At 39.9% G+C, this 144179-nt stretch overlaps 1 protein-coding gene across 2 annotated transcripts; it reads right to left on the bottom strand.

Annotated features, from left to right (window-relative positions):
• Positions 1–244: 244 nt before the first annotated feature.
• On the bottom strand, positions 245–72199 carry TUBGCP5 (tubulin gamma complex associated protein 5). 2 transcript variants are annotated; one of them, XM_045058970.1, is made up of 23 exons: positions 71992–72199; positions 69412–69465; positions 69193–69301; positions 50781–50877; positions 50283–50362; positions 49515–49650; positions 22441–22555; positions 21599–21688; positions 20736–20817; positions 19999–20245; positions 18133–18335; positions 16698–16813; positions 14508–14776; positions 13361–13559; positions 12526–12714; positions 11015–11197; positions 8042–8126; positions 7818–7938; positions 7144–7322; positions 5388–5513; positions 4718–4806; positions 2544–2644; positions 245–616 (listed from the first exon to the last, which is right to left on the bottom strand). In XM_045058970.1, exons 1-23 carry the CDS (start codon positions 72135–72137, stop codon positions 570–572), a joined length of 3063 nt encoding a protein of 1020 aa, XP_044914905.1. In that variant the 5' UTR covers positions 72138–72199; the 3' UTR covers positions 245–569. The 2 variants fall into 2 exon arrangements, with proteins under 2 accessions (XP_044914905.1, XP_044914906.1); XM_045058971.1 differs by having other exon boundaries at positions 22441–22558; positions 71992–72198.
• Positions 72200–144179: the final 71980 nt, after the last annotated feature.

Raw genomic sequence — 144179 nt, forward strand, 5'->3', positions numbered from 1 at the left:
TGGGTGGCTCAGTCTGTTGAGCTTGTTGATTTTGGCCCAGGTCATGATCCTAGGGTTGTGAGATCAAGTCCCACACCAGGCTCTGTTCTCTGCCTTTTCCCTGGCTTGCACTCTCTAAAAATGAGTAAATAAACTTTAAAAGATTCTCTCTCTCCCTTTCCCTTTGCCTCTCCCCCATATACACACATTTTCTTACTTTCAAATCAAAACAAAAAAATACTTCTGTGACTGAGTAAAAGAAGAATAGAAGAATTTAAAATGCTTTATTTTTAATAGCAATAATTGCATTTCAAAATGACATAATTCACATAATTCACCATAAATCTATAGCTTATGGTAGGAAATATAAGTGTAAACAGCCTATATACACTTTATTGATACAATTTTATACACATAAATTTATATACTATCCAATAATCTCCAAAGAAAATACCTACAAATGTACTTGTTTAGACAGTAGACAACAGTTTTCAAAATAAATCAAAATAGAGATTTCCACTCCTCAGCTGCATATAGTGGAATTATATCTATGAAGATCAAATCTGAGGTATATAATACAATAAAGATATTTAACTTTGTTCCATGCCAGCCATGAGTGACAGTGCTAGAGATTCCACTGTGGAAAGAATAAAAATAAGGTTAAAAAAATAGGTTTAAATATTTGAAAATGTCTGAATAAGGTCTCAATGATTTCAGAATTGAAAGTATTTAGACTTTTCTACTTTTAATTAATATATTGATTACTTTAAATGTACAATAAAATGATAATTATTAAATACAAATTGAAAGAGTATGATTTATTTCTATTTCAGATCATTTTAATTTTGAAGACAAAAAGTCTGGGCATTTCACTGAACAAATCACTCTTGTCCGCTATGTCACAGAATTTGGAGTCAGTTCATAACAAACTTGCATAACAATCACCCAATGCAAAAATGGACAAATGCATCAATGTTTCCTCTAACACATTTCTAACAGTATTTTTTAAAATGTTCAGCTACTCTTAATTAGTACATTCTAATTGGAATACGTAGAAAAAAGGAAGAGATTAACCCTGTGTACTTTTCCAAAAAAAAATAAAAACGCTGTGTAAAGACGGGAATGCAAACTGGTGCAGCCACTCTGGAAAACGGTATGGAGTTTCCTCAAAACATTAAAAACGGAACTACCCTACAACCCAGCAATTGTACTACTAGGTTTTATCCAAGGGATACAGGTATGCTGTTTCAAAGGGGCACATGCACCCCCATGTTTATAGCAGCACTATTGACAATAGCCAAAGTATGGAAAGAGCCCAAATGTCCACAGACAGATGAATGGATAAAGAAGATGTGGTGTATATGTACAATGGAGTATTACCCGGCAATCAAAAAGAATGAAATCTTGCCATTTGCAACTATGTGGATGGAACTAGAGGTCATTATACTAAGCGAAATTAGAGAAAGACAAATATCATATGACTTCACTCATATGAGGACTTTAAGATACAAAACAGAGGACTATAAGGGAAGCAAAAATAAAATAAAAACAGGGAGGGGAACAAAACAAAAGAGACTCATAAATATGGAGAACAGACAGTTGCTGGAGGGGTTTTAGGAGAGGGGATGGGCTAAAAGGGTAAGAGCCATTAAGGAATCTGCTCCTGAAATCACTGTTGCACTATATGCTAACTTGGATGTAAATTAAAAACCAGACAGATAAGCTATATTGAAGCACTGAGAAAATACTGTTTGATATGTGACAGATTTTGAACATGTTAAAAACTACAACAAAGTTTCACAGAAAACTAAGCAATTGAGTAAAGGCAATTCTGGGGGAAAAATGTATTAGAAAGAAAACAAAGTACGTTATTTGGTTTATCTAGTCCACAGAACAATTTTTCATGGTCAAGATAAATTCTGGCTTCATTTAACTCAAAAATTTTTTATATAACTACATTTAAAAAATATTTTTTATTAAAATAAAATGCACTGTTTTATCCACTTGAAAAAAAAGACTGTGCAAAGAGCTTTTAGTTTAGATATTTGTTCTACAAATACAAATATCTAGTTTGCCTTTGTTCTACAGATGAAACAGCTCTCTTCTCCCTGTGACACAATCTCTGTGCTTCACACTGCATTCTGAACTGTCATGCTTGCACTTTCCTGTGTAAGAGGCAGCCATGGGAATTTTTCAAATTGCTAAAAAAATGCCTATCTTTTGAAAGGAATAGTTACAAAGGCTACGTATAATTATAAAGTATGACTGAGATCTATTTTGCCTTCTGCTTTACCTAATAATGGTTCTAGAAATCCACTGGTATACCAAATCACATAGTAAAAAGCAGTATCTTTAGTCTCAGTGTTTTACATCTCATATTCACTCACCAACTGTAATTCTGAAAAAACAAGTCAAAGTATGGCACAACTGCTGAGGGACTTTCCAGGTTTGAAATGGTGAAAAGTTATAATTTTTCATGAGATTAGTACCAAAGCAAGAACATGCAGACTTAGCTACAAGAAAATATAAAAGCAGTAAAAATTATTTTAACATGGTATACTCACGATGGGGAAAGGATCCTCTACAGACAGCTTTGTTTAAAATGGTTACAATAAACATATGGCAGTTTTTAAAATCAGACTCCATTTTCTCTATAGATTCCATTCTAGGAAAGAAAGTAAATTTTAACTTAAATAAGTGCATAAAGTGTTAATACATAGGCTACAAAATATCTTTGGGATAATTTCAAATATACTTCCGCTAAATTTCCTAAGTCTAAAGATTATAAAATAGAAAATTTTCTGCCCCACTTCAAAATAAAACCTTTCCAAATGTTTGAAGGAAAGAGTTATTAACACATAAAACTGTGCTGTTGTGGGGTCGCATTGAATTCTGGAGTTGGGATGACTGGGGGTGTTCCCTTTTCCATTACACATTTCTGTATTTTCACTTTTCACAAGCATATCTTCTTTTTGAAACAAAGAATACATTAAAGATACAAAACCCTATATTAGAACATACATTAGGAGAGAAGGCAGAGGACACTCACATGCCCACATCCAGCTTCAGCACAGCCCAGCCCTGCCATACTGTGAAGCACATTTGAAACATCACAGCCCTTCAGTCATAAATATTTCAGTGTGTATATAGTAAAGATAAAGACTCCTTTTAAAACAGCCACAATACCATTTTCTTGAAAATACTTAATGATTTTTTAATATCATTAAATAACCAGTCAGCTTTTGAATTTCACATCGCTTTTGCAATTTTTCACTCTTCTGCTTCAAGTCTGAATCAGGATCAATTAATTTCCATAAACTGTAATGGCTGATATGCTTAAGTCCTCCTCACTCCCTGTTTTTGTCTTCACAATTTACTTATTGAAGAAACTGAAACAGTTCAATTTTAGCCAAGCATATGCAGGAGTGTTATTTTCTCCTCCATCTCACAGTGATATGGAAAGAAAAATGTTCTTTACACACTTTGAGACACCCATAATAAAACAAATAAGACTTTTATTTTCATCCTTTTTCATAATATTTCAATTATGGATTTTACCTACACTCTTAGTTTCTTCATACAGACAAAGACTGTAGACACAGCCATAGACTGATACAGCCATAGACTAAGATTTTAAATTAGATCATAAACTCTCCCCTTTTTACTGACTGTACAAGCTATTATTTCAACAGCCCAGTCAACCAGACTTGTATTTTTATTTCTGAGAAGTAACAGAGGCATCATCATTACATTAATTTTATGAACAAGACAAGGACAAGCTACTGAACTGTACATTCAGGTTAACAGTAGAGGATGGCACTCTACATAGGAAGAGCAACAAGCTCTGAGCTCCACAACTGTACTCTGACTTCAGGGCATCTGTCTTTCTATGGGACTCTGGACTATACCGTAACATCCAGAATTTGCTTTAAAATGATTCAGCAAGTATGAACAGGGGTGTGTGGTAAACACAAAACAGAACTGGTCATTGCTGGTAACTGCTGAAATGGGGTGATGGGCAAACAGGGTTTGTTACGCAGTTCTCTCTACTTCTGTATATGTTTGAAATTCATAATTAATAAAACCTATACAAGAATACATGAATGCAACCTAAGAATATTTATTTGTTCTAATTTAAATTTTCATATTTTTCTGGTTTTACCGTTCTTAAAAAACTGCACTTTCTTTTTTTTTATTTAAAAAAAAATTTTTTTTTTCAACGTTTATTTATTTTTGGGACAGAGAGAGACAGAGCATGAACGGGGGAGGGGCAGAGAGAGAGGGAGACACAGAATCGGAAACAGGCTCCAGGCTCTGAGCCATCAGCCCACAGCCTGACGCGGGGCTCGAACTCACGGACCGCGAGATCGTGACCTGGCTGAAGTCGGACGCTTAACCGACTGCGCCACCCAGGCACCCCAAAAAACTGCACTTTCTTGATGCTGCCTAGTTAAGGTGAAGACATTCAATTCTTCCCTTAAATATAAGTGATATATGATATATTGCCAAGATTGAGAAAAAAGGCTCCCAGAATGTATTTTTTTAAAAAAGGCATTTCTTCTTCCTCTCATTAGTGGGGTGGCTCACTGGCTCAGTTGGTAGAGCATGTGACTCTTGATCTCAGGGTCATGAGTTCAAGCCCCATGTTGGGCATAGAGCTTACTTTAAAAAAAAAAAAGGCTTCCAGAAAGAAGCCAGTTAAAAGGGAAGCTGAAATGGTCACAAGCTACATACTTACTGCCATGCCCCTAGGCCTGCTTGCCAACCATCCGCAAACATGAGAGCCAAATTCAGTACCTTCATGATGGCTTCTTTCACAAAACTGACCTGGAGATCAAAGCAACAGAGAGAACACAGGCTCTGTAACTATGTTTGGATACTGACACCAACACTTTAAAAGACTGCCTTGAATCAAATAAAGAAGGGTACTAGGCTCTGAATAAGTGCACTTGGAATCAGATATGGAATCAGGTCACACATCTAATGCACCTATGATACCGGGAGTATTACCAGCAGAGTCTGACCAACAAAGCAAGTGACCATTTCCTGGGATGGCCATTTAAGTTCACCAACGAAAGGGAGTAAGTAATTCCAATGGCTATAAATTGACTTAATCCCATATATTCTCACTAAGCTGGATGTACTTCCTGACTAAAACACTATTATTCCACAACTGCAGACACAATTTTCCAATTGAATCCAAGCACAGAGCAGGGTGCAGATGATCACAATACAGTTCTCATTTGTTTCTCTCAGGTATAATTTCTAGTAGTATAGTACACATACTTCATTTGACCTGGTCATTTCGTAACGAATATCCTTAAAATTCCAAAATACAGAGACAACCTCCCTTGACCAGCTTCCTTCCTGCCTCAACTGGCCAAATCTGCAGGTGATATCTCATGTACCTTTTCTCTCAGCAAGCATCGATCATGGATGGTGGACAAATATCTATAGTGAATTTTAATCAACTGATCTAAATCCTTGGCTTCCTCGACTTGATGTTGAAACTCTAGTCCTGTACTGTGAAGAATCTTGGAAGAGAAAGATGAAAAGTTTAATCAGCAGACTTCTTTGAGGACTTGTATGCCAGACACAAAACTTATTACCAACCTCTTCTACTCCTCTCAAATTCTTTCTTCAATAATTACAACTGTAAAACTCACAAAGTACCTTCTTTAAAGGTTGAAATTCTTATCCTAGAATAATGGTAGATGCCAGTCCTTTAGGAAATCCATTTGCATGGTAAATGAATGCCTTACTTTGGACTAGCAGACTGTTTCTGGTGGGGAGGGACAAATGCACTGATTAAAAAAAAACAACAATAACAACAACAACAATTATCAGGTAAACTGAATTTATATGTTTCTTTTTTTTTTTTTTTAAGTCCCAATGTTTATATACTGGTCTTTCTTTAAAAGGAGCACAGATGTTCTTCAACTAGAAAACAAGAAACAAATTAAGCAAAAAATTAAACTACCAATTACTCTCAATAATTAAGGGCTTAAGGCTGGCCCTCTGAAGGCCACTGATGCATGGTAAACAGAGAGTACCTCTGCCATATGCATCATGTCTAAAACACAGGCTTCAAAGTTTCAATTCTTTCAAATAAAATGAGTTTCAGAGCTTCTATACCAGAATTACAAATTAGTTTTTTTTTTTTAATTTTTTTTTCAACGTTTTTTATTTATTTTTGGGACAGAGAGAGAGCATGAACGGGGGAGGGGCAGAGAGAGAGGGAGACACAGAATCAGAAACAGGCTCCAGGCTCCGAGCCATCAGCCCACAGCCTGACGCAGGGCTCGAACTCACGGACCGCGAGATCGTGACCTGGCTGAAGTCGGACGCTTAACCGACTGCGCCACCCAGGCGCCCCTACAAATTAGTTTTTTAAAGTAACCATTTAAAATCCCAAATGAGGGGGCGCCTGGATGGCTCAGTTGGTTAAGCGGCCGACTTCGGCTCAGGTCATGATCTCGCGGTCCGTGAGTTTGAGCCCTGCGTCAGGCTCTGTGCTGACAGCTCAGAGCCTAGAGCCTGTTTCAGATTCTGTGTCTCCCTCTATCTGACCCTCCCCTGTTCATGCTCTGTCTCTTTCTGTCGCAAAAATAAATAAACGTTAAAAAAAAAATTAAAAAAAAAATCCCAAATGAGTACTGTCTTCCAACAACACTGCCGCTATTCAAATATCTGAACTCTTCTTCCAGACTTCCTCTAGATCTGGTTTTAAGATGTGTAAGAGAGTAGTTTCACTTACTTTGTAATGAGTTGCCTCTTGTTTTTAAGAAAAAAATAATCTGGCTGCATCTATCTCCTTATATACCACACTAGCCTGACAGATTTTTTGGCTGTTATTAAAATTTGAAGCCATTTTCCAGGGGCAGATCTGTTAACCACTAACAAAGTTTAGAGGGCTATACTACAAGTTCTAAAGGCGATTCCAAAAGAGGAGCTCTGGGTATGCCTCTTCCAAGAGGCTGCTGGACAGGAGGGACAGGAGTCTCAAGATACACATTCTGTGGAATGTTTAAAAAAATATTTCCCTCCACTGCCATGTTATTTTATGATCAAATATTTCATATGTGCTATTTTCACACTTACAGTCTACAAGTATTTTGTGGGCTTTTTACCTATAAATATATCACAAGTAATCCAGACACAAACCCTGGTCATGATGTAGTTGTGTAAGCTGTTCACAAAGTGCATGAGCTTCACTCTCAAGAGGAACATACGATGAATCTGTTGTTTTACTGTTTCCTTCTGTGGTCCAAATTGAACAGTTGTGTCTTCTTCACATAAAAGTCCTTCTCTGAACTGTGGTTTTCCAGCAGTACTAGTTAGCTCTGCATAAGATGCAAAATCAGAGTAGGTGGGAAGAACATCTACTCAGGCCCCACCCATACCACTGCACAGGGGTGGGACTTCTGGTGTCATCATCAACCAGCAAAGGGCACTCTACAGGAGTCACATCAGGGACCATGCCTTCAGTGTCTCTGGAAGGTAAAGCAGTGAAAAGTTCCCCCTTATCACCTTCATTATCACTGTCATTTAAATTTAAATGCAAAGTCCCAATAACTTGTCATTAAAAATTTTTGCATAATTTAAGAATATTTATTCTGGCTAAATTCCTAATCAAGTTGCTCTATTTCAGGTTGACTGCAGTACTAATTCCCTGGTATTTCATTCAGGGAAGTTAATTCTGCCATCTGTAAAACTGTTACTATAAATACTTGTCATCTGGGCACTTGTATATACATAAAAAATGACCAAAGATCACCTACTTCTTTTTTTCAGGGCTAAAATTAAATTATAATTTATCTGTTGCAAACAAATCTTACCACCGAATAGTAAAACATCCAGACTATATTTTGCCCATTTTATCTGCAATAAGAGAAGGAACACCTGATTATAAATTTTCTGACATTCCAAACTTATAACAATATCCACAGGCCATGGGATCTATGAAAACAAAAACAGAAAATTAGAGTAGAAAGTAACCTATTACTTGCATGTTATAATTTTAATAGAAAGCAATGTTCTTACTAAATGTATTAGCACATACCTTGTAGCTCAAGGTTAGACCATCTAAGATATGAACAGGGAGTTTCTTCTTAGTTGTGTCAACATTTTCATAAGATATAGACAGACTAGATAAAGAAATTTCAGTTTTAGTTTGAAAATTCTATGCTCACATAAAAAAAAAACTCTAAAAAACCACTAGCATTTTACCATTTATTTTATTTACATATTTCAAAGAAGACATATTTCATAAAAGGAATGCAAATATTTAAATAAAGTGCTATTTTCTAGCCTATATTCCAGAATAAGAATTTGGTTTTAGAAGAGGGGCAAAGTTTTTAAACAATGGTTTAGCTATGAAAAAGAGACTCTTAAGTGTAGTAAGTTAATTAGGAAAAAAGATGAAGTTGGGGAAGAAAATATAATGGTAATAGGTTGGGTGCTTAATTGGGACAAAATTCAGGCTACAGGCTCAGAAGATGGACCCTCTGCTGAAGATAGTGGGGGGGGAGGTTGCTCTCCTTGCCTTGAAGAGTGTGTATGCAAGTGTGTCAACAAGAATGGGGTCTGCTTCCAAAGCAAAGGTGTTGCACACTGCTTCATCCATTCTTTCCTAATGATGCTTTGAAAGTAACCCTCACTAGAAATAATCAACAAATATGCAAGGAAATGTCCTTACACCAGGCACTACGTGGGCACTTAAGTGCCCTTACTCATTTAATCCTCAGAGTAGTCCTGTCAGAAGAATAGGAAATGATGTAACTCTCCCACAATTATAGGGGCACCAAGTGATGAAACTGGAATGCAGACCATGGAAGGTTTAAGTGTACCATGGAGGTGGGGAGGCAGCCTTACAACTAGAGATGGAAAACGTAGCATGTGACTTATAAATTAACCAATTCATTCCATGTCACAGGCACTAGTCAGAATTTTTTTAGCCCATAAATTTGTTACATGTGTATCCACTAAGTACTCAGAAGGCACTAACTGAATACGTTATTTGTCATCACCATGCCAAGCAGGTGAAAGAAAGTCAATCCCTCTCCTCAGAGCCCAGAGCAAATCACAAAGCAGATATAGGGTGCTACACCAATCCAGGCCAGGCAGGACTTTGTAGGAAAGCAGACCATTGCCAGGCCATGCAAATGGAAGTGCACATAACTAGAGGAAGCTATGAAGCAGGGAAAGTATAGCTCTTGGGCAAACCAGAAATATTCTGAATCCCTGAAATGTAAAGTGTGGTAGGAGAGGGAACATGATGTGTCTATATGTGTACACATACTAGAAATGAGGCTGAGAAATGAACCAGACAGTAAAAGCTTGCCCTCTCATGAGAAGCAGCTCCCTAGACAGATCTCCTTTTGTACCAATGACTTTAACTTAAGAAATAGAAATTCCTAAAAGTAGAAAGTAAACTAAAACAAATGAACTTGACCCTACATTAAGTTGGTAGCATAATCACATGGAGAATTATTCCAAGTGACCTTGAAATACAGTATTCTGATGGCTTGATAGTAGAGGAAAACAATCACAAGCATTAATTTAAACTCTCAGTGGGCTTGTTGTTATTATTGTCACTTTGGAACTGTTACTTAGAGAATAAAACCATTAATTATATCAATGTATTAGTAAGCACTCAAGGGAAGAAATACAAAGGAAAATCAAAGAAGTGAAAAATGAATCTTTAATATAAATTGGAAATATCAATATGAGCTTATGATTTTTTCTTCCTACATATTTCCCAGCTCTGTCAACTGAGAAAGCCCAGAAGTACTGACGATCCAAAACTGATGAACACTCTGGCAGCAGATCAAGGGCTTTTTAAGCCATCAATTAAATGGGACTACTGCTCCTAGCAGGAGGTGCACAAGACAAGCCTGGACATCTAGTCCTGAAAGTAAGAATGCTCTCTGAGATTACCAGGGCTGAATGAAGGGTCTCCCTCTGGGTGAAAATGAGACAGTCTGAGCAACAAAAATAACTGTAATAGACTGCAACATATTAAATACAACAAGTTCATGAGTTTCTGCTGGTAGTGAAAAACAACTTTCTCTAGCTCCCTCTGGGGATTGCTGGGTACCAATTACTTCTTATGGAAAGAATCCAGCTGTTACACCCTGCTTTTACTAACCACATAACTGATGAAAATTCTGCTTTTATAGAAGAATTAAAGGTAATAAGAGTGACAAAAATAAAAGAAATTAAAAATAAAAATAATCTACTAAGTAGTAGGTTGGGAACTTGGGTGTGGTTGTGAGAGAAAGAATGCTTTGTCTGACATGTAATGTTAATTATTATGACTATTACTTTTGAAGGACCATTGAGGGAGCTGAGAAAGAGAGCTGAACAGGGACATGGAACAGGAAAAAGGATTGCCAAGCAGTGTACAAGATGAGTCTTTGCTTCACAAAGATTTGATGGCACCAACCCACAGACCTGGGTGAGTTGTTCAGCAGGCATACTGACAGGGAGAAAGGGTTGATTAGCTCCACAGTTGGGGATAAGCTCACCTAACAGTTTGAAAACATGCAACTCTGCCCATTAAGTGGTGGAATCTATTTCCCACCACTGAACCTAGCTGGCCTATGACATGGTTTGACCAACAGCATGTGGTAGAAGTGAAGGTCTATGAGGCCTGGAGCTCAGGCCTCAGCAGGCCCTGAGAATTTTGCTCTTGTTTCAAAACACTGCCTAAGACTCGTATGTAAGAAGGCCAGTGCATTTAGCTGGAGGGTGAGGCGAGTGGGTAGAGAAATTCCACACCCAGTGGCTAACACTGTCCTATGAGGGAGGACATCAGACCCTGACAGCCTACATGGCACCAGCTCATCATCATTTCTTGCTTAGTAGGTTAAGTCATGTAGCTACCTTCGGCCTCAGTTTTCTAATATGAAAAATAATGTTAAAATTCATAGGGTTAGTGTGAGGAATAAATGATATATGTAAGAATTCACAGAGGAGTTATTACACATGGATTGTTTTATATTATTTAAAATAAAAAGGTGATATATTTTACCGTGAACTATCTTCAGGATAACGTTGTCCTACTGCTTCCTGAAGCTGAACATTAAGAAAAGACACATTCTGCCAGGTTTCCTTTTCTCTTATTTTATCAAAAATTGATGTGTAGAAGTCATACATGGTATCTCCACCTTCCATTAAGAAAAAATTTCTCATGGCCTGTAAGTACTCAACCAGTCTAAATGGAGAGAAAATAAGCTACAGAAAGATCTTACACTCATGAGACAGAATTTTAGATCAGTAGCAGATTTTGTACACTACTAATTTTGAAAGAGTTTTACATTCTACATTTACTAAAAACAGAAATAAAACAAACAAAAAGAAATCCCAAAATACTAACACCTCTTAGAGACTTTTAAAATAATAAAAATAGTATATGTTTGCCTTTAATAGAAAGAAATGTTACTTTTCTATAACACTGTAGAAAGATGGCCAAAGTAAAAAAAGTGTAACCATCTAGGGGCTCCTGTGTGGCTCAGTCAGTTAAGTGTCCAACACTTGGTTTCAGCTCAGGTCATGATCTCACGGTTCATGGGTTCGAGTCCCACATCAGGCTCTGTGCTGACAGTGCAGAGCCCGCTTGGGATTTTCTCTCCCTCTCTCTCTGCCCCTCCCCTGCTTACTTGCGCACACGCGCACTCTCTCTCAAAATAAATAAAATAAACTTAAAAAAAAAAGTGTAAAAAAAAAAAGTGTAACAAACTAGTCAGTCCAAATCCTGCTATTCATAGTGAATTTCTACTGTTAATATTTGGGATATTTCTTTCTAGTCTTTTTTTTCTATGCATTTGAAAAAATATAGTTCCCACTATATTATATATCCTTTTTAAGCTTTAAGAACATTTTACATTATTTAAAACTCTGGAGAAACATAAACTTTATAAAGTTCATACACGACAGATTTGCCAAAGCTTATATGGATATGCCATTTTTATGGATATACCATAATTTAAAGAACTGGTCATCTATTACTAAGTAATTTCATGTTCTTCCCTCTGACAGCAAACTTTCAGATGGGCATTTTTGTGCAACAAGCTTTTTCTGTATTTCTTTCGGGGTAGAGTCTCAGAAATAAAGGATTAAACTTCACAACATAATGGTGTGAAACACAGATGGCTAGTTGATTCTCTCAAAATTATTCATTGCATACTCATTTCCTACTTTATTAAAAATTAACTTGAAACATAGGTTTTAAAATAATTTCAATTGTTCTTAAAGTGCAATAAACTACTGGGGCGCCTGGGTGGCGCAGTCGGTTAAGCGTCCAACTTCAGCCCGGGTCACGATCTGGCGGTCCGTGAGTTCGAGCCCCGCGTAGGGCTCTGGGCTGATGGCTCAGAGCCTGGAGCCTGTTTCCGATTCTGTGTCTCCCTCTCTCTCTGCCCCTCCCCCGTTCATGCTCTGTCTCTCTCTGTCCCAAAAATAAATAAACGTTGAAAAAAAAAAATTAAAAAAAAAGTGCAATAAACTACTGACTACTTCCAAAATTAAACTACTCCTTTATACCTGTAGTCTTTTTTCAGAGTTTGCATGAGGTTTCCACAGCACTCGAGATACTGCTTATCAATATGAGGATAGAGGCAAGATCTCAGTGTTAACTCAAAAGTCTGGCATGTCACAGATTCTGATGATCTATCCACACATATATCTTCACCAGCAAACTTCTCATGAAAGTCACTCTGTTCCAAATACAACCTTTAGGATAAAAACGTGAGTCTTTTTTTTTTTTTTTATAAGCTGCTATCAACAGAATTCCCTTAAAAGCAAAACTCCAGAGTCCCATTTTTACCTTTAGTCTTAAAATTACCAACTATTACAGAAAGAAACTCCCCCCGCCCACCCCAAATATCCTTTAAGTGAAACAGTTTTTCAACCACTTCTGCCTTAAGGGTCAAGTACTGAGTAGGTCTTTTTAGCCACTGCGTCTCAGGCAGTATATGAGGTGAATAAGGGCAATGCATTAGACAGTAAGGCATGGTGCGCCTAAAACCACCTAAGGGCCAAGATACATTTTAAGTTGTGTGTGTGTGTGTGTGTGTGTGTGTGTGTGTGTGTGTGTGTGTGACATGCTTGCACAAGACTTAGACTTTCTTCTGTATCTTCTGTATGAGTAACAGCAACTCCCCATGGATGTAGGACACAAGGTAGTCTATGGACTTTCACAAACAAGGAGGCCAAATTGAACACAGTGCCCTCTTGCATTCCATTCATTAGAAAGGATAAGCTACAAAGGTTTTTATTTTTAAGGCTGGAAAGCCCTAACTAGCAGAAATTAACAGTTACTAAATACTGCACAGATTCTGCCATTTCAATTATCTAAAATCTTGCAGGTATGTATCACCTTGCAAAGTTAATTGCCAGCAGGGGATCGTGAACATCATCCAGTTCAAGATGCCTTTCAGCAATGGACTGCATCTTAATTAGGTTCTCTTTGGTAGCCTGCTGCTCAGTGAGGACCTGTGCAGTGGAATCTTCTCCATGTCGAAGACGCGACTGTACAGATTCCAGAAACAGGGTATACAAGCTTTTTCTCTCTGCATCTGAAACAAAGAAATATGTTTGGTGAACTATATTCCTGTAAATAATATTAAGTAGCATTAGGTAGTTTTATCCTAATATAGTCTGGTATTTTTCCTTTGGCCTATGAGAGTTTATCCCTGTTTCTTTACTTCCACAGTACAGTACAACTAAATACTTTTATACCCTGTTAGTTAACTGCAAAGTTCATAAACATTCAAAGTATGAGCTAATTTTTTCTGAACAGAGTAACACCCTAAGTAGGGTGCTTAAAAGTTAAATTACCACCATACTGGACAGCACTATAATACTTATAGGAGTCATAATTTCATTGGGGAAAACACTTTTGACAGTGGTCCCGAAAGCTCATTACATTTTATTATTCAGTCAAAAAGGAAATATTCCACAAAATGAAAATATTATTTAAAGTAAATACAACAATTCAAAGTAATGTAACATTAAGGTGATTTAAAAACAATTAAGGCTATATATACACCTTTCAAATCTTTTTAGTCAGTTGTTAAAAGTTGAAGTATATTGCTTAAATTGTATCAAAAAAGGCCATAAATTATATCAAGATTTTCTTGAAATCTATGATCAAGTCTAAACTGCTAACCAACAAATTCATATCTGCCAGGGTTTACATTTATGTCCTCAACAGCTAAATGCTGCACTGCATTAAGAAATGCTAGAGATTTATTTTTTAAATGACCAGTTCTAAGGAATCCAGACTAAGGAAAAAGCATGTGGAATTTATCATCACTGCAATCACTGCCTTTGAAACAGTGCTAAAAGTTTCCACTGAGGATAATCTTTTCAATTAGGAGCAGTAACAAGGTGATAATTTCCATGAAAGTAAAAGGCTTTGATAATTTTCAAACTACAAAATAATTACATATTTCAGGATGACAAAAATGAAGACAGAGTAATTGCCCGAATGCTGAGGGATACATGGAAAAGGAACCTTCTACCTCTGGCTGTGTCCTGGCACGTGGTGCTCTTTGCACATTGCAGGTTCTTCAGCAGCTGCATTGACTTGCCAGCCATAATTATCTGCTTAAGGACAGGTTTAAGGAAGGACACCATGGTATGCTGCCTGCTGGAGAGCCCCTGGTCACTGCCAGAACTTGCACTAGCATTATCACTCATTTTTTCTTCATTTTCTGTCTTTTCCGATACGCTGTATAGTGTGTAAGTTGCATACCAAAAGTCTCTGTGATTTACTGGAACATTTTTGTTTCTATAAAGATTCAAAAGAATTTTAAACTTCAACTTTACTTCCTTAAAAACAACAGTGTATCTGTTTTAGCTTAGGCATGTTGTCCAGACATTCCAAAACACAATAATATCAATTATTAGTAATATGAAGCAATCTTCAGGCAAAATGGGGCAGAGGTTTTATCTGACTTCAGTTTAACAGAAAAGTGGATACTCTGAATGACACAGGTAAAATTTAAGTAAAAAGTTGTGGGGAATAAGCTTAGAAATTTCCTGGGCTTATACCAATGGGTTAACAAGGCATAAAGAATTACAAAGCCATAGGATGCTCACACCTTGGTTTGGGTAAACAAGATTAGGTAAATAAGTATAGAGAAGGTGGGGCAGAAGCCCCAATATAGAACATATGAAATAAACAAGGTTAGATATTCAGGGTGGAAGCACCCCCCAGTTTAGTAGTATAGCAGAAAGCTGCTTTCACAGGAGGAAAGGAACGAGTTAGGTAAACAAATTGGGCTACAGACTGTTGGGCTGCAGCTGAAGCAGCCCGGAGAGGAGATGATTAACAAAAGAAAGGTGCCTCGTTAACTCTGAGGTTATTTCCCCTACCAGTCTCATCCCCTAGGCTAGCTAAGATAAACAAAGGTGGTGCTTCATGTCTGCTGTAAACAACCTCCTGCCTGACTGCCCTGGTGTCAGGATTTTGCTTTGTATTAACCCACACCCCTAACCCCAAATATCTTCAAGACTCCCTTTCCCTCACGTCTACAAGTTAATGTTCACAGATTCAGTCTCTCTTTGTGCATGTCCATCGCCATGTTTGTAAGCCTTCTGATCTTAATAAAAACGGGGCAAGGACCCTTATTTGGGGCTCCTGTCTTCCAGGATATTAGCCATCTCTTGCTTTTCATCCTGCGTCCTACTCTTTTGCTGGCCAAAAGAGAACTTCAGACTTAGAGTCTATGACAAAAAGTTTCTTGAATTAGAATTAAACAAAATATGATTACTTTGATTCTCTTTAGAAGTAGAATAAAAGTTTACCGATTCTGCCATTTCCTATAAAAGTAATCTCTACACTTCTACATTTTTTCGTCCCGTACAGATTCTTAACTGAAATGCTTTTAACAATCAAATGATGGTCACTCACCACCCTTTAATAACAGCCAGAATCCCATTTTCACAAAAATTATCATGTAAGATCGATGAAAAACGATATAATAACAGACATGAGATTCAGTTAAAGGAGGCTAGCTAATTTACATCTGCAGTGTATAAGCAGGGTTACCTTTTCAGAGTTGTAAGGACTTAACAGTCTCCTTTCTGATGAGTTAAATGGATAGCTATCCATAAAAATCACACATCTAAACAGAGTGCATAACTTAAAAGTGAGTTAAGAGAGTTCTACATTTGCAGTTTGTATGATTCTGCTCAGAAACATCAATTAACTGAAGGGGAAATCATAAGTGAATTATGATTTTCCTTAATTGTTTTCCTAAATATTTTATTAAGAAGGTTAAAAAAGCCAGCTAATTTGGAAAAATAAATGTATTCGAGGCATATTCCGTAATACTTTCAAATCTTTTATCCTACTGATTAATTTATAACAGCAATTAGTTGAAGCCACTTATTATCACCTAAATTCCCTCCTTAGGAAGCAATATGCCTTTTACCATACCAGCCAACCATAAACACACTATCATTTAAAAAGCAGAATTTGCTAAGGAAAGCTGTGAACTGACATAAAACTTGGGAGACATATTTTTGGCTGATTCCTGACATCTCCTATAAAAATTCAATACAACTTGTTTATGGTAAAAACATAGTCTGTCACTGTACTGGTCTCCCTCAGTATCACCTGAACTACAAAAGTGCATTATTTTCCTGTGAGAGAAAAAAGGTATGAGCAGCACCCCAGGTCTCCTGAGCTGTGTGTAGGACCCAACCTCTGGATGATGAACTCCCTAGCGCAGTCACATAGGTGCCCATGCACGATCCACTCGTCCACAATCTGCAGGTAGGGTCTTACTGTTTCCACCCAGAGAGAGAACAGCAGGGAGACCTGAGGACAGAGTGTGCACAATCAACTATCAGAACCCCCTTGTCTCTGGATAAAATGAAGTTTAAACATTTCTGAAACACCTTTTCAAAAGTAATTGTTTTTTGACAAAAAGAAATTAAAAATCCAAAACATACTCTATAAAATCCTTATGAAAACTCACCTAAATATGAGATGACCATATTGTCTGTAGTCCATACCAGGACTCTCTTGAGAGTGAAAGTTAAAGAGGAACAACAGTTCTAAGTAGGATAGTCCAAACTGAGGCACGCTTATCCTATCTAAAGCACACTATTAGCAAAATGTCTATTTGGAATGAGGAAATGATTTCATTCTACTATAGTTCCAAGTAGTAAAAAAAAACTGCATAGCTGAAAGAAATCAACCTGTTTTATACTGAACTGCAGTATCAAAATGGTGAGAAAAGTTACATCACCAAACTAGGAAATATACCTAGTGCATGTGTATCCAAACATCCAAACAAAATGTGTATCTGACCAAACAAACCTGCAGTTTCTAGATTATAAATCTCCAGTTAGATTTGTATTTTTAAAAATTGTGACAAAAAACAGGTAACACAAAAATATACTATCTTAAGCACTTTAAAGTGTACAATTCAGTAGTGTTAAGTATATTCATATTGTTGTGAAAACAGATCTCTGGCATGTTGCAAAATTGGAACTCTGTACCTATTAAATATCTTCTCTTCTCTCCTCTCCCCAGTCCCTGACAGCCACCATTCTACTTTCTGTTTCTATGAATTTGACTACTCTAAATACCTTATATAATAGATTTGTATTTTTATTCAAGGAAGAGTTGCTGCAAATATCTATAATAAGTCAGCTAGGCATTTTTCACAACTTGCTTTTATGCTTTGCTTTGTAATCGCTTCATCCTTCTGTGACCTTGGCGATTAAAGGTAAGAAGGTAGTTTCCTGTAGCCTTGAATTTAGAAGCCAATTTTAAAACTCTGAAAAAACCAAAACCAAAACCAAAACCAAAACAAAAGGATGCCTGAGGTGGCTCAGTCAGTTGAGTATCCAACTCTTGATTTCAGCTCCAGTCATGATCTCAGGGTCATGGGATTGAGGCCAGTGTCAGGCTTGTGCTGAGTGAGGAGCCTCCTTAAGATTCTCTCTCCCTCCCTCTGCCACTCTCCCCCACTCACACACTCTCTCTTTAAAAACAAAAACACCCTCTGAACAGCTGTCTGACACACGATTTAAGTACCATTTTTACAAAGAACTATGTGACAGTCTATCCACCTCTCCTTTGGCTGAACAGAATGGAGTCATACAACTTAGGACAAAAGTCTTACATACAGTTTGCTCAGAGGCTTCTCCAACAATGTCATATTCAAGAATGGCCTTGTACAGTGTGTTGAGCAGATGAGATGCTCGAACAACATTTCGAGTGTCAGGTGGAACTTCTGCTACTCCAGTACTAAATACTTTGTGGAGAACTTTGAGCTGAGCCAGTCGAGGTGACAACTTGTCCACCACTATTGCAAGAGTTATTGTAGTGTCTGCAAAATATCAAGGAATCAAACTCACTAGCAAGGAAGCATATCTGCATTCAGAATGTGATATAAAAGCTAAGTCATAGAAAGATATGGCGAACTGGATGGTGGTGGGTTTTAATCTCATTTCATAAGGAGCTAATTTCCCTAAAGAAAAAACAACTCTGAAGAAAAATAATGTATAAAGTAACTGAATTTCAGGGAAAAGGAAATAAAAGTGATTCTTAAACTCGACTTCAATTCTTAACATAATAATACAAATTAAAACTACACTGGGCAAATAAACGGATAACAGTTGACTACTGTTTTAGTGAGGGGATGGTTATTACAAAGGGGAGCAAGAGCCAGTTTTTTCATGGGATTGGCAGAGCTCCGTATCCTGAAGATGAAAGTGGATATACAAATATATACATGTGACAAAGTGTCACAAAACTATACACAAAGATATTACTCCTCTCCCCACAAAATATCAAGTACCTGCAAAACTGGTAAAACTCATGTCAGGTCTGCAGAGCAATTACATGTATTGTGCCAATGTTTTTGATAACATACTATATGCAAGGGTGGAAGTTATTGGGGAAGTTGGGTGATGAGAATACAGGTCTTCTGGATACTATTTTTTTGTAGTAGTTGAAAATAAAAGTGGTGGAGGGGAGCTGACACTGGTTACCATTTTGTAGCTGTCATACTGGTGATCAAAAGGTTTGACAGCACACTGTTGGTAAGAGTGTAAGGAAACAGGTATTCATATACATTGCTGGCAACTGTTCTCTGTGGAAAACCATGTGGTGATGTGTATCAAAATCACACATGCTATCACATACTCTTTAACTTTAGCAATTCCATTAACAATGTATGCTATAACTTGCAGCTCGTGTGTACAATTACATGTTAGTGGTTATCACTACAGCACTGTTGGCAATAGCAAAAGATCAGAAATAGCCTAAATGTTCATCAAAAGGGGATTGGTTGGGTGGTTGGGGGTGCCTGGGTAGCTCAGTCAATTGAGCATCCAACTCTTGATTTTGGCTGAGGTCATGATTCCAGGGTCATATGATTGAGCCCTGCATCAGGCTCTACACCAAGCATGGAGCCTGCTTGGGATTCTCTCTCTCCCTCTCTGCCCCTCTCCCCACTGCTTGCGTTCTCTCTCTCTAAAATAAAATAAAAAAGTCCACAACAAACAAAAGGCGATAAGCCTATTATACATTCATACATCTTTGTAAAAGAGAATTTGTAGAAAAGAATGAGGAGGCTCTTTACATTTTTGTATGATATAATCCTCAAAATTTAAATTAGAAAATAATTTGAAGACAGTAGTTAACAGACTACAAGGTATGTATATATGAATATGCATTGCTTGCATATGTTTAAATTATTTCTGGAAGGATGCACAAGAAACTTATGACTTGGTTGCCTCTGGGGAGGGGAACTGAGTACTTGACTGGAGAGATAGCACAGAAAGAATAATTTCACTGTAAACTTTCTATAGTATTTGGATTTTTAGGGAATGGAATGGCTTAAAATACAAATTTAAAATGATTTAAAAATTATCATGATTATTACTTACTTACAATAGAATTTTCAAACCTTTTATCAGTTAATAACCTAGATGGCATTCAAAATATGACTTATGTCTTATGAGTAGAAGGGAAGGACATTTAAATACCATTATTGATGATGTACTTCTCAATGTCTGTAAGTTCCTTTTTGAAACTAATAAAGTATTTGTACAGGGCCCACATGAAAGCCTGGTATGTCCTAAAGGGAGCTTCAGTCAACTTCTTGGGAAGAGAACCATTTCCAGGTAACATGCTTTCGGAGCTGTGCCCCATGACTTCATCGATGAATTCCTGGAGTCGAAACACAACTTGGCCATATGCTGCTATTTGTTCTAGCACTGATCGTAAACAGCTCTACAATAGAAGCAAACCGCAAACATGTGGAGTCTTCTATAAACATTCAAATTCATATTCTTTCACTAAAATATTTATTTTGTGACTGTTTTAAACACTATGCTTAGTAGAGAACAAAATGAATATTTAGTTTTATACTCAAAGGAATACAAGCATTAATTTCTACAGAATATAGAATTGTGGCTTATACTTTTTAAAAACACCTATAAGGTAAATAAATATGCTACAAGCAAAAAATTTATAGTATACAGCTTTCCAATATAGAACTGACAAAAAGCAGAACATGTAAATTGAAACTAAATGTGAATATAACACACACTATTAAAGAATTCTCTACCATTGTAAAGATGCATAACTTAATTTGGTCTTTGGGACGTTAAGTAGATTTGATAACTAATTTTAATATTGCAAAATGTTCTAAAGTTATATAACCAGGGTTTACATAAATCCTTTTATTTAATTTTAATTAGAAAAATTACAAATAACTTACATGTGTCAAATGAGTTACTATAATACTGTTTCTCACAGTTACCTTCCCATCTATCAACTGATATATAAAGAGCTTTTTTACCCTGAAAGTAACCTGAAATGAAATAAAAAAGATGAATGTACTTTAAATCTATAAAAATGTTCATTACAGTAATGCCTAAGAAGTTTTAACAAAAGATTCAAAATTGGGTGTTGGGGGCAAACAGGTCAGAGAATTAGAAAATAAGAGACATCAATCTTTTTATCTGATTAACTTAAGACTCAAGGGTATTTCAATATTATCTTACAGAGAAGTTGAAATAGTGTTGTTAAAGTATTTCCTCCTCTTTGTGATGGCCCAAACAGATTTCCCATTTTTAAGAAAGTCAATATACTTTTTGGTAGAGAGGACCATAACCTAGAAATCTCAGTAATACCAGCACTACATGTTGCATTTCTCATTTTCATTTTTGTGTGAACACAATCTAAAATCTTAGATTCCTGGTTTCCAGGTATAGGACACAGGCTCTCATTGATAAACTCTTGCCTATTAAGAGCAGTTAGCAAACCAGGAACCTTTCTTTGAACTCAGATATTAAAAAAGTAATGGTTTAATATAATTAAATCATATACTAAATTATTTAAAATGGGAAAGAAGCAAACATACCAAATTCTCATAATCTCCACAATCAATTCTGAAATATGGGTTTACTGAGGACCCCAGGCTACCTGTAGGGGAGCACTAGAAACAGTTTTGGGTTAAACCCAAGGGCCTATTTTTAGAAAGCATGTAAAGAAACTGTGAATACTTTTCCTTATAAACTAAAATTCTGGCTTCTCACTAATAAAATCTTCTACACTAATACTTAGGTTAAGAGATCTTACCATAAGGTTTCCCGAATAACCTGTGTCTCAGTAACAAAAACTCTGTCATCAGGAACATATAATGGGTCACTGCTATACAAGTGTTGGTCCCTATTAGACAGTAAACAACAAATGTCAATGAAAAGGTTTCTCATGAAGTAAAATTACATGCCTTAAGGAATATATGCATTTAGGGGAGACTGAGTGGCTCAGCTGGTTAAGTGTCTGACTCTTGACATCTGTGCTGACAGTGTGGAGCCTGCTTCAGATTCTCTCTCCCTCTTTCTGACACCCCCCCCCGCCCTTGTGTGCTCTCTTCCTCTCCCTCAAAATAAATAAACATTAAAAAAATATATATGCATTTAGTGGTAATTTAACAAGTAATTAATACGGCAAATAAACATAATATGCTTTAAATGCCCTCCCATACTCATTTCTACATGTCAACTGTAATACTCTAAGAGAAGTACTTTGAGAATAATTCCAATTATTATATTATATATATATAATAATGTATATATTATATTACATCTGACTGAGTCAAATGCTTAAAACTGTGTATTGTTTGGGCAAATAGTAATTGTAATTTTGTAATAAGTGCATTAAAACAGAAATCAAATAAATGGCCTAATTTAACCAATCCACTCACTTCGAAAATAAGTCAAAAGACAGATTATAATTAAATAATTAATCTCATTTTAAAAATAATTAAATAATTTAAAACTATGTTCAATTAGAATTGTTTAAAAAAAACAAGTTTAAATTTTAGGGAAGTACTCGATTTAAACCACAAATTTAAAGCAAATATTAAAATATCAAAGTTTATTCTATTAACACATTAAATGAAAAACTTAGCTTCTTACCAGACAGAGGCTAAATTGGAGTGCAAATGTAAACTATGAGGAAACCTTGAGGATCTGGCTGTCCAGTACTGATGAACAACATGCTGCTCCAGCCAGCTTCGGCCATTTGGCTCATCTACTGGAAGGATATTTAGTAAGTTTAAGTTATGAGCATTAACAAAGAAACACCTGATCAACTATGCCACAATTTTGGACTTATGGCCTTGTTCAAACATTCAACTGAAAAAGGCTCTTTAGAATATACATACAGGAACATATATACAAAATTTAATTAAGGATCACTGGCTATAAAATAAAAAAGTACTCAATTTTAAATAACCCCATGAATAATAGTTCAATAGTCATGAAAGAAATTGAAATGGTAACCAAAGATGCTCTCAAGAACCCTCAAACCCTGAGGGCTGGTGCTAAGCTTTAAAGAATTAGATATCTGGGGCACCTGGGTGGCTCAGTCGGTTAAGCATCCAACTCTTGGTTTCAGCTCAGGTCATGATCTCTCATGGTTCATGAGTTCGAACCCCTGGTCAGTGCTGCCACTGCGGAGCCTGCTTGGGACTGTCTTTCTCCCTGTCTATCCACCCCTCCACTCGTTCTCTCTCAGAATAAATAAATAAAACTTAAAAAAAAGAATTAGATATGTTATTTGGGTTATAAGCTAATATAACCTTGCTTCTAAAACCAGATAAAGACATAAAAAAAGTTTATCAAAGAATAAAAATGAAAAATTCTAAATTAAAAAATAGCTAACCCAGGGGTTGGCTCAGTTGGTGGGGCATGCAACTCTTCATCTCAGGGTCTTTAGTTTGAGCACCATGTTGGGTGTAGAGCTTATTTAAAAAAAAAAAATAGTAGTAAAAAATAACAGAACCATCATGGGAGTTCAGGAATTCAAGGATGATTCATTAACACAAAATCACACTTAATGAAGGAATTTCAGGTGCATCCCTCTTAGACTGAGACCCACTCCAGGAAACCTGCTCTCACTGCTGATGCTTCCTCTGCAGACTAGAGGCCTGGCCAAAACAGACATCATTAATGTGTCACAAAGAAAATACAAGATATAAGAATGGACAGGAGACAAAATTGTCAATACTTGCAGATGATAATGGTCATCTATGTAAAAAACCAAATGGGAGGGGGGCCTAGATGGCTCAGTGGAGCATGCGACTCTTGATCTTGGAGTCAAGAGTTCAAGCCCCATGTTTGGTGTAGAGCTTAAGTTAAAAAAAGAAAAAACCTAATGGGGAGGGAGGTCCAAGATGGTGGTGTAGGAAGACTCTGAATTCCCCTCCACCCATCAACATACCAAATCTATACCTACATATGGAGCAATTTTGCCCAAAGAACTGAGGGCTGACTGAACAGTTTCTGTATAAAAGACAGAGGTACCACATAGAGAGGGGTAGGAGAGACAGAAACATGGTAATGACAGGAACATGACCCCCAATGCTGTGAAATGCAGTGGTGAGGGACAGTACTGAGGGACCAGAAGATTTGCCCACCCTAGGACATAGGAAAAAGCTGCGGATTAAAGGGAAACTAGACTAGAATTGAAGGAAACCCATTTACTACCCTAGAGTGTCCACCAAACAGTGCAGGAATAGCTAGAACTCTCTGAGTTGCCAGAGGTGCTGGTGAACACCACTGTTTATGTTTCTCCTCAACCTTGATAGTATAGAGGGAAGCAGGGTCTGGGCACTCTAGGTGGCCTGCTACCTTGGTGAGTCCTGGGCCCCTAGCCAACACCAGTTGCAGTTACATACCTAAGATGGCACCACTGCCTCCAAACATCCCAGCTCTAGCCCTCCCAACAAAGCTACCCCAGTGTAGCAGGTAGTGGGACACCCCTAGCCTGCACTGACTATAGCTTCAGCCCTCTTGCCAAAATGGCCCTGATGTGGAGTACCCTGGGGACACCCTGGCCTGTGCTTGCTCCAGCGACAGCTGTTATGACAGGGCCCCCTGCATGGAGCAGCCAGATTTGTGGCTGTTCAACTGGACCATCAGGGTACCTCTGACACAGACTGCCCCCAGATCTTCATCCCGCACCTGCTATATCTCCAGCCAGCCAGCCTACGTTTCCAGACATACAGTCTATGCAGGGGATGTTCCTATACATGGCCATACCTTCAAGACTGGAAGACGTAGGTGTTCCACCTAATTCATAGAAACAAACACAGAAAGTGAAACAAAATGAGAAGGCCAGGGAATATATTCCAAATAATAAGACAAAACAACTTTTGAACTAAGTGAAACAGAGAAATGTAATCTAGCTGATAAAGAGTTGAAAGTAATAATCATAGAGATCCTCACGGGACTTGAGAAAAGAGTGGATGAACTTAGAACTTCAACAAAGGAATGGAAAATATAAAAAGAACCAATCAGAGCTTAAGAATACAATGACTGAAATAAAATAAACACTAGAAGGAATTAACAGCAGATTAGAGGATGTCTAGAAGCTATCTAGAAGCAGCTAGATAGCAGTAGCTAAGACAGAATAACGGAAAGCAAAATAATGGAACAGCAAAAAGAAAAAAAGAATTAAAAACAATAACAACAAGGTTAGGTTATACCTCTGAGACAGCAACAAGCATACTAACATTTACATTATAGTGATCCAAGAAGGAGAAGAGAGAGCGAAAGGGGCAAAAGAATTATCTGAAAATACGATAGCTGAAAACTTCTTTAACCTGGGTAAGGAAATGGACATCCAGGTTCAAGGATGTTGGATATCCAGGTCCAAGTACAGAAAGCCTGAAAAAAGATGAACCAAGGAGGTTCACATCAAGACATATAACACATAGAATGTCAAAAATTAAAGATAAAGAGAGAGACTTAAAAGAAGAAAGAGAAAAAGCAACTATTTTTGTACAAGGGAACTCCATAAGGCTATCAGCTAACTTTTCAGCAGAAACTTTGTAGGTAAGAAGGGAGTGGCAATGATATATACAAAGTGCTGAAAGAAAAAAAACCTACAACCAAGAATACTCTACCCAGCAAGACTGTTATTCAGAATTTATGGAGAGATATTAAAAAAAAAAAAAAAAAAAAGCTAAAGGAGTTCATCATCACTAAACTGGCCTATAAGAAATGTTAAAGGGATTTCTTTTTTTTTTAATTTATTTTTTTAATTGGGATTTCTTTAAGCAGAAAAGAAAAGGCTATGAGGAGAAGAAAATTATGAAAGGGAAAAATTTTACTGGTAAACACATAATAAAGTTGGTAGATCAATCACTTATAAACCTAGTATGAAAGTTTAATGTGGGGAGGTAGAGTGAAAATGTGCCTTTCAAATGTGTTATATATCTGGGATGTTATACATGAACCTCATAACAACCAAAAACCAAAAAAACATAGAAGATACACAAAAAAGAGAAAAGAATACAAGCAGAGCACTAAAAAAAGTCATCAATCATTATGGAAGAGAGCAAGAGAAGAACAGGAAAAAACCACAAAAACAGAAAACAATTACCAAAAAACAATACTTACATACCTATCAATAATTACTTCAAATGTAAATGAACTCAATGCTCCAATGAAAAGACATAGAATGACTGAATGGATAAAAAAGGTAAGTCCATCTACATGCTGCCTACAAGAGATTCACTTCAGACCCAAGACACATACAGCCTACTGAAAAGTGAGAGAATGAAAAAAGATATTCCATGCAAATATCAGTTCCCCACTTCCCCATACCCCCCAAAACCTGGTGCAGCAATACTTACATGAGAGAAAACAGACTTCAGTGGCTTTGAACCACACAACAGATCAGATGAATTTAATAGATGCAGAATATTTCTTCCCAAATCAGCAGAATATATGTACTTTTTGAGGGCACATGGAACACTCTCCAGGACAGATCACATGTTAGGCCATAAAATAAGTCTCAATAGATTTAAGATGGAAATCACATCAAGAATCTTTTCGGAGCACAATGGTATGAAATTAGAAATTAATTAAGAAAGCTGGGGAAAAAAACCCAAAACACGTGCAAACTAAACAAAATGATATTAAACAACCAATGGGTCAATGAAGAAAACAAGGAGAAAATTAAAAAATATATGCAGACAAAGGAAAATGGTAACATAAAGTTGAAAATCTTTGGGAGTCATAAAAGCAGTTCTATGAGGGAAGTTTATAGTGATACAGGCTTTTCTTAAGAATCAAGAAAATTTGGGGCATCTGGGTGGCTCAGTCGGTTAAGCGTCCGACTTTGGCCCAGGTCATGATCTCGCGGTCCGTGAGTTCAAGCCCCGTGTTGGGCTCTGTGCTGACAGCTCAGAGCCTGAAGCCTGTTTCAGATTCTGTGTCTCCCTCTCTCTGTGACCCTCCCCCGTTCATGCTCTGTCTCTCCCGTCTCAAAAATAAAATAAACGTGGAAAAAAAAATTTTTTTTAAAGAATCAAGAAAATTCTCAAATTAGCCATCCTATCTTATACTTAAAGGAACTAGAAAAACAAGAACAAACAAAACCCAAAGTTAGTAGAAGAAAGTAACTCAAGACAAAATAGAACAGAAATAAATGAAATAGAGATAGAAAAGTAGAAAAGATCAATGAAATTAAGAGCTGGTTTTTGAAAAGATAAAAAAGAATTGATAAACCTTTAGACAGACTCATCAAAAGGATTCAAAATAACAAAATCAGAAATGAAAGAGAAGTTACAACCAATAGCATAGAAACAAAAAGAATTTTGTAAGAGACTACTATGAAAAATTATATGCCACCAATTGGACAACCTAGAAGAAATGGATAAATTTCTAGAAACATACAATTTTCTAACCTTGAATAAGGAAGAAATAGAAAATCCAAACAGACTAATTACTAGTAACAAAATTGAATCAGCAATCAAAAAACTCCCAATAAACAGAGGTCTAGGACCAGATGACTTCCTAGGTGAATTTCACCAAATTATTAAAAAAAAGAGTTAATAACTATTCTTCTCAAACTATTTCAAAATAGAAAAAAAAAATCCAAATTCATTTCATTAGGCCAGCATTACTCTGATACCAAAACCAGATAAAGACATCACAAAAAATTTGATAGGCCAATATCCTTGATGAACACAGATGCAAAAATCATCAACAAATATTAGCAACCTGATTTCAACATACATTAAGAGTATCACCAACCATGATGATCAACTACAATTTTCCCCAGAAATGTAAGGATGGATCAATATTTGCAAATCAATCAACATCATACAACCACATTAACAAAATGAAGGATAAAATATCACCTCAGTAGAAGCAGAAAAAGCATCTGACAAAATTCAACATCCATTCATGACAAAAACTCTCGGCAAAGTGGATGTGGAGGAAATATAACTCAACATAATAAAGGCCACATATAAAAAACCCACAGGTAACATCATACTCAATGGTGAAAAGCTGAAAACTCTCCTCTAAGATCAGAATAGAAACAAGTCTCTCACCACTTTTATTCAACATAATACTGGAAGTCCTAGCCATAGCAAACAGATAAAAGAAAGAACTAAAAAGCATCCAAATTGGGTAAGAAAGAAAACTGTCACTATTTGCAGATGATATGATACTATGTATTGAAAACCCTAAAGGCTCTACCAAAAAAAGCCTATTAGAACTAATAAATGAATTCAGTTACATTATAGGATACAGAAATTAATATAAGGAAGAGTGTTGGGGCGCCTGGGTGGCTCACTTGGATAAGCGTCAAACTTCGGCTCAGGTCATGATCTCATGGTTTGTGGGTTTGAGCCCTGCGTTGGGCTCTGTGCTGACAGCTCAGAGCCCGGATCCTGCTTCCAATCCTGTGTATCCCTCTCTCTCTCTGCCGCAAAAATAAATAAACATTAAAAAAAAATTTTTTTAAATATAAGGAAAACTGTTGTGTTTCTATATACTAACAACAAAGTGGCAGAAAAAGAAATTAAGAAAAAAATCCCATTTATAATCACACCAAAAATAATAAAATACTTAGGAATAAAACTAACCAAAGAGCTGAAAGACCTGTACTCTGAAAACTATAAGACACTGATGAAAGAAATTGAAGACAACACAAATAAATGTAAACATATACCCTTATCACGGATTGGAAGAATACTGTTAAAATGTCCATAATGCCATCCAAAGCAGTCTATAAATTCAATGCTATCTCTTTCAAAATACCAAGAGCATTTTTCACAGAACCAGAACAAACAATCCTAAAATTTGTACGGAACCACAAAATTCGCCCCATAGCCAGAATAACCTTGAGAAAGAACAAAGCTGGAGGTATCACAAACCCAGTTTTCAAACTATACTACAAAGTTACAGTAATCAAAACAGTATGGTATGGACACAAAAACAGACACATAGATCAATGGAATAGAAATGAGAGACCAGAAATAAATCCATGTTTATATGCTCAATTAGTCTATGACAAAGGAGGCAAGAATATACAATGGGGAAAGGAGAGTCTCTTCTAAGAATGATATTGAAAAACCTGGACAGCTACATGCAAAATAATGACACTAGATGACTATGTTATGTCATATACAAAGATAAACTCAAAATGGATTAAAGATCTAATGGAAGACCTGAAACTACAAAACTCCTAAAAACAAAAACAACAAAAACACAGACAGTAATCTCTTGGACATCAATATTAGCAATATTTCTCTACATATGTCTCACAAGGCAAAGAAAACAAAAGCAAAAATAAATTATTGGGACTACATCAAAATAAAAAGGTTTTGCACAGCAAAGGAAACCATCAACAAAATGAAAAGGCAATCTACTGAATGGAGAAGATCTGTGCAAATGATATATCCAACAAATGGTTAACATTCAAAATATATAAACAGCTAATACAACCCAACACCAAAACTCCCCAATACTCTGATTAAAACATGGGCAGAGGTCCTGAATAGTTCTCCAAAGATGATGTACAGACGGCAAAGAGACACACATGAGAAGATGCTCAGCATTACTATCAAGGAAATGTAAATCAAAACCACAATGAGATATAATCTTACATTATCTAGAATGGCTAATCAAAAAGACAAGAAGTAACAATAAGAAGTTTTGAGAAGGATGTGGAATAAAGGGATCCTTTGTGCGTTCCTGTTGGGAAAATAAATTGGTGTGACCACTGTAGAAAATGGTACGGAATTTCTTCAAAAAATTAAAATAGAAATACCACTGACCCAGTAATTACAATTCTGGGTACTTACCCAAAGAAAATGAAAACACTAATTTGAGACAATATATGGACTTGTATGTTTATTACAGCATTATTTACAATAGCCAACCTAAATCCATCAGTAGATGAATGGATTAAAAAAAAAACGTGGTGTATATAGAGGTTGAACTACTATTCTGCAACAAAAAATGATGAAATCTTGCTATTCATGACAACATGGATTGACCAAGAGGGTATTAAAATAAGTCAGAGAAAGACAAATACGATTTCACTTATATGTGGAATCTACAAAACAAAACAAAACAAAACAAATAGAAAAAGACTTGTAAACACAGAGAACTAGTGTTTGCCAGAGGGAAGAGGGATGGGGGGGATGGGTGGAACTAGAAGGAGATTTAGAGGTAAAAACTTTCAGTCATAAAATAAGTTACTGGGATGAAGAGTACAGCATAGGGAATACAGTCAATAATATTGTAATAACTTTGTATGGTGACAGATAATAGCTACATTTAAGGGTGGTGAGCATTTTATAACGTATACAATTTCAAGTCACTATGCTGTACACCTGAAACTAATATAAAATTGTGTCATTATACTTCACCTAAAAAAAAAAAAATCAAAAGAAAGAAAAAAAAGACTGAATGAAGAACAAGGCAATCCACAATTGTGATTTGCCTGTTTCCAAAATCTTGCAACTCAAACTACATTTTTGTTTACATATATTTGCTTATGTTGATATACATGTTCAGAAACTTTTGTTAATGATTTTCATCAGCTCCTATAAGGCAAAAAATTATCTATCCAAACCCATTCTTTAATATATCATTTTGTATTTTGTTGGCTTTCTGTGAAACTGAATTTTGTTGCAAAAAAAATTTAAATATTACCCCAAACCAGTGACTTTTAACAGATACTCCCACAAATAACAAAATTTCAATGAGTCAAAAATTTAATGTATAGTCATTAAATGCTATTAACGTATCAAAATGCCGTTTTGATAACCACACTTCTTTCAAAAATATTTAAAATCATTTAGTTAAATGATATAACAGTTCTGGGATCTCAAGTAGGATTCCAATTCATAAACATTTATCTCAATGTTTTCCAAAGTGAGATCTATGACCCATTGCAGAATCACCTGAAATGCTAACCTACTAAAAATCAGACTACCCGAGTGAGGTGCCTATAATCAGTATTTTTTTAACTTTATTTTTTATTATTTAAAATTTATATCCAAACTAGTTACTATATATTAAAGCAATGATTTCAGTAGATTCCTTAATGCCCTTACCCATTTAGCCCATCGCCCTCCCACAACCCCTCCAGCAACCCTATTTGTTCTCCACATTTATGAGTCTGTTTTGTTTTGTCCCCCTCCCTGTTTTTATATTATTTTTGTTTTGCTTCCCTATGTTCATCTGTTTTGTCTCTTAAAGTCCTCATATGAGTGAAGTCATATGAATTTTTTCTTTCTCTAATTTCACTGAGCAAAACACCCTCCAGTTCCATCCATGTAGTTGCAAATGGCAAGATTTCATTCTTTTTGATTTCTGAATAATACTCCATTGTATATATATACCACTTCTTTATCCATTCATCCATCGATGGACATTTGGGCTCTTTCCATATTTTGGCTATTGTTGATAGTGCTGCTATAAACATGGGGGTGCATGTGTCCCTTCAAAACAGCACACCTGTATCCCTTGGATAAATGCCTAGCAGTGCAATTGCTGGGTCGTAGGGTAGTTTTATTTTTAGTTTTTTGAGGAACCTCTATACTGTTTTCCACAGTGGCTGCACCAGCTTGCATTCCCACCAACAATGCAAAAGAGATCCTCCTTATCTGCATCCTTGCCAACATCTGTTGTTGCCTGAGTTGTTAATGTTAGCCATTCTGACAGGTGTAAGGTGGTATCTCATTGTGGTTTTGATTTGTATTTCCCTGATGATGAGTGATGTTGAGCATTTTTTCATGTGTCTGTTGGCCACCTGGATGTCTTCTTTGGAGAAGTGTCTATTCATGTCTTTTCCCATTTCTTCACTGGATTATTTCTTTTTTGGGCATTGTTTGACAAGTTCTTTGTAGATTTTGGATACTAACCCTTTATCTGATATGTCATTTGCAAATATCTTCTCCCATTCCACCAGTTGCCTTTTTTTTGTTGTTGTATAAATCACCTTTTATTTATTTTTCAATATATGAAATTTATTGTCAAGTTGGTTTCCATACAACACCCAGTGCTCATCCCAAAAGGTGCCCTCCTCAATACCCATCACCCACCCTCCCCTCCCTCCCACCCCCAACCAACCCTCAGTTTTTCCTCAGTTTTTAAGAGTCTCTAATGCTTTGGCTCTCTCCCACTCTAACCTTTTTTTTTTTTCCCTTCCCCTCTCCCATGGGTTCCTGTTAAGTTTCTCAGGGTCCACATAAGAGTGAAACCATATGGTATCTGTCTTTCTCTGTATGGCTTATTTCACTTAGCATAACACTCTCCAGTTCCATCCATATTGCTACAAAGGGCCATATTTTGTTCTTTCTCATTGCCACGTAGTACTCCATTGTGTATATAAACCACAATTTCTTTACCCATTCATCGATTGATGGACGTTTAGACTCTTCCCATAATTTGGCTATTGTTGAGAGTGCTGCTATAAACATTGGGGTACAAGTGCCCCTATGTATCAGTACTCCTGTATCCCTTGGGTAAATTCCTAGCAGTGCTATTGCTGGGTCATAGGGTAGGTCTATTTTTAATTTTCTGAGGAACCTCCACACTGTTTTCCAGAGTAGCTGCACCACTTTGCATTCCCACCAAAGTGTGAGAGGGTTCCTGTTTCTCCACATCCTTGCCAGCATCTATAGTCTCCTGATTTGTTCCTTTTGGCCACTCTGACTGGTGTGAGGTGATATCTGAGTGTGGTTTTGATTTGTATTTCCCTGATAAGGAGCGACGTTGAGCATCTTTTCATGTGCCTGTTGGCCATCTGGATGTCTTCTTTAGAGAAGTGTCCATTCATGTTTTCTGCCCATTTCTTCACCGAATTATTTGTTTTTTGGGTGTGGATTTTGGTGAGCTCTTTATAGATTCTGGATACTAGCCCTTTGTCCAATATGTCATTTGCAAATATCTTTTCCCATTCCGTTGGTTGCCTTTTAGTTTTGTTGGTTGTTTCCTTTGCTGTGCAGAAGCTTTTTATCTTCATAAGGTCCCAGTAATTCACTTTTGCTTTTAATTCCCTTGCCTTTGGGGATGTGTCAAGTAAGAAATTGCTACGACTGAGGTCAGAGAGGTCTTTTCCTGCTTTCTCCTCTAGGGTTTTGATGGTTTCCTGTCTCACATTCAGGTCCTTTATCCATTTTGAGTTTATTTCTGTGAATGGTGTGAGAAAGTGGTCTAGTTTCAACCTTCTGCATGTTGCTTTCCAGTTCTCCCAGCAGCATTTGTTAAAGAGACTGTCTTTTTTCCATTGGATGTTCTTTCCTGCTTTGTCAAAGATGAGTTGGCCATATGTTTGTGGGTCTAGTTCTGGGGTTTCTGTTCTATTCCATTGGTCTATGTGTCTGTTTTTGTGCCAATACCATGCTGTCTTGATGATGACAGCTTTGTAGTAGAGGCTAAAGTCTGGGATTGTGATGCCTCCTGCTTTGGTCTTCTTCTTCTTCAAAATTCCTTTGGCTATTCGGGGCCTTTTGTGGTTCCATATGAATTTTAGGATTGCTTGTTCTAGTTTCGAGAAGAATGCTGGTGCAATGTTGATTGGGATTGCATTGAATGTGTAGATAGCTTTGGGTAGTATTGACATTTTGACAATATTTATTCTTCCAATCCGTGAGCAGGGAATGTCTTTCCATTTCTTTAAATCTTCTTCAATTACCTTCATAAGCTTTCTATAGTTTTCAGCATACAGATCCTTTACATCTTTGGTTAGATTTATTCCTAGGTATTTTATGCTTCTTGGTGCAATTGTGAATGGGATCAGTTTCTTTATTTGTCTTTCTGTTGCTTCATTGTTAGTGTATAAGAATGCAACTGATTTCTATACATTGATTTTGTATCCTACAACTTTGCTGAATTCATGTGTCAGTTCTAGCAGACTTTTGGTGGAGTCTATCGGATTTTCCATGTATAATAGCATGTCATCTACAAAGAGTGAAAGCTTGACTTCATCTTTGCCAATTTTGATGCCTTTGATTTCCTTTTGTTGTCTGATTGCTGATGCTAGAACTTCCAACACTATGTTAAACAACAGCGGTGAGAGTGGGCATCCCTGTCGTGTTCCTGATTTCAGGGAAAAAGCTCTCAGTTTTTCCTCATTGAGGATGATGATAGCTGTGGGCTTTTCATAAATGGCTTTTATGATCTTTAAGTATGTTCCTTCTATCCTGAATTTCTCGAGGGTTTTTATTAAGAAAGGATGCTGAATTTTGTCAAAGGCCTTTTCTGCATCAACTGACAGGATCATATGGTTCTTATCTTTTCTTTTATTAATGTGATGTATCACGTTGATTGATTTGCAAATGTTGAACCAGCCCTGCATCCCAGGAATGAATCCCACTTGATCATGGTGAATCATTCTTTTTATATGCCGTTGAATTCGATTTGCTAGTATCTTATTGAGAATTTTTGCATCCATATTCATCAGGGATATTGGCCTGTAGTTCTCTTTTTTTACTGGGTTTCTGTCTGGTTTAGGAATCAAAGTAATACTGGCTTCATAGAATGAGTCTGGAAGTTTTCCTTCCCTTTCTATTTTTTGGAATAGCTTGAGAAGGATAGGTATTATTTCTGCTTTAAACATCTGGTAGAACTCCCCTGAGAACCATCTGGTCCTGGACTCTTATTTGTTGGGAGATTTTTGATAACTGATTCAATTTCTTCACTGGTTATGGGTCTGTTCAAAAGCTTTCTATTTCCTCCTGATTAAGTTTTGGAAGCGTGTGGGTGTTTAGGAATTTGTCCATTTCTTCCAGGTTGTCCAATTTGTTGGCATATAATTTTTCATAGTATTCCCTGATAATTGCTTGTATCTCTGAGGGATTGGTTGTAATAATTCCATTTTCATTGATGATTTTATTTGGGTCATCTCCGTTTTCTTTTTGAGAAGCCTGGCTAGAGGTTTGTCAATTTTGTTTATTTTTTCAAAAAACCAACTCTTGGTTTCGTTGATCTGCTCTACAGTTTTTTTTTTAGATTCTATATTGTTTATTTGTGCTCTGATCTTTATTATTTCTCTTCTTCTGCTGGGTTTGGGGTGTCTTTGCTCTTCTGCTTCTATTTCCTTTAGGTGTGTTGTTAGATTTTGTATTTGGGATTTTTCTTGTTTCTTGAGGTAGGCCTGGATTGCAATGTATTTTCCTCTCAGGACTGTCTTCGCTGCATCCCAAAGCGTTTGGATTGTTGTATTTTCATTTTCGTTTGTTTCCATATATATTTTAATTTCTTCTCTAATTGCCTGGTTGACCCACTCATTCGTTAGTAGGGTGTTCTTTAACCTCCATGCTTTTGGAGGTTTTCCAGACTTTTTCCTGTGGTTGATTTCAAGCTTTACAGCATTGTGGTCTGAAAGTATGCATGGTACAATTTCAATTCTTGTATACATATGAAGGGCTGTTTTGTGACCCAGTATGTGATCTATCTTGGAGAATGTTCCATGTGCACTCGAGAAGAAAGTATATTCTGTTGCTTTGGGATGCAGAGTTCTAAAAACATCTGTCAAGTCCATCTGATCCAATGTATCACTCAGGGCCCTTTATTGATCCTGTGTCTAGATGATATATCCTTTGTTGTAACTGGATTATTAAAGTCCCCTGCAATTATCACATTCTTATCAATAAGGTTGCTTATGTTTATGAGTAATTGCTTTATATATTTGGGGGCTCCCGTATTTGGCGCATAGATATTTATAATTGTTAGCTCTTCCTGATGGATAGACCCTGTAATTATTATATAATGCCCTTCTTCATCTCTTGTTACAGCCTTTATTTTAAAGTCTAGTTTGTCTGATATAAGTATGGCTACTGCAGCTTTCTTTTGACTTCCAGTAGCATGATAAATAGTTCTCCATCCCCGCACTCTCAATCTGAAGGTGTCCTCAGATCTAAATGAGTCTCTTGTAGAGAGCAAATAGATGGGTCTTATTTTTTTTTATCCATTCTGATACCCTATGTCTTTTGGTTGGCGCATTTAGTCCATTTACATTCGGTGTTATTATAGAAAGATATGGGTTTAGAGTCATTGTGATGTCTGTATGTTTTATGCTTGTAGCAATGTCTCACAGGATCCCCTTTAGGATCTCTTGTAGGGCTGGTCTAGTGGTGACAAATTCCTTCAGTTTTTGTTTGGGAAGACCTTTATCTCTCCTTCTATTCTAAATGACAGACTTGCTGGTAAAGGATTCCCGGCTGCATATTTTTCTTGTTCATCACATTGAAGATCTCCTGCCATTCATTTCTGGCCTGCCAAGTTTCAGAAGAGAGATCGGTCAGGAGTCTTACAGGTCTCCCTTTATATGTTAGAGCACGTTTATCCCTCACTGCTTTGAATTTTCACTTTACCCTTGTATTTTGCCAGTTTCACTATGGTATGTCATGCAGAAGATCGATTCAAGTTACGTCTGAAGGGAGTTCTCTGTGCCTCTTGGATTTCAATGTCTTTTTCCTTCCCCAAATCAGGGAAGTTCTCAGCTATAATTTCTTCAAGTACCCCTTCAGCATCTTTCCCTCTCTTTTCCTCCTCTGGAATATCAATTATGCGTATATTGTTTCTCTTTAGTGCATCACTTATTTCTCTAAATTTCCCCTCATACTCCTGGATTTTTTTTTTTATCTCTTTTTCTCAGCTTCTTCTTTTTCCATAATTTTATTTTCTAGTTCACCTACCTATTCTCTCCTCTGCCTCTTCAATCCGAGCGGTCGTCGTTTCCATTTTGCATTTCGTTTAAAGCGTTTTTCAGCTCCTCCCGACTGTCCCTTAGTCCCTTGATCTCTTTAGCAAGATTCTCTGCTCTCCTCTATACTGTTTTCAAGCCCAGAGATTAATTTTATGACTATTATTCTAAATTCACTTTCTGTTATATTGTTCAAATCCTTTTTGATCAGTTTCTTAGCTGTTGCTATTTCTTGGGAGATTCTTTTGAGGAGAATTCTTCCGTTTGGTCATTTTGGATAGTTCCTGGAGTGGTGTGGAACTGTAGGGCAGTTCCCCTGTGCTGTCTTGCATAACTCACATTGGTGGGTGAGGCCGCAGTCAGACCTGATGTCTGCCCCCAGCCCACTGCTGGGGCCACAGTCAGACTAGTGTGTGCCTTCTCTTTTCCTCTCCTAGGGGCGGGATTCACTGTGGGGTGGCGTGGTCCGTCTGGGCTACTTGCACCCTGCCAGGCTTGTGGTGCTGGGGATCTGGCATATTAGCTGGGGTAGATAGGCAAGGTGCACGGGGGCGGGAGGGGCAGGCTTAGCTCGCTTCTCCTTCGGTGATCCATCAGGAGGGGCCCTGCGGAAGTGGGAGGGAGTCAGGCCTGCCGCCGGAGGTGTGGGTCCGCAGAAGCACAGCGTTGGGTGTTACGCGGTGCAAACAAGTTTTCTGGCAGGAGCTGGTTCCCTTTGGGATTTTGGCTGAGGGATAGATGAGGGAGATGGTGCTGGCTAGCACCTTTGTTCCCCACCAAACTGAGCTCTGTCCTCCCAGGACTCAGCAACTCTCCCTCTCGTTGTCCTCCAGCCTTCCTGCTCTCTGAACAGAGCTGTTAACTTACAACCTTCCAGATTTTAAGTCCCGCTCACTGTCTGAACAAACTCCGTCCAGCCCCTCCGTTTTTGCAAGCCAGACTCGGGGTCTCTGCTTGGCCAGCGGGCCACCCCTCCGCCCCAGCTCCCTCCCGCCAGTCCGTGTAGCGTGCACCGCCTTGCCACCCTTCCTGCCCTCTTCCGTGGGCCTCTCGTCTGCACTTGGCTCCAGAGACTCCATTCTGCTAATCCTCTGGCGGTTTTCTGGGTTATTTAGGCAGTTGTAGGTGGAATCTAAGTGATCAGCAGGATGCGGTGAGCCCAGCCTCCTCCTACACCGCCATCTTCCCCCTCCCCACCAGGAAAATCTCAGTTGCCTTGTAGTTTTGCTGATTGTTTCCTTAGCTGTGCAGAAGCTTTTTATTTTGATGAGGTCCCAATAGTTCATTTTTGCTTTTGTTTCCCTTACCTCCGGAGACGTGTTGAGTAAAACGCTGCTGTGGTCAAGATCAAAGAGGTTTTTGCCTTCTTTCTCCTTGAGGATTTTGATGGCTTCCTGTCTTACATTGAGGTCTTTCATCCACTTTGAGTTTACTTTTGTGTATGGTGTAAGAAAGTGGTCCAGGTTCATTCTTCTGCATGTCTTTGTCCAGTTTTCCCAGCACCACTTGCTGAAGAAACTGTCTTCATTCCATTGGATATTCTTTCTTGCTTTGTCAAAGATTAGTTGCCCATATGTTTGTGGGTCTATTTTTGGGTTCTCTATTCTATTCCATTGATCTGAGTGTCTGTTCTTGTGCCAGTACCATACTGTCTTGATGATTACAGCTTTGTAGTATAGCTTTAAGTCTGGGACTGTGATGCCTACTGCTTTGGTTTTCTTTTTCAAGATTGCTTTGGCTATTCAGGGTCTTTTCTGGTTCCATACAAATTTTAGGATTATCTGTTCTAGCTCTGTGAAGAATGCTGGTGTTACTTTGATACGGATTGCATTGAATATGTAGATTGCTTTGGGTAGTATCAACATTTTAACAATATTTATTCTTTCTATCCAGGAGCATGGAATCTTTCTCCATTTTTTTTTTTTTTTTGTGTGTGTGTGTCTTCTTGAATTTCTTTCATAAGCTCTCTATAGTTCTCATTGTATAGATTTTTCACCTCTTTGGTAAGATTTATTCTTAGGTATTGTATGGTTTTTGGTGTAACTGTAAATGGGATCCATTCCTTGATTTCTCTTTCTGTCGCTTCATTGTTGGTGTATAGGAATGCAACCGATTTCTGTGCATTGATTTTATATCCTGCAGCTTTGTTGAATTCATGAATCAGTTCTAGCAGTTTTTGGGTGGAATTTTTTGGGTTTTCCATATAGAGTATCATGTCATCTGCGAAGAGTGAAAGTTTGACCTCCTCCTAGCCTATTTGGATGCCTTTTATTTCTTTGTGTTGTCTGATTGCAGAGGCTAAGACTTCCAGTACTGTATTCAATAACAGTGGTGAGAGTGGACATCCCTGTCTTGTTCCTGACCTTAGGGGGAAAGCTCTCAGTTTTTCCCCATTGAGGATGATATTAGCATTGGGTCGCTCATATATGGCTTTTATGATCTTGAGGTATGATCCTTCTATCCCTACTTTCTTGAGGGTTTTCATCAAGAAACGATGCTGTATTTTGTCAAATGCTTTCTCTGCATCTGTTGAGAAGATCATATGGTTCTTATCCTTTCTTTTATTGATGTGATGACTCACGTCTTTTACTGATGTGATGAATCACGTTAATTGTTTTGTGGATATTGAACCAGCCCTGCATCCCAGGTATAAATCCCACTTGGTCGTGGTGAATAATATTTTTAATGTATTGTTGGATCCGGTTGGCTAATATCTTGTGGAGGATTTTTGCATCCATGTTCACCAGGGAAATTTGTCTATAGTTCTCCTTTTTAGTGGGGTCTCTGTCTGGTTTTCGAATCAGGGTAATGCTGGCTTCAGAGACAGAGTTTGGAAGTTTTCCTTCCACTTCTATTTTTTGGAGAAGTTTCAAGAGAATAGGTGTTAACTCTTCCTTATATGTTTGGTAGAATTCCCCTGGAAAGCCATCTGGCCCTGGAGTCTTGTTTTTTGGCAGATTTTTTATTACTAATTCGATTTCCTTACTGGTTATGGGTCTTTTCAAATTTTCTATTTCTTCCTGTTTCAGTTTTGGTAGTATATGTGTTTCTACGAATTTGTCCATTTCTTCCAGATTGCCCATTTTGTTGGCATATAATTGCTCATAATATTCTCTCATTGTTTTTATTTCTGTTGTGTTGGTTGTGATTTCTCCTCTTTCATTCTTGATTTTACTTATTTGGGTCCTTTCCTTTTTCTAACTTGATCAAACTGGCTAGTGGTTTATCAATTTTGCTAATTCTTTCAAAGAACCAGCTTCTGGTTTCATTAATCTGTTCTACTGGTTTTTTTTTTTTGTTTCAATAGCATTAATTTCTGCTCTAATCTTTATTATTTCCTGTCTTCTGCTGATGTTGGGTTTTATTTGCTGTTCTTTTTCCAGCTCTTTAAGGCATAAGGTTAGGTCATGTATCTGAGATCTTTCTTCCTTCTTTAGGAGAGCCTGGATTGCTATATACTTTCCTCTTATGACCGCTTTTGCTGCGTCCCAGAGGTTTTGGGTTGTGGTGTTATCATTTTCATTGGCTTCCATGAACTTTTTAATTTCTTCTTTAACTTCTTGGTTGGCCCATTCATTCTTCAGTAGGGTGTTCTTTAATCTCCAAGTATTTGTTACCTTTCCAAATTTTTTCTTGTGGTTGATTTTGAGTTTCATAACGTTGTGGTCTGAAAATATGCACGGTATAATCTTGAGTAATATTTTTAAGTCATGAAAAGAATGATAAAACTTCCAGTTATTAGAAAATTGAAACCATACAGAACTCTGTGTGTGTGTGTGTGTATATATAAATATATATATTATACATAACATATATAATACATATATTTTAAGTTTGCTTATTTATTTTGAGAGAGAGAGTGTGCAAGCAGGGAAGGGGCAGAGAGAAAGGGAGAGAGAGAATTCCAAGCAGGCTTTGTGCTATCAGTGCAGAGCCCGATGCGGGGCTTGATCCCATGAACCATGAGTTCATGACCTAAGCCAAAACCAAGAGTTGGACACTTAACTGACTGAGCGACCCAGGCACCCCCAGAACTATATATATTAAAAGTGAAATTTCCTCAGTACTTCTGTGGTACTATATAGCCTTTTCTGTACGTACACATAGTTTTTGGGTTTTTGTGTGTGTTCTTTTGGTAACATAATGAGATTATATTGCATATATCACTGTACCTATCCATTTGATGATTTTGGCTGATTTAAAGATCTTGGAGATATTTATATGTTGGCATACACAGTGTATATACACAAATTTTCCTTCATTCCTTTTTAATATCTGTATAGTGTTCCATAACATGGACATATTACAATTTATATAATCAGCTTCTTATTGACATTGTTGTTTCACATTTGTCACCACCATAGTCAATACTTTTGTTTCTATCTTTGTGCACATACTCAGGCTTATCATTCTGGAAGTGAGTTTGGGTTTAAATAATACCTTGAGTACCTATGCTCCAGCAATGTTCTAAGCCAGGGTTATTTTTCCTATAAAGGTCCAGAGAGTGAATATTTTTTTCTTATATATTTTTTAACGTTTATTTATTTTTGAGATAGAGAGAGACACAGCATGAACGGGGGAGGGGCAGAGAGAGAGGGAGACACAGAATCGGAAGGAAGCTCCAGGCTCTGAGCCATCAGCCCAGAGCCGACACGAGGCACGAACCCGCGGACCGTGAGATCGTGACCTGAGCCGAAGTCGGACGCTTAAATGACTGAGCCACCCAGGCGCCCCCAGAGAGTATTTATCACAACTACCTCATTCCACTGTTGTAACATCAAAGCGGCATAGAGAATATATAATGAGAGTGTGGCTGTGTTTCAATAAAAGTTTAATTACAGAAACACCAGTGTGGCTAACTCTAGTTCTGGGTACTTTACATACTACGTATCCTTGCAGCCCTCAAATGTAGGTGCAGTTATTAGGCCCACTTTATGGATGAGAAAATTGACAAAGAAAAATGAAGTATGTGTCCCAGGTTATGTGCCTGGTAAGTAGCAGAGCCAGCATCTGACTGCATACATCCAAGCATCTGACTGCATACATCAAGTTGAAAATGAGAAAGAAGCTGCCCCAAATACCTTCCCCAAAATGTTAGATCCTAGGACCTGACCCTCACACACACTTACTGAATCACTCGCTTATGATTCTTTTAAGGCAATATGCTTACTCAGCACTCCAGGAGCACTTGCCTTCCCACTCCTCAGATGGGCCAATGTTCCCTTTGTCCCTCTCACGGTGTGACTGTGTCCTGGCTTTTGATGTGTTTCACTAGCATCACCTTATAGAGAGGTCAGCTCAGTGTCTGGGACCACCCAGCTACCCAGTGGTAGGAAAGACAGACTTGAGCAGGTGAGATCAAGCTGGGTCCTGGCAAGTCTGCTGCTTTGAGTTGTTGATGTCTGCTCCAATATCATTACATGAACCCAGGTGGGCACATTGGTTGGCCTGCCTTGACTCATTTTCCTTCTTTGGAGTCATGGGGAAAGTACCTATTAGATTGTTATGAAGATCAAATGAGATAATACAGGAATAATTCTTGGCTGCATACTTTTCTGATTCAGCACACTGAATATATCCCACCACTCGTTTCTGGCCTGTCAGGTTTCTGTGGATAGGTCTGCTGCAAACGTGATCTGTCTTCCCTTGTAGGTTAGGGACTTTTTTTTACCTTGCTGCTTTCATGATTCTCTTCTTGCCTGAGTATTTTGTGAATTTGACTATGATATGCCTTGTTGATCGTTGGTTTTTGTTGAATCTAATGGGAGTCCTCTGTGCTTCCTGAATTTTGATGTCTGTGTCTTTCCCCAGGTTAGGAAAGTTTTCTGCTATGATTTGCTCACATAACCCTTCTACCCCTTTTTCTCTCCCTCCCTCCTCTGGGACCCCTATGATTCTGATGTTCCTTTTTAATAGGTCACTGATTTCTCTAATTCCTAAATCGTGCTCTTTTGCCTTAATCTCCCTCTTTTTCTCTGCTTCGTTATTCTCTATAAGTTTATCTCTATATTGCTGATTCTCTGTTCCGCCTCGTCCATCCTTGCCGCTGTTGCATCCATGATTGCAGCTCAGTTACAACATTTTTAATTTCATTCTGGCTATTTTTTACTTCTTTTATCTCTGCAGAAAGGGATTCTAATTTATTTTTGACTGCAGCTAGTATTCTTATTATCATGGTTCTAAATTCTGGTTCAGACATCTTGCTTTGTGTCTGTGTTAGTTAAATCTCTGTTGTTTCTTCACGCTCTTTCTTTTGGGATGAATTCCTTCATTTGGTCATTTTGAAGGGATAAAAGGACTTAATGAGGTAGAAAAATTGGAATTAAAAAAATTAAAGTTAAAAAAATATTAAAATTAAAAATCAAAAACACACCCACACAAAAATCTAATAGATGATGCTAAATTCTAGGTGTGTTTTGGTCTGGGTGTAGAAAGTGGTTTGACAGATTAGAGAAACAAACAAACAAAAAAAAAACAAAACAAATAAAAAAGGGGGGGAGGAAAGGAAAAAAAAAGGAAATCGTTTGGGAATTTGAAAAAATGAATACACTAAAGTAGACTAAAATACACAAAAGTAGAGAATAGTATAAAGAATAGTAGAAAATAGAGAATAGTAGAAAAAAGTATAGAAAAATATTTTTAATAAAAATTAAAAAGAAATACGAATTTTTTCATTTTATGTATTTAAGAAAAAAGAAAAGAAATGAAAAAGAGAAAAAAGATATAAAAGAAAAAAGGAAAGGCAAAAAAAAGAAATCGCTGGAAAATTTGAAAAAGTGAATACACTATAGTACACTGAAATCAAATGACGGGAGTAAGATAGAATTTGAAAAAATTTACATAAAAGCAAAAAATATACTAATAACAATTAAATAAAAATATTTTTAAAAGAAAAAAGAAAAAGAAATTAAAAAAAGGAAATTGTTTGAAAATTTGAAAAGGTGAGTACACTTAAGTAGACTAAAATAAAATGATGGAAGTAAAGTATAATTTGAGAAAATTTACACAAAAGTAAACAATACAGTAATAAAAATTAAACATATTTTTAATAAAAATTGAAAATAAAAATGAGTTTTTTCTCTTTCTGTATTCAAGAAAAAGAAAAGAATTGTAAAAGAGAAAAAGGAAAACGAGAGAGAAAAAAAATTGAGTAGATGAACCTGCTAACAGATTGACATAGGACTGAAATTGCTTTGTTTTCCTCTAGAGGTAGGTCAAAGTAGCTCTTTATAGTCCATAGATTAAGCTGGCAGTGAGGTTTGTGTTCCTGAAGAGCAAAATTGGCCCAGTTGGGTGGGGTCAGTGCAACAGATCTGCTCTCCACTAGATGGTGCTGCTAGTCTACTGGGGTGGATTGCTGTAATGCTCATCAGTGTGCATGCGCAGGAGCGGTGAAAAATGGTGCCACCCAGTCTGTTCTTCCAGATCAGCATCACGCACCAGTTATCCGTCTTCAGCTCTCATCCACTCCCCACTTTTCCACTCTCTGTGACCAGGCCCCGGGGAGTACCTCTCTCCCAAGTTTTGTCTCAGACGTGGTTGTTTTCTCTGGGTCCCTTACTTCCGAAGGACTGTGGCTTTGACCCGCTCCGCCCCTCTGTGGGAGGGTCTCACCGAGCGATGGCCGAATGAGCTATGGCCCGCTGGATCCTGCTATTGATGGTGACCCGAGACTGCAGCCAGCTGCCAGCCTGCCCCCCCAAAAAATCGCGAGACAGTGTAGCCTCAGTGTTTCAGGGACCATGGAAAGTCACAACACACATCTGACACTAGGCTTCACCCTCAACAACCTTGTCCCAGCACCAGTGAATGTGTCTGCCTTCTGGGGTCTGCTGGGACCAAGTGGCTTCAACAGTCTCTACCAAATGTCCTTCCAGCAGTCAAACCGCTTTCCCCGTGTGGCCCAAGAACCTCCCGGACCCCACTTTGTTCCTGGGGATTCACCTTTCCCACCAGAGCACTGTCAGGTATCAAGCTGTGGAGTTGCAGCCTTTGCGCTCCCCTTGTTTACAGTCCTAATGGAATTTAAACCCTCTCCTTTCTCCTTTCTCCCTTTTTAGTTTAGTCCCTGTGGCCATTTCCAATTTTCCACTTTCTCTCCAGCTGCTTTTGGGGAGGGGTGATTTTCCTGTATGCTCCCCCTCTCCCCAGTCTCTGTCCTCTCTCCACCCGCAAAAGGGGTTCCCTACCTTTCAGGGCTTCTTGCTCCTCAAGTTCAGCTCTTCGTGTTACATACCTGCTGTATTCTGTGGTTCAGGTTGTGCAGACTGTTGTGTTAATCTTCCAATTGGCTTTCTAGGTGTGTAGGATGATTTAGCGTTGGTCTGGCTGTTACTTTATGGACGCAAGACACACAAAAAGCTTCCATGCTGTTCTGCCATCTTGGCTCCTCTCCTATAATCAGTATTTTTAAACAGTTTCCCCAGATGGCTCCTTTTGCATAATAGTTTTGGAAATAACTATTTTCAAGACCACAAATATAAATTCTAAATTGTTCTGACTGTATGAACCTTTCCTGCCTCTCTCAAAGTTGTTCCATCTTTTAGGTTCTCTAAAGCATTACACTTTATTTATAGCAGTTATCACACTGAATCACAGTTTATCTGTTAACAATATAGTTTCCCACACTATACTGTGAGTTCTTCATATGAAGGAATAATATTTCTTGTTTTTTTTGTATTTTTAGTCTGACATATGATGAATAGCAAGAGCTCAATGAATTTAGTTAAATGCACATTTGAAACATCACAGTTCTAAAAAGAGCATGTGCCTTTCACTTGTGCCCATGATGAAAAACCTTATAATTCCCAATTCCAAATACTATAAAATTACCATCAATTAATCTGTCCAATATTCAGTTACAATTTGGGAGCTGGGGAAAATAGAATTTTTTAAAATTCTGGGAACACCTTTAAAACTTCAGCTTTCCTGGGGCGCCTCAGTGGCTCAGTCGGTTAAGCCTCTGACTTCAGCTCAGGTCATGATCTCCCCATCTGTGAGTTTGAGCCATAAGTTAGGCTCTGTGCTGACAGCTCGGAGCCTGGAGCCTGCTTCAGATTCTGTGTCTCCCTCTCTCTACCCTTCTCCCACTCATGCTCTCTCTCTCTCTCTCTCTCTCTCTCTCTCTCTCTGAAGAACATTAAAAAAACCCAAAACTTCATCTTTCCTAAACACTTTAGTCTCAAAAAAAAAAAAAAGAAAAAAAGAAAAAAAGAAAGAAAAACCCAATGGAGTCAACAAACTATTACAACTAATACATAAGTTCACCAAATGCTGGATATAAGAACAATTTACAAAAACCAACAGTGTTCCCATACACCAGTGATAAAACAAAAAAGACATCATTCACAGCAAAAATGATTAACACATGTAAAAATTAATACTGATAATCTTTATAAAGAGAATTCCCAAATCGTCGGACAAAAAATTAGAATTAATGTAGGTATTTTCAAAGTAAAGATATTAAATCTCTTCAAGCTAAAAATATAAATTCAATGCAATCCCAATAAAAATTCCAGCTGGATTTTTTTTTTTTGTAATTTTTTTAAATGGTTTTTATTTATTTTTGAAGGAAAGAGAGAGAGAGAGAGAGAATGTGCAGGGGAGGAGCAGAGAGAGAGGGAGACACAGAATTCAAAGCAGGCTCCAGCTCTGAGCTGTCAGCACAGAGCCCAACACAGGGCTCGAACTCATGAACTGTGAGATCATGACCTGAGCCAAAGTCAGACGCTTAACCGACTGAGCCACCCAGGTGCCCCTCCAGCTGGATTTTTAAAAAGAACTGCTACTGCTTCTAAAATGCTTATGGAAGGGGTGGCTGGGTGGCTTATAGTCTGATAAGCATCCGACTTCAGCTCAGGGTATGACCTCATGGCTTGTGGGTTTGAGCCCCACATCAGGTTGTGTGCTGATAGTTCAGAGCCTAGAACCTGTTTTGGATTCTGTGTCTCCCTCTCTCTCTGCTCTTCCTCCGATCACACACTGCACCTCTCTTTCTCTCTCTCAAAAATAAATAAACATAAAAAAAAAAAAGATAAAAAGCTCCTTCAGTCTTGCCCCCTCTGTGAAGTGGCCATTGATATCCGTCTTGTTTTCTTTCGGGTTTCATGTCTTTCCTTCCCAACCGACCCTTCAGAGTCCTTTGTATGTCTAGATACTAATTCCTAGATTTAACATTGCAGTTGTTGTCTAGTTAATGTTTTTCATGGGATACTTCAAACAGAATCTGATTCTTTTTTTCTATTTTGTTGTACTCAGACCTGTAAATTGTTCATAATGTGGTTAGCACTGGGCCCGACGTGGGGCTCACATCCATGAACTGTGAGATCATGATCTGAGCTGAAGTCGGATTCTTAACTGAGTCACCCAGGCGACCCAAGGATGTTTTTATCTTGATGAGGTCCCAATAGTTCATTTTTGCTTTTGTTTCCCTTGCCTCCAGAGACATGCCAAGTAAGAAGTTGCTGCGGCTGAAGTCAAAGAGGTTGTTGCCTGTTTTCTCTAGCAGAATTTGATGGCTTCCTGCCTTACATTTCGAGTTCATTTTTGTGTATGGTGCAAGAAAGTGGTCCAGGTTCATTCTTCTGCATGTCACTGTCCAGGCTTTCCAACCCCATTTGCTGAAGAGACTGTCTTTTTTTTTGCTACTGGATATTCTTTCCTGCTTTGTCAAACATTAGTTGGCCATACCTTTGTGAGTCCATTTCTGGGTTCTATATTCTGTTCCACTGGTCAGTGTGCCTGTTTTTGTGCCAGTAGCATACTGTCTTGATGATTACAGCTTTGTAATACAGCTTGTAGTCCAGAATTGTGATGCCTCCAGTTTTGTTTTTCTATTTCAACATTACTTTAGCTATTCAAGGTCTTTTCTGGTTCCATACAAATTTTAGAATTGTTCTAGCTTTTATCAAACTCAACACCCAAAAAACAAATAATCCATTTAAGAAATGGGCAAAACTTGAATAGACACTTTTCCAAAAAAGTCATCCACAAAGCTAACAGACACATGAAAAGATGCTCTACGTCACTCATCATCAGGGAAATACAAACCAAAACCACAATGACATATCACCTCACCCCTGTCAGAATGGCTAAAATTAACAACTCAGGAAACAAGAGATGTTGGCAAGGATGCACAGAAAGGGGATTTTTTTTTTTTTTTTTTTTTTTTTTTTGCATTGCTGTTGGGAATGTAAACTGGTGCAGCCACTCTGGAAAACAGTATGGAGTTTTCTCAAAAAATTAAAAATAGACCTACGTGGTAATTTGCACTACAAGGAATTTATCCAAAGGATACAAAAATGCTGATCTGAAGGGGCACATGTACCCCAATGTTTATAGCTGCACTACTGACAACAGCCAAATTAGGGAAAGAACCCAAATGTCCATTGACTGATGAATGGATACAGAAGATGTGTGTGTGTGTGTATGTGTGTGTGTGTGTGCACGCACACATGCGCACACACAATTACTCAGCAATCAAAAAGAATTAAATCTGCCATTTGCAACAACATGGATGGAACCAGAGTGTATTATGCTAAGCAAAAATAAGATAAAAACAGAGGGAGACAAACCATAAGACACTCTTAAAATACAAAGGACACACTGAGGGTTGCTGCAGGGGCAGCAGGTGGGGGGGGATGGGCTAAATGGGTAATGCACATTAGGGAGGGCACTTGAGATGCACACTGGCTGTTGTATGTAATTGATGGAACACTAAATTCTACTCCTGAAATTATTACTACAGTATATGTTAACTAACATGGATAAAACAAACAAACAAAAAAAAAAACTGAAGGAGCTGAGGAGCCACAAGTACTTATCCCAAGCAGTCAAATGCTAATGGAAACAAAAGTACCCCAAACCAGAGAGGTGGATCTTATCAAGCAGGGAGGAGACTGTGGGGGCCAGGTCCATAATGCACATGGCACTAGGTAGAGGGGGCAAAGGCAGCTCAAGACAGTCCACAGGGAAGTGATAATAGAAATGTGGTATTGCAAACTGCAGAAATCTATGTAGCAGTTAGGAGCGACAGAAGAGAAGTTCAAGAGTGACATGGACAGATTTAAATTAGAGATAAATGAAAAGAGGAATAGAACAAAGCTTTGCACATGGGATAATACCAGTACATAATTTCAAAACAGAATATACCAATCAACAGAATATGTTTTATAGGAACCCAACATATGCGATAACACAGGTATCAAATACATTAGAACAATGCCTACAACTGGGCTAGCAGAAAAAGGGAAAGGGAAGTGAGAATCAGAAATAGCAGAAGAGATGATATAAACCAAACTAAAAGTTCCTCCATGGACTAGGGATGATGATGTGCTCTGATAAAGGTCTAATACACAAGTTGAAAAGAAAAAATAAGCCAGAAAATCATTAGGGTGCCAAATCAGCTTTAACTTCTTTGTCCATGTGGCAAGGTTCAAGTACAGTGAACAGAGTCTGGTTACATATCCCAAGCTTCATGGTTAGTGAAAGGGTTAGTTTCACAGTTACATGACCACAAAAAAAAAAAATGTAACCAGGACTTTGTTTTCCTTACCTACAAAATGAGAAGTAATGAGAAGAAGTAATACAACTAGAGAAGTAATACAACTCTGAGGTTGCTTCCACTTCTTTCTAGATTCTACCAATTCATAGTTCCTCACTAAAACTCAAAAAGCAGACATTCCAATTTAAAATTAAATTGTATAGATCTTTTCTCCTTTTATTTAATTACTAACTAGCAAAGTCAACCCTTCTCTAATAAAAAAACAAACATTTAGGACTATCTAAGTTCTCAGAACTATAAAAAAGGAACAGAATTTCACTCTAAATCCCTTTTCAACATTAATTTTGTAGTGCCACTTCTTAGACACTATAGAAGAAAGATCTACTAATGGTTTAAAAACATTTATGAGGACGGCAGAGCTTACCAATATCTTAAATCACACAGAACTGATCCCCAAAGATTGCCTGTCCTTCCAGAGAATTCTTGTATGAGAAAATGATGCCAGCATCTGACAACACATGGTACCTTTCCAGCTGACACGAGGCCCCAATTTTCTGTTTTGATCTTGTTCTTCTAATGGTGTCCTGTCCACTTGAATCCCAGAGTCTTCTCTACTTAAGGGCTGTTGATCATCTTCGTCTTCACTTTCTTCAGACCAGTTCTGATTAAAAAGGGAAATACACCTACCCTTAGAGTGTGTAGTGACTAGAGCTGTCTAGATGATAAGATTAAGAAAATTTCAGAAGAAAAGCAAAACTAAACCAAATGACACTTTTTTCTAAATGTCTTGAAAGTTACTATTATAGCATGGAATTATTTTTGGTGGCAAAGCCCCCAAGAGTCACAGCTTCTTTTTTTTATTACATTTATTTATTTTTGAGAAACAGAGTGAGACAAAGTGTCAGCGGGGGAGGGGCAGAGAGAGAAGGAGACACAGAATCTGAAGCAGGCTCCAGGCTCTGAGCAAGCAGTCAGCACAGAGCCTGATGCGGGGCTCAAACCCAAGAACTGTGAGATAATGACTTGAGCCGAAGTTGGACGCTCAACCAACTGAGCCACCCAGGTGCCCCTAGAGTCACAGCTCCTTAAGGGATACTTACATTCATTCCATTCAACTTTCTAGTACTATTAATTCAGTGCAAAATCTTAATAAATCTTTAATAATAAACTACTCTAATTTAATGAAGAGTATTCCTGTTTTAGTTAAGTTGCTCTAGGGTGGAAGGAACCATAAAAATAATATATCACTTGGCATATATTTGTATTTACAATAGCTAAATTATTGCTACTTACTGGTGTGTCTACATTTGGACCAAGGGCAATTTCTTCACCTTCCATCAAGTATTTTCCCCAGTCAAAATCATCTTTCTTTTCTATAATGTAACAGAAGAAACTCATTAGTTTTATAAAAAATATGTGGGGGAAAAAACTCCCAAAGCTATAGGAAAAAAGTCTAACAAAACTCAAATAAAATACACTCAGAAAACAAAAGTTCAAAAATATCAAAATACTCAATAAATTGATATTCTAATACATTTTAAATTTTAACTTCATCTTCAAAAGTGATTTTTCTCTTTATATAATTGAAAGTAGTTTAACTGACAAAGTCAAAATTTATATTTTATTTATTTTTTTAATTTACATTTTAAATGAGGATTTGCAATTGCAATTGTATCCAAAGTAACAGAATATTTTAGTTTCATAGATTTTTACAACTTTTTATAAAATCTCAATGCCTGACAATAAAACCAATTTCACTTTTGTTATATATTAAAGCATTTGGTAACATACCCACTTCTTTATCTCTTGGTGTTTCCACATAATTGCTGTTTGAAGGAGAATCAGACAGACACAGAAGAAGTGACAGTATTGAATAATGCACATCTGTCTTTAAAACAAAAAATGAAGAATATAAATCACTGAGGTTGTAAAGAGCTTTCAAAACTAGTTTAAGAAAAGTTAACCCCATGTCAGTTGTGTCCCCAATATTGTTCCTAGTTGGAGAAAACATGAATTATATCTAAATAAATCCTAATCTCTATATCTTTTTTATAGTTCAAATGTGTACATAAAAAGAATCTGTCAAAAATGCATTACCTGAATGCTAACAAGGAATTGTCAGAAAAACCTAAACTGAGGGAAATGCTACTAAATAACTGGCCTGTGTTCTTCAAAAATGTCAGGGTCAAGATAAAGAAAGGCTGAGGAACTATTCTAGATCAAAGGATACTGATTAGTGAACCTGAGCAAGAGGTACACTGGATCTCCTTTACTTTCTTCAAATTTTAAGTTTTTTAAAAACAAATTATTTTTAAAAAAGTATTTAAAAAATTACCAAAAAATAAAAATACCCCCAAATATGTTAAAAGTCATAAACTGTGCTGGAAAGGAGAGAAAAGATGGGTTGAACTCAAGGAAGGTAAGTCTCTGATGTCTAAAGACCAGGTGAGCTCTTCCTATTGTATATTCTACATAAATCTTCCACAACTTAATGGGGTTACATCCAAATAAAGCCATTTTAAGTTGAAAAGACTGTAAGTTGAAAATGCATTTAATACATTCACCTAACCTACTGAACATCATAGATTGGCTATACCCCCCCCCCCTTTTTTTTCAAGTAATCTCTACACCCAACATGAAGCTTGAACTCAGGACCCCAAGATCAAGATCCCATGCTCTACTGACTGAGCCAGTTACATATCCCATGCCTACCCTATCTTAAACATGCTCAGAACACTTAATCATTTTACACAAAGCCTACTTAATAATAAAGTGCTGGGGTGCCTGGGTGGCTCAGTCGGTTGGGTGTCTGACTCTTGATCTTGGCTCAGGTCTTGATTTCGGAGTCATGAGTTCAGGCCCCTGCAGTGGGCTGCATGCTGGATGTGAAGCCTACTTAACATAATAAAGTGCTGAATATCTCATGTAATTTATTGAATACTGAACTGAAGGCAAAAACCAGAATGGTTGTATGGATACAACCCAACAAGTAAGTGTATGTAAGTGTACTGGTTGTTTACCCTCATGAGCACCTATCTGACTGGGAGCTGTGGCTCAATGCCATTGCCCAGCATCACCAGTATCCTACTGCACATCACTAACCTGGGAAAAGAAAAAGTTCAAAATCTGAATCTTTAAAATTTTTAAAGTTTATTTATTTATTTTGAGAGAGAGAGAGAGAGAGGAAGAGAGAGGCAGGGAAGGGCAGAGAGAGGGGGAGAGAGAGAGAGAATCCCAAGCAGCTTCCACACTGTCAGTGTAGAGCCTGATGTGGGGCCTGAACTCACAAACTGCAAGATCAAGACCAGAGCTGAAACCAAGAGTTGGATGCTTAACCAACTGAGCCACCCAGGTGCCCCTCAAAATATGAATTTCCACTGAATGCCAATTGCTTTTTTGTAAGTCAGGGACCATTTGTAGTACCTTATATATGTCTTCAGAGTGTTTATTATAATTAAATAACTTAAACTATCTGGGCAGTGATGATCATGTCTTGTTTATTCTGTGTTCCTACCACCTAGTTTGATGCCAGGGACACAGTAAACATTTGCTGAACTTTCCTAGGAATGCTTAGGCAATACGTCACTAATAAGACTGCAAAGAGCTGCCCTTTTTCTGATAATTTTTCACCTGCCTGGAAAGGCCTGAATTCCTTTACCGAGGAAAAGAATTTTTATTCCACAGAGAAAAGTGGTCTAAAATATAAATACTTGAAAAAGAAATACCTCTCACTATATAAATCTGTTACTTAGTAATAATTGTTAACATCAGATTTTTGTGTGTGTGTGTGCACCTGAATAAGGTGAAAGTTACCAGTGGCAGAGGAAAGAAGTGTATGCAGTAAAATGGTACACATCAAACCCCTGTGGATCTCCCTACTTTGCTAAGGATCGGAGCATTGACCTGTTGTGGTCAAAGGATGCACAAAAGCAGCTCTTGGTCATGGGAAGAGGACCTGAATGATGTCATTTCCCTATTCCTTGTTCATTTTCTGAGTAACATCTATAAAGGAACTTTCCCTGAGAGAACTCAATTAATTGAGTTTATCACTGAACAATAAATTAGCAATTAGCACTAATGGCCAAAACGTAGCCTATCAACCAGCTGTATACCATGCTTTGACCACAATTACTAATTGTAATAAAGAAAAAGAAGACTGCTAAGAGTGGGGACTCTGGCACTTACATTTAGAAGATATGAACTATTTTACTTAAAAATTTTTTTTAACGTTTACTTATTTTTGGGACAGAGAGAGACACAGCGTGAACAGGGGAGGGTCAGAGAGACAGGAAGACACAGAATCCGAAACAGGCTCCAGGCTCTGAGCTGTCAGCACAGAGCCCGGTGCAGGGCTTGAACTCATGGACCATGAGATCATGATCTGAGCCAAAGTCAGACGTTTAACCGACTGAGCCACCCAGGTGCCCCAATTTTACTGAAGTTTAAAAATATAAGTTAATTTGTTCTTTTATGCCATCTCTTTACATAAGAGATGAAGATAAAGAGTTGGAACTCTATCTACACATCAGCCACATGCCCCTAGTCTCTGTTTTCTGAAGCCATGCCCGGTCCCCGTTACTCTGTAGAAAGTCAATGAACACATTTACATGTATGATGAAAGAAGCAATCCAATGTGTTGTACATTATATCAGAGGTGGTCCTGAATCTCAAATTTAGGAATAACATATACTCTACTTTCACATTCTTTGAAACTCAAAGCTACAAAGAATTAAGAATTTATAGTTCCAGTGGGGTTTTAAAAGTAGGTCAAAGTCTTTGCTTATTGTTCCAACAATAACTAATTCCAAATTCTCTTTTGCCAAATATCATTAAGAGCCTAGAGGATGGTAAACTGCCATTTACTGAGTAACTCCCATGAATACTATGTATCTCTATTTATAAGAGATAGTGAAGTTAGAGATTCACTTCTGGCATGATTGGAGGCACATGGTCTTCAAATCCTCTCCTCTAAAAGTAACTAAAAGCTAGACAAAATTGCCAGACAACCATTTCAGTGCTCTCAATGGACTATGGGCATACAAATGCTGAGAGGAATTAATCCCTGAAAATGATCTCAGGGAAGAACTATGTGAGTTTGTGGCATATTTGCTATTTCACTCCTTCTAGTTCTATCACAGTTGTAGTTTAACCAGGATAGACAGGAAGTGAAAACCAGCAGCTTTGCTGTTGTTGATGGAAAAGTCTAACTGGAATCAAAGAGCTGTCAGCTAAAGTGCTAAATGCAGTAGCAAGTGAAGTGGGGAGTCAGTGGTTGTAGGCCTCTGTGGGGCGAGTAGCCAACCAGCAGAACAGTTGAGGGTTTATTAGGGAAATCCTGAGGCAAGACAGACAAAGGGGCATGTTAAGCTCTTCATGTCTTGGGTTGACTACAGGTTGTGCTGTACATAGCAGAGACTGGAGTGGACCCAAACCACCTATACATTCTTGGCTGATGGAGCATGAATTCATGCAACGAGATGAGAGACAACTAACACAAAATATAAGCCAGGCCTTAAGTATGAGTGTACTTCTCAGACCACACACAAATAAATCAGACTAACACCCAAAGATCATTTAATATAACACATCATATGTTATGAACTAAAAGTCTGTCCCCCTCAAATTCGTATGTTGAAACTCTAACCCCTGGTGTGATGATATTTGCAGATGGGGCTTTCGGGAGGTAATTAGTTCATAAGAAGACCTGGTCTAATGGGATAAGAAGAGATGTCAGAGAGCTCTCTCTGCCATGTGAGGACACAGGGAGAAGGTGGCCATCTATGAGCCAGGAAGAGAGTCATAATGAGCAAATCAATCAGTCAGCACCTTATTCTTAGTCCTCCCAGACTCCAGAACCATGAGAAAATTTTTTTTTTTTTGTTTTTTAAGCCACCCAGTCTGTGGCATTTTGTTATGGCAGACTGAGCTAAGACCTCATGTTAATATAACACAAAGCCAAAAACATAAGATTATCTGAAAGGTGCAGAAAGAAATTTGACAATATCCAAAGCTTAATCATGATAAAAACTCTCAACAGACTAAGAATAAAAAAGAACATCTCTGAAATGATAAAGGGTATCTGTGAAAAACCTACAATTAACATCATAATTAAGGGTTAAAACTGAAGCTTTTCCTCTAAGACTGGGAACAAGGCAAAGATATCCATTCTATTTATCACTGTATTGGAGCTTCCAGCCAGTGCAAAAAGCCAAAAAACAATTCACATTGGAAAGGAAGAAGTTAAACTGTTTTTGGAGATGACATGACCCTAACATAGAAAATACTAAGGAATCCAGACGACAATTACTGGAATAAATGAGTTTAGCAAGTCTAAATACAAAAAAAAATATAAAAGTGAATTAACATTTTAATATGCTAACACTAAGCAAACTGCAAATGAAATTAAGAAGACAATTCCATTCATAACACCATCAAATAGAAGAAAATATTTGGAATAAATGTAAAAGAAATGAAGGATTTGTACATGGAAAAAAACTGCTGAGAAAAATGAAAGATGATATGAATAAATGGAGAGTTCATGTTCATGGATTAGAAGACTTAGTATTGATAAGACCATGTAGTAGTTTCTAAAGGCTGCCATAACAAAATACCACAAACTGCATGGCTTGAAACAAACAGAATTTATTTTCTCTCAGTTCTGGGAGCTAGAAGTCTAAAATAAAGCTGTCAGCAAAGCCACGCTCAATCTGAATGCTTGAGGGAAGAATTTTTCCCTGGATAGAACTTGGACTATCTTTTCTGGGGATGTAATTCAACCAATGATGGCACTACTTCCCAAAATGATCTACTGATTCAATGCAATCCCTGCCAAAATCCTAGAAGGTTTTCTGTAGAAATTTATCTGGTCCTGAAATGTGCATGGAAATTCAAAGGGTCTAGAATATACAAAACAGTTTTGAAAAAGAAAAAAATTGTAGTACTTATATTACCTGAGGCTGAAACTCCTATAAAGCTACGGTAATAAACACATTATGGTATTTGTGTAAGGATAGGCATATAAATTAATGAAACAATTCAGAGTCTAGAAATAAATCCTTACATTTATGTTCAATTTGTTTTTGACAAAGTTGCCAAGACAATTCAATAGGTAAAGAATAGTCTTTTCAACAAATGGTGAAGGGACAATTGAATATCTGAAGGTAAAAAAAAAAAACAAAAAACTTTAACTTAGATCCTTTCCTCACAATATATACAACAATTAACTCATAAGGGATTATAAATCGAAATACAAGTGCTTAAACTGCTAGAAGAAAACAGAGGAGAAAAGCCTTTAGCTTTGGGTTAGGCAAAGAGTTCTTAGACATGACACCAAAAGCACAAGTTATAAAAGAAAAAAATACACAAAATGAACTTCATTAAAACGAAAAACTTTTTAAATTTTTTTTTTCAACGTTTATTTATTTTTGGGACAGAGAGAGACAGAGCATGAATGGGGGAGGGGCAGAGAGAGAGGGAGACACAGAATCGGAAACAGGCTCCAGGCTCTGAGCCATCAGCCTGACGCGGGGCTCAAACTCCCGGACCGCGAGATCGTGACCTGGCTGAAGTCGGACGCTTAACCGACTGTGCCACCCAGGCGCCCCGAAAAAACTTTTTAAACTTCAAAAAAAACCACCAAAAAAACGACAAGACAAGCTAGGAACTAGAATATTTGTAAACCATTTTTCTGATGAAGAACTTGTGTAGGAAAGAAACAATGATGACTCAGTAAGAAGACAATCATTTAAAAATGGAAAAAAACTTTAACAGACATTACAGAAGACATAAAAATGCTCAACCTTGAGAAGCGGCAAGATGGCGGCTTAGGAGGACGCTGGGCTCACCGCGCGTCCTGCTGATCACTTAGATTCCACCTACACCTGCCTAAATAACCCAGAAAACCGCCAGAGGATTAGCAGAACGGAGTCGCTGGAGCCAAACACAGACGAGAGGCCCACGGAAGAGGGTAGGAAGGGCGGCGAGGCGGTGCATGCTCCACGGACTGGCGGGAGGGAGCCGGGGTGGAGGGGCGGCTCGCCGACCAAGCAGAGCCCCCGAGTCTGGCTTGCAAAAGCGGAGGGGCCTGACGGACTGTGTTCCCACAACAAGCGCGACTTAGCGTCTGGGAGGTCATAAGTTAACAGCTCTGCTCAGAAAGCGGGAAGGCTAGAGGACAAAGGGAGGGAGAGCTGCTGAGCCCCCTGACAACAGAGCTCAGTTTGGTGGGGAACAAAGGCGCTCACCAGCGCCATCTCCCCTGCCCATCCCCCAGCCAAAATCCCAAAGAGAACCAGTTCCTGCCAGGGAACTTGCTTGCTCCGCGCAAACACCCAACTCTGTGCTTCTACGGAGGCAAACCTCCCGCAGCGGATCTTACTCCCTCCCGCTGCCACAGAGCCCCTCCTGAAGTGGATCACCTAAGGAGAAGCGAGCTAAGCCTGCCCCTCCTGCCCCAGTGCACCTTGCCTACCCACCCCAGCTAATACGCCAGATCCCCAGCATCACAAGCCTGGCAGTGTGCAAGAAGCCCAGACGGGCCACACCACCCCACAGTGAATCCCACCCCTAGGAGAGGGGAAGAGAAGGCACACACCAGTCTGACTGTGGCCCCAGTGGTGGGCTGGGGGCAGACATCAGGTCTGACGGCGGCCCCGCCCACCGACTCCAGTTATACACCACAGCACAGGGGAAGGGCCCTGCAGGTCCTCACCACGCCAGGGACTATCCAAAATGACCAAGCGGAAGAATTCCCCTCAGAAGAATCTCCAGGAAATAACAACAGCTAATGAGCTGATCAAAAAGGATTTAAATAATATAACAGAAAGTGAATTTAGAATAATAGTCATAAAATTAATCGCTGGGCTTGAAAACAGTATACAGGACAGCAGAGAATCTCTTGCTACAGAGATCAAGGGACTAAGGAACAGTCATGAGGAGCTGAAAAACGCTTTAAACGAAATGCATAACAAAATGGAAACCACCACAGCTCGGCTTGAAGAGGCAGAGGAGAGAATAGGTGAACTAGAAGATTAAGTTATGGAAAAAGAGGAAGCTGAGAAAAAGAGAGATAAAAAAATCCAGGAGTATGAGGGGAAAATTAGAGAACTAAGTGATACACTAAAAAGAAATAATATACGCATAATTGGTATCCCAGAGGAGGAAGAGAGAGGGAAAGGTGCTGAAGGGGTACTTGAAGAAATCATAGCTGAGAACTTCCCTGAACTGGGGAAGGAAAAAGGCATTGAAATCCAAGAGGCACAGAGAACTCCCTTCAGATGTAACTTGAATCGATCTTCTGCACGACATATCATAGTCAAACTGGCAAAATACAAGGATAAAGAGAAAATTCTGAAAGCAGCAAGGGGTAAACGTGCCATCACATATAAAGGGAGACCTATAAGACTCGTGACTGATCTCTCTTTTGAAACTTGGCAGGCCAGAAAGAATTGGCACGAGATTTTCAGGGTGCTAGACAGAAAAAAATATGCAGCCGAGAATCCTTTATCCAGCAAGTCTGTCATTTAGAATAGAAGGAGAGATAAAGGTCTTCCCAAACAAACAAAAACTGAAGGAATTTGTCACCACTAAACAAGCCCTACAAGAGATCCTAAGGGGAACCCTGTGAGACAAAGTCCCAGAGACATCACTACAAGCATAAAACATACAGACATCACAATGACTCTAAACCCGTATCTTTCTATAATAACACTGAATGTAAATGGACTAAATGCACCAACCAAAAGACATAGGGTATCAGAATGGATAAAAAAACAAGACCCATCTATTTGCTGTCTACAAGAGACTCATTTTAGATCTGAGGACACCTTTAGATTGAGAGTGAGGGGATGGAGAACTATTTATCATGCGACTGGAAGCCAAAAGAAAGCTGGAGTAGCCATACTTATATCAGACAAACTAGACTTTAAATTAAAGGCTGTAACAAGAGATGAAGAAGGACATTATATAATAGTTACAGGGTCTATCCATCAGGAAGAGCTAACAATTATAAATGTCTATGCGCTGAATACCGGACCCCCCAAATATGTAAAACAATTACTCATAAACATAAGCAACCTTATTGATAAGAATGTGGTAATTGCAGGGGACTTTAACACCCCACTCACAGAAATGGACAGATCATCTAGACACACGGTCAATAAAGAAACAAGGGCCCTGAATGAGACATTGGATCAGATGGACTTGACAGATATATTTAGAACTCTGCATCCCAAAGCAACAGAATATACTTTCTTCTCGAGTGCACATGGAACATTCTCCAAGATAGATCATATACTGGGTCACAAAACAGCCCTTCATAAGTTTACAAGAATTGAAATTATACCATGCATACTTTCAGACCACAATGCTATGAAGCTTGAAATCAACCACAGAAAAAAGTCTGGAAAACCTCCAAAGGCATGGAGGTTAAAGAACACCCTACTAACGAATGAGTGGGTCATCCAGGCAATTAGAGAAGAAATTAAAATATATATGGAAACAAACGAAAATGAAAATACAACAATCCAAACGCTTTGGGACACAGCGAAGGCAGTCCTGAGAGGAAAATACATTGCAATCCAGGCCTATCTCAAGAAACAAGAAAAATCCCGAATACAAAATCTAACAGCACACCTAAAGGAACTAGAAGCAGAACAGCAAAGACACCCCAAACCTAGCAGGAGAAGAGAAATAATAAAGATCAGAGCAGAAATAAACAATATAGAATCTAAAAAAACTGTAGAGCAGATCAACGAAACCAAGAGTTGGTTTTTTGAAAAAATAAACAAAGTTGACAAACCTCTAGCCAGGCTTCTCAAAAAGAAAAGGGAGATGACCCAAATAGATAAAATCATGAATGAAAATGGAATTATTACAACCAATCCCTCAGAGATACAAACAATGATCAGGGAATACTATGAAAAATTATATGCCAACAAATTGGACAACCTGGAAGAAATGGACAAATTCCTGAACACCCACACGCTTCCAAAACTCAATCAGGAGGAAATAGAAAGCTTGAACAGACCCATAACCAGCGAAGAAATTGAATCGGTTATTAAAAATCTCCCAACAAATAAGAGTCCAGGACCCGATGGCTTCCCAGGGGAGTTCTACCAGACGTTTAAAGCAGAGATAATACCTATCCTTCTCAAGCTATTCCAAGAAATAGAAAGGGAAGGAAAACTTCCAGACTCATTCTATGAAGCCAGTATTACTTTGATTCCTAAACCAGACAGAGACCCAGTAAAAAAAGAGAACTACAGGCCAATATCCCTGATGAATATGGATGCAAAAATTCTCAATAAGATACTAGCAAATCGAATTCAACGGCATATAAAAAGAATGATTCACCATGATCAAGTGGGATTCATTCCTGGGCTGCAGGGCTGGTTCAACATTCGCAAATCAATCAACGTGATACATCACATTAACAAAAAAAATGAGAAGAACCATATGATCCTGTCAATCAATGCAGAAAAGGCCTTTGACAAAATCCAGCACCCATTCTTAATAAAAACCCTTGAGAAAGTCAGGATAGAAGGAACATACTTAAAGATCATAAAAGCCATTTATGAAAAGCCCACAGCTAACATCATCCTCAATGGGGAAAAACTGAGAGCTTTTTCCCTGAGATCAGGAACACGACAAGGATGCCCACTCTCACCGCTGCTGTTTAACATAGTACTGGAAGTGCTAGCATCAGCAATCAGACAACAAAAGGAAATCAAAGGCATCAAAATTGGCAAAGATGAAGTCAAGCTTTTGCTTTTTGCAGATGACATGATATTATACATGGAAAATCCGAAAGACTCCACCAAAAGTCTGCTAAAACTGATACAGGAATTCAGCAAAGTGGCAGGATACAAAATCAATGTACAGAAATCAGTTGCATTCTTATACACTAACAGTGAAGCAACAGAAAGACAAATAAAGAAACTGATCCCATTCACAATTGCACCAAGAAGCGTAAAATACCTAGGAATAAATCTAACCAAAGATGTAAAGGATCTGTATGCTAAAAACTATAGAAAGCTTATGAAGGAAATTGAAGAAGATTTAAAGAAATGGAAAGACATTCCCTGCTCATGGATTGGAAGAATAAATATTGTCAAAATGTCAATACTACCCAAAGCTATCTACACATTCAATGCAATCCCAATCAACATTGCACCAGCATTCTTCTCGAAACTAGAACAAGCAATCCTAAAATTCATATGGAACCACAAAAGGCCCCGAATAGCCAAAGGAATTTTGAAGAAGAAGACCAAAGCAGGAGGCATCACAATCCCAGACTTTAGCCTCTACTACAAAGCTGTCATCATCAAGACAGCATGGTATTGGCACAAAAACAGACACATAGACCAATGGAATAGAATAGAAACCCCAGAACTAGACCCACAAACGTATGGCCAACTCATCTTTGACAAAGCAGGAAAGAACATCCAATGGAAAAAAGACAGCCTCTTTAACAAATGGTGCTGGGAGAACTGGACAGCAACATGCAGAAGGTTGAAACTAGACCCTTTCTCACACCATTCACAAAAATAAACTCAAAATGGATAAAGGACCTGAATGTGAGACAGGAAACCATCAAAACCTTAGAGGAGAAAGCAGGAAAAGACCTCTCTGACCTCAGCCGTAGCAATCTCTTACTCGACACATCCCCAAAGGCAAGGGAATTAAAAGCAAAAGTGAATTACTGGGACCTTATGAAGATAAAAAGCTTCTGCACAGCAAAGGAAACAACCAACAAAACTAAAAGGCAACCAACGGAATGGGAAAAGATATTTGCAAATGACATATCGGACAAAGGGCTAGTATCCAAAATCTATAAAGAGCTCACCAAACTCCACACCCGAAAAACAAATAACCCAGTGAAGAAATGGGCAGAAAACATGAATAGACACTTCTCTAAAGAAGACATCCGGATGGCCAACAGGCACATGAAAAGATGTCCAGCGTCGCTCCTTATCAGGGAAATACAAATCAAAACCACACTCAGGTATCACCTCACGCCAGTCAGAGTGGCCAAAATGAACAAATCAGGAGACTATAGATGCTGGAGAGGATGTGGAGAAACAGGAACCCTCTTGCACTGTTGGTGGGAATGCAAATTGGTGCAGCCGCTCTGGAAAGCAGTGTGGAGGTTCCTCAGAAAATTAAAAATAGACCTACCCTATGACCCAGCAATAGCACTGCTAGGAATTTATCCAAGGGATACAGGAGTACTGATGCATAGGGCCACTTGTACCCCAATGTTCATAGCAGCACTCTCAACAATAGCCAAATTATGGAAAGAGCCTAAATGTCCATCAACTGATGAATGGATAAAGAAATTGTGGTTTATATACACAATGGAATATTACGTGGCAATGAGAAAAAATGAAATATGGCCTTTTGTAGCAACATGGATGGAACTGGATAGTGTGATGCTAAGTGAAATAAGCCATACAGAGAAAGACAGATACCATATGGTTTCACTCTTATGTGGACCCTGAGAAACTTAACAGGAACCCATGGGGGAGGGGAAGGAAAAAAAAAAAAAAACAGGTTAGAGTGGGAGAGAGCCAAAGCATAAGAGACTCTTAAAAACTGAGAACAAACTGAGGGTTGATGGGGGGTGGGAGGGAGGAGAGGGTGGGTGATGGGTATTGAGGAGGGCACCTTTTGGGATGAGCACTGGGTGTTGTATGGAAACCAATTTGTCAATAAATTTCATATAAAAAAATATAAAAAAAAATGCTCAACCTTTAGTCATTAGGGAAATGTAAATCAAAACCATAACAGTGTATTACTACATATTTTGTATGATGTCTATACTATAAAAGATAGATAAAAACAAGTGTTGGCAAGAATGTGGAGAAACTGGAACCCTTATACATTGCTTGGGGAAATATAAATGATATAGCCACTTTGGGAAATAATTTGGTTAAACCTAAGCTTACCATATAACCCAGGAATTCTACTCCTAGAAATGTGTCCAAAAAGAGTGAAGACTTATGTTCACACACAGCTTCTATAAGAATGTTCATAGCAGTTCACTATTCATGCTAACCAAAAACTGGCAACAATCCAAAGTCATCCACTGGTGCATAAGTAAAATGTGGCTTATCCATATAATGAATACTATTTAGCAATTAAAATAGAAGATGAACACATGCTACAACATGGATGAAACTTCAAAACATCATGAAAGAAGCACACAAAAATTATATACTTTGTGAACTCATTTATATGAAATATCCAAGAAAGGCAATTTTATAAATAGAGCAAACAGATTAGCAGCTGCCTGGAGTTGGAGTGGGAGCAGGCACTGACTGCAAATGGGCTTGAGGGAAACTTTTGGAGTAATGGAAATGTTCTAAAACTGGATTGTAGTTGCACAACTACATATTTACTAAAACTGGTGAAATGTATATCCACAGTAGATAGATTTTATGGTATGTTGTTATATACTGAAAAAAAACTAAAAAACTAAAACTAAAAAAAAAAGTATGAAGTTCGGAAATTAAGATGGTGGAGAAGTAAATCGACCCTGGGCTTTCCTAGTCCCTCAAACACAGCTGTACTGAGATCAGATCATTTTCTGAAACACCTAGGAAATTAATCTGTGGAGTGGCAAAACGATCTCCATTGTTGGAGGGAGACAGCGAGGCAGGTGCAAGGTACATGAAGTGAACTGGGTGAGACAAAAACAGTGGTACCATGGAGGGGAGGGAACCCTTTCTGTGGAGAGACAAAAGGGCAAGAAAAAGAGAGGGGATGAGAGAGTGTGGCACTCATTTGCACAGGAGAAAAGCCTCTCTGGACCATGGGCCGGGGAATAAGAAGTACTGAGTGTAGCAGGTTTTTTTGCAAACTGTGTTTGGAGCTTAAACTCTGAGGTTTTGGAAGTGTGCAACTTACTCCAGAGTGGAGCTGTGGCATGAGCTACTGGGGAGAAGGAGGACACTGGTGCTGGAGTGCATAGCGTAGTGTAGGGATCTCAGGGGCATACTGATAGAGAACATTCTCCTTCTTAGAGTACTTTTGGAAGAGGGTACATTGCCTCCCCAAGGACAAAAGACCCTGCAGGTGCCAGCAAAAGGTCTTTAATCAGCAGGGGACAGAGATGCACCCAGAGAGAATAACCTTTGCTGCTTTTAGTGGTGCTACACCATAGATTCCACACACTGTGCAGGCCTGGGACTGTTTTTCAGAGACAAAAGAGTTTAGACAGAGTAGAGGGGCACTACTCCAGGGAGGGCATGGGTCAGCATGGTTGCATGTCCTTTAAGACTTCAAGTTTTGAATCCCAGCTGCATAAGTTTGAACTCCCGAAGAAAAGATGCAGGAGAGTTGTGGTATAGGGCAAGCTGACTGCCCTCACTCACTGTTCTGTGAGGGTTGCCTGACCAGTGTGGGGTGTGCAATTCTCTGTCCAGTGATGAAGGATTGGGGTAGTGCCATTTTCCCCACATACCAACACAGTATGACTTTGGAGAGCAACACAGCAGCCTCCAGTGGAGGCGGGCCATACCTACAACAAACCTCGCCCCCCCTGTGCCTGGCAACTGCTTATTTACTCAGGCAAGACTAACTCTGAACCAAGGCAGTGGCTCAGGCTCTCCTCTAGAAGAACAGCACAGCCAGGACCCTGCATGCACCAAGTATACTGAAAACTGAATGCTTCAAAATGACAACTGCAGTTCCGGTGGAAACAGGGCCAGGCTTAATATTTTTCTTTCTTCTTTTTTTGTTTTGGAATCAAGGTCATAGTTTTTTATTTATTTTTTTCATTTCCTTTTCTCTCTCTTTTTTCTTTTCAACATTACTTTGGCTATTTGGGGTCTTTTGTGGTTCCATACAAATTTTAGAATTGTTTTTCTAGCTCTGTGAAGAATGCTGGTATTGTTTTGACAGGAATTGCATTGAATGGTGTTGGGCAGTATAGACATTTTAACAATACAGTATGTGTTCTTCCAATACATGGGCATTAAATGTTTTTTCATTTCTTTGAGTCTTCTTCAGTTTCTTTCAGAAGTGTTCTACAGATTTCATATAGATCTTTCACCTCTTTGGTTAGGTTTATTCCTAGGTATCTTATGGGTTTTGGTGCAATTGTAAATGGGTAACTTATAAATGGGATACATAAAAAATAAATGCAAAATGGATTAAAGACCTAAATGTAAGACAGGAAACCACCAAAATCCTACAGGAGAAACAGGCAGCAAACTCTGTGCCCTCAGCTATGGCAACTTACTAGACAGGTCTCTGTAGGCAAGGGAAACAAGCAAAAATGAACTATTGGAATCTTACGAAGATAAAAAGCTTCTGCACAGTGAAGCTATCAACAAAGCTGAAAGGCAACTGACGGGAAGGGAGAAGATATTTGCAAATGACATACTGGATAAAGGGTTAATATCCAAAGTCTAAAGGAACTTATCAAACTCAGTATCCAAAAAACAATCCTGTGAAGAAATGGGCAGAAGACATGAATAAACACTTCCAAAGAAGACATCCAGATGACTAACAGACACATGAAAAGATGCCTAGCATCACTCATCATAGGGAAATACAAATCAAAACCACAATGAAAAGCCACATATCAAAAAAAATCACAAATCAAAACCTCACACCTGTCAGAATGGCTAAAATTAACAACACACACAACAGATGTTGGTGAGGATGTGGAGAAAGGGGAACGCTTTTGCACTGCTGGTAGGAATGCAAACTAGTGCAGCCACTCTGGAAAACAGTATGGAAGTGCCTCAAACAATTACACATAGAACTTCCATACAGCCCAGCAATTACACTACTAGGTATTTATTAAAAGGATACAAAAATGCTGACTCAAAGGGGCACATGCACCCCAATGTTTATAGCATTGCTATCTACAATAGCCAAATTATGGAAAAAGCCCAAATATCCATCAACAGATAATACAGATGATGTGGTATATATATATATACAATGGAATTATTACTCAGCGTTCAAAAAGAATGAAATCTTGTCAACTGCAACAACATGGATGGAACTAGAAGAGGGTATTATGCTAAGTGAAATAAGTCAGAGAAAGACAGATAAATGATTTCACTCATATGTGGAATTTAAAAAACAAAACAGATGAGCACAGGGGAAGGGAAGCATAAATAAGATAAAAACAGAAAGGGAGGCAAACCATAAGAGACTCTTAATTACAGACTCAAGAGTCTACAACATTGCTACACTATAACAGTGTGTGGAAGATGCCACAGCAAGGGGGAAAATGGCAACCAATTCTGGATGTAGGTGGCACAAGAGTCGAGGACAGACAGGGAGAGGATAGGATTGTACAGATTTCTTTCTTCCACACATATTTATTGTCTACACTGTTCCAGGTGACTGAGAATAAATCAGATACAAAACCCTAAACTTGTAAAACTCACATGTGAAAGGGGGAAATATGAAAGAAACAATAACGAACGTAATAACATACTGCAATACATAGTATCAATAGAGACAACACTTGGATTTAATATTAAAGGATGAAATTTCTCAGGCAGGAGAGAAGGGGAAGGGCAGTTCAAGTACAGGACATAGGACGTGCCACAGCAAAGCAAAGGGAATGTGGTCCCCCTGTGCTCAAGGAATGTACAGAAAAATCACAGGATATGACAATGAAAAGGTCAAAGCAGGAATCAGAAGTGACACTCACTGTTTTATTTAATTATTTTGTACAACACAAGTTTTCACAGGTTCAAATGAGACTGAGATTAAGGCATTTGTCTTGCCAAAATGAGTATAGTAATAGTACCTACTGAACATGGTCTTTATGGAACTAACAGGGCCTGGCATGCAGTAAGTGCTGTAATAATGCTTGCCATTATTTTTTTTATTAGTACTATGCTGTCATAAGGTCTAAATTATTAAATTCTATAGTCTAACCAGAAAGTTGTATAAATAAATAGAGAAAAGATTTGCCGCCTCCTCTTTCAAAATGGTCCTTGCAGAAATAATACACACGAGTGTATTCCACACAATACCCACAAGTGTTCCTTTTTTTGTTTTGTTTTTGTTTTTTGGAATTGCTCCTTTTTTATTTTCAGAGGATTTAATTCATTGACATCTATTTGGAAAATTATGCCAATTATTTAAAAAATATTTTCTTTTTTTTTTAATTTTATTTTTTAAAATTTACATCCAAATTAGTTAGCATATAGTGCAACAATGATTTCAGGAGTAGATTCCTTAGTGCCCCTTACCCATTTAGCCCATCCCTCCTCCCACAACCCCTCCAGTAACCCTCAGTTTGTTCTCCATACTTATGAGCCTTTTCTGTTTTGTCCCCCTCCCTGTTTTTATATTATTTTTGTTTCCCGTCCCTTATGTTCATCTGTTTTGTCTCTTAAAGTCCTCATATGAGTGAAGTCATATGATTTTTGTCTTTCTCTGGTTGGCTAATTTCAATGAGCATAATACCCTCCAGTTCAATCCATGTAGTTGCAAATGGCAAGATTTCATTCTTTTTGATTGCTGAGTAATACTCCATTGTATATATATACCACTTCTTTATCCATTCATCCATTGATGGGCATTTGGGCTCTTTCCATACTTTGGCTATTGTTGATAGTGCTGCTATAAACATGGGGGTGCATGTGTCCCTTTGAAACAGCACACCTGTATCCCATGGATAAATGCCTAGTAGTGCAACTGCTGGGTTGCAGGGTAGTTATATGTTTAGTTTTTTGAGGAACCTCCATACTGTTTTCCAGAGTGGCTGCACCAGCTTGCATTCCCACCAACAACACAAAAGAGATCCTCTTTCTCTGCATCCTTGCCAACATCTGTTGTTGCCTGAGTTGTTAATGTTAGCCATTCTGACAGGTGTAAGGTGGTATCTCATTGTGGTTTTGATTTGTATTTCCCTACACACAAGTGTTCCTAACTCTCAGGGCATGGATTCAGAGCACTGCAGCAATTTTTTCCAGAAACCGATAGTTTCAAAAATTTATCCTTAAACCGATAGTTTCAAAAATTTATCCTTAAACCGATAGTTTCAAAAATTTTTTAAAGCTCTCTTCCTTACAAAGAAGAAAGCTCTCTTCCTTACCACTTCCCACAGTGTAGACAAAGGTAAAACCTAACAATTACAGAATATCTCACAGAAATTATTGTGAAGATGAGTTAATGTATGTGCATAATAAAGGGTTTACTCAGGAAGCCTGAGTTGCCCAAACTCTGAATATCTCAAAGGTCTCAGGACAACTCGCCCTTGACTAGTTCCTGAGAGCATGAGTGGGACAGAAAGAGAGGGAGACACAGAATCTGAAACAGGCTCCAGGGTCTGAGCTGTCAGCACAGAGCCTGATGTGGGGCTCGAACTCATGAGCTGTGAGATCATGACCTGAGCCGAAGATGGATGCTCAACTGTCTGAGCCACCCGGGGCGCCCCTGTGAATGTATTTTCTTATGCTTGAGGTCCTTGGTTTGAAGTCTGGGGGAGGCTGGAGACTGAGGAACTAAGGTCAGCCACATGTGCATTGCACATCCACGTGACTGACCCCCAACAAAAATGCTAGACACCAAGGCTCAGATGGGCTTCCTTCGTTTTGCAACACTTTGCATGTGCTGTCATACATTATCACTGGGAGAATTAAGTGCATCCTCATACAACTCTTATGGGAAGGCATACCTAGAAGCTTATTCTTGGTTTCTTCTGGACTTTATCCTATGTATCTTTTTTCTTTGCTCAGTTTAAATCTGTATTCTCTTACTGTAATAAACTGTTACCAGTGAGGATAACAGCGTTTTTAAAGTTTTGTGAATCCTTCCAGTGAATCACCAAGTCTAAGGGTGATCTTAGGAACCCACAATTGAATGTGAATGTGCTGAGGACAGCACCTGGCATCTAGTAGGCATTACATAGGTAGTTATTATTACCAAGTGCTGAAAAGCCATTTAAAATTTTAAGACAGCCAGACAGTGTTATTATTTGTGCCAATCTCTGATCTCAATCTCCACAGTAGGTTGGGCTAAGAAGATGATTACACAAGAACATGCTTTTTCCTGGATCACAAGCCTGATGCACACTGGGTTTGATGACAATGCTTAAGTCAATTTCCAGAAGACTCTGCCCCAATCATAATTGTAAAATAAATGTTTAAATAGTAACAGAAACAAGTTGATGATAACAGATTAGAAATGGTAAAATATAAAAGAGATCTCACAATATAATGCATACCTTTATTTCCTTTATGCTCAGAAGAGATGCATTTAGAAATTCCTCAGTTAATCTCTTCCAACTAGCAGCTTTGCTGAGATCAGAATGAATGATGAATTTTTCATAAATTCTAAAATATATTTAAAAATAAACTGATAGTTATAAACTTACATTAATAGAAAGATTTATAAGAAAATGCATATATTTTTTAATATGTACATATATATGAAACTAACTTACCCTTCTATTGTTTTTTCTACTTTGTGGCTGTTAACATCCAAGAAATGATGAAATCTAAAAGAGAAAATGTAATTTTTAGGTGAACCTTGTCATATAGCTAAGTAGACCAGTCTCAGAGCCCTCTATATCCCCACAGTCACCCTATATTCGGCAATATATTTTCAGGAGTGCACCTCTCTCCCTGTATCACCTCTACCATCCAGGCAAACAGCCACTGCATCTCAGAAACTCCTCAAGCACAGGTCATCCTTAGCCTCCTTTGTCCTCTGATTCCTTCATCTTCCCATAATGCCTTGTATCTAAGTCAGTATAGCACATTCTATAGCAGGGGTTCCTAATCTTTTATGCCATAGTGAAGCCCAGTGAAGCTTAGGCTTTATGAATTTATGAAACATTACTTCTCAAAGTAATGTTTAAAAAAATTTTTTTAATGTTTGTTTATTCTTGAGAGAGAGAGAGAGAGAGAGATAGCACAAGAGGGGGAGGGGCGGGGAGTGGGGGGAGAGACAGAATTTGAAGCAGGGTCCAGGCCCTGAGCTGTTAGCACAGAGCCTGACACGGGGCTTGAACTCACAAACTGCAAGATCATGGCCTGAGCCAAAGTCGGATGCTTAACCAACTCAGCCAACCAGGTGCCAGTGAGATGAAATACAAAAAAACCCAAGCCTACTGAAATATGATTGTGAAGTACCTTTTAAAGTTTGTGATATAATAAGAGACATTTATTAAAGCATTAAATAACGAGATCTAGCAATGGATCCACAATTATCAGTAAAGCAACAGCAAAAAATATTTGAAAATATCTGCCAAAACTTTATGATGTGAACTATGTGATTTCTACCTGTGACACAGTCCTAGGTAAATTATTATTGCTTGTTGCTTTTATTTGTAATTTGAGGAAATGCCAGTTTTTAGTTAGAGGTTAGTGTAATTTTTTCTTGTCCAAGTTCTTAACACCTGAATTCTACAGGCTCTCAGATTAAAAATTCCAATTCTATATCATATGTAGACCTGTCTTCCTTTAGGATAGAGGCTATATTTCACTCATCTCTGAATTTCTAGAGTCTAGAACATGGCCACAATTTAAAAAAGAAAAAAAAAAAAAAAGCAAACATGGGACACCTGGGTGGCTCAGTCAGTCAAGTATCTGACTTCCATCTCACGGTTCATGAGTTTGAGCCCTGCATGGGGCTCTCTGCTGTCAGTCCAGAGGCCACTTCAGATCCTCTGTTACCCAACCCCCCCATCCCCTCGCTGCCCCTCCCCCACTCATTCTTTTTCTTTCTCAAAAATAAACAAACTTTTAAAAAAGCAAACATGTATTGTTCATTTTTCTCATGGATTAAAGCATCATATAGCTCATTCAACTCACTTTCTAATTTTTAGTATCAAAGACAACAATCTGTATTTAAAAGAAATAATTTACACCACTAAAAATATATATCTAATTCTATTCCAGTAAATGGCTGAATAGAGAACATCCCTTTATCACTTAGTTTCTCAATGAGAGACAGTAACTTCTAATGTCTCTCTGAAGTCTAAAATGATGTCCAGCTACCTACTGCCTTTGACATATTAACTAATAGAGAAATTATTTGGGGTACAGCACTTAAATTTCTGTCTTATATGACCTATTCAGACATTGTTATATTTATAGGTTACACTTAAGAACTGAACTCATTATTTCAGAAACTTGGCAGGCTTTTAGACTCATTGTCTGTTCTCATTATAAACCAAGTAGGCACTGGATGTATGATTAAGGTTGATGATCAAGAATACAGAAACCGAAAAACCATTTCTATTGAAATTAAATAGGCAAATATTAACATGGATGGACATTCTTTTAGTAATAATTCTATTATAGGTAATGATCATAACAGTACTGTCTAATTTACATCTTCCATAAATAAAAATAGGAGCTCTGACTTCATAAATCTCAAGAAATTACATGAGACACTGTATTAGAAATTGTATTATATGGTGGCTTAGTGTACTATGTGCCAGGAACTATTCCAAGTGTTGGGATAAGAAATGAACAAAACAAACCATTATCCCTACCCTCATGGAACTTACATTTTAGCTGGAAGGAGGGGTGGAGGAGATAAACAGTAAACAACATACAAGTTATCCAGTGTATTATGCTGTGCGTTTCGAAAAGAGAAAAAAAACACAAGACCAAGGTAAGAGAGATCTGGAGAGGCTCAATAAGGGGTAGGGAGTAAGAATACAGTGTTAAGTAGGGTTTGACCATTATTTTGCTCTAAAACTTCATTTACCTACTCATTCAAAAAATGTTTGCTGCGCAGTGCACCGCGCTAAGCGCAGTGAGTGGAAGAAGGAACATGAGAGACACAAACCCCTTCCCCAAAAGTGCGCTTCTAAGGGTAAGGCCGACCCATAACAACCCAAAACCCACTGTTTCATTATGCGTTTGTCACACGCGACAGGGATCCAAAGGACACTAGAGCACCAAGCTGCTGGAGAGGCAGCGCGCAAGACGGTCGGAAACCCGGCCGCGCGCCCGGATACCCCTTGACCCATTCCTGTTCCCAGCCTCGGCCCCGGAGCCGCACCCCACACCTGAAGTTGGACCAGGCAAAGTGCAGGGCGAGCTGGAAGTTGGGGTCCGCCTCATCCTGAAGGCCAGCCACATGGCGAATGAGCTCGCGAACGTCGCGCTCCTGCTGTGGGTCCAGTTGGCTCCAAGACGGCGCGGGCCGGAACATACTGCTCTAACTTCCACAACGACGCCCTTCCGTGAGGTTGTTCCTGCTCTCGCGAGAGTTCACGCTCCCACCGCTTTGCTCCTCGGAGAGGTTCCGGCCGCTGTCGCGAGAGTTCGAATTCTAGCTCCTGCCCGGTTGTGTCCGTGCTGATTCTTGTAGGACGCTCTTCCGTGCGTTTTCCAGTTTCACCTTGAGTACATTTAGGAGCGTCCTCAAAGAAATAGCCGTTACTGTTAGTCAGATTAATAATAATCTCTGGCTAACCTTGGTTGGTGGTTTAATTTACGATGTTTGGAGAACAGCCATTAGTTCTCATTCGCACCTACCTTTTCAGGTACCGTGACCAGTTAATTGTCCATTCTTATCCAAGCTTCAGTTTCTCCTTCTAAAGGTGATCTCTAATGATCTCTCAGTTTCCCTCTGTCTACACAGGACACACTACGTGGTCCTCACTACAGCAAGTGTCAGCAAAGTGGCTTGTCTGGCAGAGGCAGACAGGCTGAGCGCTGCTCCTTCTGCTCTCACTGGCTTGTGATTGGGAGCTGCCAAAGGACTTTATAATTCCTGATGATTAAAGATGGAGTATGTCTTTGTTGTTCAGTACTTAAAATTCAGTAATTAAATTACTGAAATACAGTTCACTAATTAAATTACTAAAATGCAGTTCAGTAGTTAAAACTGTACCTGTGAACTGTTTCTGTTCATTAAAAAAAAAAAAGTTTTTATTTATTTTTGAGGGGGGAGGAGGGGCAGAGAGAGAGGGAGTCAGAATCTGACACAGAGCCTGATGTGTCGCTGGAACCCAGGAACTGTGAGATCATGACCTGAGCCAGAGTCCGAAGCTCAACTGACCCACCCAGGTGCCCCTGAACTGTTTCTGTTCAATATTGCATCTAACTATTCCAAAACCTGTTACGTGGACTTCTTTATGTTTTCTTTTAGGGATCTGGTAGGGTTTCATGTGATTTATTACATTGTTTTACTGTAGTAATAGATAGTTGATATACCACTGTCAGTCCATTTGGGCTGTTGTTACAAAATACTATAGACTGGGTAGCTTATAAAAAACAGAATTTATTTCTCACAATTCTGGAGGCTGAAATTCAAAATGAGGGTGCCAGCATGGGGTTGGGTGAAGGTGTCCTCACATGGTGAAAGGGGCAAGGGAGTTCATTAGGGTCTCTTTTATAAGGGCACTAATCCCATTCATAACGGCTTTGTCCTTACGACCTGATTACCTCTCAAAGGCCCAACTTCCTAATACCATCATCACTGGATAGATTAATAGATTTAATGGATTAGTAGATTTCAACTTAATAGATTTCAACATATAAATTTTGGGCAGACCATTCAGACACCATAGCAACTACCTAAAACATAGACTGCACATGATTACACAAATCTTACAAGAAGGAGAAAATCATAGTATTAGATGGTTCTATGAAAGGGAATTTTTACTCTATTCTTGAGCAGTCTTTTCTACTCCAGTTTCACCTGTCGTCTGTACATTTATCACTCTCAAATCTGTGTAAGTAGTTCACGTTTTTCTCAGGACCCCAAACCTATAATCTAATTGCTTTCTGTACATCTCTAAAAATCAAAGTATACGCATATGCTTACATGTGTCTCTATTTCTTTGTCCAGCCAGTTGGTCTTGACCTTTGGAGGGAGGCTTAGAAAACTTTCCACAGGTCACTCCCAGTGACTTGGACTTCTTAAAGATTGAGCCACTCTTCCTGGGCTTCTCTGGTTGGCCTGGGTTAGCGTCTCTTTTCTGAAAGGGGAGTTGAAATAATTTTCCCAAGGTGCCTTAGATGACTGAGTCCCATTCAAAACACCATAAGCCTCCAGACATCTTCTGTAGACCTCTAAGTCTGGCCCTAGCTGGTCACCCCTTTGGCAATGGACATGGAAACAGTTTTTGGGAAGTACATATGAAAGATAGGACAGCAAACAGGCCAGGAATACTGCCATCTGTCCCTTGCTGACCTGGATCAGTGCTGCCCTCCAGTATGGTGCTTAGATAAATTTTCTGGAAGTGCATGCAAAGACTGGGCTCCATGCATGACTACAGCCTGGCCAAAGGCACCATCCTTATCCCACTTGTCCATCTTGTCCCATGACCCCCTCCCGCCACTTGGAGGGACTTAGAAATATTTAAGGATTATCTCTGTCAAATGTTCCACACATGGGACTATGCCAATCCGGGGATGCCTATTGCAGACCTGCATGCCCACCCAATTCTGTAGTGGCTTCTGGAGGGAACTTACAAAAATTTGGAGGAGTTGCAATGCCCTTATCTTCATCCATGGCCAACCTGAGGCAATGCTCACCTCTGGAGGAGAAACTGGAAATGTTCTTGGGAGATACAGTCAATGACCAGGACTCATGTGGGACTTGTGGCCAGCCCAGAGTGCACTCCCCAGACCTGTCTATACTAAGTGGACTGGTCCTGGTCTGTGAAGGGGAAATTAGAAACTTTTTAGGTGGGGTTCCTAATACCATGACCCATCAGAGCTCCTTCTTGAGGACTTGCTGGCCTTCTCAAGCCTTTTCATGCTAGAGACTTAGAAATGTTTTGGGGGTGCCTCCAAAGGTCCCAGGAAAGGCCACAGCCAGACCCATGGTGCCCTTCTATACCAGGACTTCTCTGGTGGTTTCCCCTTTGGAGGGAGGCATAAACATTTTCAGAATGTGCATTCAGTTTCTAGTTTCCCAAGTGGGATCATACTAGAACTGGGGTGACCTGTTGTGCCTTCCTGTTGACCTGAGCTGATACTTGATTCCTAAGTAAAGAGGTGCCTCCCCAAAATGTTTCTCAACCCACCTCCAGTGGCTGAGATAGAAACATCCTGCCACAGAGGCCTGTGAGGGCACTAAGGATCAGGCCCTGGTCTTGTGTGGATCTGGTCATTGGATGGCCTCTGGATATGCCCTCTGGAGAATGTGGGTACTGGTGGCCAGTAAGGGCTGCCCAGGGAGGGTGCTTCATGAGGTCTAGGTTTTGATGTGCCCCCAGAAACTTTTTCTATGTTCCTCTCTGGAGGTGGACATCAGCCTGTGACTGACATGGGGAACTCAGCAGGGCACCTTGGTCTTGGCCATGGTTGTCAGATGCCTCTGGCAAACGGGGATTGGTCCAAGCTGGCCAGAGAGGTCTTAGGTGGGTGTCTATAACCCAGCTGTGGCCCTGCATGGGACCCAGTCACATAAGGCACTCCCCAAACATTCCCAAGGCCCACTCCAATGATGGGGGCCAGTAAGAACCAAAAAGGGGTTGCCCACGCCTGGTGGTTTCCTATGTGGGCCTGCTTGTCTCAGCCCTCTGAATATTTTCATATCCCTCACCAGAGAAAGGAACACTGCAGGCAGGTCAGCTACTCTGAGATTGCACTCCACGCTCATTGAGGTCTTGTGTAGGGCCAGTTATTGAAAACACCACCCAACAAATTTCCTAAGCTCTCTGTGGTGACAAGCACAGCTTGGGTGTCTAGGAAGCTCTGTGGAGGTATCCTGACCATGGTTAAGTGTGGGCCCTCATCACTTGATGTGCCTGTGGAAAACGTTTCTAAGTCCTGTCTATGGCACTGGGTCTATGGCATGGGATGGTGCTGGGGCCCAAACATAGTCCTATGAGAGGCCTGGCTACCAGATAGGCCTCTTGAAATTTTTTCTTAGTCCCACTTGAAGGCAGTGAAAAGCTTGGGATGGAAAGGGAGGCCCAGTGATAACATGGTTTTGGCCACAGTCCTGGGTGTGGTTAGGTGGTCAGATGTGCCTTTTAAATATTTTTCATGTCTCTGGAGTGTCCAGTCAGAGACGTCTGTGGAGGAGTCAGTGGTCTGACCATAGTCCCCACATGGGCCCTTGTCATCACATGACCCTCTAGAAAATGTTTCCAGGTCCATTTGGACCATGTAGGGAGGCCTGGAAAGGGTTCCTGGGACTGGCTTCTTACTCCTAGGGTTGGCAGCACCTCAAAAAATGTTTCCTAGAGGACTGGAACGATCTGGCTGGAGAGGGATGACCATGGGATTTGTTCAAGCCCACCCGTACCCCTGCGTGGGACCCACCCACCCCTGTGCTGGTGGAAACAGGGCATCCTGGGAGGCCCTGGGGGTGGGGATTGTAGAAATCTTGGCATATAACAACTCCATCTAAACCACTGCACTAAGAGATTTGACCAAATGCTAGCATGGCTTCTAGCAGCCTTATGGCTGTGTCCCTAGGATGGTCCCAGTCCCATCCACCCCCCCAAAAGCCACCTGCCTGAGCTCCCTCTGTAGAATTCACCTGGCATCTGATGCATAACCAGGCTGTTTTCTCCATTTCTGTACTTTGCATACACACTGTGCCATTTAACTATAACTTACAGAGAAATAACAACTTCTTGCTTACCCATTCTATATCATTCTAACTTGACTCCTTATACATTTAGATGTTCTATGCACCTAATAATTTGCAAACCAATTGTGTTGTCCAGTCTATATGCCTCATACCCATTGCGAGTCATCACATTTTCAACCCGGGTTGTGCCATTGATTTCAAATTCCTGCTCATCAGCAATTTCCCAACCAAATACCATACCCCTCAAACTTGTTTGTGATTCAACCACTCTATGCCAAACCACTCTGTATCATTTGACTATCACTCCTGGTGTGCACAACATGTGCTATTCAATTTGACCCTTGCACATCCAGTGGGTTTCATTCATTTTCCAATGCTGTTCAGCTTATATGTATTGCACAGCAAAACTATACTATAAAATTATGCCAATAGTATGTACAGTTGACCCTTGAACAATATGGAAGTTCAGGGTGCCTGGCCCCATACAGTTGAAAATCCCAGTAAAACTTTTGACTGCTCAACAGCTTCTAATAGCTACTATTGACCAGAAGCCTTACCAAATAACACAAATAGTTGATTAATGCATACTTTGTATCTTATATATATTATATAATGTATTATTTTTAAAATTCAAATTTCAGGTAGTTAACATATAATGCAATATTGGTTTCAGGACTAGAATTCACTTATTCATCACTTACATACAACACCCAGTGCTCATCACAACAAATGCCCTCCTTAATACCCATCACCTATCTAGCCAATCTCCCACCAGCTCCCTCCATTAACCTTCAGTTTGTTCTCTATTGTTAAGAGTCTCTTGTGGTTTGTCTCCCTCTATTCTCAATTCCCACCCCCTTCCCATGTGTTTACCTGTTTTTTTCTTAAATTCTACATATAAGTGAAATCATATATTAGTCTTTCTCTGATTGACTTATTTTGCTTAGCATAATACATTCTAGCTCCATCCACACCATTACTAATGTCAAGATTTCATTCTTTTTGATGGCTGAGTAGTATTCCATTGTGAATATATACCACATCTTCTGTATCCATTCATCAGTCAATGGACATTGGAGTTCTTTCCATAGTCTGGCTATGGCTGAAAATTCGTATCTCTTCAAATCTGTAGTTTTGTACCCTTTAGGTAAATACCTAATAGTGCAATTGCTGGATAGTAGGGTAATTCTAATTTTAGTTTTTTGAGGAACCTCCATACTGTTTTCCAAAGTGGCTGCACCAGTTTGCATTTCCACCAGCAGGGTAAGAAGGTTCCCTTTTCTCCACATCTTCACCAACATCTGCTGTTTCTTTTGTTGCTAATTTTAGCCATTCTGACAGGTGTGAGGTAATATCTCATCATGGTTTTGATGTGTATTTCCTTGATGATGTGTGATGTTGACATCTTTTCATGTGTCTCTTAGCCATTTGGATGTCTTCTTTGGGAAGGTGTCTACTCATGTCTTCTGCTCATGTCTTAACTGGGTTGTTTGTTTTTTGGGTTTTGAGTTTGAGAAGTTCCTTATATTTTTGGATACTAACCCTTGCAAATATCTTCTCTCATTCTGTAGGCTGCCTTTTAGTTTTGTTGATTTTTTTCTTTGCTGTTCAGAAGCTTTTTATCATGATGAAGTCCCAATAGTTCATGTTTGCTTTGTTTTTCTTGCCTCCAACAACATGTCTAGTAAGAGGTTGCTGTAGCTGAGGTCGAAGAGATTGCTGCCTGTATTCTCCTCTAGGCTTTTGATGGTTTCCTGTCTCACATTTAGGTCTTTCATCCATTTTGAGTTTAAGTTTGTGTATGGTGTAAGAAAGGGGTCTAGTTTCATTCTTCTGCATGTTGCCATCCAGTTTTCCCAACACATTTTTTTTTAATTTTTTTAATGTTTATTTATTTTTGAGACAGAGAGAGACAGAGCATGAATGGGGGAGGGTCAGAGAGAGGGAGACACAGAATCTGAAACAGGCTCCAGGCTCTGAGCCATCAGCATAGAGCCCGACACGGGGCTCGAACTCACAGACCGCGAGATCATGACCTGAGCCGAAGTCGGTGTGTGGTGTATTTGTTGTGTGGATTGTGTTGTGTGTATTGATTTTTTTCTGCGTGGACATGGTGTAGTGCATGTGTTTGTGTGTTTTTTGTGTGTGATTCCTTGGTGTGGTCTGTGAATGGTATATGGATTGTGTGTGGCATATGGGTGGTGTGGCAGTGCTGTATGTGTTGTGTTTCGGTTTGCATGTAGAAAAAATGTGTGCTATATTTTTCTTACGGAAGTGTGTTATGTGCCGTTGTGTGTGGTGTATGTATCATGCGTGTGCTTTCTGTGTGGCATGGGTGTGTGTTCACAGTATATGTTTGAGGAGTGTGGTGAGTTTGCTGTGTATATGTATGGTATATGTCTGATGTTAATGTGGTATGTGTGTCTCTGAAATGAGTGTTGTGTGATTTAGGTGGTATGTATATGTGATATATTGGGTGTTTCAGTACATTGGGGTGTGTGGGTGTGGTACGTTTGGTGTATGCGTGTGCTATGTTTGGCGAGTGTGTTATATCTGTGGAGTGTTTGTGTGGAATAATGTTGATGTATGTGGTGTATGTGTGGTGTGTCTGTGTGCATTGTGTGTATTAGGCTCGTGTAGTTTATACATGTGGATCTATGTACATATGTGGTTATTGCGTGAGGTGTGTGTGTGGTGTGTAAACATTGTAAGGACATGGTTATTGTGTCATGAATGTGTGGCGTGTTTATGGTATCTGTGTGTGGTGTAAATGAGTTGTATTTGAGGTGTGTGACGTGTGTTTGTGTGTGCTATATATTGTGTGTAGTTATATGTGGTGTTGATGTTTGTTATGCATATTTGCTGGTGTGAACTATGTACAATATACATGTGATGTGCATTTGCTATGTGTAGGTAGTGTTTGTGTGTTATATATCTCGTGAATATTTGGCATTTCTGTGGTATGTGCGTTGTGCATGTGCTATGTGTGCTCTATTTCTGGTGTGTATGTGTTATGATTCGTGTGTGGTATATTTTGGAGGATGTGTGTAGTATATTTTAGTGTGTTTCTGGTACATGTACAGCATGCTTGTGTGCATGTGCTGTATGTTTGGTGTGCATTAGTGAGAGTGTATATAAGATATATGTGGTATATATGGGATGTATGTTTGATATGTGAATTGTGTGTGGCATTTATGTGTGTGGGGTGTATGTGTGGTATGTGTCTGATGTATGTGAGCTATGTCTGGTGTTGGGGTGGTGTATGTGTGTTTCTGTATGGCATATCCATGTGGTGTGTCTGTGTGTGGTATATATGGAACATCTTTGGTGTGTGTAGTGTGCATGTAGATTTGTGGTGGGTGTGTGGTGAGGTGTATGTACTGTGTGCATGTAACTTATGTGTTTTGTGTGTTTCCTGTGTATGTACTTTGTGTGTTTGGTATAAGTGACATGAGATGCTGTGTATGTGTCTTTTATATGGGGATATGTGTGGTGTGGGTGTTGTGTATATGGGTTGTTTGTGTCGTTTATGTGCAGGGTGTCATATATATGTGATCTTTATGTGGTGTTTGTGTTTCCTTTGTGATGTGTGTAATATATGTTTGTGGTGGTGTGCAGCATATGGTTGGTGGGATGGAGTGTAAGTGGTGTATGTGTGGGTTGTGAAGTGTCTTCTGGTGTGCATGATGTGTATTCGGTGTGTATTTGTGTAGTACACATGTGATATATATGGATTAAATGTAGGTTGTTTCTGTTTGTGTAGTATATGTGTTTTATGTCAGTGATGTGTGGGAGTATTTGTGCTGCTAGTTGTGGTGTATGTGGGGGGGTGTATGAAGTATGTGTGTAGTTTGTGTGTGTGACATCTGTGTTGTGTATCTGTGTGGTGTATGTGGTGTATGGGTCATGTATCTGTGCTTGCGTTATATGTAGTCATATTCTGTTTCTTTTGAAGGGTGTGTGTATATGGTATATGTGGTGGGTATGATATGTTTTTGATGTGTGAATGTGGCATATGGGCATCAAGTGTGGTGTGTGTGGTGTGTATATGTAATGTGTGTGTGGTAAGTATGGTCTGTTTTTGTTGTGTGGAATATGTGTGGTGTATGGGTGTCTTGAGTGTCCTGTATCCATTGTTTTCGGTGTGTGTGGTTTCTGTGTGTGGCATATGTGTGGTGTGTGTGTGTGTGTGTGTGGTGTGAATGTGGATGATATGTGTTGTATATATGTGAACCAGGTATGGTGTACATGCACAATGTGTGTGTGTGTGGTATTTGTGGTTTGTGTCTCTGATATGTGTGTTGCATGTGTGGTGTAAGTGTGAGAGATGTATGTGTGGTTGTGTGTGGTCTATGTTATGTGTGTGTGGTGTATTCAATGAATCTGTTGAACATTAACTTGTGGACATGAGGGAAAGAGGGTCTTGAAGATATTTGGGATTAGGGGTTTGGGTTAATACAAAGCAAAATCCTAATGCCAGGCAGTCAGACAGAAGGTTTACAGCAGAAATGAGGCAACACCTCTGTTTATCTTAGCTAGTCTACGGGATAAGACAGAGGAAATAATCTCAAGACTTAAAAAGTCATCTTTCTTTTGTTAATCATCTCTGCTCTAGGTTGCTACACCTGCGGCACAGTGTTCTATAGCCCAATTTACCTGTTTACTTAACTTGGTCCTTTCTGTGAAAGCAGCTTTCTACTATAGTACTAAATTGGTGCTTCCACTCTGAATATCTAATCTTGTTTATTTCATATAACTATGTTCTATATTAGGGCCTTTCCCCTCCCTCTATTCTGGGGACCTAAGCCCCCTTTCTCCATCCTTATTCGTCTAATCTTTTTTGCCCAAACTCGGGCTTGAGCATCCTATGGATTTATACTTCTTCATGCCTTATTAACCCATTGGTGTAAGCCCAGGGGATTCCTAAGTTTTTCACCACACCTGTGTACTTTCTTTTAACTTATTTTTATTTTTTTATTTTTTAAAATTTACATCCAAATTAGCTTTTAGTGCAACAATAATTTCAGGAGTAGATTCCTTAATGCCCCTTGCCCATTTAGCCCATCCCCCCCTCCCACCACCACTCTAGCTACCCTCTGTTCTCCATATTTATGAGTCTCCTCTATTTTGTCCCCCTCCTTATTTTTATATTATTTTTGTTTCCCTTCTCTTATGTTCATCTATTTTGTCTCTTTAAAGTCCTCATATGAGTGAAGTCAAGAGTTTTGTCTCTCTCTAGTTTCACTTAGCATAATATCCTCCAGTTCCATCCACATAGTTACAAATAGCAAGATTTCATTCATTCTGATGGCCGAATAATACTCCATTCTATATATATATCACATATTTATTCATTCATCCATTGATAGATATTTGGGCTCTTTCCATACTTTGGTTATTGTTGATAGTGGTTCTATAAACATGGAGGTGCGTGTTTGCCTTCGAAACAGCACACTTGTATCCCATGGATAAATGCCTAATAGTGCAATTGCTGGGTCATAAGCTTGTTCCATGTTTAGTTTTTTGAGGAACCTCCATGTTGTTTTCCAGAGCGGGTATACCAGCTTGCATTCCTAAGCACCTGTGTACTTTTAAAATCCATTTATTTTAACCTTAGTGCATTCAGACCACACATAAAGTGTCTTTTTAAATATTTTCCTTGAGGAGGAGGGAAGATGGCGGCATAGGAGGACGCTGGGCTCACCGCGCGTCCTGCTGATCACTTAGATTCCACCTACACCTGCCTAAATAACCCAGAAAACCGCCAGAGGATTAGCAGAACGGAGTCTCCGGAGCCAAGCGCAGACGAGAGGCCCATGGAAGAGGGTAGGAAGGGCGGCGAGGCAGTGCACGCTCCATGGACTGGCGGCGGGAGGGAGCCGGGGCGGAGGGGCGGCTCGCCGGCCAAGCAGAGCCCCCGAGTCTGGCTGGCAAAAGCGGAGGGGCCTGACGGACTGTGTTCCGACAGCAAGCGTGACTTAGTGTCTGGGAGGTCATAAGTTAATAGCTCTGCTCGGAAAGCGGGAAGGCTGGAGGACAAAGGGAGCGAGAGCTGCTGAGCCCCCGGACAACAGAGCTCAGTTTGGTGGGGAACAAAAGCGCTCACCAGCGCCATCTCCCCCGCCTATCCCCCAGCCAAAATCCCAAAGAGAACCAGTTCCTGCCAGGGAACTTGCTTGCTCCGTGCAAACACCCAACTCTGCGCTTCTGGGGAGCCAAACCTCTGGCAGCAGATCCAAACCTCCGGCAGCGGATCTGACTCCCTCCTGCTGCCACAGGGCCCCTCTTGAAGTGGACCACCTAAGGAGAAGCGAGCTAAGCCTGCCCCTCCTGCCCCCATGCACATTGCCTACCCACCCCAGCTAATACGCCAGATCCCCAGCATCACAAGCCTGGCAGTGTGCAAGTAGCCCAGATGGGCCACGCCACCCCACAGTGAATCCCACCCCTAGGAGAGGGGAAGAGAAGGCACACACCAGTCTGAATGTGGCCCCAGTGGTGGGCTGGGAGCAGACATCAGGTCTGACGGCGGCTCCGCCCACCAACTCCAGTTATACACCACAGCACAGGGGAAGTGCCCTGCAGGTCCTCACCAAGCCAGGGACTATCCAAAATGACCAAGCGGAAGAATTCCCCTCAGAAGAATCTCCAGGAAATAACAACAGCTAATGAGCTGATCAAAAAGGATTTAAATAATATAACAGAAAGTGAATTTAGAATAATAGTCATAAAATTAATCGCTGGGCTTGAAAACAGTATACAGGACAGCAGAGAATCTCTTGCTACAGAGATCAAGGGACTAAGGAGCAGTCACGAGGAGCTGAAAAACGCTTTAAATGCAATGCATAACAAAATGGAAACCACCACGGCTCGGATTGAAGAGGCAGAGGAGAGAATAGGTGAACTAGAAGATAAAGTTATGGAAAAAGAGGAAGCTGACAAAAAGAGAGATAAAAAAAAATCCAGGAGTATGAGGGGAAAATTAGAGAACTGATACACTAAAAAGAAATAATATACGCATAATTGGTATCCCAGAGGAGGAAGAGAGAGGGAAAGGTGCTGAAGGGGTACTTGAAGAAATCATAGCTGAGAACTTCCCTGAACTGGGGAAGGAAAAAGGCATAGAAATCCAAGAGGCACAGAGAACTCCCTTCAGACGTAACTTGAATCGATCTTCTGCACGACATATCATAGTGAAACTGGCAAAATACAAGGATAAAGAGGAAATTCTGAAAGCAGCAAGGGGTAAACGTGCCCTCACATATAAAGGGAGACCTATAAGACTCGTGACTGATCTCTCTTTTGAAACTTGGCAGGCCAGAAAGAATTGGCATGAGATTTTCAGGGTGCTAGACAGAAAAAATAATGCAGCCGAGAATCCTTTATCCAGCAAGTCTGTCATTTAGAAGGAGAGATAAAGGTTTTCCCAAACAAACAAAAACTGAAGGAATTTGTCACCACTAAACCAGCCCTACAAGAGATCCTAAGGGGGACCCTGTGAGACAAAGTCCCAGAGACATCACTACAAGCATAAAACATACAGACATCACAATGACTCTAAACCCATATCTTTCTATAATAACACTGAATGTAAATGGATTAAATGCACCAACCAAAAGACATAGGGTATCAGAATGGATAAAAAAACAAGACCCATCTATTTGCTGCCTACAAGAGACTCATTTTAGACCTGAGGACACCTTTAGATTGAGAGTGAGGGGATGGAGAACTATTTATCATGCGACTGGAAGCCAAAAGAAAGCTGGAGTAGCCATACTTATATCAGACAAACTAGACTTTAAATTAAAGACTGTAACAAGAGATGAAGAAGGACATTATATAATAGTTGCAGGGTCTATCCATCAGGAAGAGCTAACAATTATAAATGTCTATGCGCTGAATACCGGACCCCCCAAATATATAAAACAATTACTCATAAACATAAGCAACCTTATTGATAAGAATGTGGTAATTGCAGGGGACTTTAACACCCCACTTACAGAAATGGATAGATCATCTAGACACACGGTCAATAAACAAGGGCCCTGAATGAGACATTGGATCAGATGGACTTGACAGATATATTTAGAACTCTGCATCCCAAAGCAACAGAATATACTTTCTTCTCGAGTGCACATGGAACATTCTCCAAGATAGATCATATACTGGGTCACAAAACAGCCCTTCATAAGTTTACAAGAATTGAAATTATACCATGCATACTTTCAGACCACAATGCTATGAAGCTTGAAATCAACCACAGAAAAAAGTCTGGAAAACCTCCAAAAGCATGGAGGTTAAAGAACACCCTACTAACAAATGAGTGGGTCAACCAGGCAATTAGAGAAGAAATTAAAAAATATATGGAAACAAACGAAAATGAAAATACAACAATCCAAATGCTTTGGGACACAGCGAAGGCAGTCCTGAGAGGAAAATACATTGCAATCCAGGCCTATCTCAAGAAACAAGAAAAATCCCAAATACAAAATCTAACAGCACACCTAAAGGAACTAGAAGCAGAACAGCAAAGACACCCCAAACCTAGCAGGAGAAGAGAAATAATAAAGATCAGAGCAGAAATAAACAATATAGAATCTAAAAAAACTGTAGAGCAGATCAACGAAACCAAGAGTTGGTTTTTTGAAAAAATAAACAAAATTGACAAACCTCTAGCCAGGCTTCTCAAAAAGAAAACGGAGATGACCCAAATAGATAAAATCATGAATGAAAATGGAATTATTACAACCAATCCCTCAGAGATACAAACAATGATCAGGGAATACTATGAAAAATTATATGCCAACAAATTGGACAACCTGGAAGAAATGGACAAATTCCTGAACACCTACACGCTTCCAAAACTCAATCAGGAGGAAATAGAAAGCTTGAACAGACCCATAACCAGCGAAGAAATTGAATCGGTTATCAAAAATCTCCCAACAAATAAGAGTCCAGGACCAGATGGCTTCCCAGGGGAGTTCTACCAGACGTTTAAAGCAAAGATAATACCTATCCTTCTCAAGCTATTCCAAGAAATAGAAAGGGAAGGAAAACTTCCAGACTCATTCTATGAAGCCAGTATTACTTTGATTCCTAAACCAGACAGAGACCCAGTAAAAAAAGAGAACTACAGGCCAATATCCCTGATCAATATGGATGCAAAAATTCTCAATAAGATAGTAGCAAATCGAATTCAACAGCATATAAAAATAATTATTCACCATGATCAAGTGGGATTCATTCCTGGGCTGCAGGGCTGGTTCAACATTCGCAAATCAATCAACGTGATAACACATCACATTAACAAAAAAGAAGAGAAGAACCATATGATCCTGTCAATTGATGCAGAAAAGGCCTTTGACAAAATCCAGCACCCTTTCTTAATAAAAACCCTTGAGAAAGTCGGGATAGAAGGAACATACTTAAAGATCATAAAAGCCATTTATGAAAAGCCCACAGCTAACATCATCCTCAACGGGGAAAAACTGAGAGCTTTCTCCCTGAGATCAGGAACACGACAGGGATGCCCACTCTCACCGCTGTTGTTTAACATAGTGCTGGAAGTTCTAGCATCAGCAATCAGACAACAAAAGGAAATCAAAGGCATCAAAATTGGCAAAGATGAAGTCAAGCTTTTGCTTTTTGCAGATGACATGATATTATACATGGAAAATCCGATAGACTCCACCAAAAGTCTGCTAGAACTGATACATGAATTCAGCAAAGTTGCAGGATACAAAATCAATGCACAGAAATCAGTTGCATTCTTATACACTAACAGTGAAGCAACAGAAAGACAAATAAAGAAACTGATCCCATTCACAATTGCACCAAGAAGCATAAAATACCCAGGAATAAATCTAACCAAAGATGTAAAGGATCTGTATGCTAAAAACTATAGAAAGCTTATGAAGGTAATTGAAGAAGATATAAAGAAATGGAAAGACATTCCCTGCTCATGGATTGGAAGAATAAATATTGTCAAAATGTCAATACTACCCAAAGCTATCTACACATTCAATGCAATCCCAATCAACATTGCACCAGCATTCTTCTCGAAACTAGAACAAGCAATCCTAAAATTCATATGGAACCACAAAAGGCCCCGAATAGCCAAAGGAATTTTGAAGAAGAAGACCAAAGCAGGAGGCATCACAATCCCAGACTTTAGCCTCTACTACAAAGCTGTCATCATCAAGACAGCATGGTATTGGCACAAAAACAGACACATAGACCAATGGAATAGAACAGAAACCCCAGAACTAGACCCACAAACGTATGGCCAACTCATCTTTGACAAAGCAGGAAAGAACATCCAATGGAAAAAAGACAGCCTCTTTAACAAATGGTGCTGGGAGAACTGGACAGCAACATGCAGAAGGTTGAAACTAGACCACTTTCTCACACCATTCACAAAAATAAACTCAAAATGGATAAAGGACCTAAATGTGAGACAGGAAACCATCAAAACCTTAGAGGAGAAAGCAGGAAAAGACCTCTCTGACCTCAGCCATAGCAATCTCTTACTCGACACATCCCCAAAGGCAAGGGAATTAAAAGCAAAAGTGAATTACTGGGACCTTATGAAGATAAAAAGCTTCTGCACAGCAAAGGAAACAACCAACAAACAACAACAAAACTAAAAGGCAACCAATGGAATGGGAAAAGATATTCGCAAATGACATATCGGACAAAGGGCTAGTATCCAAAATCTATAAAGAGCTCACCAAACTCCACACCCGAAAAACAAATAACCCAGTGAAGAAATGGGCAGAAAACATGAATAGACACTTCTCTAAAGAAGACATCTGGATGGCCAACAGGCACATGAAAAGATGTTCAGCATCGCTCCTTATCAGGGAAATACAAATCAAAACCACACTCAGGTATCACCTCACGCCAGTCAGAGTGGCCAAAATGAATAAATCAGGAGACTATAGATGCTGGAGAGGATGTGGAGAAACAGGAACCCTCTTGCACTGTTGGTGGGAATGCAAATTGGTGCAGCCGCTCTGGAAAGCAGTGTGGAGGTTCCTCAGAAAATTAAAAATAGACCTACCCTATGACCCAGCAATAGCACTGCTAGGAATTTACCCAAGGGATATAGGAGTACTGATGCATAGGGCCACTTGTACCCCAATGTTCATAGCAGCACTCTCAACAATAGCCAAATTATGGAAAGAGCCTAAATGTCCATCAACTGATGAATGGATAAAGAAATTGTGGTTTATATACACAATGGAATACTATGTGGCAATGAGAAAAAATGAAATATGGCCTTTTGTGTAGCAACGTGGATGGAACTGGAGAGTGTGATGCTCAGTGAAATAAGCCATACCAGAGAAAGACAGATACTATATGGTTTCACTCTTATGTGGATCCTGAGAAACTTGAACCCATGGGGGAGGGGAAGGAAAAAAAAAAGAGGTTAGAGTGGGAGAGAGCCAAAGCATAAGAGACTCTTAAAAACTGAGAACAAACTGAGGGTTGATGGGGGGTGGGAGGGAGGAGAGGGTGGGTGATGGGTATTGAGGAGGGCACCTTTTGGGATGAGCACTGGGTGTTGTATGGAAACCAATTTGACAATAAATTTCATATATAAAATAAAAATAAATAAATAAATATTTTCCTTCACAGAATTTTTACAAATTTTCTTTGCATTTAGATTTTGTCCCAAGCCATTTTTCTGCCAAAAAACCAGTCTCTTTTAGGACAAAATTACTTTCTTTTACCTTCAACAAAAATATTTTTTCATTTCTTATATCTTTTTTATATCTCCTAATTTTCTACATATAGAGTTGTTTTTCTTATTTTTATCAGTTTAAACTACATGTAGCAAAATTTTAACTCTTAGAAATCTTAGTCTCCAGTGAAAACTAACCAATTATGAACTCTTTGTTACATCAATTTTTTTTAGATGGCTAACTTATGAATCGATTAAGCACAAAGCACGTTTTTCAACAGTTCTAAATATCCTTATTTTTTTCCAAGTCTCAGAAGCACAAACCTTCATCTAGTAATTAGTGCTTCTGCCTCTTATGTCATCATATAACCAATGAATTCAATCTCAATTTATTATGGAAGCAAAACTTTAACGTTTTAGGTTACCAAAGACTTGAAAGCTATCTTAACAATTATCCATGAAAACTTTGAGACAGACAAAATTAACCATCACTTTAAGTCATCCTTTTGTTAACATATTGGGACAGAGATAACATGAGTTTATTTTATCCTCAGCAAATCTACATAGAATAAAAGTTTTTTTTAATGTTGATAAACACTGTCTATCTCAAACCAACAAACAAATTAGCCTAAAAACTGGGTACATTTTACTTGAGTTCACATAAGACAAATTGTTCCCCATGGTTAATTTTTACTTGGAAATTTGGTGGGAAAATCTGATGTCAGTGGTATTCCTCAACATCTAGGATGAGAGGAGGACCTGATGGTGCTTGTGGCATTGAAGAGCCAGTTATGCAAGCTGCCCTCCCGGTGGTGAAGAAACAGAAGGGAAGGAAGGAAAGGAAGAAGAGAAGAGGTGCCAGCAGAAGGCAGAGAAAGAATTCCCTGTTTTAAATCTTGTCAGGACAAAGGAGCAGACTCCAGGTTTCCCTTGTTTGTTTTCCACCAGTAGAATTAGGCAACGTCAGAAGGAGGCAAACAGAAGGAGTTTTGGCAACAGATGGGAATTTTCCTTAAAAGTCCCCATTCTGAGGTAGAATAACCAGATACTGTTTGCGGTAATTATCATAATCATTGACCCAGGAAATGAAGGAGAGACAAGTTCGCATACACAGTCACACGGCCACTCCAACCTGCCACCCAGGACCCAATGCCTTAGAGTTGCAGTTTTGTTCCTCTTCCCTGGTGGAATTTCTAGTGCAACTCTAGGAGGATATCATGCTCCCCTCTGCCTCTTACGGGCAAGACTAGCTCAACAAACTCGGGTTCTTACCAGTGTGACAGCACTCCCTGAGCTGGTTCCTGGGCCTCACGGGTTCAGTTGGCACACACGGGGTCTTAGGACCCCCAGTATGCCTGGAAGGCTATTCTCCCGAAGATCAAGAGGTCCCCTGGTGCCAGGTGAGCCACCTCTCCCAGTGCCCTAAGGTTTGCATCCCCAGTATCAAAGGAGGTGGAAAGGCACCATCTCTGAATCCCGGATGATAGTCCCCAAGTAATATAGTAGGATTTTTGCACAGTCATGACACCAAGGCTTTTCTTTCCAGGAAGCAAATTTATTCCTGCCAGCTCCGCTCAGGTGGGTTCGTGCCCAAAGAACTGAGTCCCAAACACCACATGGCATAGTTTTAAATATATTTTTACTTCTTTTCCTCCCACATATGGTAACACACATACATGTAGTCTGATTAAGTGGTCTTATGTTACAATGTCATCAGGGATATTGTCAAGTATGTAAATAGCAAGATTGTCTTGAGGGTTTTTTTTTCTTTCCTCAGGGAGGGAAACCTACCATAGTATGTGTGGTGTCTAAGTGTTGCATGGCTTTTGGGTGTGTGCTGTGTGTTTCTGAAATAGACGTCTTGTATGTGTAATGCATGTGTGGTGTGTGTGGTGTGTGTTGTAGGTGGTGTGTGTGCAGTGTCTGCTTGGCTTTTGTGTGCATGGTAGTTCATGTGGAGTACATGTGTGCAGTCTAACTTGTTTTGAAAATGTGTTGTGACATATATAGGGCCTGCATTGTAATAGCTTTATGTGTGTGTGTGCAGTGCATGTGTGTGATACATGGGTTGTGTATATGAACAGTGTAGCTATGTGGTGTTTGGTGCATGTATCATCTGTGTGAGTGTTGAATATGCATGGGGTTTGTGTGGTGTTTGTGTGGAATAGGTGAGGTGTGTGGGGTGTCTGTGTGGGGACTTTTTGTGGCAGGCTTGGTTATTGTACAGTATATGTATCATCTGTGTGTGGACTGTTTCTGGTTCATGGTGTGTGTGTGTTTGTGTGTGGGTGGTGAGTACATACATTTTCTGTGGCAGGTATGTTGTACTTGTTTTCTGATGTGTGTGTAACTGGTGTGTGTGTAGTGTATCTGTTGAGTGGGTTGTGGTGTTGCTTGAATTTTTTCCTTGTGTGCATCATGTACATGTGTCATGCGTGTTTTGTGCATGTGTTTCTCTAGTGTGGACTGTGAATGATATAAGGCTGTTGTGTGTGATATATGGATAGTGTGGCAGTGTTGTTTGTGTTGTGTGTTGATTGTATGTGGTAGATGTTTGTGGTATATTTTTCTCATGAAGTGTTTGCTCTTGCCATTGTGTGATGTATATATCATGTGTGTGCTTTTTGTGTAGTGTGGGTATGTGTTCACAGTATATGTTTGAGGACTGTGGTGAATTTTGTGTGTTTTAAGTATCGTGATGTGTCTGATGTGAATGTGATATAAGTCTCTGTGTTTGGAATGAGTGCTTATGTGCATTGTATGTAGGACATTTGTATGTTGTATGGGGTGTTTTTGGTATGTCCAGTGTGTGTGGCATATGTGTGTTTGTGTGTTGTGTATTGAGGCTGTGATATATCTGTGGTGTGTTTGTGGAATAGTGTTGGTGTGTTTGTGGTGTATGTGTTGTACATCTGTGTGCACTGTGTGTGTGTTGCATTTGTAGTGTATGTGCATGGATCAATGTACATATGAGGTTATCTGTAGTGTGTGTGAAATTTGTAAGCACATGGTTATTGTGTAGTGAATATATGGTGTGTTTGTGGTATTTGTGTGTGGTGTAAATGAGTTGTATTTGAGGTGTGTGAAGTATGTGTATGTATTTGTGGGGCAAATGAGTGCTGTACATGCGTTGAGTGTGTGATATGTGCTATCTCTGTGGAATTTGCAATAAACAGCATGTTTGGGCTATTTGTGGTGTGTGTTGTGTGAAGGAAGACTGTGTGGTGTGTGTGTGTGGTTTGTGCATGGTATAAAGGTTTTTTTGGTGTTGTGTGTTGAATGTGTATGTGTGAAATAGATGTGTGGTGTGTATGTGCTGTGAATGGTGTGTTGGGGTGTATGTATGATATGTGTGGTGTGTGCTTTGTGTGCGCTTAATGTGCATGTTGTATATGCGGTGTAAGTGTGCTGTATGTGTGGTGTGCTTGAGTGATATCTCTGCTTTTGTGTATGTATGGTGTATGGGTGTATTTGTATGTGTGTGGTGTGTGTGGTCTGTTTGGAATGGTTGTGATACATGTACTTTTGTATGTTTTGTGTGTATGATCTGTGAGGTATATATGTGGTGGGTGTGGTTAGGGTATTTGTGGGGCATGTGTGGAGTGTATGTGGTGTGTCAGTGGTATATGGGTTGTGTTCGTGTGCTGAATGTAAGGTGAATGAGTTGACATAATGTATATGCCTACTGTGTTCTCCACTTGTAGTGGGGTTTATGTGATAATTGTGTGGCACAAGTGTTGTGTGTGTAGTTTGTGTGGTTTGTGTAGTGTGTGTATTGTATGTATTGTGTGCAGTTATTTGTGGTGTTGATGTTTATTATGCATATTTACTGGTGTGAAGTGTGTATAATATATGCGTGGCGAACACTTGGTGTGTATAAGTAGTGTTTGTGTGTTATACATCTTGTGAAAGTTTGGCATATGTGGTATGTGCGTTGTGCATGTACTATGTGTGCTCTATTTCTGGTGTGTAGTCTTACGCTTCATGAGTCTGTGGTATATTTTGGTGTGTTTCTGGTATATGTATGGCATGCCTGTGTGTGTGTGTGCATGCTGTATGTGTGGTATGAGAGTGTGTGTACTATATGTGTGGTGTATATGAGATATATGTTTGGTATATGAGGTGAGGTATGTGTGGCATGTATGCATGGTGTGTGTGTGTGTGATATATATGTGATATATATAAGCTATATATCTGGTGTGGGTGTGGTGTATGTGTGTATCTGTGTGATGTATATATGGTTTGGGAGTGAATATGTGGCGTCTGTGTGTGGTATATATGAAGCATCTGTGGTGTGTGTAGACTGCATGTGGTCTATTTTTGGTGGGTGTGCAGTGAGGTGTGTTTCCTGTGCATGTTCTTTTGTGTTTAGTATAAGTGAAATGAGAGGCTGTGTATGTGTCTTTTATGTGCAGGATTTGTGTGATGTGAGTGTTGTGCATTTGTGCTGTTTGGGTTATGTGCAGTGTGTGGTGTTTGTGTGTTTCTTTGTGATGAGTGTAATATGTTTTTGGTGGTATGTAGCATAGAGGTGTGGGATGGGGTGCAAGTGGTATATGTGTGGGTTGTGAAGTGTCTTGTGTGCATGGTGTGTATTTCTTGTGTGTATGTGTGATATGTGTGCAGTGAATTTGGGTTTTCTCAGTGTATGTAGTATATGTTGTGTATGTGATGTGTGGGCATATGTGTGGTATGAGTTGTAATGTGGGGTGTGTATGAAGTATGTGTGGAGTTTGTGTGTATGGCATCTGTCTTTTTTATCTGTGTAGTGTTTGTGTGTGTCATGTACGTGATTGTGCTTACAGTTTGTAGGCATATGGTGTTTTTAATGTGGGGTGTGTGCATGTGGTATATGTGGTGTGTGTGTGATATATATTTGATGGGTGTGAGTGTGGCATAAGTGCATCAAGTGTGGTGTATGAGTTGTGTGTATGTAATGTGTGTGGTACATGTGGTGTGTTATGTGTGGATTATGTATGATGTATGGGAGGAATGTGTGTGCTGTATCCGTTGTTTTCTCTGTATGTGATTTGTGTGTGTAGCATATGTTTGATGTGCTTGTGTGGGGGTACATGCATTGTATTTGTGTGGGCTAGGTATGGTGTACATGTGCAATGTGTATGTGTAGCATGTGTGTGTGTGAAAGAAATTATGTCGAATATGTTGCGTGTGTGGTGTATATTTAGCATGTGTTTGGTATGAATATGGTATATTTGTGTTGTAACTATAGTGCATGTGTGACATATAGCTGTATGTATTATATGTGTATGGTTGTGGTTTGTGTTTGGCACAAATATGACAGTTGGGTTATATGGATTTTGTCTGTGGTATATGTGGTGTCTGGTCTATGCTGTTTGTAGTGTTTTGGTTTTTGTGTTGTGTGTGATAGTTGTATTGTTGGTGTTTGTGGTAGTGTGCCCATCTTGCGGCTTATATGTGGTCTGTTTCATGTGTATGGTGTGTGTGTGTGGTGTGTCATGTGAGGTTAACATATAGTGTATGTGTTGTGTATGTATAGTGTGTTTGATGTGTGTGTGGTTTCTGTGTAAAGTATGTTTTTAGTGTATATTTTAGTGTGGAATTTGTACTGTGTAGATTTTTTGATGTGTGGGCTTTGGTGTATATATCATATATGTAGTAGCTGTGTGGTGTGTCTTGTGTTTTCCTGTGAGTTGAGGGTCTTGTGTAGGTGTGATTTATGGGCAGTGTGTTAAGTGTGCATATGTGAGTGCAGAAAAATGGTGGTGAACATGTTAGGTGTGTGTGGTGTATATTTGTCACGTCCGTGGTGTAATGTGTGCTGTGTGTGGTTTATTCATTGTGTATGGGTGGTGTAAATCTGTTACACATGTACTGTTAGCATGGTGTGTGTTTGGTATTGTGTGGTGTGTGGTGCATGTCATGTGTAGTGTATGTCTGTTGTGTGTAAGTTGTATTTTAATATTAAATATAATTAATGTCAATTTGGTTTCCATACAACACCCAGTGCTCATCCCAACAGCTGCCCTCCTCAATGCCAATAACTCACTTTCCCCTCTCCCCCACTCCCCATCAACTCTCAGTTTGTTCTCAGTATTTAAGAGTCTGTTATGGTTTGCCTCCTTCCCTCTCTGTAACTTTTTCCCCCCTCCCCTCCCCCATGGTCTTCTAAGTTTCTCAGGATCCACATATGACTGAAAACTTATGGTATCTGTCTTTGCCTGACTTATTTCATAAAACCCTCCAGTTCCATCCACATTGTCGCAAATGGCCAGATTTCATTCTTTCTCATTGCCAAATAGTATTCCACTGTATATATATAAACAACATTTTCTTTATCAATTCATCAGTTGATGTATATTTAGGTTCTTTCCATAATTTGGCTATTGTTGAAAGTGCTTCTAAAGACATCGGGGTAAAAGTGCCGCTATGCATCAGCACTCCTGTACCCCTTGGGTAAATTCCTAGCAGTGCATTGCTGTGATAACGTAGATCTATTTTTTAAAATTTTTTTGAGGAATCTCCACACTGTTTTCCAGAGCAGCTGCGCCAGTTTTCATTCCCATAAACAGTGCATAAGGGTTCCCATTTCTCCACATCCTTTCCAGCATCTATAGTCTCCTGATTTGTTCATTTTAGTGACTCTGACCAGTGTGAGGTGGTATGTGAGTGTGGTTTTGATTTGTATTTCCCTGATGAGTGACGTTGAGATCTTTTCATGTGTCTGTTGACCATCTGGATGCGTTCTTTAGAGAAGTGTCTATTCATGTCTTCTGCCCATTTCTTCACTGGATTATTTGTTTTTTGGGTGTGAAGTTTGGTGAGCTTTTTATAGATTTTGAATAGTAGCCTTTTATTTGATGTCATTTGCAAAAAAATATGTTCCCATTCCATCGGTTGCCTTTTAATTTTGTTGATGGTTTCCTTTACAGTGGAGAAGTTTTTTATCTTCATGAGGTCCCAATAGTTCATTTTTTCTTTTAATTCCCTTGCCTTTGGAGATATGTTAAGAAATTGCTGTGGTTGAGGTCAAAGAGTTTTTTTCCTGCTTTCTCCTCTAGGGTTTAATGGTTTCCTCACATTCAGGTCTTTTATCCATCTTGAGTGTATTTTTGTGAATGCTGTAAGAAAGTGGTCTAGTTTCATTCTTCTGCATGTTCTGCATGCCCAGGTCTCCCAGCACCATTTGTTAAAGAGAATGGCTTTTTTCCATTGGATATTCTTTCCTGCTTTGTCAAAGTTTCGTTTTTTGGGTCCAATTCTGTGGTCTCTATTCTATTCCATTGGTCTATGTATCTGTTTTTGTGCCAATACCATACTGTCTTGATGATTACAGCTTTGTAGTAGAGGTTAAAGTCTGGTTGGCAGGCCAGAAAAGGATGGCAGGAAATATTCAATGTGATGAATAGGAAAAATCTGCATCCCAGAATCCTTTATCCAGCAAGCCTCTTATTCAGACTAGAAGGAGAGATAAAGGTTTTCTGAAACAAAAACTAAAGGAATTTGAGGTACCTGGGTGGCTCAGTTTGTTGGACGTCCGACTTCAGCTCAGTTCATGATCTCATGGTTCATGGGTTCAAGCCCTGCGTCAGGCTCTGTGCTGACAGATTGGAGCCTGAAGCTTGTTTCAGATTCTGTGTCTCTCTCTTCCCCTCCCTTGTTCCCTCTCTGTCTCTCTCAAAAATAGACATTGAAAAATTATTTTAAAAAGCTAAAGGAATTCACTATTAAACCAGCCCTATAAGATATTCTAAGGGGGACTCTGTGAGCGAAATGTTGCAAGGATCACAAAGTACCAGAGACATCACTACAAGCATGAAACCTACAGATAACACAATGATTGTAAACCTATATCTTTCAATAATAACCCTGATTGTAAATATTTGGTCATGTGGAGAATATATGGTGTGTGTGTATTGATGTGTAAGTATGGTGTATGTGTGGGGTTTGAGTGGTGTGTATTTTGTGGGCATGGTGCATGTATTTTCTTTGTGTGTTGTATATATGGAAATAAGTGGAGTCCAGTAGATGTGTATGGAATATATGTTGTGTGTGGAGTGTGTGTTGTCCATGTGTGAATTATATGTGTTCTGTGGTTCTGATGAAGGTGTGGTGTGTGTATTAGTGTGATGTACGTGTTCCTATGAGTCGTATCTGTGTGGTATATTTAAGTGTGTTTTGTGTGATGTGTGTTGAATAGGTGCAGTGTGTCCGCAGTGTATGTGCAGGGTTTGTGCTTTGTGTGTATTGTGTGTGTGTGTGAGTGTGGTTTACGTGTACATTTTAGTGAGTGTTGGCTATATTTTGGCTATTGGGTGGTGTATGTGAACTATGTGTGTGGTAGATATGATTGGGAGGTGTGGTATATATATGGAGTATATGTGGTACAAGGGTGGTCTGTGCAGTGTGTTTTACAGGTGGCAGTGATTGGCATATGTGCAGTATGTGTGTGTGGTACATGTTAAGGTGTGGTGACATTATAGTGTCTGTGCTGTGGATGTGTTGTGATGTACACGCTGTGGAACTGTGTGTGCATGGTGTGTTAGTGAAATATATGTCTTCTATATGTGGTGCCTATGAGATGTGTGGTGTGTGGTGTGAAAATGTGGTGGGTATGTTGTGTGTGGTGTATATTTGTCATGGGTATGGTATATGTGGGGTGTGTGGGAGGTATCTATGGTGTATGTGTGGCATATGTCTGTGTTGTATGTGTGTTGTCTTGTGTGTGATGCTTATGTGTCATATATTGTGTGTTTGGTATATATGTGTAATTTGTGTGGTGTGTTTTTGGCATGTGTGCTGTGCATTTGATGTTTGGCTTATGTGTTTTGTTTCTGTGTGAGTGGTGTATGAGATCTGTGAGTAGTGCTTCTGTGACTCTTGGTGTGGGGATATATGTTATGTGTCTGTGGTGTGTTTTGGTGTACATGCTGTATGTGTGATCTTTGTGGAGGGATATGTATGGTTATTTTTGTGGTATCTGTATCATGTGTGTGGTATGTGTGTGTCATGTTTGCAGTGTATATGTTGTGGGTAGTCTGTGTACATGTGTGTAATGTATGCATGATAATGACTGGGTGGTGTGTGTGATGAGTGTTGTCTGTGGTGTATGTACTGTGTGTCTATTCTTTGTATGTCATGTATGATTGTCTAATATACTCCTTGTTTTCGTGGTGTATATGTGGTGTGTTTGTAGCCTGTGTGTAGTGTGTGTCATATATGTGTGGGGTGTAGGGGCATATGTGTAATGTTTGAGGGGTATTGCATGTTGTGTGTATTGGTATGTGAGGTATGTATGGTGTAGATGTGGAGTTTTTGCATGTGGTATTTGTACACTGTATGTGTGTTATGTTTGTGTTCTACCTGTAGCTTTTTTGTGCATGTTTGCTTTGTTTGTGTGTCATATGCGTGGTGTGTGCATACTGTATGCGTGGTATGGTATGGGTGTTTTGTGTGGGGTGTGTGTTGTGTTTCTGTGGTGTGTGCATAGTTTATGAGCTGTGAATGTTTGGAGACAGTGAATGTGTTGTCTATGTGGATGGTATTTGTGTGGTGCAATTAGAGTGTTTGATGTGTAAGTTTTGTGACTGTTGTGTGTGCAGTGTGTTTGTGAATTTTGCTGTATGTGTAGTGAATGTGACATGTGTGTGGTGTGTGTGCAGTGAAAGTGTGATGTCTATGTTGTGTGTTTGTGGTATGTATTTGGCATCCATTGGAAAGTATGTGTGGGGTATGTGGGCTGTGTCTATGCTGTCTGGTGGTGTATGTCAGTTTGACCTATGTGTGTCCTTTGTGTAGTTTGTGTGTGGTAAATATGTGGTGCAGTGGTATATTTACAGTGAGGGCAATGAATTAGTGTGGTGTGTCTGCAATGTGTGTGTTTGGAAGAAATGTGGTTGGTTGTAATATGTGTGGTGTGTGTGTGATATTTGTGCAGTGTGTGAGGTTTGAGAGATGTCAGTATGTGTACAAATATGGACTCTGTGAGATTTATAGCATGTATGCGTTTTGCATATATGTGATTTGTGTTTGCTTTGTATGTGTTATGTGTTTGGTGTGTGTGATGTGCAGTATATAAGTTCTCTGTATTGCGTATGTGTGTGCATGCTTCTGGTGAGTGTGTGTGGTATGAAGATTTTGGCATTACATGTGTTACATGCTTGGTGAATATGTAGTGGATGTGGTATGTGTCTGTAATAAATATGCAGTGTGTGGTGAACATATGCAGTGAAAGTGTGGTGTGTTTGCTGGTGGGGTAGATATGAATGGTATGTGTGGTGTATGTGATGTGTGTGTTATATGTGTGGCACATGTGATGTGTGTGTATGTGGCATACATGTAATTTTTGGTGACACTGTTATCTGTGGGGCATGTGTGGAGTGTAGATGTTATGTGTCTGCACAATGTGTCTTTGTGAATTATGTTATCTAAGTGCAATCCATAAAGGGTGTGTGGTGTGTGTGCAATAAAATTTGGATATTGTGCATATGAGGTGTATATTCAATGGTATATGTCTTATATCTATAGTGTACTGTGGTGTCAGACTGGTTTATATGTGTGTTTTTTTGTGTGTGACATACGTGTGTGCTGTAGGTGTGGTGTGTGCAATGAATGTGTGTGCATATTGTGTGTGTCGTGTTTTTGGTATATGTGTGGTTGGTGTGTTTGATGTGTGTGTGTATGATTTGGGTGGTGGCTGGGATGTCCTTGAGTCTGTGTAGTTAATGTGCTCTGTGTGATGTTCGGTGTGTGTGTGTATGAATGTTATGTGTATGTTTGTTGGTTTATGTATGTTTGGTTGTGTAATCTGTGTTGAGTGTGTGTGTGAGTGTGATATATATGTTCTGTGTGGTGTGTATCCAGTGAGTGTTTGCAGTACCAGTTTGGTGGCATGTGTTGTATGTCTATATGTAATATATGTGGTGTATAGATAGTATATATGTGTGGTATACCATAGGTGTGATATTGTGTGGTTTCTGCGTAGTTCTTGTGTGGTCAAGGTGTGGTGTGTTTGCTGGCATGCTATATAATTGTGTAGGTGTTCTGGATGTGACATGACAAGCATGTGATGTATGGGGTGTCTGTGGATTTTGTATTTGTGGTATCCATGCTGCATGTGTGTAGTTCAGAAATGTGGTATTGTGGAGAGTGGGGAGGAGTTGTGTTTATTAGGTGTGTGGTATATGGGAGGGGTGTGTTTATGTGGTTTATAAGCAGTGTCCATGTTGTATGTGTGGTATGTGTGTTTATGTGAAGACTGTGTATGGAATGTGTGTCCTGTATCGGTATTGTGGTGTGTGTGTGTGGTGTTTGATCTGTGTGATGTATATTTTGTATATGTGATGTATGCCTGTTAAATATGTTAGAGGTAAATTATTGGTGTCATTTCCATGGGGCCTGTGTTTTTATGTGTTTTATATGCAGAACAAAGGTGTACATATGAGGTGTGAATGTACATGCTGTAAGTTGTGGCATGTTTCATATGTGTGTTATGGGATGAGTGTTTATGTATTATAAGCACTGTGTGAGGTTGATGTGTGGTGTTGGTGGTGTATAAATGGTATGTGTGTGGAGTGTGTTTGGTGTGTAGATCTTAGTTTCGCTATACGTTGGTTATAGTGCAATATATGAGAAACAGGATGTTAGTTGTGTTAGTTGAAAGATGATTTCTCCACAGTGTTTTTTCACAGGATTGAGTATATGGCACTTTTCATATAGTTCCCCTCAAAGGATTTCAAACACTTCTAAATTAGTGAAACAAGATGTTAGGTGAAAGTTTCTACACAGAGAGGTCACCACAGGGCAGTGAAACAAGAAGTTAGTTGAAGACCATTTCTCCTCAGTGTTATTTCACAGAATTGAGTATATGGCGCTTTCCTATAGTTCCCGCATATGTTTTCCAAGCACTTGTACCTTGCAAAAATAAGTAGAAGAAACATTGTTTTTTCATTGGTGTCATTGCTCCATGGTGTCAAAGTTCCAGTAGAGTACATAGAACTTTCATTATATGTCTAGGCCTAGGTTTTCTTTTTTTTTTTTCAAAAAAAAAATTTTTAACGTTTCATTTATTTTTGAGACAGAGAGAGACAGAGCATGAACGGGGGAGGGGCAGAGAGAGAGGGAGACACAGAATGGAAGCAGTCTCCAGGCTCTGAGCCATCAGCCCAGAGCCCGACGCGGGGCTCGAACTCACGGACTACGAGATCGTGACCTGAGCTGAATTCGGACGTTCAAACGACTGAGCCACCCAGGCGCCCCTAGGCCTAGGTTTTCAAAACCTATGTGAAACAAGATGTTAGTTGAAAGATGGTTTCCCCACCATGTTATTTCACAGAGTTGAATCTATGGCACTCTCCTTACATTCCCTACAGAGGTTTTCAAACAGTTTTAACTTTGTAAAACAAGATAGCCTAACGATGGTTTCTCCACAGTGATTTTTCACCCATTTGAGTATACAGCACTTCTTTTATGGGTCACCACATAGATGTTCAAATACTGCTTAGTGAAACAAGAAGTTAATTGAAAGATCAATTCTACACAGTCTTGTTTTATAGACTTGAATTCATGGCACTTTCCTTATAGTTCCTTGTAAGGATTTTTTTCATAACTTCTAACTTTGAAACAAGACATTGGTTAAAAAATCGTTTCTATATAGTTTTATTTCAAAGAGATAAGTATAAGACACTTTCATTATATATTCAGGCCTCTGTTTTCAAACACTTAAAAAGGAGATGTTAGTTGAAAGATGGTTTCCCCACAGTGTTATTTCACAAAGTGTATGGCACATTTGTTATCCTTTCCCGCATAGGTTGTATCAAACATAGTAAATAAGATGTTAGACGACAAATTGTTTCTGCAGAGTACTTTTTCACAGAGTTCAGTATTTGGAACTTTCATTGTTATCCTCACAGGATTCAAACACTTCTAACTCAATGAATCACGTTGTTAGTTTACAAATAGTTTCTCCACAGTGTTATGTAACAAAGTTGAGTATATGGCACCCACCTTAGACTTCCTGGCACACTTTCTCACTCTTAGTAAAACAAGGTATTTGAAAGGTGGTTTCTCCAGTTCTTTTTTCCACAGATATGAGTATATATCACTGTCCTCATAGTTCCCCGCATAGTTTCTCAAACACTTTTTGCTTAGTGATACGAGAAATTCATTGAAATATGTTTCCTCCACAATGTAATTTGAGTTGTCTATGCCAATTCCCTATATATTCCACATATGTTTTCAAGGCTTTCTAATTTAGCTAAACAAGAAGTTAGTTGAAAGACGGTTTCTCCACAGTATTATTTCACAGAATTGAGTACATGGCACTTTTCTTATGGTTCCCCCATAAATTTTCAAACAATTCTAACAGAAACATGGTGTTAGATGAAAGATGGTTTCTCCACAGAGCTGTTTCACAGAGTTGCATATATATAGGCTACATTCCCTATAGTTCTTCACATACATTTTCAACCACTGAAAAATTACAGAAACAAGAAGTTATTTGAAAGATGGTTTGTGTACAGTGTTTTTTCACAGTTAAGAATATGACACTTTCCTTATATGTCCCACATCGGTATTCAAGCACGTTTAACTTTGTGAAACAGAATTTGGTTGAAAAACAGTTTCCCCACTGTTTCCTCCCCCCCCACACACAGACGACTTTATAGCCCTTTCTTTATAACTCCCAACATAAGTTATCAAGCACCAAAACTATTGAAACAGGATGTAAGTTGAAAGAATAATTTCCCAATTTTATTTCACACAGTTGAGTATATAGCAGTTTCCTTATAAATTTCTGCATAGGGTTTCAAACACGTTGAAACTAGTGAAACAAGCTGGTTGAAAGATGTTTCCCCAGTGTTTTTTCCCAGCGTTCAAAATGAGCCCCTTTCCTTATAGTTCCCCAGAAAGGTTTTCAAACTCTTCTAAATTTTTGGTTTCTCCATAGTTTTCTTTCAAAGCATTGAGGATTTAGCATTCTCATTATACATTTAGGTTGGGATTTCAAACACTGATAAATTAGTGAAAGATATTAGTTGAAAGAGGCTTTCCCCACAGTTTTTCACCCAGTTGAGCGACACTTTCGTTTCTTTTCCTGTATATAGTATTTCAAACTTATAACTTAGTGAACAAGAATTATTTGACTAATGAATTCTTCACAGTGTTTTTTTTCACGAAATTGAATATAGGGAACCTTCCTTATTGTTCCCTGCATAAGATTGTAAACACTTCTAACTGAATGAAACGTGATGTTAGTTTAAAAATGGTTTCTGCACAGTGTCGTTTCACAGAATTGAGTGTACAGCATTTAGAGTACACCCTTTATGTGTTCAAACACTTCTGATTTAGTGAAACAGGTTGTTAGTTGAAAAGTGTTTTCTCCACAGTGATTTTTTATAGAGATGAGTATATGCCGCTGTCCTCATAGTTCCCTGCCCAGGTTTTCAAACACTTCTTAAATTCAATAAGATTTAGTTGAAAGTTGGCTCCTCCCCGGTGTTATTTCAGAGAGGTGAGTCTATGCCATTTCCCTATATGTTGCACATAGGTTTTCAAAGAATCTTAACTTAGTGAAACAGGAAGTGACTTAAAAGACTGTTTCTCTACAGTATTTTTCACAGAATTGAGTATATGACACTCTCCTAGTTACACTCAGCTTTTCAAACATATCTTAAACAAGAATTTCCTCAAAAGATGGTTCCCCACAGTTTTTTCCCCAAGAGTTTAGTATATGGAACTTTTCATATAGTTACCAACATAATGCTCGATCTTTCTGAAACGTGATGTTAGTTGAAAAATGGTTCCACACAATGAAGTTTCACAAAGTATACTGCATTTTCTTTATTATGTTTCCTTGGAAAGATTTCCAAACCAAAAAATTTCTGAAACAAGAATTTGAAAGATGGTTTCTGTCCTGTGTTGTTTCACAGAGTTAACTTTTTGTCACTTTCTGTATAGTTCCTCACATAGATTTTCAAACGCATCTAACATTGTGAATAAAATAAGTAGTTGAAAGATGCTTTACCCACAGTGTGCATTCACAGAGATGAATACATGGCACTTTCCTTATAACTCCCCACATAGCTCTTCAAACACGTCTAACTTACAGAAACAAGAACTTGGTTGAAAGATGGTTTCCCGACAGTGTTATTTCACACAGTTGAGTATATGCACTTTCTTTATAGGTTTCCCCCTAGGTTTTCAAACACATCTAACCTGGTGAAACAAGAGGTGGGTTGAAAGACGGTTTCCCCATTTTGTTTTTTCACAAAGTATATGGTCCTTACCTTATATTTCCCATAATGTTTTTCATACACTAGTTTTGAAAAAAGACTTTGGTTAAAAGACCATTTCTCCATGGCTTTATTTTAAAGAATTGAAGCTATATCACTCTCGTACACTGAGGTCTAGATTTTCAAACCCTTCTAATTTAATGAAATAGGATTTTAGTTTAAAGAGGATTTCCCCACAGTGCTATTTCACAGAATTGAGTATATGACCCTTTTGTTTATTTTCCCACAGAGGTTATCAAACTCTTCTAACCTAGTGAACAAGAAATTGACAAATGTTTTTCCACAGTGGTTTTCTTTTCCACAGAGTAGAAATAGGGAAATTTACCTAATGTTCCACGCATACATTTTCAAGCTCTTCTAACTAAATCCAACACAATGTTAGTTTAAACATGGTTCAGAATGTTGAGTCTATGTCACTTGCCTTTAGTGTTTGCCGCTCCGGTTTCCCAACACTCCTAACTTAGTGAAACATGGTGTTACTTGCAAGGTGCTTTCTCCACAGTGTTGTTTCATGGAATTTTTAAATGTCACTTTCTCATAGTTCCCTGCATTGTTTTCAAAAATTTCAAATTAAGTGCAAAAATTTGGTTGAAAGATGGTTCCATCACAATGTGATTTCACAGAGGTGACTTAGTGCCATTTCCCTATGTTTTCCACATAGGTCTTCCACATAGAAGACACCTAGGCTTCTAACATAGCGAAGCAAAAAGTTAGTTGAAAGAGTTTCTCCATGGTATTATTTCACAGTATTGAGTATAAGACAGTTTCTTATAGTTCCCTGCATAGGTTTTTCAATCACTTCTAACACTGTACATGAAACAAGGAATTGAAAGGTATTTTATCCATGGTGTGCATTCATGGAGATGAGGACATTGCCTTTTTTTTCATAGTTCCATGTGTACTTATTCAAATACATCTAACTTACTGAAACAAGACATAAGAAGACGAGTTTCACACAGTGTTATTTCACACAGTTGAATTTCTTTATAGGTTTTCGCATCGGGTTTCAAATATGTCTAAATTAGTGAAACAAGAGGTTGGTTGAAAGGTTTCTGCACAGTGTTTATTCTGAGTTCAGAATATGGCCCTTTCCATAGAGTTCTCTGTAAATGTTTTCAAACACTTATAAATTTGTAACAAGATGTTACTAAAATTCGATTTCAATGCATGGAAGTTATAGCATTTTCACTGTGAATATAAGCTTATATTTTCAAACCCTTCTAACTTGGTGAAACAAGATGTTAGTTGAAATGTGGTTTCACCACAGTGTTTTTTCATGGAGTTGAGTCTTTGTTATTTTCCTCATAGTTTCATGCATAGTTTTTCAAACACTTCATACTGAGTGAAATAAGAATTTGTAGAAAGATGGTTCTTCCCCAATGTTATTTCACAGAAATGAATCTATGACATTTCCCTACATTTTCGCATAGTTTCTCAAAGACTTCACACTTAAACATGCTAGTTGATAGATTTGCCTCAGTTTTGTTTCAAAGAATTGATTAAATGACATTTTCCTTATAGTTCCCCGCATAGGTTTTCAAACACATCTATCATAGTGAAACAAGAATTTCCTTGAAAGAAAGGTTCCTCCCAGTGTTTTTCTGAGTTCAGTATGTGGTCCTTTCCGTCTACTCTTCAGCATGTGTTCAATCACTGTTACTGAAACTTGACTTTAGTTGAAATAGTTCTCCACAGACAGTGGTTTCACAGAGTGTGTATATGGCACATACCACACACATCACACACCACATGAACCACAATATTACATACACACTTATATCACAAACACGATGTACACCATACATAAATGTACATTAAACACACCACATGTACAGCACACATTCACCATGCATATGCCACAAATATATCCACCACAGATCACACGTGCCTCACACTCCCACAGTTATACCCCATCCAACAGTATTACCTCACTCAACTCAAATACAGCAATTACCAAACAAATCACCACTCCACATACACAACACAGACACCAGACCTACACCCCATATACAGAAGACAGATGCCACCTCCTCTACACATAAACTACACATGTACCACACACACACGGCACATCCAGAAAGACAAATGACACATATACCACACAGCTACACCACACTTATACTGAATTCACGGCAAAAGATAGTACAAACACATACCTCATCTGACACACAAATACCACACAAACCCATTCACCACATATACAGTACATACATGTCACACATATATCTTCCACAAACCCTTTACTGCACACAATACACATACCACACACACACACCCGACACATATACCACACACAATCCACATATACACCACATACACATCATATACCACACAAAACACACGTATAGTACACAAACACTACATAAACAATAACACTGCATGATAGTCCATACATATATGACAGACACCACACACACCACACACACAACACTTGTATTACAAACTACACCCATATGCTACAACACAAAACCACACATGCATCACATACAAAACACAAATGCCATGAAAAGACCACACAAAAACATACGACACCTATATTGAACTCTGAAACAACATTGTGGGGAAACCATCTTTCACATAACATCTGGTTTCACTAATTTAGAAGTGTTTGAAAACCTATGCAGGGCCTACAAGAGTGCCATGTAGTCAATTTTGTGAAAAAACACTGTGGTGAAAACATCTTTTAAGTGGCCTCTGGTTTCACTAAGTTCAAAAAGTTTGAAAACCCTACGCAGGGCCTAAACTGAAAGTGCCATATACTGAACTTTGTAAAACCACAGTATGGTGATACCATCTTTTAACTAACATATGGTTTCACTAAAAGTGTTTGAAAACTATGAGGGCCTATGCAAAAAGCGTGCAGTCGACTCTTTTTGGGGAAAACATTGGGGAAACCATCTTTCAACTAAAATCTTGTTTCACAGACATCTCATAGGAAGTTTGTTGAAACTTTCTTTATTAGTGTGTATTGGGAGAGAAATGTAGTCTTGTCCCTTGAACTTAACTAGATAACTAGCAAATCCTTCGACATACCTTGGAAAACAACCTGAACACTGAAAGAACCAAGTCTGCAACAGGGAGAGAAGCCACATCAAAGAAAGTAGGAAGTGCAGAGAGGGGATGTGGGGGAGAAATCTATCAAGGATGCTGCTGAGGGGAGGGAGCTCTTATTGAGGAAAAGGATAAGGAGAGGAGCACATAGAGGAACACACCAAGCGAACCTTCCCCCAAAGACACATGAAAAGAAACACATCACTCATCCATCATCAGGGAAATACAAATCAAAACTACAAAGAAATATCACCACACATCTGTCAGAAGGGCTGAATTCACAACACAGGAACAACAGGACTTGGCAAGGATGGGTAGAAAGGGAAACTTTCTGGCACTTTTGCTGGGAATACAAAGTGGTGCCGCTACTCTAGAAAACAGTACAAAGTTTCATCAAGTGTTAAAAATAAGATTCACCTGGGCCACCTGCGTGGTTCAATTATGTGATTGGCTCTTGATATCCACTCAAGTAAGGATCACACAGTCATGGATTGAGCCCTCGTTGGGATCTGCACTGGCAGTACGTAGTTTACTTGGGATTCTCTCTCCCTCTCTCTCTTCCCCTTCTTGTCGCTCACTTTCTCTCTCTCAAATAATGTAATTAATTAAAAAAATTACCCTTTCAAAGTTAGAACTACCCTATGATCCAAATATTGCACAAAAAAGTAGTTACCCAAAGGATGCAAAAATAGCAATTCATAAAGATACAGGTACGCTGAGGTTATTAGCAGCATAACGAAAAATAGCCAATTATGGAAAGGGCTCAGTCTCATTGGCTGAGGAATGGATAGACATGTGATAAATATATGTAATGGAATATTAGCCATGGTAGAGAATGGAATTTTCTTTTGCAATTATGTGGATGGAGCTCAAGAGTATTATGCTAAGTAAAATAAGTCAGAGAAAGGCTTATACCATCTGGTTTCCCTCCTATGTGGAATGTAAGAAACAAAACACATAAATGATTAGTGTGGAAAAAAGGGGCAAAACAAGAAACACACTCTCAACTACAGAGAACAGATAGTTACCAGAGGGGGGAATGGGTGGGTGTATTGGGTTATAAAGGAGATGGGGATTAAAGAGTACACTTTGTGATGTGCGGAAGGGTGGATTTACTGAATTCTACACCTGAAACTAATTATACAATGTATGTTAACAGACTGGAATTTTAATAAAAACTTTAAAAAATATTCTATAATTGGCATTAGGAAAGGCCTGTGTTTAAGTGCCCAAAGCATTACTGTGCTTTGAGTGGCATTCTTGTTCCTCATAGACATATAGAGTAACCATTTCCTCACCACATCTCTGTGTAGACACTTGTGCTTTACTGTTGAAAAGTCCGCTTTGCTGCAAGAGGGCTTAAAAGCTTCTTGGTGAGCGTCACCTGGGTGGCTCAGTCGGTTAAGCGTCCGACTTCAGCTCAGGTCACGATCTTGCAGTCCGCGAGTTCCAGCCCTGTGTCGGGCTCTGGGCTGATGGCTCAGAGCCTGGAGCCTGCTTCCGATTCTGCGTCTCCCTCTCTCTTTGCCCCTCCTCCGTTCATGCTGTGTCTCTCTCTGTCTCAAAAATAAATAAAACGTTAAAAAATAATTAAAAAAAAAAGCTTCTTGGGGATATGTACTCAGAGGTATTCTTAAACCCTTGTGTAGAAACACCAGGAAATGGCCTAAGTGTTAGGTACCTAAAAGTACAATCGCATTATTCATGTAGTTTTCAGTGTAGGTCTAGTAGAACCTTTAGTTTAAACCCTATTTGCATGAGGGATTGTCCATACCTTATCTCACAGAAAAAGATTTTTTCTTTTTATTTTTTAAAAGATTATTCATTTTCTGAAAGGGAGAGACAGAACACGATTAGGGGAGGGGCAGAGAGAGGAAGACACAGAATCCGAAGCAGGCTCCAGGCTCTGAGATGTCAGCACAGAGCCCCACAGGGTTTGAACCCATGGATTGTGAGATTATGACATGAGCTGAAGTCAGAAACACATCTGACTGAACCACCCTGGTGCCTGAGAAAAATGTTTTTCTTAAAGAATATGTGAACTGCCTTCTCATAAATATTCAGGAAGAAGCGTACTTACACCATCTGTTAAGCCTTAGGGAATGCCCATGGGATGAACAGCCTGACATCTGTGTTCCAAATGAGAATTTCAAATTCCTTTTAAATACATGTAAGTTTTCTTCCACTTGTTTGGATAAACGCTATGGAAAACACCTCTTTGCCTAACTACACTGTGCTTAATACATCTTTCATTTGGCTTTTAATGTTCATCTTGTCTAGATATTTTCTTTAAAGTCTCTTCATTATCAAAAGGGAATGGCCATGCACTTAATTGCCACAAACACCATTGTGGCTAAAGCATCTTTGCGTTAGTCTCTTAGATTCATCCAGTAAATGCATTTAATTAAATCCTAAGTGATCACTAGGGAGTACACAGGGGCTTAACTGCCTGAAACAGCCATGCTCTCAGTAAATTTCCAACTAGTTTTAAAATACATGAAGTGACAAGATTTCTTAAATCTCTTTGTAGAAACATTATAATTAATCTTTTTAGCTCCGCTGTTTCAAAAGTGGCTAATGACTTTCAGTATATGCAAATAAAAACTCATTGAAACATTCTATATGAGGAACAGGAAATGGCCAAAGGCTTAACTTCTTAAATGTACAGTGTTCTTCAAAGGGTTTTCATGTAGGATTTCATGTACATGGAATAGGACCATTTGTTTCAATACTCCACATTTGTGAGAGGGTAATGGGCAAGCTTGCACTGTACCTTTGAGTGAACTTATTTGATTTTTCCAGTAAGCAGCGTGCTACATAATTCTACATAAGAAGCAAGGAATGCCTATGTGCTTAACTGCCTGAAAAAGCTGTGTATTCCCTGAGGGATTCCATTAACTTTTAAGTTCATGCAGTAGCAATTCTTCCTAAACCTCTTTGTATATACAGAATGGAAAGTGTTATGATTCATAGGCTAAAACTACACTGTTTAAAAGATCTTGAGGGACTGTTTAGACATCGTTGCAATGGCTGTGATCATAAAGAGCCTTAAATTGCACTGTGCTTAAAGGGACGGTCAGTGTTTCAAATGTAGTAAGAAGTGTTCTTATCCTCTGCGTAAACTCTAGAGAGGGGCCTTGGGTCTAAGTGAAACTCCGCTGTGCTTATGGCACCACTCATGTAACCATTACATACATATCATAGGAACTTTTGATGAAACACTATTAGCTGTAGAAAATGACCATGTTCTTAACTGCCTAAAACTACCTGGTGCTTCTGGTGTTTTTCATGTAGCCTTTTACATAAGTCTCACAGGAGCTTTTATTGAAACACTTAACAAAGGGAATCACCATGTGCTTCTCTGCCTCATTATGCTTTACATTAAGCCCAGTTCAAGAGATTTATGGATAAACGCAGCCATAACTATTCCAATTCTGGTGTAGAAGCACTAGATATGCCTCTGCTCTAAACTATCTAAATTTACACGGTGGTTAATGCATCTTTTCTGTCACTTATCTTGGACATATAGTATATATATTTGTTTAAATCTTTTTTAGCCTCAGTAAATGCTTTTGTGTTTAATTGAAGATAAAAGGCTGTGCTTAAAGCATTTTTGAGTTAGCTTCTTGGATTTATTCAGTTAAAGTTTGGTTTAATCCTTGTAAGCACTAGAGAATGCCCATGTGTTTTTTAACTACTTGAAATACCTGTGTTCTCCATGAGGTTTCCAAATGCTTCCTGAATAAAATGTTCTTAAACTGCATTAGATCAGCAATAGGGAAGGGTCTTCTGTTCAAGGGCTTGAAAACTACACTGTTCTTCAAATATTCTGGATTAGCCTTTACATTTGTCTCATAGGAACTTTTGTTGATACACTAATAGGCAATGGCCATGTTTGATATGCCTAAAACTATACTGTTTTTCATGAGGCTTGCACGAACCTCATACCATTTAGTAAAAAGTACTTCTGGAGTGACTGGTTGGCTCAGTCAGTTGAGCGTCTAACTATATCAGCTCATGTCATGATCAGCTTGTGAGATCGAGTGCCATGTCAGACCCTGCACCAACAACGTGGAGCCTGCTTGGGATCCTCTCTCCCTCTGTCTTTACCCTTCACATCTTCCTCCACTTGCATGAACCTTCATTCTATCAAAAATGAACATAAAAACATAAAAAATAAATCTTTTAAAAATGTTCCTCTTAAATATATTCCTTAAATATTATGCCTTGTCTTTTTTTAAGTTTATTTATTGGGAGAGAGAGAAGAAAATACACAACTGGGGCAGGAAAATAGAATCCCAGGTGGGCTCCACACAATCAGCCCAGACCCAAAGTCCATCAACATAGAGCCTGATGTGGGGATTGAACACGTGAATTTTGAGGTCATGACCTGAAAGATCGAGTCAGATGCTTCACTGACTGAGCCATGAAGCTGCTCGAGAAATGCCCTGTCTTAACTACCTTGAGCTATAGTGTGTTTAAAGCATCTGTCAACGAGCATTTTAGATGACTGTAGAAAAATTAACTCTGTATAAATTCTGGGAAAGAGCTTTGTCAACTCTCTGAAACTACATTGCACATTAAGCATCTTTCATGGAATGCCTGGGATAGACAGTTCTAGGAACGTCCCTTCATTCTCAACACCCTACAATTCTCATCTCTCATAAAGAACGTTGGTCTTTCAGGTATACATTTTCATCACTTTTCTCAAATTTCAAATGAGGTTATCCCTAGTGTCCATTCGGAATTAGGCTTTCCAAAGGATATACCGTGCTGAAAGTGGGGAGTCTGGTGATGTCCTTGCAAATGTCAGGTACTTGTTGAACAGCATTGCATTTTAATTCTGTTTCAAAACAATATGGATATCCAGAGGCCTAGGGCATGTGCAGCCACCCAACATAGAAAGTTTGTGGGCAGCGTGAGCCAGAGGTTTGGGGAGGGAGCTGGTCTCTTTTCCGACGTGGGTGGAAATGAAGCTAGACATCTTTCAAGAATGATTCCATGCCTATTGGAAATGTAAAATATTGGCCCTCCTGGAGCCTTCCCTTCCCATCACTATTTTTTCTCTTTGTTCACATTTAGGAGATAAGGAGCCCTCACACACTCAGCCAGCACCCAGGAAGAAGCATGGAGTCCCCAATTTCGTCCTGTTTTCAGTGAGAGTGACAAGTGTCAAATATCCAAAGGGAAGACGGTCTGTTCGTCCCTGAGCACATCATGTTTGGTCAGTTTTGCTATGGATAGTGAAGGAAGCCAGTTTGCCTCATTCTTCTGGCTTTTTGAAATGCCCTCATGTTTACTAGCAGAGATTTCACACATGGCCAGTATATTCCAGGGAGTGCAAAAAGAGTCCTTTCCAAGAAGACAATACCAGGTTTTTCCAGACATCTGAGCCACAGGGAGGAGCATCCAACAACTACAGCTCAACCACTACAGTTTCCACCCACTTATGGCAAAATTGGGAAAGAGAGACAAAGCCAGGGATTGCAAGCTCCCACTGCAGGAAGATTTCAGGCCTCTTGTTGACAGAGCCCCAGGTGTAGCTAATAGAGGTTCCCCCTTGCTTAAACTCTCAGCCTTTTGTATTGATGAGACAGCCATAACACTAGGAGACTGTGTTGGGTACTTCACTCTCAACATTCTCCCATTAACATCTCTAGGGAAGAACTCTGGCCATCCGAGCTTCCGTTTTCCCACATTTTTTTTGCCCCAGACATAGGAGTTGGGCCATGTTAGAATGAGTGTCAATGGTAGGGCCCAGGAAAAGGTAAGGGCTTATCTGCCGGCAGGGAGAAGCCCTGCATGGAAGACTGAGTAGAGGGCGATGGTCAGGCTGAAAGTCTGTCTTCAGGTTTACATTCAAGGGTTACACCGTTGGTGTGGATGACAGTGTTTCGCTCTGAATCCTACTCTTTCACTTGATCAGGTCATTGGAAATGGCACCGATTCTTATGACATTCGTGGCCAAGTAATCTGGCATTTGCTCTTTATCCCAAAATCAGTTTCCACAGATCTGTAATCTGGAACAAGGTACGGCCAGAGCCATGGCTAGGGTTGGTTTAGTGTCTGATGATATGGGACTATACTCCAGCAGTGCAGAGCCGTCCCTGAATCGGACTCTTAGGCGAAGGTGAGTTTTAGGAAGAGGATCAAGCTTAGGACTCTGTTAGGGGCTACGCTGATGGTGTGACTTAAGGTAAGATTCTCCCTCAGAATCAAACTCTCTTGTTCCATCCCAGTTGTGGCAAACGGCAGGAGGTTTTTTTATGTTTGGAGCTGAATAACCTTGTATGAGCCATGTGTCCCATTTCTGTTACCACTGAGCTGAGATTCGGGCTTGGAAAGAGCCAGTAACAGCTTTAGGCACCAGGAGATGGTAGAGTCCTGTCCAACAACGGTGTATAGCATTCCCCAATGGTCTGAGAGGATGGCAAGTTTTAGGGTGAGGTTCAGGCATATTGATAATATTCAGTGCTAGGGTGATGGGGGTGGCTTAGTCTTAGGGTTTGGCCCACAATCCTACATTTATGCTCCATCCCACTCATTGCAAACACCAGAACGTCCTTTTTCATTTGTGCCTGAGTTATCGTAAGTCCCGTGTCCCAAATTTCTTGTTTGGTCACACTTGGAATCCAGGCCTTGGTAAGAACAAATTTAGGGTTAGTCATAAGGCCTGGTAAATGGTAATTGTCCATCTGCCTGCAGTGCAGAACCCCCACAGAGTTCTCAGTTGAGGGCAAATGTCAGCAATTGTGACAGGCTTTGTTTCAAGGAGGAAAGTCTAGGCTGATTGCGTGGTCCAGAGTTAGAATTTTTCTCAGAATCCTACTCTTGGACTGCATTTTGTCCATGAAAATTGCACCATTCGCTTTTTTTTCCCTGGCTGAGTCATCTTCATCAGTCATGTGTCCCAAATTCTTTCCTCAGAATTACCATTCAAGTCCTATTAGGGTCAGAGTCATAGTTTTGCTTAGTGCATGGAAAATGGTAAAGGCCTAGCTGGAGGCCTCAGTTCAGAGAATTTGTTAGTGTGAGGGTCAGTGTTAGATCAGATTCTGCAGTCAAGAATACTATTTCCAAAATGGGTATCATTCAGAATATGAGAAGAGTGTGTCAAACTACCAAACACAAAAGAGTTCATGATGACTCAACCAGATCTTCAAGAAATATGACAAGAAACTCTTTCACTGGAATGGACAGCCGAAAATGTCAGTATGGAGATAGAAATTGCAGTTAAATGAATTTTTCTGCACACAAACCAAAGAACTCACAGAAACGGATAAGAAACATCATACCATATACCTCAAACGTGTGAAGAAAGGAGAAAACAAGGGGTTCAGTCAAATCATGATCAACTTAGTGTAGACAGCTATATTTAGTACAGGTTATACGCAAACCTAACGGTTACCAAATATCAAACACCACCAATACAAACACAAAGAATTAAGATTAAGGAATCCAAATATATCACTAAAGAAAATCAGCAAAACCTGGAAGACAGAATGTCAAGAAAAGGATCGGATTAAATCTGCAAAAAAAACCCCCCACAAAACAATAAAATGATATCCATCTATAATTATTTTGAATGTATATGGGCTAAATGGTCCCATTCAAAGCATCGGGAGGCAGGTTGCATTAAAAGACAGGACCCACCTACAGGCTTCTTACATGAGACCGATTTGATATTAGAGGACACCTGCAGATGGAAAATGAAGGGAGAGGCTCTTAGTGGCTCAGCTTGTTAAGCATCTGACTTTGGCTAGCGTCATGACCTTGTGGTTCTTGAATTTGAGCCTCACATAGGGCCCTGCGCTTGCAGCTCAGAGCCGGACCCTGCTTCAGATTCTGTGTCTCCTTCTCTCTCTGCCCCCCACTCAGGCTCTTTCTGTGTGTCACAAAACAAATTGATTTTTAAAAATTGAAAAAAATAGAAATTGGAAAGATGGAGTAGGATTTGGCATGCAAATAGTTGTCAAAGGAAGCCTGGAGTACCAGTTTTATATCACTCAAAATAGACTTTAAAACCAAGACTGTAACAGACAAAAAAATACACTTTATCTTAACAAAGGGGGCAACCCAAGAGGATACAATACTTTTAAGCATATATTGACCCAAATTAGGACCACCCAAATACATTAAACACTTAATAACGAAGGAAAAATTTGATAATAAAATACCAGTAAGGGACTTTAATATCCCACTTACAGCAATGGACAGACCATCTAAACAAAAATTACAAAAGGAAACATGGATTTGAATGACTTACTGGCCCAGATGGACTTAACAGATATATTGAGATCATTCCATCCTAAATCAGCAGAATACGCAGTCTTTACAAGTGAAAATGAGACATTCTCAGAACACATCCCATGTTAGGTCACAAACTGAATCTCCACAAAGACAAAAAGACTGAAGTCATTGCAAACTTTCTAACACTCATCCTCAAGTGACCTCTACAGTGAGGTCTTTGTGCCTTGGTGGTAGATAAGGCACTATTGTCTCCTGGACCTTAACCCTAACCTTTCCCATGGATATGGTCCTCCAAAGCCTAGATTTCAAGCCTCAGGAAACAATGGATTTGGGACAAAGGAGTACCTCGAGATGGCTCTCCCAGATGCATATGAAGAAATTGTGATGTTTGCAAAGATCAGACCTGAAGTAGAACACAAGGCTGACCCTCACATTGACACTTAACATCAACTGAGCCCTCTGTGTACATCTTCACACCACCAGAAGATAAGCCTTTACCATTTTCGTCCCCGTAACCATAACCCTAGCCACAGCCCTGACCCTCCATGGGTCTGAATGCCATGTCCGAGGAAAAAATAGATGGGGAACACAGGAGTGACCCAAGTCGTTCAGCCAAGTCTGTAGGAGCAAATGGTGCCATTTGCAAAGACCAGAATGGAGCCAGAGATTATGATTCTGGGTGAAAAACCTATTCTAGACCACAAAATCATCCTAGCTCTTTACCCCAAACCAAACCGTGATGGACACCCAGACATTCGGGCTCAACTCAGCACTCTGTGTAGGTCTTCGCACTGCCAGAAGATAGATTTTTGCCATTTTGCACAGCCTAACCCTAATCTTAGCCATCGCTCTGGCCCTACTTGGGCCTGAGTGCTATTTCCAAGTATATAACTGAACTGAATGATGCAAGAATGATGCAAATGACTTGGCTAGGAACAAAGAAGGATACAGTGCCATTTGCAAGGACCAAGATGCAAGTACTGGCATGCAGCCTTGAGAGCAGGATATGAGCAAAATGCTTGCCCTAGATCACACAAACAGCCTTGCCCTAGAACTGAAACCAAAGCCTGTCTCAATTCCTCTTTTTCCTTCAACCCAGGCCTAAAGGGAGAGTTCTGCACTGCCAGCGAATTGACCCCTACGAACTTCCAGGCCCTAACCCTAACCCTAGTCATGACTCTATCCCTACCCAGTCCCAGATCTCAGGTCTAACCAAACAAGGAATTTGGGACAAAAGACTATGCAAGATTAATCAGTCAGGAATAGATAAGGCAGTTGTGCTGTTTGCAACAACTGGGATGGAGTGGAGCAAAAGGTTGTGGGCAGATACCCAACACTAACCCTCACCATCACCTTAGAGGCCTGGGAAACACAATCCATAAGCTTCACCTTCATCTAACATTCACCCTCAACTCAGCCATTTGGGGAGTGTTCTGCACTACTGGAAAACAGGTCATTACCATCTCCCAGTCCCTAAAGCTAACATTTGCAAAATTTTTTCTCCCTGGGTGTCATTCAGAATGTCTCAGAGAAATATCTTTTAAGTTAGGGAATCTGGCCAAGTCCTTAAGTCTCTGGCATAGGTTGAGACTCACGACCCCTCATTATTCACCTTTCAGAAGTATGTTGACAATGGGATGCTAGCGGCCTTCAAAGTGCCCAGCAGAGTGTAGGCCATGCTGGGGTTTGGCGGGGGGGGGGGGGGGGGGCTGGCCTTGCTTCTGGTTGAAGGAGAAACTATGTCAGACATTTAATTCCCAGCAGTATCCTAATCTCCTCTGTAATATAGAACTTAGGCCATGTTTATAGCCCTTCCCATCAATTTGTTTTCATAACTAGGTCATAGGTAAACCAGGTGGAATTGGTCTGTCAGCCATACAGCCGCATCCAGGATTTGTGAGGAACTACCACTCTGGTCCTGTGGTATGTGAGAACAGTTACCTTATCTCAAAGAAGAATGACCCTGCTGTCCATGAAGGCTTGTTGCTTATCTGGCCATGGTAATTTCCATGGTTGATAATCAGCCTGCTTCTCTCCCCTGGCTGATTGAAATGTCTTCTAAGGGAGGTGGATCAGGCAGGTGGTTCTAAGGCAGTGTAGACTTGAGGACAATTCAGCCCAAAAAAGCCCATATGAGGGCACTATATCTTGGTGAAAAGAACCTAGAACACATATGGGAGCACTGACTTGCTGCCACTAAATCACTGCCCTATTTATGCCCTGAGGGGTAGGGCAGACAAAGGAGACAAGGTCAGGACCTTTCCTTTTGTTTCTGAAGAAAAGTGCAACCCTTTGTCAATGGGCACCCATGTGTAAGCAATAGATGTTTTCCTTTGCCCCTACACACAGGAGTTTCTTACTATAGACAACGGTTAGCTTCCCAAGAGACTGTGATGGGTACATCTTCAGCTTCATCTTTCTCTCCTTTGTAATGAAACACTTTGACCCTGTTTCCAACTTTTTGCTCTTTTCTTCAAACTAGCATCTCTCTGGAGTTGACTCAGAGTCAGTGTCTCAGAGAAATATCCTCCATTCTAAACTGAGGCATCTGGCTGAGTCCTGGTGACTCTGGCACAGATTGGAATAGATTACAACCTCTTGTAATTTACTATTACAACTGTGTTCACAATGAAATGCCTAGGGCACATGAAAGTTCCAAGCTGGCTATGGTAGATGTGTGTAGGTGGTCCGGGAGGTCTGGAAAGGGATGGGCCTTACCCATGCAGCAAGGAGAAATGAAGGTAGATAAATATGGCTAACATGACTCATTCCCATCAGTAATGTAGAACGTTGGCCTCCTTTGTAGCCATTCCCACAAATTTGCTATTCTCTAAGTCCTTGGTCACATTCAGGAATATTTGGGCTTTCACTCACTTCACAAAAGCAGCCCAATAATTGGTGCCAAACTGCCACTGTGGTCCTTTGCTAGGTGAGAGAAAACAGTAACTTTCCCAAAAAGGAAGGATGGTCTTCTTGTCCCAGAATGCTTGGTGCTTGGACAGCCATTTTTAAGTGCAGTAAGGGTAAAATGCTTTCCTTATGTGTCAAGCATGATTCCCATATGCACAGTATTCTTCAGGCCTGGTCAGCACAGAAAGGGTACCTTGAAAACTAGTGTATCAGGTCCAGGTTCCAAACAGCTGATCAGCAGCTGGGAGCAGGAACATCTTGTTTCTGAATCAATGCTGCATCTATTTCCTGATGGGAAAGACAGGAAAAATCACCAATCTCAGCTTTTCCTATTATTTCTTAATGAAAATACAACCTTCCTGAATATTCTTACTCTCATATATAGCCAAAGGAATTCTCTCTTTACACCAGCCCTCAGGTGTTTCCTACTCCACAGAAAACCCACCTGCCAGGATGTAGGAGTATGCATTTAATTCTACCTTTAGCCCAATCTCTTCCGTAATGAAGAGTTTTGGTCTTCTGAGTGACTGCATATTATTGCTCTTTTCTCAAGCTATGTTCCTCCTGGGAGCCATTCAGAGCAAGCGGCTCAGAAAAATGTACTGTGCTTAAACTAGACCATCCAGGATCTACGGGGCTGTGTCAGGTACACAGCCCAGATCCAAACTCTGGTGTGGAGTACCCAGTTAGTTCCTGAGCCAATTGACAGTTCTCAGTGTCTGGTATCCCAGAGAAAAGCAGGTCTCTCTGTCCTTGAGGGCTTGGAGCTTAGTCAGCTAGAGAAATTGCAGGGATTTGTAGCTATCTGGCCTCCACTCCCTGATAGAGGTGCCTTCATCCTGAAGAGCAGATGGTCCATGCATGTTCACTCTGCTTCAGGCATAGGTCAAGGCAAAGGGACTTTGAAGGGAGTACTGCACCCAGACCAGGTTATAGCCCCTTGACCATTAGCTACGACCCCCAAACAGCCACAGCTGAATCACTGCCAGTGTACCTACTAATGGGAAGGGCAAGAAACACACTCCAACCCTGGGATTTGCCTCTTTTTCTGAAGGAAGTATCAGGCCCCTCACTGACAGGGCTCCCAGGTGTAACCTGTAAAGTGCTCCCTTCACCAAAGCCCAAAAGCCTTGCTTATTCCTCAGACAGCCATATTGTCAGGAGAGCACTGGATCCTTCATTCACATCATCCCATTTAAAAAAATTTTTTTTAATATTTATTTTTGACAGAGAGAGAGAGCAGGAGAAGGGGGAGGGGCAGAGAGAAATGGAGACATAGAATCCGAAGCAGGCTCCAGGCTCTGAGATGTCAGCACAGAGCCCATTGTGGGGCCTGAATCCACGAACTGTGAGATCATGACCTGAGCTAAAGTTGGACACTCAACCAACTGAATCACCCAGGTGCCCCCACATCATCCCATTTTTATTTCTAGTGAAGGTCTCTTGCCTTGTGTGGATCTATTTTCATCCCTCTGCTCTATTTTCATAATAAGTTCTCTCTGGGGTCCATTCCATGTAGTCTCACAGAGGAATATCTTTCTTGTTCACCTGGGGATTCTACTCCAATCCTTGGCAATGTCTGATAGTTTTTTCTATAGGGCCGCTGGCAAGTTGGTGTCAAAACCATGTAGGCATTCAGAGACCTAGGGCATTGGAAGGGCCCCCATGTTAGAATATTTGCACTTAAGCTGGGTAAGAAGACTGGGAAGCAATAGCCTCTTATCTTGGCTTAAGGGGTATGAAATTACACAGCCTCTTCCCAGTGATCCCATTCCCATTGGCATTATTGAACCTTGGCCCTCATTATGGCTACTCCCTTCCCATGGATCCATGTCTATGTCCCCATTTAGACAGGAGTCAAGGAGCTGTCACTCAGCCCATGTCCCAGAATAGATTTTCACACAAGCCTGTGCATGTTGGAGGTGGAACCCAAGCAAGGCAGCCAAGCCACTGCTAATGGCAGCACTTGCACTTACTCAGACTTGGATTTACCTTCCAACTGGAGCACATAGTAGCCAGTAGGATCACAGGCATTGGTGGTGGCTGAAGGTCACCACCGCAAGGAGGTTTATGGGTCAGGTGCCAAGGCATTTATCCTTGTGCATCAGGCAGTGCAATAGCAGCTTCAGGGTACCAGCAAAACCACCTACGATCATGGTGTGGCAACCATGGCATTGGCCTGTGCAGGGCTGTCCTCCTTTAGCATATTCAACAGTAGCAAAAGTGATAGTTCTGGCTGGCAGAACTAGTTCCAAAATGGCCCCAAGGTCCATGGCAGAAAGCAGGGATGGCAGACAGGGTAGATCTTAATACAGAGGCACCTGCTGCTTGCCTCCTTACCAGTACACTTCTTCCAGCCCACGTTAGGAGGATTAAAGTGCTCCCACATGTGTACCCTCACATGAAATGAATAAGCATGATGTGATGTGTTACAGACAGCAATGGATAACCTAGAATGAGAATGTACTGAGTCATGCTGGCTAGGGGGCAATATACCTGGAAGAAATGCAGAGTGGTGTAACAGGTTGCCTTGTCTATTCATACATCATTAAGGTTGCACTGGTTTAAAATAAATAGATCTTTCCTTGACCATCATTCAAATACTGTAACAGCTTCCCATTTTACAGTTTATTCTTGTCTTTTATTAGAAAAATTTTTTTTACATTTATTTTTGAGAAACAGAGTGAGACAAAGCATGAGCGGGGAGGGGCAGAGAGAGAAGGAGACCCAGATTCTGAAGCAGGCTTCAGGCTCTGAGCAGTGGTCAGCACAGGGCCTGATGTGGGGTTTGAACACACAAACTGTGAGATCATGAACTGATCGAAGAAGGAGACTCAACTGACTTGAGCCACCCAGGTGCCCTATTGCCTTTTCAAGAAGCTTGAAAACTTGAGAGGATCTGCAATGTCCATGGCAAAACAAAAAGAAAAACACAGACCTACTAGGCCAGAGACCTGCCTTCTGGAAGCAGAACCTGACAGGTCTCCCTGAAACCAGGAGCAGAGTGAGATATTGCGGCCTAGACAGGGGTGCCAGCTGGATGAGTGATGGCCCCATGGCGCCTAAGGGAGAAAAAAAAAACATTTTCAAAAACAAAGCAAGGAGAAGGAAAAGGGCACCTAATGGGCCAAAGCTCTAAATTTCCAGTGGAATGGGAATTCACTTGAAAGAAGATATCTTGCTTCATTTGCCCTTGGCCCTGAAGGAGGCCAGATCCCTACCCAAATCTCTGGCCAGCATGCACACCAAACATCCTTTGCTGGCCCCCTTCAAATGTCCAGGGCCATGTAATGGCCGCATCCTTCTAAAATCCAGTGATTTAATGAATACGGTGTCTTTTGGCAAAATCTCTCCTACAGTCAGAAAGACTGGTCCAAACCCCGAGATTAACAGCAGAAGATAGGACATCAGATTCCCAGATGGAAGGCAAAAGACAGACTCTTGACACGTTGATTCTGAAAAGATTGTGGAAAGAGCCTTTTTTCTACAAAAGAACAAAGATGTGTCAAGATATTAAGCAGGACTAAAGCTCTTTAGAGCTTGGAGAAAGGAGTGCCCAACACCAACTCCTGGCAACTTGGCTGGCTGTTGGAAGTAAAAGAAATATCAGAGGGCTTATGCAAAGTGCCCTCTAGAGTCTTTTTTTGGGAGTCTTGTCTGCAAGAGGACTGCTTTCTTCCTTCAGAAGGACCTTTAGGGCTCTGGGACTTAGTTTTCTTTTCCCATCATTGAATGGAATGATCAGGGACACTGTTGTAGCTTGAATGTTCCTAGAACTGTGGCTCCAAAGTGTGGGGAGGAGCACTGTGTCCTCTTCCAGTGCAAAGCCTTTCTGTGCTGACAAGTTTCGGGAGCTTACTGCTCCTGTGTCAACAGTTTGCTTCAGAAGGGAGGAACTTCAATCAGGCAGGTCAAGAAGGTGAGCTGGCTCCCCTACACCGGCTCCTGGCTAAGAACAGCCAAACACCAAACTCAGAGATAGGAAGGCTATTCTTCCTTGGGATATCCGATTTCTCATGGCCTGTATGGAAGCTGACCCCCATCCTTGGGGCCTGCTTCATGAGTGCCAGTTCCAAGTCTCCTAAGAGTGAATGTAGTAGAGGCAGTCAGAACACAGGAAGGGAGAGGGAATGGCTGCACCCAGGACTAAACGGCAGTCAATATTTCCATCAAAATGATGGAATCATGTGGAATGGAGATGATCATTTCCCCTAGGCCCTTCATGGGGTCCAGCTTCCCACTAATATGTCTGGCCCAGCCTTCACATAGACAGCAATTGACTGAACCCTTTCCAAAGCCCTAGTGCTCTGGATATCCATGTAGTTCTGAAAGCAAAAGGCCAGGGACTCTTTGTCTCCACCTGTCCCAAAGTCACAAAACCTGGCCTCTTTGGACATCTCCAGATATAGTAAGTTAAAAGACTGAGTTTTTATGGACCTGAGGATGAATATTAACGGATAATAAAGCAATGTTATGAAAATGGAGGCACTGAGGGCCAGAGTTCTTCATGTTCTAAAGAAACTGTTCTAGTCACAGTGAATGAATAATATGCTTTTGTCAGGAATCACAAGAACTTTGGGGCTTGGCTACTGTTCTCCACAGGGTGCTCTTTGAGCCCTATGAGCAAAAAGCCCACATTCTCCCTTGAGAAAGAGAGGCGGAATTAAGAAGATTGAGGGGAAGGGGCCAACATGACAAAGAAATATGGGGATCCAAACTCTCTGAGTCTTTCAAAGAAGGTTTGAAGCCAAAGGACTTTGAACACCAAGCATCTGGGAGGAAAAGAAACTCAAGTCTCTACTAAAAAGACACCGAGACAACCTGACAGGCCATAGATGGGTGAATGTGAACAGGGAGAGATAAAACAGGCCATGTAGACATGGAGGGGAAGGATCCTCTTCTATGGAGAGACAAAGGGAAGAGAAGAGATTCTGGGGAAGCGTAGGACTGTATCTGGACAAGAAAAAAGGGGGTTTTCCTGGACTGGGATGGAGAGGGATCCCATCTTTAACTGGGGGGATTTCTCCATACTGGGTTGACTGCCTTTTTTGTCCAACTGGGGAAGAGGGGAGCCAGCCCTGGACTCGGTGGCTAAGTCAGAAACACAGGCAATAGTAGGAGAAAGTGACACCCTCCCTCGAGTGCTGTGGACAGGACAAAAGCAGCTGGGACAACATATCAAGTGACGAGAGGCCCTTCCCCTTCTCGCACATGGAGCGAGAGTTGAATCCCAGCCGAGTGCCAGGGCACGAGTCAGTGCAGTGAGACAGACCACCTCGTCTGTGCCTGCAGCACTGTGAGGACAGCTTGAATGGTGTTATTTGGGACACTAGATCCGTGAAGAGACTGGGGGTCGCCATTTTTCTCCCCACCAGAACCAAGGTGGGGACTCAGTGATGGGTCCACAGGGCCCGCCTACACCAAACCACAGTTTTGTTGACCCACAGTTACCCTCTGTGCTTGGTAATGGTGTATCTACTAGAGTGGGATAGACGCTGAGGAACCAGACAGGCCCTCCTCCAGACCAACACTGCTGCATTGCCTGGAATCTCAGGCAATTCTTGTTATTTAGATATAGTATCTTCCTTCCTTTCCTCCTCATCTCTTCCCTCTTCTAGTCTGGTTACCCTTGTTGTTTAAGAATATTTATCCCTTCTCTTGATACATGTTCTACACTTCCTTGTTTCCTTTCCTTTCTCTGTCTCTGAAATAATCAACCCGAATAAGTTCTCTGGGTTTTATCTTCGTTTCTTTTTACCTGCCTCCTTCTTTATTTTCCTCTCTTTCTCTCTGTATTAAGCCATTTAGTTTCTCTGCCTGGTCAATGTTTTTTTTTCTTTACCCCCACCCGTCATTACTCTCTTTGTATGTGTTCTGTCAGCCCCGCTTCCACCCTGTTCTTTACTTGTAGCTGGTGTTTCTGGTTTTATTTTGGATTTTTTTGTTTGGATTGTTTGCGTGTGTGTTTGCATGTTTTTTTTTTCTGTTTGTTTTCTTTTCCAGGGCTAAGTCAATGAACAAATCAAAGCACAACTGGTGCTACAAGTATTGAAATAAAAGTCACAAAAATGGAGAACAAGTAACACTCTCCCAAAAACACCTCCTGAAAGGCCAGGCCCTGGACAGTGTATGACCCCCTCTTTAATACAGCAGTGTTGTCAGGTGAAGAGAACACAAGCTTTTAAAACTCATAATGGACAGTAAACTAGCCAAAATGTTGAAATGGAAGAATTTTTCTCAAAAGAAATTCCAAGAAGACGTGACAGCTAAAGACTTGATCAAAAACAGATATAAGCAATATAAGTGAACAAAAATCTAGATTAATAGTCATAAGATTAATCACTGGGCTTGAAAAAAGCATAGAAGCCAGCAGAGAATATATTGCTGCAGAGATGAAGGAACTAAAAAATATGATGAATTAAAAAAAAATGCTATAAATTAGGTGCAAAATAAAATACAGGTGGCCACGGCATGGATTTAAGAGGCAGAGGGGAGAATAGGTAAAATAGAAGATAAAAATATAAAAAAAGAGAAAGCTGAGAAAAAGAAAGATTAAAAAGAACCAGAATCAAGAGGGGTTCTCTAAGTGATTCAATTAAAAGGAACAGTATCTGAATCATAGGATTTCTGGAAGAAGAGAAAGGGGCTGAAGTTATACTTGAACAAATCATGGCTGGGAGCTTACCTGATCTGGGGAAGGTAACAGACATTGAAATCCAAGAGGCACAGAGAACTCCCTTCAGACATGAATAGACCTTCTGCATGACATATAGTGAAACTGGCAGAATACAAAAATGAGAGAATTCTGAAAGCAGCTAAGGATAAACAAGACTTATACAAAAGTAAGCCTATAAGGGTAGTAACAGACCTATCTACTGAAACTTGGCAGGCCAGAAATGAATAGCAAGAAATCTTCAATGTGATGAACAGGAAAAACATAAAACCAAGAAACATTTATCCAGAAAGCCTGTCTTTCAGAATAGGAGAGATAAATTTTCCCAAACAAAAATTGAAGGAATTCATCACCACTAAAGCAACCCTACAAAAGATCCTAAGGGGGACACTGCAAGTGAAATGTTGCAAGGATCACAAAGTACCAAAGATGTCACTACAAGCATGAAACCTAGAGATAACACGATAACTCTAAACCCATATTTTTCAACAAAAGTGAATGTAAATAGATTAATGCTGCAATCAAAAGACACAGGGTATCAGAATGGATTAAAAAAACAAAACCCAGGGGAGAAGCCAAGATGGCTAAACAGAACGGAATTTTTTTGTACCTTGCCTCTATGAAATACAACCAGATCAATAATAAACCATCTGCACACTTAGAAACTGATTTGAAGATTAACACAACAATCTGCACAACCTGAACCACAGAACCCAGCGGGTATGGTGTGTGGAGAGGTGAACTGGGAGAGAGAGAAGCCATGGAGGGAAGGGAGCTGTCTTTGCTTGCACAGAGAGGACACAGACAGGGGAGAGGGGAGATAATACAGGAAAAGCACCCTCCTGAAAAACAGCTGGAGAGAAAGTGGAAAAGTGGGAAAAACTGCAGGGATTGAAATAAAAAGGGTAAAAGAAGAAAGGAGAGGGTTTTTTTTTCCCATTAAGAGTTTATAAACAGCGGGAGTGCAGAGTCTGAAACTCCGCAGCTTCATGTTTGGGGGTACTCTGGTGACAAGGGTGAATCCCCAGGAGCAGAGAGAAGCCTGGAGGTCTTCAGACCACATGGGGAGAGGCTGTTCTCTGGCTGGGAGGATATCTGGTAGAGGCTGTGTGGCTACCCCACAGGCAATTGCCCCAGTGGACAAAGAACAACTTTCGCTGATGCTGGAACAAGGTCATTGGGAAGTGAAGCTGGGTGTCAGATGTGTATTGTGATTTTCCATAATCCCTGAAATGCTGCTGCTACATGATCTCATGAAATTTTTCTGAGAGTGCTAGCACCTAGTCGTAGTCTCTGGTCTTTGACAGCAGCATGGTCCCATGAACATTCATGGGTGTGGCTGGCACTTGGTTATTCCTCAGTGAGACCTTCCCCCAGAGGGGCAGAAAGGGTCAAAGCCAGAGTCCCTCAGATATAAGGGGTTGGGGAAAACAGCCACTTATGAGGTAAGACTCAGGAGAGAGGTACTGCCTGGGTCTTGTCCGTGTAAAAGCAGAGAGTGGAAAGAAGCTGAAGACAAAGGATCGGTGTACAATTGCTGATCTGGGAGAACAGAGTTCCGATACTAGAGACTGGCTACCAGGATCCTGCCATTTTCACCTCTCCTGCATATGTGCATACATACCTACAAGCACCACAATAACCTACCCCAGTAAGCTAAGCAGCACCATCTAGTGGAGAAAGGAGTTCGTTACACTAAGCCCCACCCATCTGGACAAACATCACTCTTCAGGAATAAAAATCTCTCCTCTTTCTTAGTTTACAGACTAAAATTCTTCATAGTTTGACTTCTAGGGGGAAAACGAAGTAATTTCAATTATATTTCAGTCTGTTCACTTGTCCAGCTAATCAATTTTATTTTTCCTCTTTTCCGTTTCTTTATCTTGAATACAGGAAGAGAAAATTTGTATTTTTATTTTTAATTTTTATTAAAAATATTTTAAAAATGTTTTTACTATATTTTTTACTTTTGGGTAAAGTTTTTTCAAATTCTATTTTACTTCGATCATTTCACTTTATTCTATTCCAGTGTATTCATTTTTTCAAATTTTCAAATGATTTCATTTTTTTCTCTTTCCCCTTTTTCTCTATTCCATCAAGCCCCTTTCAACATGCAGACGAAAACTCACTTAGGATCTAAGATTATTTGATTGTGTGTGTGTGTGTGCTGTTATTAATTTTTAAGTCTAATTTTTTTAATTTTAATTTTTTTAATATTCCTTTTCTCTTTTCAAAATGACAAAATGAAGGAATGCACCTCAAAAGAAAGAGCAGGCAGAAATGACAGCCAGAAACTTAACCAACATAGATACAAGACGGATGTCTGAACTAAAATTTAGAAAATAAGAACACTATCTGGGGTCGAAGATAGATTAGAATCCCTTTCTGTGGAAATAAAAGAAGTAATTAGTCAAGATGAAATAAAAAAATGTTATAACTGAACTGCAATGTCAAATGGATGCCATGGTGGCAAGAATGGATGAGGTACAGCAGAGATTTAGTGATTTAGAAGACAAACTTATGGAGAAAAAAGCAGAAAAAAAGGAAAAAAAGGAAGGAGACTAAGACAAAAGAGCACGATTAATAAGAGAAATCAGTGAGTCATTAAAAAGGAACAATATCAGAATCATAAGGATCCCAGAAGATGAAGAGAGAGAAAAAAGAGTAGAGGGGTTATATGAGCAAACCATAGTGGAAAACTTTCCTAAACTTTATGGGGAAACACACAGACATCAACAACCAGGAAGCACAGAGGACTCCCATTAGATTCAACAAAAACCGACTATCTACAAGGCCTATCATAGTCAAATTCACAAAATACTCAGGCAAGGAATCATGAAAGCAGCAAGGGAAAAAAAGCCCTTAAGCTACAAGGGAAGACAGATCAATTTTGCAGCTGACATCCACAGAAACTTGGCAGGCCAGAAAGGAGTGGAAGGATATATTCAATGTGCTAAATTGGAAAAAAATCAGGAAAGAATTCTGTATCCAGAAAGGCTGTCATTCAAAACAGGAGAGATTAAAATCCCCCCCCCAAAAAAAATTAAGAGTTTGTGACTACTAAACCATCCCTTCAAGAAATTTTAAGGGGGATCCTTTGAGGGGAGAAAAGATTTAAATAAATAAATAAATACCAAAAGCAACAAAGACTAGAAAGGACCAGAGAAAACCACCAGAAACTCCAACTCTACAAGCAACATAATAGCAATAAAATCATCTTTCAGTACTTTAAAAGTCTATGGTCTCAGTGCTCCAATCAAAAAACCGGGTAATGGAATGGATAAGAAAAGATCCATCTATGTGCTGTTTACAAGAGACTTAAAGACACTTTCAAATTGAAATTAAGGGGATGGAGAAACTTATCCTGCTAATTGTTGAGAAAAGAAAGCCAGAGAAGCCATACTTATATCAATCTAGAATATAGAATAAAGACTGTAACAAGAGATGACAAAAGGCATTATATCATAATTAAGGGGTCTATCCACAAAGAACTAAAGATTGTAAACATTTATGTTCCAAATGTGAGAGCACCAAATATATAAAACAATCACAAACATAGAGGAACTCATTGATAATAATACCATAATAGTAGAGACTTCAACACCCCACTTACACCAATGGACAGATCATCTAATCAAAAAATTAATAAGGAAACAATGGCTTTGAATGACACACTGGACCAGATGGACTTGGATGTATTCAGAGCATTTTATTCTAAAGCAGTGGAACATGGAATGTTCTCCAGAATGGACCATATAATGGGACACAAATCAGCCCTAAACAAGTACAAAAAGACCTAGATCATACCATGTATATTTTCAGACCACAACACTATGAAACTTGAATATGATCACAAGAAAAAACTTGGAAAGGTAATAAATACTTGGAGGCTGCAGACCTTTCTAATAAAGAATGAATGAGCTAACCAAGCAGATAAAGAGGAATTTGAAAAGAACATGGAAGCCAATGCACATAACACCACATCCCAAAACCTCTGGAATGCAGCAAAGACAGCCATAAGAGGGAAGTGTATAGGAATCCAGGCTTTCCTAAAGAAGGATAAAAGATCTCAGATACAGAATCTAACTAAACCTTAAAGAGATAGAAAAAGAATAGTAAATAAAACTCAAAACCAACAGAAGACAGGAAATAATAAAGATTAAAGCAGAAATTAATGCTATGGAAACTAAAAAAACAGTAGAACAGATCAATGAAACAACAAACTGGTTCTTTGAAAGAATTAAAAAAATTGATAAACCAATAGTTTGATCAAAAAGAAAGAGGAAAGGACCCAAATAAATAAAATCAAGAGTGAAAAATGAGAGATCACAACCAACATAACAGAAATAAAATAATAGAATATTATAAACCATTAAAACCAATAAAATGGACAATCTGGAAGAAATGGAAAAATTCTTAGAAATATATTCATTACCAAAACTGAAACAGGAAAACATAGAAAATTTGAAAAGACCCATAACCAGTAAAGAGATTGAACTAGCAACCAAAAGTCTTCCAGAAAACAGTATGCCAAGGCCAGATGGCTTTCCAGGGGAATTCTACCAAATGTTTGTCGAAGAATTAACACCTATAGTCTTGAAACTGTTGCAAAAAAATAGAAATGGAATAAAAACTTCCAAACTCTTTCGCTGAAGCCAGCATTACCTTGATTCCAAAATAAGAGACACCACTAAAAAGGAGAAAGATAGAACATTTTCCCTGATGAACATGGATGTAAAAATCCTCAACAAGATATCGGCTTACTGGGTCCAAAAATACATTAAAATATTATTTACCACAACAAAGAGGGATTTATGCCTGGGATGCAGGGTTGGTTCAATATCTGCAACAAAAAGGCATTCCACACATCAATAAAACAAAGGAAAAGAACCATAGGATACTCTCAATAGATGCATAAAAAGCATTTGACAAAATACAGTATCCTTTCTTGATAAAAACCTTCAATAAGATACATCTATAAGGATCATACCTTAAGATCACAAAGGTCATATATGAAAAGTCCAATTCTATCATCTTCAATGGGGAGAAACTGAGAGATTTCCTCTTAAAGTCAGGAAAAAAGGGATGTCCACTCTCATCAACAGTATTGGAAATAACATCAGCAATCAGACAACACAAAGAAATAAAGGCATCCAAATCGGCCAGGAGAGCGTCAAACTTTCACTCTTTGCTGCTGACATGATACTCCATAAGGAAAATCCGAAGGATTCCACCAAAAAACTGAGAGAACTGATCCATGAACTCGGCAAAGTTGCAGAATGTAAAATCAAAATACAGAAATCACTTACATTCCTATATACCAACAATGAAGCAATAGAAAGAGAAACCAATGAATCTATTAGAATTGCACCAAAACCCATAAAGTACCTAGGAATAAATCTAACCAAAGAGGTGAAAAATCTGTACACTGAAAACTATAGAAAGCTTATGAAAGAAATTGAAGAAAACACACAAAAAAATGGAAAAGATTCCATGCTCCTGGATAAGAAAAAATATTGTTAAAATGTCAATACTACCTAAAGCAATCTACATATTCAATACAATGCCTATCAAAATAACACCAGCATTCTTCACAGAGCTAGAATAAACAATCCTAAAATTTTTATGGAACCAGAGAAGACCCCGAATAGCCAAAGAAATCTTGAAACAGAAAACAAAGCAAGAGATATTAAAATCCAGACTTCAAGCTGTATTACAACGCTGTAATCATCAAGACGGTATGGTACCAGCACAAAAACAGACACTCTGATCAATGGATCAGAAGAGAGAACCTAGAAATGGACCCACAAACTTATGGCCAGCTAATCTTTAACAAATCAGGAAAGAATATAAAATGGAATAGTCTTCAGCAATTGGTGCTGGGAAAACTGCACAGCGAGATGCAGAAGAATGAACCTGAACCACTTTCTTACACAGTACACAAAAACTCAAAAGGGACGAAAGACCCAAATGTAAGACAGGAAGCTATCAAAACCCTTGAGGAGAAAGCAGGAAAAAACTTTTTTGATCTTGGCCACAGCAACTTCTTACTCAAGACTTCTCCAGAAGCAAGGGAAACAAAAGCAAACATGAAATAAGACCTCATTAAAATAAAAGGCTTCTGCGTAGCGAAGAAAACAATCAGCAAAACTAAAAGGCAACCGATAGAATGGGAGAAGATATTTGAAAACAACATATCATGTAAAGGGTTAGTATCCAAAATCTATAAATAACTTAAACTCAACACCCAGAAAACAAAGAATCCAGTGAAGAGATGGGCAAAAGACATGAAGAGATACTTCTTCAAAGAAGACCTCCAGATAGCTGACACATGAAAAAATTCTCGACATCACTCATCATCAGGGAAATACAAATCAAAAGCACAATGAAATAGTACCTAACACCTGTCAGAGTGGCTAAGGTTAACATCTCAGGCAACAAAAGATGTTGGCAAAGATTTGGAGAAAAAGGATCTCTTTTGCACCACTGGTGGGAATGCAAACTGGTGCAGTCACTCTGGAAAACAGTTTGGAGTTTCCTCAAATGTTTAAAAATATGTTTAATTGAAGACAAAAGACTGTGCTTAAAGCTTGTTTGTGCTAGTTTCTTGTATTTATCCAGTAAGAAGTGTGGCTACATCCTGTTTGGGAAATTAGGGACAATCCACTAGGGAGTGTTCATGTGTTGAACTACCTGAAATACCTGTGTTCTCAATGAGGTTCCAAGTGCCTGCTGAATAAAAAGCTCTCAAACTGTAATAGATCAGCAATAACGAAGTTATTCAAGTGCCTAAAATTTCACTGTACTTCAAATATTCATTAGCCTTCACATTGGTATCACAAGAAACTTTGTTGAAACAAAGGTTGAAAAACAGGTTGCATGAACCTCTTACCATTTAATATAAAGTATGCCTGAGGTGCCTGAGTGGCTCAGTCATTTGAGCATCCAACTCTTGATATCAGCTCAGGTCGTGATCATTTGGTGGGATTAAGTCCTATGTTAGACCGTTCACTGACAGCGTGGGGTCTTCCTGTGATTCTCTCTCCCACTGTACCCTTCATGCCTTCCCCCCTTCAATGTGCCATCTTTTCCTTCTGCCTCTCAAAAATAAACAAAAAAAATGAAAATTAAATTAAGTTGTGCTCTTCATGTGTACTCCATAAATATTAAATATCTTGTTTTTTTGTTTATTTATTTATTTTCCGAGAGAGAGAAAATAGAGTGCATAATTGGGGCTGGGGCAAAGAGCAAGAGATGGAATCCTAAGTAGGCTCACTATCAGCACAGATCCCAACACCAACACAAAGCTTAAAGTTTGTATCGAATGCTGAAAAGTGAGACCATGACTTGAGATCAAGATACGTGTGAATTGACTGAGCCACCGAGGTGCTCTAGAAATGCCTTGTATTAACTCTCTTGAACTATGGTATGCTTAAAGCATCTGTAAACGAACATTTTAGATGAATGTAGTAAACAGTATTCTTAACCACTCTGTATGTACCCTAGGAAAGAACTTTTTCCTTAACTGCCTGAAACTATGCTGCACATGAAGCATCTTTCATAAATGCCTACGACAGCCAGCTTGCTAAGAGAGTCCCTTCATTCTCAACATTCTCCAAGTCTCATCTCTCATAAAGAACGCTGGTCTTCCATATATCGTTTGTCACCACTTGGCTCAATTTAGGGAACTTATCCCTAGATTTGATTCAGAGTTGGGATCTCTGAGGAATATCCCCTGCCTGGAAATGGGAGTCTGGTGACATTATTCTAACCATCAAGTAGGTGTTGTACAAGCACTCCCTTTGAATTCTGTTTCAGAACAATATGGACATCTAGAGGCCTAGGCCATGTGAAATTGCCTAGCGTAGGTTTGTGTGTGTAGAGAGAGATCGAAGGTTTGGGAAGGGAGCTGGTGTCTTTTCTGGGGTGAGGGGAAATGAAGTAAGACATCTTCCAGAATATTTCCTTTCCCGTTGGAATCATAGAACAGTGGCCTTCCTGGAGTCATTCCTTTCCCATCAGTTTTTTTTCTAACTGGTTCTTTGTTCACACTTAGCAGCCATGGAGCTCTCATTCTCAGCCAGCACCCAGGAAGTGGCATGGAGTTCCACTTTGGTCCTGTGATCAGTGAGAGCAACCAGTGTCAGATATCCAAAGGGAAGATGGCCCATTTAGTCCCTGAAGCATGTGGAGCTCTGCAAGTTGTGCTGTGGAAGGTAAAGGAGAGCCAGTTTGCTTCATTCCACTAACTGCTTGAGATGCCCTCATTTTCAACAACAGACAGTTCACACATGGACAGTATGTTCTAGGAACTGATGAGTGCAAGAAGCTGACGGTGCTTGGCTTTCTGTGCTATGGAGGGTGAAAAGGAACAAACTTGCCTTTCTGACCTGGATGATGGGGTTGCGTTCATTCTGAGAATCAGTGTTCATACGGGCAGTATGAACCAGAAACGGGACAGCATTGAAAGAGCCCTTGCCAGGAATAAGGGAACCAAGTCCTTGTTGCAGAATCCAGAGCAAAAGCCCTCAGAACTCAATAGCTACAACTCAAACCCTGCTGCCTCCCTCCACTAATGGGAAAAATGGCAGGGATAGACCAAGCGAGAAATCACTGGTTCTACCTTTTGGCTGATAGTGCTCCCAGGTGTAGTCTTTCAGAGGGCCTCCTTGGCCTAAGTCTGCAGGCCTTTCTTATGCTGGATAAGACCTCCTTGATAGAAGAGTGCCCTGGGTATTTCATTCTCAACTTTTTCCAGATCTCTTGTGTGGTGAAGAAGTCACAGAGCACAAGCGGGAAGAAAGAGAGAAGGAAACACAGAATCCGAAGAAGGCTACAGGCTACCAGCAAGCTTTCAGCACAGAACATGATGGGGGCTCAAACCCACGGGCCGCTGGATTATGACCTGAGACAAAGTCACTCTACTGACTGAATCATTCAAACGCTCCCTCCTATTTCTTAAGGGAGAACGGGTGTTCTGGTCCCAGGGCTCCAAAGGGCATCTTGAGGAGAACTCCTATAGCCTAAGGTTCCCAAAAGGTCTTGTGATTCCTAAACAAGGAAGTTTACCAATTCATTGTGCTACTCAGTTTCATTTGAATATGAAGAACTCTGGCCCTTGGTGCATCCACTTTCATGACACTTCTTTATCATCCATCAAGATTCATCCTCAGGTCCATAAAAACTCAGAGTACATGTCCCGCTGTAGATGTACAATGGGGCGGGCCCTTGTGACTTTGGAATAGGAGGAACAAAAATGTCCCTGGCATTTGGTTTCAGAATTAAGTGGATATACAGAGCACTAGGTCTTTTGAAGAGGTCCAGGCAGTAGTTTATGTGGAGGCTGGGCCAGAAATACTAGCGGGAAGCTGGCCCCCTTTGGCGGGCCTCAGGGAAATGAAGATAAACATCTCCATTGCACTGATTGCATTCACATTTGATGGAAATACTAAGTGCCCTTAGGTCCTGGTTGCTGCAATACCCTCCCCCTTCCTGTGTTTTGGACTGGCTCTTCATTCACACTTAGCAACCTTGGAGCTGGCACTCACGAAGCAGGCCCTCAAGGATGGGCATCGGCTTCCCACACGGTCCCAGGCTCAGTCCCAGCCATGAGCATCAGATATGGCAAGGAAAAATAGTCTTCTTATCCTTGGGTTTGGTGCTTGCTGTTTGTAACCAAGGGCAGGGGGAAGGGAGCCGGTTCACCTCCTTGATCTGCCTGATCGAGGTGTATTCCTTCTGAAAAGCAGACTGTTCACACAGCAGTTGGCTTCAGAAGCTGGTCAGCACAGAAAGAACCTCTCACAGGAAGAAGGCACAATGGGCCTCTCCACACTTGGAGACACTGCTGGGGGAACACACTCAGCTACGGCACTCTCTCTGCTCACTCCAATGATACCAAAAGCAACAAAAACCAACCAAGTCCCAGGGTTCTCTAGGTCCTTCTGAACAGAGAAGGCAGACCTGGGGATTCCAGATGGGGCAGTAGGTGGTGCTGTTGCATAAGCTCTCTGCTGTTTCTTCTTAGAGCAGGGTTGTCTGGAGTTGGTGCTGGGCACCCCTTCTTCATAGAAGTTGCAAACCAAGCACTGAAGAGGCCTGGCACTCCTTATCCACCTTGACGCATTGTTCTCTTGTAAAAAAAAGGTTCTACCCGCAATTTGTTCAAAATCAGTGTCTTAAGAGTCCTATCTTCTGTGTTTCACTTGAGAGCCCGGTGCAGTCCTTGTGACTGTGGGTGGGTTTTTGCCACTATGCCACTTAATTTAATCACTGGGTTTCAGATGTATGTGTCCATTGCAAAGCCCAGAGCATTTCAAGAGACCCAGCAGAGGATGTTTGGTGTGTACGCTGGCCAGAGACTTGGGCAGAGAGCTGGCCTCCTGCGCTGAAGCATAAGAGGCCAAGCATATTTTTTCCAAATGAATCACCTTTCCCACGAGAAATTTTGAGCTTTGGCTCACCTGGCACCCATTTCCTTCCCCTTGCTGTGTTTCTGACAATGTCTTTTTTCTCCCATCAGTCAATCCTGTGGCATTCCTGTTTAGGCCTCAATCTCTCACTGTGCTCCTGTTCTCAAGAACTGTCAGGCGCTGCTCTACCAAAGGAAAGAAGACCTTGAGTGACTTGGTGATTGGTGCTTGGCCGGCTGTGCTATGGAAGATGAACGAGAACCAGCTTGTCTCACTCACCTGAATGACTGAGGTGCCTTCATTTTGAGAAGCATACAGTTTGCACATGGACAGCATAGACAGCCTGAACTAGGAGGGAGTCAGCATTGGAAGAGATTTTTGATGAAAGAGGATTTGCATGGACAGTATCCCGGGACAGTGTCTAGAGTAATATCCTCTTGTTTCAGCCTGGGGACTTGGTGGTATGCTTGTGATAGAGATACTGAATTGCACCTTTTTCAATTTGGTTTCGGAATAATTTGGCTCGCCCTAACCCAGGGTATGTGAAGGTGCCCAGGGAAAATGCTCATGAGTAGGCAAAGCTTGTATTTGGTGGTGGATCCCACCTCCTATGTTGGACATGGGGAAAGGAAGATTGGGGTCATCTTCTCCCACTTTTCCCCATGCCCAATTGAAAGCACAGCTTTAACTCCACTTGTAATCATTTCTTTCCCAATGATTTTCTAACTCTGTCTAGATTTACAGACAGTCTCTGTGACTGTCCCATACCCAACCGATTTACCATGACTGCAAATGAGTTTCCAGACATTTCCTGAGTAATGGTACGTTTCCAATTGTCTTGTGTTCCAGAGTTATTGGTGGTCATGGTTATGAGCTCAATTTAGTAGTCTATTATTGTAATAGTAAAATACTCTTATTTGGAAACAAGGGTCTCCCATGAATCATTTCAGTGCCCTTGTCTCAATGTCATATCCTCTCTTATTAAGCTGGCAGTCGGGAACATTCCTGGTGAGTGCAATAAGTGTGGCCAAAGGGGCCCTACAGGTTGGGTTTCAGAACTTAACATCACCAAGCCTAGATCATCTGCAGGTGCCCTATGGAGAACACTTGAATCTAAGCCAGAAGTTTTTTTTTAATTATGTGAAGTTTATTGTCTAATTGTTTTCCATACAACCAGCGCTCATCCTAAAAGATGACCTCTTCAATACCGATCACCCACCCTCCTCGCCCTCCCACCCCCCCATCAGCCCTCAGCTTATCATTTTTTAAGAGTCTCATGCTTTGGCTCCCTCCAATTCTAAGCTCTTTTTTTTTTTTCCTTCCCTTCCCCCATGGGTTCCTGTTAAGTTTCTCAGGATCCACATAAGAATAAAATCATATGGTATTTTTCTTTGTATGTAAGCCAGAAGTTTTAAGAATGAAGATGGCTTCCTGTCTGGATTGAGAGTTGATTAAGAAAGTTAAATTTTTCCTTGAAGGATTGATTCCCTTTGGAGAAGTTGCTATGGTACCACATGATCCACAGTACTGTTCATGGCGCGTGACTCAGAAACCTCGTGTGGTGGTGATTTGCAGCCACCACTGATGCCTGTGGTCCTGCTTGCCCCTCTGTGCCCCAGATGGAAGGGAAATCCAAATCTAAGTGCATGTGCTGCCATTTGGCAGACTGCTTTGCTCGGGGCCAACCTCCCACATGCAAAGGCTTGTGTGAACATCTATTCCTTGGAATGAGTTTGTTAGTGATGGCTCCATGGCTTCTAAGTCTAAATGGGGACGTTGTTAAGCACAGAGCCATGGGAAGGGAGTGGTCATAAGGAGGGTAAAGTTCATTTCCAATAAGAATGGGAAGAGTCTGGAAAGGGCTTGTGTAACTGCCTGTGCCGTCAGTCAAGAAAGGTGGCCAGCTCCTTTCCCAGTCCTCTGGCCCAGGCTAAGTGCAAATGTTCTAACCTGGGCCTTTCCAATGCCCTGGGCCACCAAATGCAAGGTTTGGACACCAGCTTCCCAGGGGCCCTGTGATCAAACCTATTGCAGTCACATGGATGGAAATAGAATCCCCAGCTGAACACCAGGGATAGTCCCCTGAGACACTATATGGAATGGACACCAAACAGGAACTAGTTTGAAAACAGAGCAAAGGGGTGAAAATAGATTCACGGAGGGCCAGAATTCTTCACTAGGATTGAGAATGGGATGATGTGGAGAATGAAGTGACTAGTGCCATCTCCTAGCAAGCCGGCTGCCCCAGAAATAAGCAACACCTGTGGGTTTTGGCACAAGAAGGCTTTTACAGACTATACCCAGGAGCCCTGTGAGCAAGAGGCCTGCAATCTTCCTTCAGAAACATAGAATATCCCTGGCTTTGGGTCTGTTTCTTGCCCTTTCGCATTAGAGGACAAGAGCAGCAGTGATTCAGCTCTGCTTGTTTTGGGCTACTGGCTGATGGTCAAGTGGTTAAAACCATGACTAGGTCCAATATTCACTTGAAAGGTGCCCTTTGGGCACTATCTGGGGCCTGGAGCAGAGTGGACATGCATGATGCATCTAATCCGCAGGATGAAGGCATGTCCCTCACCAGGTGAGGGAGGCCAGCTGGCTACGCATTCCTGCAATGACTGTAGCTAAGCACCAAGCCCCACGGGCAGAGGAACCTGCTTCCTTCTGGGATACCAGATACTGAGAGCTGTCAATTGGCTCAGGAACTGACTGGGAACTCCCCACCAATGTTTCCACCTGGGCTGCTTGAAGCAGAGCTATCCAACCACCGTGACGGCAAGGCCCCGGGGGTGGACGGATCGGGACTGCAGGGTGAACCAATGACAGTGAAGCTTCTTGTACTCCCACTTTTATGTAATTTGGCCTTGGCGTTAGCGGGGCAGCCCCCCACCAATGAAAGTACCTGGGGAATTGTCAGCTGGGGAACTGCCCATGATTGCCCCCCCCCGGGAAAAGAACCATTGGGGTAGGAAAGAAATGAGTCCACAGGGAAATTATTCTGCCCTACATGTAGCACTTGACACCCCCTGTAAAGACTCCTTTACCTAAAGGAAGGGTAACCCCCAAAATTTCACAGCCAAGGAGGTGGACAAATGGGTTTGAAACCCCCATTCTGGCAACAAAAGAATGTATGTAAGGATACAAGTTTCTACAACCGCTAGGCCCACTTGGCCCCCAGGAGGCATTCCAGATGATAACTGGACTTGGTGGGTTAAGATACAGAATGGTTTATTAGTTCCTAAGTATACATTGTCTCTCTGGAGGTATATAAGGCGTGGGTTCCCAGGGCCTTTCCTTGTTTCTTCTCAGCACCCCAGTCCAAAGTGAATAAATTCGTTCCTTGTGTTGCAGATCACACAAAGCGAACAATTTAGAAGTCATGTCTTTGTAATATAGTCCACTTGAGGTGTTGTGAGCTAAAGACCTCGGGATAAGAGAGAGTATTACAAGAAAATAACTATGTTGTTCCTTTATGAATGATCACACAAGGGAACATTTTTAGAATTAGGTAATGCTCAGAAACACAGATAACGCATGCTACAAGGAATTTGCTAATAAATATAATGCCACGCTTGCTACAATAAAGTGGCCAGTCTAAGTGCTCTTTGTGTCCATTTTATTTTTGTTTTATTTTATTTTCACTTTTTCGCTGATGCTATTCATCTTTCGGGAACCTCTGGACCTGCTGGAGCTGAACTCCAGCCCTGGGCTGTGTACCTGACACAGACCGATGGGTTCTGGAAATTTCTAGTTTAATCAGAGTATATTCTTCTGAGGTTCTTGCTCTGAATGGTTCCCAAGGAGAACCGAGTCTAAAAAAAAAGCAATAACATGTAAATACGCACCATGAAGACCAAAGTTTTTCACTACAGAAGAGAATGGCTAACGTTAGAATTGAGTGCTTACTCCAATCCCCTGTCAAGCTGACTGGGGAGTAAGAAACATATGAGGGCTGTTCTATAAAGAACCTCCATTGGCTACATCTGAGAGTGAAACGTTGCAGGAGGTCTGTAGTCTTCCTTCAGGAACAGAGGGAAAACTGGATTTGGTGGTTTTTCCTGTTCTTCCCACCAGGAACTAAATACACCATTGATACAGAGGCCAGAAGTTTCTGTTCCCAGCTGGTTGTCAAGTGTTTGGAAACTGGACCTGGTGCAGTAGTTCTTTCAAGAGCCCTTTCTGTGCTAACCAGGTCGTGAGGCATAGTGGCAACCTATGGCAACCAACTGTGAGACAGAATGAAGAGAGGTCTACCATTCACTGCACTAACCAGAGCTGCCAAGCACCAAGCACTCAGGGACAAGAAAGCCATCTTTCCTTGATTTGATGTTACTGTTTGTTCTCACATAGCACAGGACAAGAGTGAAGGTTTAGCACCAAACTTTGGGCTCTGCTGTGTGTGAAGTGAGTGAAAGCCCAGTCATCCCCCAATGTGCCCCAAATCTTAAGAAAGAGAAAATGGGTGGGAATTGCTACAAGGGAGACCAAGGGTCTACAATACACATGAGAATGGGATAATCCTGGGCATATATGTGTACCTCCTTTGCCATTGCTGCATGTGTAAGGCCATTCCCTCCCAAACCTTTGGGACTGCCTGAACACACCCATACATAACCTGCTTGGCAACTTCATATGTGCTAGGCTTCTCATGGTGAAAAGAGTTCTAATGGTAAGTTATGAAGTCCTGTTTCCCATGTATGCCTGAGCCACTAGGTTAAAGTGCAGGATATTGCTCAGAGACCCTGTCTCTGAATGGAGAACAACGAGATCCTGGTTTGAAAAAAGGAGCAAAAGAATGGAAATAAAAAGACAGAGGGCCCAACTACCTCATTACAAAGGAGAGCAGACTGAGGCTGGGAAGGACACACATAGCACAAACTGAGAAAATAACTGTTGTCTATGGTAAGAAACAACGACGGGGAGGGGCAAAGGGAAACAATTCCCTACCCCTGGGTGCTCAGCATGAGGCTTGCAATTTACTTTCAGAAAGAGAAGGAAGGCCCCTGACCTTGGGCTGCCCTACCACTCGGGGCATAGAAAGGGCAGAGATTCAGTGGTACAAAGTCAGTGGTCATTTTGGGGCTTTAGGTATAGCAAACAAGTCATGGTGCTTGTAAGGGCTTTTTTGGGCTGAATTGTCGTGCAGTCTACTGTGTATGCCTGATCCATCTGTCTTAGAGGTGGAAGACATATCAGTAAGCCAGGGGAGGGAGGCAAGATGGCTAATCATCACACAGATTACCCGGGCAGGTCAAGCAACAGGTGTTCGATGACAGGAGGTTCATTTTTCTTTTGGATAAAGTAACTCCTTGCTTTCCCATAACACAGGACCAGAGTGGATATTTGCTATGTGGCTGACAAAGTAATTCCACCTGGCTGTGACCCGTGACCGACTTATAAAAACAGTAAAAGTATGGGAAGGATTCTAAGTAAGGCCAAGGTTCTACATTATAGAGGATATGAAGATAAAGCCGGGAATGAAATGTTTAACACAGTCTCTCCTTCAAAGAAAAGTGAAGCCAACTCCCTCCCCAACCCTATTGCCTACAGTTGGGCACTCTCGGGTACCTTCAAGGGCCCTATGCTTCCCATTGTCAACATCCTTGTGAAAATCACATAAAGAAGGGTCCTGTGTCCCCACCTATGCCGGAGACACAATGACTTGGCCACATTCCCCAACCGAATGGAAGGGATATTTCTCAGAGACACTGGGTCTGAATGGCACCAGGGATAAACTACTCTGGGGACAGAAATTGGTATTCTTTGAAATGGAAATATGGAAGGCAAAAGTGCTTCATTATTGAGAAGAGGACACAGTTTAGAATGAATAGTCTAGAATGACAATTTCCTGGTAAAGTCTTGTCTAAGGAGTAAGAAACACCTGTGGCCAGAGACATACTAAACCTCTGAAGGGAAAACTCCTGAAAGCCCAGTCTGTAAGTGGTCTGCATATCTCCTTGTGAAACAGAGGAAAATCTCCTGGCCTTGGCTGTTTTTCTTGCCCTTCCCATCAAGGAAGAAAGGCAGCAGAGGTTCAGGGGAGTGGGCCTATTCTCCCAGCCTTTGCTCAAGTGATTGGAATCATATTTGTGGCGTTTTGGGTTTTGAAAGGCCACTTTATGCACTGCCTAGGTCCTGGAATTTACCCCATATATGTGGATTATATGCTTTTCAAAATCTGCAGCCAACCTCTAAGACCTGTCTGACAGCAGGGCAATCTATCCTGTGTCTTGTCAGAAACAACTTACTCTTGGTTAGCACAGAATCAGCATGAGAACTCACTACCAATCCTTGGGAATTCACTGTATCATTGACAGCATCACTAGCCCACCGAGCTTGCAAACTAAGTCCGAGCTGGCAAATAGCAATGGGATGGGAATGGCTCTATGCAGAGCGAAAGTTATATTTTAGATGAGAATGGAAGACAGCTGAGAGTGAAATGACCCGCTCCATTTGTCCTTGCCTCAGAAGTGAGGACAGCTGCCAACAAACACCTTTGGCCTTAGCTACACACAAATATTCTGTGACAGGTAATTTGCACTGAATGCATTTTGCAAGGCTGCTATGGCCCAACCTAGCCTGCTGTCACAAGAACTATACCAGAAGCCCCAGTTAAAATCAGAGGGAAATGCTCAGAACCATGAGCTTTGATTGGTCCAAGGCAGATTTTAGTTTAAAAAGAGTAAAAGGGACGCCTGGGTGACTCAGTCAAATAAGCATCCCACTGTTGGTTTCAGGTCAGGTCATGATCTCGCAGTTCGTGAGTTTGACTCCCATGTCAAGCTTTGTGCTGACAGCTCAGACCCTGGAGTTTGCTTCAAATTCTGTGTTTCCTTCTCAGCCCTTCCCCCTGCTTTTCATTCTGCCTCTTTCTCTCTCTCCCTCTCAAAATTAATATTTAAAAATTTAAAAGATAAGAATGGGGTTCATGGGTGGACTAGTTGCAATCTCAGCCCCCACATGAATCAGGTTCTCTGCTGACAGCATGGAGTCGGCTAGGGATCTTCTGTCCCTCTCTATGCCTCTTCTGTTTTCCTCCCTCTCCTTCTCTCTCTGTCATAAATAACAAACACAAAAAAGAAAATAATAGAAATAGATAGAGGGAAAATTTTCCAATGAGAAATGAGAAAGGGATAAAATGAGGATGAATTGACAAGTGCAATCTCCTGGCAAGCTGACTGTCTCAGGAATAAGAAACAAATACGTGCTAGGGCAAAGGGAAGCCTCCACTGTTTACAGTGGGAGCTCTCCTGGCAAGATGCTTGTATTCTTCCTTGAGAAAGAGAAGGAAAGCTTCTGAGTTCACTGTTTTTCCTTGCAGTCTTATCAGTGTATAGAAACCTTAGAGATTCAAGAGTAGTGGTTTGGTACTCAAGGGTTTACAGCTGTCCTCTGGTGCAGTTCTTGAACGGTCTCTTTCACTGCTAAGAAGGTCCTAGAGAATATTGCCCATGGGGGAACCAACTGATCCTCAGAGTGAAAACATCTTCACCAGACAGGGAGGAGGGACAAGTTGGTTAACCATCATTGCCTTTTCAGCCAGCCACACACCAAATCCTGACAGAAAGGCAATCTTTCCTTTGGGATAGCAGAAACTGATTGCTCTTGATTAGCAAAGACCAGAGTCAGAACTCATTGGTAATGGCTGGGCAATCACCATGTGGGGACAGCCTCATTAGTCTTGCTTGGGACCCAAGAAATAGTTCTCAATACAACCGGGGAATTTGAATGGCTAAACCTTGGGCCAAAGATTTTCATTTCAGCTGAGAAAGGGATTAAGCAGAGAATGAAACCTCTAGATTCATGTTCCCTCTTGTCCCGTAAGGGAGGGGAATAGCTCTCTCCTGATACCTCTGAGCAGGACTACACACGAGCTTTCCTGCTTGGCACGTTGAAGTGCCCTGGGCTAATCTTTGTCAACAGAGTAGGGAAAGGCAATTTTGGAGGGAACGTGTGGCCAGTGTATCCCAGAGTGACAAGAACTTGGCCAGACTAAAAGGAGAGGAAATGGTTCTGAGACACAGTGCATAAATGGACAAAAACTTAGCTTGTAAAAAAGAAACGCGACGGAGGAGAATACACAGAAGGCCAAAGTTGCTCAGTAACAGGAGAATGGGATATAGCAAAATGAAGCGACTACCACATCCCCTGACAAGATGGTTGTCTTGGGAGTAAGAACACTGTGTGGGCTAAGACATGGGAAAACATCGTGTCTTGTTCCTTCAGAAGGAGAAGGAAAGTTTTTGGCATTGGAATGTTTTCTCTTGTCTTTTGAGGCAGTCCTGACAGCCAGTTCTTGTTTGTGGCTGACACTCAAGTATTTGGAAAATGACACTGGTGCCCTGGTCATGGAATGGGCTGTTTCTGCAAGGTATTCCCTGAAGAATACTGCAAATAGGTGATGTGTCTGCTCTTCAAAATAACGGCATCTGTAGCAAGTATTTGGAGTACTGTTTTCTAACGATTCCATGCCATCTCCAGCCTTTTCACCACCAAGAGACCGGTAATAAGGGGTCAGTGGATCCTTTTGTGTATCATTAACTGCTTTCAGTTAGCATGGGAGCAGTGTGGGAACGTCTACCAATCCTTGGTTTTCCACTGAGTTATTCACATGCCCACAGTGCCTACTGGGAACGAAGAGATAATTGGACAAGCAGCAAGAGAGGTGGGGCATCTGGGTGGCTAGCTCTTGATTTCAGCTTGGGTCATCCTCTCATGGTTGTGAGGTCAAGCCCTGAATTGGGAGCTATTGCTGATCCTCTGTATCCTTTTCTGCCCCTGCCCTGTTCACGCTTACTCTCTCTGTCCCTCTATCTCAAAAAAAGGTTAACAAAAGGAAGAGAAAAGGTGAGGGAAAGGGAATGGATACATGGAGGGCCAAATTCTTCCTTTTCTATGAAGAAGGGATCAAGCAGAGAATAAAGTGACTAGCATAATCTATCAGCAGCTGCCTGCTTTCAGAATAGGAAGTCCTCAGCACTGGAGAAAAGGAAAAACACAGCTGTTTTAACCTGGAAGCCCAGGCCAGAGGAAACTTTCATTTGGAAGTCAAATGAGAATGGGATAGAGCTGATTATGTACTCTATAGTTCAATGTTTCCTTGTTCTAGAGGAGGAATGTTTTTCTCCCAACTCCTCTGGGCCTGCCTACATGCAAACATTCAGTGCTGGGCCCCGCAAATGCACTAGGTTTCCCGATGTATGTGTAGCACTGAAACACAAGTGGTGAGAGGCCCGTAGCCTGAAGTATCTCAGAGCCCAGAGAATTGACGCACTTCAGTTAATGTGAGACTGAATTGGTCTTAAAATCAGGCTCCACGTATCTAACAGAGGAAGCCTAGTTTGAAAAAAAAAATGGACATTGGGACACAGAGACCCAAAATTCTTCCTTACAGAGCAGAATAGGACAGCGCCAAGAATAAATTGAGTAGCATCATCACATGTGTAA

This window comes from Felis catus, chromosome B3, assembly GCF_018350175.1.
Source record: "Felis catus isolate Fca126 chromosome B3, F.catus_Fca126_mat1.0, whole genome shotgun sequence".
Lineage (NCBI taxonomy): Eukaryota > Metazoa > Chordata > Mammalia > Carnivora > Felidae > Felis > Felis catus.

Excerpts from the sequence above, each read along its gene's own strand:
- TUBGCP5 (XM_045058971.1), bottom strand. The coding sequence starts at position 72,137 with ATGTTCCGGCCCGCGCCGTCTTGGAGCCAACTGGACCCACAGCAGGAG. Across the intron at positions 13,560-14,507 it reads GTGCCAGGACACAGCCAGAG|ATGCAGAGAGAAAAAGCTTG; the intron begins GTAGAAGGTTCC and ends TCTTTGTTTCAG. Across the intron at positions 5,514-7,143 it reads ACAACTACATCATGACCAGG|ATTCTTCACAGTACAGGACT; the intron begins GTTTGTGTCTGG and ends TTCTCTTCCAAG.